We start from the raw sequence: 117,243 nt of genomic DNA, 5'->3' as shown, positions 1-117,243 counted from the left end.
CAAAACCCATTTAAAGCCATTTAAACTCTGCCGAAAATTCCCCCAAAAACCCCAAAATTCTCTTTAAACCCCAAAACTTCCCCCAAAATTCTCTTTAAACCACAAAACTCCCCCCAAAAAATCCCGGATCCGCCCCAAATTCCCAAAACTCTCAGGAAAAACCCAAAACCCTCCCGAAAAAACCCCAAAAATCCCCCAAAAAACCCCCAAGTCCCCCCCAAAATAACCACAAAAAACCAAAAAACTTCCAAAAACTTTTATCCCCCCAAATCCCCCCATAAAACCCTCAAAAAAACCACAAGGCCCCAAAAAACCCCCAAAACCCCCAAAATTCCTGAAAACTGCAAAAACCCCCAATAAATCCCCCCCAAAAATCCCCAAAATCCCCCAAAAAAATCCCAAACCTTCTCAGAAAACCTCAAGAAGCTCCAAAAATTTCCAAAGCTCCCCCAAACCCCCCAAAAAATCCCCAAAAATCCCCAAAAATCTCTCAACTCCCCCCCAAAAAACCCTCCCGAAAAATTCCCAAAAAACCCCACGACCCCCCCCAAAAAACCCCTAAAAACACAAAAAAAACCCCAAAAAACCCCAAAGCCTCCCCAGAAAAACAAAACCCCAAAAAAATCCCTTAAACCCCCCCCAAAAAATCCCAAAACTTCCCCAAAACACCAAAAAGCCCCAAACCCCCCCAAAAATCCTCGAACCCCCAAAAAACTCCAAATCCTCCCAGAAAACCCCCCCATAAAACCCCAAAATATCCCAAAATCCCAAAAATCCCCCAAAAAACCCAAAGTCCCCCAAAAACCCCCAAAAACTCTTCAAACTCCCCAAAAAATCCCCCAAAAAACCCCGAAAAAAGCCTCAAAACCCAAAAACTCCAAAAAACCCCAAAATCACCCCAAAAAACCCCAAACCATGAACCCTCCCCCAAAAGCCCCACAATAAACCCCAAAAGAACCAAAAAAAACCCCAAAAAATCCCAAAAAAGCCCAAAATCCCTCAAACCCCCCCCCCCCAAACCTCCCAAAAACCCGGAAAAAACCCCAAAAATCCACCAAAAACTCGAAAGAAAACCCCAAAACCCCAAAAACTCCCCCAAAAATACCCCAAATCCCCTAAAAAATCGCAAAAACCCCAAAAAACTCCCCCAAAACTCCCTCCAAAACTCCTCAGACACCCCCAAAAACCCAAAAAACCCCGAAAAACCCCAAAAAATTCTTAAAAACACCAAAAAAACCCAAAACTCCCCCAAAACCTTTTCACATCCCCCCAAAAAAACCCCCAAAAATTCCCCCCAAAAAAATCCTAAAAAAAGTTCCCTAAGAACACCCAAAACATCCCAAAAAAATCCCGAAAACTCCAAAACCGCTCAAAACCCCTCAACCCCCCCCCCAAAAAAAATCCCCAAAAAATCCCAAAACCCCAAAAAAACCCCAAAACTCCCCTTAAAACTCCTGAACCCCCCAAAAAAACCCCAAATCAATCCCAAAAAACACCACAAAAAACCCCAAAAAACCAAAAAAAAACCCAAAAAACCCCAAATTCCCCAAACCCCCCAAAAAGTCCCAAACTCCCCCCAGAACCCCTTCAACCCCCCCAAAAAAACCCAAAAAACCCCCAAAAAACCCCCAAAATCCCCCCAAACCCTCCCCAAAACCCCTCCAAAAAAACTCCCAAAAAATCCCCAAAAACCCCAAAAACCCGAAAAACCAAAAAAACCCCAAAACCCCCCAAAATCCCTAAAAAAACCCTCCCCCAAACCACCCCAAAAAATCCCCCCAAAATCCCAAAACCCCCCCTAAAACCCCCCCAAAAAACCCCAAAAAATCCCAAAAAATCCCCAAAAATCCCCAAAAACCCCAAAAACCCCCAAAAACCCAAAGAAACCCCAAAACCACCTAAAACCCTCCCCCAAACCACCCCAAAAAATTCCCCAAAAATTCCAAACCCCCCCTAAAACCCCCCAAAAAATCCCAAAAAATCCCCAAAAAATCCCCAAAACCCCAAAAACCCCCAAAACCCCAAAACCACCTAAAAACTCCCCCAAACCACCCCAAAAAATCCCTCCAAAATCCCAAAACCCCCCCAAAAAATCCCCAAAAAAATCCCAAAAAATCCCAAAACCCCCCCAAAACCCCCAAAACCCAAAGAAACCCCAAATCCACCTAAAACTCCCCCCCAAACCACCCCAAAAAATCCCCCCAAACTCCCAAAACCCCCCCTAAAACCCCTAAAAACCCCCCAAAAACCCCCCCAAAAAATCCCAAAAAATCCCAAAAAATCCCAAAAAATCCCCCAAACCCCAAAAACCCCCCAAAACCCAAAGAAGCCCCAAAAATACCTTAAGAAACCCCCCCAAACCACCCCAAAAAATCCCTCCAAAATCCTAAACCCCCCCCAAAAACCCCCAAAAAATCCCAAAAAAATCCCAATAAATCCCCAAAACTCCCCTAAAACCCCCCAAAAAACCCCCAAAAAATCCCCAAAAAATCCCAAAAAATCCCCAAACCCCCCCAAAACCCCCAAAACCCCAAAGAAACCCCAAAACCACCTGAAAACTTCCCCAAACCACCCCAAAAAATCCCCCCAAACTCCCAAAACCCCCTTAAAACCCCTCAAAACCCCCCCAAAAAAATCCCCAAAAATCCCCAAAACCCCCCAAAAACCCCCCAAAACCCCAAAACCCCCAAAAAGCGCGGAATTGTCCCCAAATTTCCCATGGCGGCTCTGGCGTCGTCGCTGATCCGGCAGCGGCGGGGGGGACCCCGCGAGGGCGGCGCGCCGCGCGCCCCCGGCCCCGCGCGCGCCCCCGGCGCCCCCCGGCCGCCCTCGCTGTGCCAGCGGCAGCTGCGCCGCCTCGTGGCCAAAGTGCGCAACTGCGGCGGGCGGCGCAGAGCCCGCGAGAAACCGCCCGGTGAGCGCGGGGGGTTGGGGAAATTGGGGAATTTGGGGGGAAATTGGGGGGAAAATTTGGGGGGAAATTGGGGGGAAATTTGGGGATTTTTTGGGATTTTTTTGGGGATTTTTTTGGATTTTATTGGGATTTTTTGGGGATTTTTTGCGATTTTTTGGGGGATTTTTTTGGATTTTATTGGGATTTTTTGGGGATTTTTGGGGGATTTTTTTGGGAATTTTTTGCGATTTTTTGGGATTTTTTTGTGGAATTTATTGGGAATTTTTCGGTAATTTTTGGGGATTTTTGGGGAATTTTTTGGGGGGATTTTTGGGGGATTTTTTGGGAATTTATTGGGAATTTTTCGGTAATTTTTTGGGATTTTTGGGGAATTTTTTTGGGGGATTTTTGGGGGATTTTTTGGGAATTTTTCGGTAATTTTTGAGGATTTTTTGGGGAATTTTTTTGGGGGATTTTTGGGGGATTTTTTGGGAATTTATTGGGAATTTTTCGGTAATTTTTTGGGATTTTTCGGGAATTTTTTGGGGAACTTTTGGGGATTTTTGGGGGATTTTTTTCGGGGGGAAGTTGATTGGGAATTTTTCAGGATTTTTGGGGAATTTTTTGGGATTTTTTTTAGGATTTTTCAAGGTTTTTTGGGGAAATTTTGGGGGATTTTTGGGGCATTTCTTGCCTCGCTGTGCCAGCGGCAGCTGCGCCGCCTCGTGGCCAAAGTGCGCAACTGCGGCGGGCGGCGCAGAGCCCGCGAGAAACCGCCCGGTGAGCGCGGGGGATTGGGGGGAATTGGGGGAAATTAGGGGGAAATTTGGGGGGAATTTGGGGAAAATTGGGGGAAAATTGGGGGAAAATTGGGGGGAAATTGGGGATTTTTTGGGATTTTTTTGGGGATTTTTTGGGATTTTTTGCGATTTTTTTGGGGATTTTTTGGGGATTTTTTGGGATTTTTTTGGGGATTTTTTTGGATTTTATTGGGATTTTTTGGGGATTTTTTTGGGATTTTTTTGGGAATTTTTTGCAATTTTTTGGGATTTTTTTGTGGAATTTATTGGGATTTTTTTGGGATTTTTTTGGGGAATTTATTGGGGATTTTTTTGTGGAATTTATTGAGAAGTTTTCGGGATATTTTGGGAATTTTTGATGAAATTTTAGGTAATTTTGGTGGATTTTTTGGGGGGAATTTTTTGGGGAATTTTTTGAATTTTTAGGGATTTTTTCTGGTAATTTATTGGGGAATTTTCAGGAATTTTTGGGGGAATTCTTAGGGATTTTTGGGGGATTTTTTGGGATTTTTTTTTAGATTTTTTTAAGGTTTTTTGGGGGAAATTTGGGGAAAAATTTGGGATTTTTTGGGGATTTTTTGGGGATTTTTTGGGATTTTTTGCGATTTTTTTTGGGATATTTTAGGGATTTTTTCGGAATTTTTTTGGGATTTTTTGGGGAATTTTTTTGGGGATTTTTGGGGATTTTTTCTGGGATTTTGGGGGACTTTTTTGGGATTTTTTTTGGCAATTTTTTGCGATTTTTTGGGAATTTATTGGGAATTTTTCGGTAATTTTTTGGGATTTTTGGGGAATTTTTTGGGGATTTTTTTGGGATTTTTTTGGGGGGAAATTGATTGGGAATTTTTCAGGATTTTTGGGGAATTTTTTGGGATTTTTTTTAGAATTTTTTGAGAAATTTTTGGGATTTTTGGGGTTTTTTTTTTTTAGGGAATTTTTTGAGGATTTTTGGGGTACTTTTTAGGAATTTTTGCTATTTTTTTTGGATTTTTTAGGGGGGTTTTTTTTGGGAATTTATTGGGAATTTTTTGAGAGTTTTTTGGGAATTTTGGGGGAATTTTTTGGGAAATTTTTTGGGAATTTTTGGGATTTTTTTCGGAGTTTTTGGGGATTCTTTTGAAGTTTTTTTTCGGGGTTTTTTGGGTTTCTTGGTGGGTTTTTTTAAGGCTTAGGGGAAGTTTGGGGGGATTTTGGGGGATTTTGGGGGAACAACAATTTCTCCATTTTGGGGTGAATTTCGGTGTTTTTGGGGATAATTTCTCTATTCTGGGGACAATAATTTCTCAATTTTGGGGATAATTTCTCCATTTTCGGGGTGAACCTCTCTGTGTTTTCGGGGATAATTTCTCCATTTTTGGGACAATAATTTCTGCATTTTCGGGACAATAATATCTGTATTTTCGGGGATAATTTCTCTATTTTTGGGGATAATTTCTCCATTTTGGGGACAATAATTTCTCCATTTTTGGGACAATAATTTCTGTATTTTCGGGGATAATTTCTCTATTTTTGGGACAATAATATCTGTATTTTCGGGGATAATTTCTCCATTTTGGGGACAATAATTTCTCCATTTTCGGGGATAATTTCTCTATTTTTGGGACACTAATTTCTCCATTTTCGGGACAATAACCTCTCCCACTCCGGGGACGATCGCCTCTCCGTTTTGGGGATAATTTCTCTATTTTTGGGGATAATTTCTATATTTTTGGGGATAATTTCTATATTTTCGGGACACTAATTTCTCCATTTTCGGGGATAATTTCTCCATTTTCGGGACAATGACCTCTCCCACTCCAGGAACAATCACCTCTCTGTTTTGGGGATAATTTCTGCATTTTTGGGACAATAATATCTGTATTTTCGGGGATAATTTCTGCATTTTTGGGACAATAACCTCTCTATTTTCGGGGATAATTTCTGTAATTTTGGGACAATAATCTCTCCATTTTTGGGGATAATTTCTGTAATTTTGGGACAATAATCTCTCTATTTTCGGGGATAATTTCTGTAATTTTGGGACAATAATCTCTCCATTTTTGCGGATAATTTCTGTAATTTTGGGACAATAATCTCTCCATTTTCGGGGATAATTTCTGTAATTTTGGGACAATAATCTCTCCATTTTCGGGGATAATTTCTGTAATTTTGGGACAACAATCTCTCCATTTTTGCGGATAATTTCTGTAATTTTGGGACAACAATCTCTCCATTTTCGGGGATAATTTCTGTAATTTTGGGACACCAATCTCTCTCTTTTCGGGGATAATTTCTGTAACTTTGGGACACCAATCTCTCCATTTTTGCGGATAATCTCTCTCCGTTTTGGGGCGAATTCCGGCGATTTCGGGGCGCAGAGCCGCAGCTGCGGGGGGCGATCGCGCGGCTCCGGGGCGGCCACGGCCACTTCCTGCAGATGGGAGCGGACGGACGGCTGGACGGCGCCGCCGAGCCGGGGCCCGGCAGTGAGTCCTACTGGTTCATACTGGTTCATACTGGTTTCACCGGGTTATACTGGTTTGGGCTGGTTTGGGATGGTTTGGGCTGGTTCAGGCCAGTTTATCCCTTTTTTTTACTATTTTTTACTATTTTTTTGCCGATTTTTGCCATTTTTTAACTGTTTTTTACTGGTTTTATACTGGTTTATACTGGTTTGGGATGGGCTATACTGGTTTGGACTGGTTTGGGCCGGTTTGGAATGGTTCGGGCCAGTTTATCCCTTTTTTTTACTATTTTTTACTATTTTTTTGCCTATTTTTGCCATTTTTTAACTGTTTTTTATTGGTTTTATACTGGTTTATACTGGTTTGGACTGGTTTGGGCTGGTTTGGAATGGTTCGGACCAGTTTATCCCTTTTTTTTACTATTTTTTACTATTTTTTTGCTGAATTTTACCATTTTTTTACTGGTTTTTATTGATTTTATACTGGTTTATACTGGTTTGGGCTGGTTGGGCTGCTTTGGAATGGTTTGGGCCAGTTTATCCCTTTTTTTTACTGTTTTTTGCTGATTTTTACCATTTTTTTACTGGTTTTTGCTGATTTTTACCATTTTTTTACTGGTTTATAATGGTTTGGACTGGTTTGGGATGGGTTACACTGGTTTGGGCTGGTTTGGAATGGTTTCGACCAGTTTATCCCTTTTTTTTACTATTTTTTTGCCAATTTTTACCATTTTTTTACTGGTTTTTATTGGTTTTATACTGGTTTATACTGGTTTGGGATGGGCTATACTGGTTTGGGCCGGTTTGGGCCGGTTTGGAATGGTTCGGGCCAGTTTATCCCTTTTTTTTACTATTTTTTAGCCAATTTTTACCATTTTTTACTGGTTTTTATTGATTTTATACTGGTTTATACTGGTTTGGACTGGTTTGAGATGGGTTACACTGGTTTGGGCTGGTTCGGGCCAGTTTATCCCTTTTTTTTACTATTTTTTACTATTTTTTTGCTGATTTTTACCATTTTTTATTGTTTTTTATTGGTTTTATACTGGTTTATACTGGTTTATACTGGTTTGGGCCGGTTTGGACTGGTTTGGGCTGGTTTGGGCTGGTTTGGACCAGTTTATCCCTTTTTTATACTATTTTTTACTATTTTTTTGCCGATTTTTGCCATTTTTTACTGGTTTTGATTGGTTTTTACTGGTTGATACTGGTTCATACTGGTTTATACTGGGTTATACTGGTTTGGGCCGGTTCGGGCCGGTTTGGGCTGGTTTGGGCTGGTTCGGGCCAGTTTATCCCTTTTTTTTACTATTTTTTTACTGTTTTTTGCTGATTTTTACCATTTTTTACTGGTTTTTATTGGTTTTATACTGCTTTATACTGGTTTGGGCCGGTTTGGAATGGTTTCGAGCCAGTTTATCCCTTTTTTTAACTATTTTTTACTATTTTTTTGCTGGTTTTTACCATTTTTTACTGGTTTTTATTGATTTTATACTGGTTTATACTGGTTTGGGATGGGCTATACTGGTTTGGGCCGGTTTGGGCCGGTTTGGGCTGGTTTGGAATGGTTCGGGCCAGTTTATCCTATTTTTTTTACTATTTTTTACTATTTTTTTGCTGATTTTGACCATTTTTTACTGGTTTTGATTGGTTTTTACTGGTTGATACTGGTTGATACTGGTTTGGGATGGGCTATACTGGTTTGGGCTGGTTTGGACCAGGTTATCCCATTTTTTTTACTGTTTTTTGCTGATATTTACCATTTTTTACTGTTTTTTATTGATTTTATACTGGTTTATACTGGTTTATACTGGTTTGGGCCAGTTTGGGCTGGTTTGGAATGGTTTCGACCAGTTTATCCCTTTTTTTTACTATTTTTTACTATTTTTTTGCCGATTTTTACCATTTTTTACTGGTTTTTATTGGTTTTATACTGGTTTATACTGGTTTATACTGGTTTGGGCCGGTTTGGGCTGGTTTGGAATGGTTTGGAATGGCTCCGGCCAGTTTATCCCATTTTTTTACTATTTTTTACTATTTTTTTGCTGGTTTTTACCATTTTTTATTGTTTTTTATTGGTTTTATACTGGTTTATACTGGTTTATACTGGTTTATACTGGTTTCACCGGGCTATACTGGTTTGGGCCGGTTTGGAATGGTTTCGACCAGTTTATCCCTTTTTTTTACTATTTTTTACTATTTTTTTGCCGATTTTTACCATATTTTACTGGTTTTTATTGGTTTTATACTGGTTTATACTGGTTTGGGATGGGCTATACTGGTTTATACTGGTTTCTATTGGTTTATACTGGTTTTTATGGGTTTTTTTACCATTTTTTTCTGGGTTTTTTTCTGGTCTGTACTGGTCTGTACTGGTCTATACTGGTCTATACTGGTCTATACTGGTTTATACTGGTTTATACTGTTTTTTATGGGTTTTTTTACCATTTTTTTCTGGGTGGTTTTTTTTGGGTTTTTTTTTTTTTTCTGCTCTGTACTGGTTCATACTGGTTCATACTGGTCTATACTGGTTTATACTGGTTTATACTGGTTCATACTGTTTTTTATGGTTTTTTTACCATTTTTCTGTTTTTTTCTGTTTTTTTCTGGTCTATACTGGTCCATACTGGTTCATACTGGTCTATACTGGTCTATACTGGTTTATACTGGTTTCTATGGGTTTTTTACCATTTTTTCCTGGTCTATACTGGTCTATACTGGTTTATACTGGTTTATACTGTTTTTTATGGGTTTTTTTACCATTTTTTTCTGGGTTTTTTTTGGTTTTTTTGTTTTTTTTCTGCTCTGTACTGGTTCATACTGGTCTATACTGGTTCATACTGGTCTATACTGGTTTCTACTGTTTTTTATGGGTTTTTTACCATTTTTTTTAGTTTTTTTCTGGTCTATACTTGTCCATACTTGTCCATACTGGTTCATACTGGTTCATACTGTTTTTAATGGTTTTTTTTACCATTTTTCTGGGTTTTTTTCTGGTTTTCTTCTGGTCCATACTGGTCCATACTGGTCTATACTGGTTCATACTGGTTCATACTGTTTTTAATGTTTTTTTTACCATTTTTCTGGTTTTTTTTCTGTTTTTTTTCTGGTCCATACTGGTTCATACTGGTCCATACTGGTTCATACTGGTCCATACTGGTCCATACTGGTCTATACTGGTTCATACTGGTTCATACTGTTTTTAATGGTTTTTTTACCATTTTTCTGGGTTTTTTTCTGTTTTTTCCTGGTCCATACTGGTCCATACTGGTCCATACTGGTCCATACTGGTTCATACTGGTCTATACTGGTCTATACTGGTTTATACTGGTTCATACTGTTTTTTATGGTTTTTTTACCATTTTTCTGGGTTTTTTTCTGTTTTTTTCTGGTCCATACTGGTCTATACTGGTTCATACTGGTCTATACTGGTCCATACTGGTTTTTACTGGTATTTTCTCCCCCCAGCGCTGTTCAACCTGATCCCGGTCGGGCTCCGCGTCGTCGCCCTGCAGGGCGCCCGGGCCGGGCGTTACGTGGCCATGAACGGCGCCGGCGTCGTCTACACCTCCGTGAGTGCCCCAAAATCCCCAAATCCGCCCCAAAAATCCCAAATTCTGCCCCGAAAGCCAAAAATCCGCCCCGAAATCCCAAAAATCCCAAAAAAACACCAAAATTCCCCTAAAAAAACCTGAAAAAAACCCAAAATCTGCCCCAAAATCCACCCCAAAAACTACCCCAAATCCAACATCAAAAAATCCCCAAATCCGCCCCCAAAAATCCCAAATTCCGCCCCGAAAGCCAAAAATCCGCCCCGAAATCCCAAAAATCCCCCAAAAAACACCAAAATTCCCCTAAAAAAACCTGAAAAAAACCCAAAATCTGCCCCAAAATCCACCCCAAAAATCCCCCAAATCCAACATCAAAAAATCCCCAAATCCGCCCCCAAAAATCCCAAATTCCGCCCCGAAAGCCAAAAATCCGCCCCTAAATCCCAAAAATACCCCAAAAACCCCAAATTCCACCCCAAAACCCATCCTGGGACCCCCCCCAAAATGCCCAGGTGTGCCCAGGTGTGCCCCAGGTGTGCCCAGGTGTGCCCAGGTGTATCCTAGGTCTATCCAGGTGTGCCCAGGTGTGCCCCAGGTGTGCCCAGGTGTGCCCCAGGTGTGCCCAGGTGTATCCCAGGTGTGCCCAGGTGTGCCCCAGGTGTATCCAGGTGTGCCCAGGTGTATCCAGGTGTATCCCAGGTGTATCCCAGGTGTATCCCAGGTGTGCCCAGGTGTGCCCAGGTGTGCCCAGGTGTATCCCAGGTGTGCCCAGGTGTGCCCAGGTGTATCCCAGGTGTATCCCAGGTGTGCCCAGGTGTGCCCAGGTGTGCCCAGGTGTGCCCAGGTGTAGCCCAGGTGTGCCCAGGTGTGCCCAGGTGTGCCCAGCTGTATCCCAGGTGTGCCCAGGTGTGCCCAGGTGTGCCCAGGTGTATCCCAGGTGTATCCCAGGTGTGCCCAGGTGTGCCCCAGGTGTGCCCAGGTGTGCCCAGGTGTGTCCCAGGAGTATCCCAGGTCTATCCAGGTGTGCCCAGGTGTATCTCAGGAGTGCCCAGGTGTATCCCAGGTGTATCCCAGGTGTGCCCAGGTGTGCCCAGGTGTGCCCCAGGTGTGCCCAGGTGTGCCCCAGGTGTGCCCAGGTGTGCCCCAGGTGTGCCCAGGTGTGCCCAGGTGTGTCCCAGGAGTATCCCAGGTCTATCCAGGTGTGCCCAGGTGTATCTCAGGAGTGCCCAGGTGTATCCCAGGTGTATCCCAGGTGTGCCCAGGTGTATCCCAGGTGTATCCCAGGTGTATCCCAGGTGTGCCCAGGTGTACCCAGGTGTGCCCACCTCAGCCCAGGTGTGTTCCAGGTGCACTTCACACCCGAGTGCCGCTTCAAGGAGGGCCCTGGGTGTCCTTGGGTGTATCCAGGTGTATCTCAGGAGTACCCAGGTGTATCCCAGGTGCCCCCAGGTGTGCCCAGGTGTATCCCAGGTGTATCCCAGGTGTGCCCAGGTGCGCTCACCTGACGCCCAGGTGTGCCCAGGTGCACTTCACGCCCGAGTGCCGCTTCAAGGAGGGCCCTGGGTGTCCCTGGGTGTATCCAGGAGTATCCAGGTGTATCTCAGGTGTGCCCAGGTGTGCCCAGGTGTGCCCAGGTGTATCCCAGGTGTGCCCAGGTGTATCCCAGGTGTATCCCAGGTGTGCCCAGGTGTATCTCAGGAGTATCCAGGTGTGCCCAGGTGTATCTCAGGTGCACCCAGGTGTGCCCACCTGACGCCCAGGTGCCCGCAGGTGCACTTCACGCCCGAGTGCCGCTTCAAGGAGGGCCCTGGGTGTCCTGGGTGTATCCCAGGTGTACCCAGGTGTATCTCAGGAGTACCCAGGTGTATCCCAGGTGTGCCCAGGTGTACCCAGGTGTATCTCAGGAGTACCCAGGTGTATCCCAGGTGTGCCCAGGTGTACCCAGGTGTATCTCAGGAGTACCCAGGTGTATCCCAGGTGTGCCCAGGTGTACCCAGGTGTATCTCAGGAGTACCCAGGTGTATCCCAGGTGTGCCCAGGTGTGTCCCAGGAGTATCCAGGTGTACCCAGGTGTATCTCAGGAGTACCCAGGTGTATCCCAGGTGTGCCCAGGTGTGCCCAGGTGTATCCCAGGTGTGCCCAGGTGTGCCCACCTGACGCCCAGGTGCCCGCAGGTGCACTTCACGCCCGAGTGCCGCTTCAAGGAGGGCGTGTTCCAGAACTACCACGTGCTCTACGCCTCGGCGCTCTACCGGCAGCGCCGCTCGGGCCGCGCCTGGTACCTGGGGCTGGACCGGCACGGGCGGCCCATGGCCGGGCCCCGCGTGCGCAAGGACAAGGCGGCCGCGCACTTCCTGCCCCAGCTGCTCGAGGGTGAGGAAAATAACCAAATTTGGGGGTTTGCACCCAAAAATTGGGGGTTTGGGACAAAAAAAATGGGGTCAGAAACCCAAAAAATGGGGGTTTGGGAGCAAAAATTGGGATGGGAGTGAGCCCATGGTTGGGCGCCGCGTGCGCAAGGACAAGGTGGCCGCGCACTTCCTGCCACAGCTGCTCGAGGGTGAGGAAAAACCCAAAATTTGGGGGTTTGCACCCAAAAATTTGGGGTTTGGGACAAAAAAAATGGGGTCAGAAACCCAAAAAATGGGGGTTTGGGAGCAAAAATTGGGATGGGAGTGAGCCCATGGTTGGGCGCCACGTGCGCAAGGACGAGGCGGCCGCGCACTTCCTGCCACAGCTGCTCGAGGGTGAGGGAAATAACCAAATTTGGGGGTTTGCACCCAAAAATTTGGGAATTTCAGCCGAAAAAATGGGGTCAGAAACCCAAAAAATGGGGGTTTGGGGCCAAGGTTTGGGGATTTGGGACAGAAAAATGGAAAAATCGTGGGTTTTGGACTGAAAATTGGGGATTTGGGATCAAGGATCCAAAATGTGGGGGTTTCAACCCAAAAATTTGGGAATTTCAGCCGAAAATTGGGGTCAGAAACCCAAAAAATGGGGGTTTGGGGCCAAAAATTGGGATGGGAGTGAGCCCATGGTTGGGCGCCACGTGCGCAAGGACAAGGCGGCCGCGCGCTTCCTGCCCCAGCTGCTCGAGGGTGAGAGAAACCCAAAATTTGGGGGTTTGCACCCAAAAATTCGGGGTTTGGGACAAAAAAATTGGGGTCAGAAACCCAAAAAATGGGGGTTTGGGAGCAAAAATTGGGATGGGAGTGAGCCCATGGTTGGGCGCCACGTGCGCAAGGACAAGGCGGCCGCGCACTTCCTGCCACAGCTGCTCGAGGGTGGGGAAAATCCAAAATTTGGGGGTTTGCACCCAAAAATTCGGGGTTTGGGACAAAAAAAATGGGGTCAGAAACCCAAAAAATGGGGGTTTGGGACCAAAAATTGGGATGGGAGTGAGCCCATGGCCGGGCCCCGCGTGCGCGAGGACAAGGCGGCCGCGCACTTCCTGCCACAGCTGCTCGAGGGTGAGAGAAACCCAAAATTTGGGGTTTTCAACCCAAAAATTCGGGGTTTGGGACAAAAAAAATGGGGTCAGAAACCCAAAAAATGGGGGTTTGGGACCAAAAATTGGGATGGGAGTGAGCCCATGCTTGGGCGCCACGTGCGCAAGGACAAGGCGGCCGCGCACTTCCTGCCCCAGCTGCTCGAGGGTAAGGGAAAACCCAAAATTTGGGGGTTTGCACCCAAAAATTTGGGGTTTGGGACAAAAAAATGGGGTCAGAAACCCAAAAAATGGGGGTTTGGGAGCAAAAATTGGGATGGGAGTGAGCCCATGGTTGGGCGCCGCGTGCGCAAGGACAAGGCGGCCGCGCACTTCCTGCCACAGCTGCTCGAGGGTGAGAGAAACCCAAAATTTGGGGTTTTCAACCCAAAAATTCGGGGTTTGGGACAAAAAAAATGGGGTCAGAAACCCAAAAAATGGGGGTTTGGGGCCAAGGTTTGGGGATTTGGGACAGAAAAATGGAAAAATCGTGGGTTTTGGACTGAAAATTGGGGATTTGGGATCAAGGATCCAAAATGTGGGGGTTTCAACCCAAAAATTTGGGAATTTCAGCCGAAAATTGGGGTCAGAAACCCAAAAAATGGGGGTTTGGGAGCAAAAATTGGGATGGGAGTGAGCCCATGGTTGGGTGCCACGTGCGCAAGGACAAGGCGGCCGCGCACTTCCTGCCCCAGCTGCTCGAGGGTGAGGGAAATAACCAAATTTGGGGGTTTGCACCCAAAAATTTGGGAATTTCAGCCGAAAAAATGGGGTCAGAAACCCAAAAAATGGGGGTTTGGGAGCAAAAATTGGGATGGGAGTGAGCCCATGGTTGGGTGCCACGTGCGCAAGGACAAGGCGGCCGCGCACTTCCTGCCCCAGCTGCTCGAGGGTGAGGGAAAACCCAAAATTTGGGGGTTTGCACCCAAAAATTCGGGGTTTGGGACAAAAAAAATGGGGTCAGAAACCCAAAAAATGGGGGTTTGGGGCCAAAAATTGGGATGGGAGTGAGCCCATGGTTGGGCGCCGCGTGCGCAAGGACAAGGCGGCCGCGCACTTCCTGCCACAGCTGCTCGAGGGTGGGGAAAACCCAAAATTTGGGGTTTTCAACCCAAAAATTCGGGGTTTGGGACAAAAAAAATGGGGTCAGAAACCCAAAAAATGGGGGTTTGGGAGCAAAAATTGGGGATTTGGGACAGAAAAATGGGGTACGAAATGGAAAAATCATGGATTTGGGACCAAAAATTGGGGATTTGGGATGAAGGATCTAAAATTTGGGGGTTTTGACCCAAAAATTCGGGGTTTGGGACAAAAAAAATGGGGTCAGAAACCCAAAAAATGGGGATTTGGGACCAAAAATTGGAGATCAGGAACCATAAGTTGAGGGTCAGAATGCAAAATTGGGGATCAGGAACCTGAAATTAGTGTTTGGATCCAGAAATTTGGGGATTGAAACCCAAAATTGTGGTTTTAGAACCCAAAATTGGGGGTTTGACCCAAAAATTCGGGAATTTCAGCCGAAAATTTGGGGTCAGAAACGCAAAAAATGGGGGTTTGGGACCAAAAATTGGGGATTTGGGACAAAAAAAAGGGGTACGAAATGGAAAAATCGTGGATTTGGGACTGAAAATTGGGGATTTGGGATCAAGGATCCGAAATTTGGGGGTTTGGACCCAAAAATCGGGGATCAGAAATGAAAAAATTGGGGGTTTGGGCTCAAATTTGGGAGGAAATTTGAGCTGATATTTGGGTGGATTTTGGTGAAATTTGGGATGAAATTTGGGATAAATTTGGGCTGAAATTTGGGGTGAAATTTGGGTGGATTTTGGTGAAATTTGGGATGAAATTTGGGCAGATTCTGGTGAAATTTGGGATAAATTTGGGCTGAAATTTGGGGGGATTTCAGTGAAATTTGGGATGAAATTTTTGGGGATTCTGGTGAAATTTGAGATAAATTTGGGATGAAATTTGTGCTAAATTTGGGATAAATTTGGGCTGAAATTTGGGTGGATTTCAGTGAAATTCGGGATAAATTTGGGATGAAATTTGGGATAAATGTGGGCTAAATTTGGGTTGTAATTTTGGGGGGATTTTGGTGAAATTTGGGATGAATTTGGGCTGAAATTTGGGTGGATTTTGGTGAAATTTGGGATGAATTTGGGCTGAAATTTGGGTGGATTTTGGTGAAATTTGGGATGAAATTTGGGATGAATTTGGGCTGAAATTTGGGGTGGAATTTGGGCTGATTTTGGGCTGTAATTTTGGGGGATTTTGGTGAAATTTGGGATGAAATTTGGGATAAATTTGGGCTGAAATTTGGGGTGGAATTTGGGCTGATTTTGGGGGGATTTTGGTGAAATTTGGGATAAATTTGGGCTGAATTTTGGGTGGATTTCAGTGAAATTTGGGCTGAATTTGGGCTGTAAGTTGGGGGGATTTTGGTGAAATTTGGGATGAATTTGGGCTGAAATTTGGGGTGGAATTTGGGCTGATTTGGGGCTGTAATTTGGGGGGATTTTGGTGAAATTTGGGATGAAATTTGGGGTGAAATTTGGGTGAATTTCAGTGAAATTTGGGCTGAATTTGGGCTGAAATTTGGGTGGATTTCAGTGAAATTTGGGATGAATTTGGGCTGTAATTTGGGTGGATTTTGGTGAAATTTGGGCTGAATTTGGGCTGAAATTTGGGGTGGAATTTGGGCTGATTTTGGGCTGTAATTTGGGGGAATTTCAGTGAAATTTGGGATGAAATTTGGGGTGAAATTTGGGTGAATTTCAGTGAAATTTGGGCTGAATTTGGGCTGAAATTTGGGTGGATTTCAGTGAAATTTGGGATGAATTTGGGCTGTAATTTGGGTGGATTTTGGTGAAATTTGGGCTGAATTTGGGCTGAAATTTGGGGTGGAATTTGGGCTGATTTTGGGCTGTAATTTGGGGGGATTTTGGTGAAATTTGGGATGAAATTTGGGCTGAAATTTGGGTGGATTTCAGTGAAATTTGGGCTGAATTTGGGCTGTAATTTGGGTGGATTTTGGTGAAATTTGGGCTGAATTTGGGCTGTAATTTGGGTGGATTTTGGTGAAATTTGGGATATATTTGGGCTGAAATTTGGGGTGGAATTTGGGCTGATTTGGGGCTGTAATTTGGGGGGATTTTGGTGACATTTGGGATAAATTTGGGCTGAATTTGGGCTGTAAGTTGGGGGGATTTTGGTGAAATTTGGGATGAATTTGGGCTGAAATTTGGGGTGGAATTTGGGCTGATTTGGGGCTGTAATTTGGGGGGATTTTGGTGAAATTTGGGCTGAATTTGGGGTTCCCGCAGTGGCGCTGTACCGGGAGCCGTCCCTGCACGAGGTCGAGGAGCCCCCCGGGACCCCTCCCCCACCCCCCGGTGACCTCTGACCCCGTGACCTCTGACCCCGCGACCTCGGCGCCGTGACCTCTGACCTCGGCTTGACCTCGACCTCTCAAAAAAAAATGAAAACCCCGGGGGGGGGGCACCGAAAAACCCGAAAAAACTGAAAAAAAATCCCAAAAAATCCATGGAAGAAACCCTAAAAATCCCTCCTGAAAAATCCCAAAATTCCCGCCCAAAAATCCCCCAAAAAGCTGAAAAAAATCCCGAAAAATCCATGGAAGAAACCCCAAAAATCCCTGGAAAAAAACACCAAAAATCCCTCCTGAAAAATCCCAAAATTCCCACCCAAAAATTCCCCAAAAAGCTGAAAAAAATCCCAAAAAATCCACGGAAGAAACCCCAAAAATCCCTGGAAAAAAACACCAAAAATCCCTGAAAAAAAAAACCCCAAAAATCCCTGGAAAAAAACACCAAAAATCCCTGAAAAAAAAAACCCCAAAAATCCATGGAAGAAACCCCAAAAATCCCTGGAAAAAAATCCCAAAAATCCCTCCTGAAAAATCCCAAAATTCCCACCCAAAAATTCCCCAAAAAGCTGAAAAAAATCCCGAAAAATCCACGGAAGAAACCCCAAACATCCCTGGAAAAAAACACCAAAAATCCCTGAAAAAAAAAACCCAAAAATCCATGGAAGAAACCCCAAAAATCCCTGGAAAAAAATCCCAAAAATCCCTCCTGAAAAATCCCAAAATTCCCGCCCAAAAATTCCCCAAAAAGCTGAAAAAAATCCCGAAAAATCCATGGAAGAAACCCCAAAAATCCCTGGAAAAAAACCCCAAAAATCCCTGAAAAAAAAAAAACAAAAATCCACGGAAGAAACCCCAAAAATCCCTGGAAAAAAATCCCAAAAATCCCTCCTGAAAAATCCCAAAATTCCCACCCAAAAATTCCCCAAAAAGCTGAAAAAAATCCCAAAAAATCCAGGGAAGAAACCCAAAAATCCTTCCTGAAAAATCCCCAAAAATCCCTGAAAAAAACCCAAAAAATCCTTCATGAAAAATCCCCAAAATCCCTGGGAAAAAACCCCAAAAACCCACGAAAGAAACCCAAAAAATCGTTCCTGAAAAATCCCACATTTCTCACCCAAAAAACCAAAAAAAATTCCCATTGAAAAACCCAAAAAATCCCTCCCAAAAACCCCCAAAAATCCACGGAAGAAACCCCAAAAATCCATCGTGAAAAATCCCAAATATGCCCAAAAAATACCTCCAAAATCCCTGAAAAAAAAAAAACAAAAATCCACGGAAGAAACCCAAAAATCCCTCCTGGAAAAAACCCAAAAATCCTTCAAGAAAAATCCCGAAAATCTCCGAGAAAAAATCCCGAAAAATCCCCCCAAAAAAACCCAAAAAACCTCAAAAATCCTCACTGAAAAAAACCAAAAAAATCCTGAAAAATCCCCCCCAAAAAAACCCAAAAAAACCCCCAAAATCCCTCAAAAATCCTCCCTGAAAAAAACCCAAAAAAAATCCTGAAAAATCCCCCCCCAAAAAACCCCAAAATACCTCAAAAAACCTCAAAAATCCTCCTGAAAAAAACCCAAAAATTCACGAAAAATCCCCCCCAAAAAAACCCAAAAAAAACCCCAAAAAAACCAAAAATCCCTCCTGAAAAAAACCCCCAAAAATCCCCAAAACCCCCCCAGGAAAAAAACCCCAAAAAATCCCCCCAAAACCCCTCCCCGAGACCCCCTGGGGGGACCCCAAAAACCCCCAAAAAATCCCCAAAAAAATCCCCCCAAAAAATCCCAAAATTTCCCCAAATTCCCCCAAAATTCCCCCCCGGGCCACGTGGGGACCCGAGCCCCCCCACAAGCCACGCCCCCTTTCCCCGTGGCCACGCCCCCTTCCCCTTGGCCACGCCCCCTCCCATTGACCCCTCACTGTGCAAGCCACGCCCCCAGAGCAATAAGCCCCGCCCCCTCCGGCGAGGCCCCGCCCCCTTCTCCGCATGATTGACAGCTGGAACCCCAATAAAAACCAGTTTGTACCGGTTCCGACCGCTCCCGCCTCGCTTTTGGGGCGAATTTCGGCGGTTTTGGGTCAATTTGGGGGTTTTGGATCCATTTGGGGATTTTTCGTTTTTATTTGGGGCGTTTTGGGTCAAGTTTGGGGTTTTTTTGGGTCCATTTTGGGGTTTTTTGGGGTTTTTTGGGGTTTTTTGGGGCCCAGGTTTGGAATTTTTTTGGGTTCAATTTTGGGGTTTTTTGGGTCCGTTTTGGGGTTTTTTAGGGCCCAGAATTTTGGAATTTTTTGGGTTCAATTTCGGGGTTTTTTGGATCCATTTTTGGGCGGTTTTTGGAGATTTTTGGGGCTCCGTTTCGGGGTTTTTTGGGGCCCAGAATTTTGGAATTTTTTGGGTTCAGTTTTGGGTTTTTTTGGATCCATTTTTGGGCGGTTTTTGGAGATTTTCGGGACTCAGTTTTGGGGGTTTTTGGGGTCAGGTTTGGAATTTTGAGGTTTTGGGTTCAATTTTGGTGTTTTTGGATCAATTTTTGGGTCAATTTTGGAATTTTTGGGGTCCAATTTTTGGCATCTTTAAGGTCAATTTTTGGGGTCATTTCTGGAACTTTTGGGTTCAATTTTGGGGGTTTTGGGTTCCGTTTTGGGGGTTTTTAGTTGAATTTTAGAATTTTGGATCAATTTGGCGATTTTGGGTCCAATTTTGAATTTTTCAGTTCAATTTTGCAAATTTTTTGGGTCCAATCTTGAAATTTTCGGGGTTCAATTTTTGCCGTCTTTACGTAATATTTTCGAGGTAATTTTTTAATATTTTGGCTTCAATTTTGGGATTTTTGGGTCCAATTTTGGTCCAATTTTGGACCAATTTTGGGAATTTTTGCTCCAATTTTGGAGATTTTTTGGACCAATTTCGGAATTTTTGGGTCCAATTTCGGAGTTTTTTTTGGGCGCAATTTTGGAACTTTTGGTCCCATTTGGGGCTGGGGGGAGGGGCCAGGGGTGGGGGAGGGGTTAAAAGGGTGGGGGAGGGGTTAAAAGGGGTGGGGGAGGGGCTAAAGGGGGTGGGGGAGGGGTTAAAGGGGTGGGGGAGGGGCTAAAGGGGTGGGGGAGGGGTTAAAGGGGTGGGGGAGGGGTTAAAAGGGTGGGGGAGGGGCTAAAAGGGTGGGGGAGGGGTTAAAGGGGTGGGGGAGGGGTTAAAAGGGGGAGGGTCAGGGTGGGGGAGGGGCTAAAGGGGTGGGGGAGGGGTTAAAAGGGAGGGGGAGGGGTTAAAGGGGGTGGGGGAGGGGCTAAAGGGGTGGGGGAGGGGCTAAAGGGGGTGGGGGAGGGGCTAAAGGGGGTGGGGGAGGGGCTAAAGGGGTGGGGGAGGGGCTAAAGGGGGTGGGGGAGGGGTTTAAAGGGTGGGGGAGGGGTTAAAGTGGGTGGGGGAGGGGTTAAAGGGGTGAGGGAGGGGCTAAAGGGGTGGGGGAGGGGTTAAAAGGGTGGGGGAGGGGTTAAAAGGGTGGGGGAGGGGCTAAAAGGGTGGGGGAGGGGTTAAAGGGAGGGGGAGGGGTTAAAGGGGTGGGGGAGGGGCTAAAGGGGTGGGGGAGGGGCTAAAGGGGGAGGGGCTAAAAGGGTGGGGGAGGGGCTAAAGGGGGAGGGGCTAAAAGGGTGGGGGAGGGGCTAAAGGGGGAGGGGCTAAAAGGGTGGGGGAGGGGCTAAAGGGGGGAGTAAAAAGGGTGGGGGAGGGGCCGAGGGGGGGTGGGGAAAGGGTTAAAAATGGGTGGGGGAGGGTCAGGGTGGGGGAGGGGCGGCGGCAGCTGCTCCGGATGTGGGGGAGGGGCGGAATGTCCCCTCCCCTCCCCTCCCCCCCCCCCGCCCCTCCCCCACTGCGGCCATGGCGGCGCTCGGAGCCCCCCGGGCCTTCCTCGGCTCCTTCCTCCTCCTCCTCCTCGTCCCGCCGGAGCCCGGTACCGCGACCCCCGCGAGACCCCCAAAAATCACCCCCAAATTCCCCCAAATTCACCCCAAAATTCCCCTGAAATTCCCTAAAAATTCCCGAAAAAAATCCCCCCGAAATTTCCCCAGAATTCCCCAGAAAATCCCTCCGAAATTCCCCAAAATCAACTCAAAATCACCCCGAAATTTCCCCCAAAATTCACCCCAAAATTCCCCTGAAATTCCCTAAAAAAATCCCCCCGAAATTTCCCCAGAATTCCCCAGAAAATCCCTCCGAAATTCCCCAAAATCAACTCGAAATCACCCCGAAATTTCCCCCAAAATTCACCCCAAAATTCCCCTAAAATTCCCTAAAAAAATCCCCCCGAAATTCACCCCAAAATTCACCCAAAATTTCTCCAAAAATTCCCCACAAAATCCCTCCGAAATTCCCCAAAATCAACTCAAAATCACCTCGAAATTTCCCCCAAAATTCACCCCAAAATTCCCCTAAAATTCCCGAAAAAAATCCCCCCGAAATTCCCCCCAAATCCCCCCGAAATTTCCCCAGAATTCCCCAGAAAATCCCTCCGAAATTCCCCAAAATCAACTCGAAATCACCCCCAAATTCCCCTAAATTCACCCCAAAATTCCCCTGAAATTCCCTAAAAAAATCCCCCCGAAATTCACCCCAAATCCCCCCGAAATTTCCCCGGAATTCCCCAGAAAATCCCTCCGAAATTCCCCAAAATCAACTCAAAATCACCCCCAAATTCCCCCAAATTCACCCCAAAATTCCCCTAAAATTCCCTAAAAAAATCCCCCCGAAATTCCCCCAAAATTCCCCCCGAAATTTCCCCAGAATTCCCCAGAAAATCCCTCCGAAATTCCCCAAAATCAACTCAAAATCACCCCGAAATTCCCCAAAATTCCCCCCAAAATTCCCCTGAAATTCCCGAAAAAAATCCCCCCGAAATTTCCCCAGAATTCCCCAGAAAATCCCTCCGAAATTCCCCAAAATCAACTCAAAATCACCCCGAAATTTCCCCAAAATTTCCCCAAAAATTTACCCAAAATTCCCCCCAAATTCCCTCAAAATCCCCCCGAAAATCCTCCCGAAATTCCCCAAAATTCACCCAAAATTTCTCCAAATATTCCACCCAAAATTCCCCCAAAATCCCCCTTAAAATTCCCCCAATATCCCTCCCCAAAAATTCCCTAAAAAGTCCCCCCAAATTCCCTCAAAATCCCCCTGAAAATTCCCCCCAAAATCCCCCCGAAAATTCCCCAAAATTTCCCCAAAATCCCCCAAAATTCAGCCCAAAATTCCCTCAAAATCCCCCCCAAATTCCCTAAAAATTCCCCCCAAAATTCCCACCAAAAATTCCCTAAAAAAAAAACCCCAAAAATCCCCCGGGACCCCTTCCAAAAAATCCCCCAAAATTTCCCCAAAATTCCCTCCAAAATTCCCACCAAAAATTTCCCCAAAATTCCCTAAAAAATCCCCCGAAATTTCCCCAAAATTCCCGCGAAAATTCCCCAAAATTCCCCCAAAAAATCCCCCCCGGGACCCCCCAAAAATTCCCTAAAAATTCCCACAGGACCCCCCAAAAAATCCCCAAAATTCCTCCCAAAATCCCCCCAAAAATTCCCCAAAATTCCCCCCGGGAACCCGCAAAAATTCCCTAAAAAAACCCCTAAAATTTTCCCAAAATTCCGCCCAAAATCCCCACAAAATTCCCCCAAAATTCGCCCCAAAATTCCCCAAAATTCAGCCCAAATTTCCCAAAAATCTCCCAAAAAATTCCCCAAATTTCTTCCAAATTCCCCCCAAAATTCAGCCCAAAATTCCCCCAAATTTTACCAAAATTCCCCCAAAATTCCCCCAAAATTCCCCCAAAATTCCCCCAAAATTTTACCAAAATTCCTCCAAAATTCCCCCAAAATTCTCCCTCAAAATTCCCAAAATTCCCCAAAATTCCCCTAAAATTCCGTTTATTTGGGGATTTCGCTCCCTTTATTCCATTTTTTTTGGGTTTTTTTGGGTTAATTAGCGCTAATTAACATCTTCTCATTAACAAAATTAATTAATTACCCCCACCCCGGAGCCTGGCACCTCCCGGGCCCCCAAAATTCCGTTTATTGCGGATTTAACCCCGTTTATCCCATTTTTTTTGGGTTTTTTTGGGTTTTTTGGTTAATTATCGCTAATGAAGGGCTGCTCATTAACATAATTAATTAATTAATGCCCCAGGCCGCTCCGCGGGGCCGGTACCGGGCCGGGTTCATTCCGTTTATTGCGGATTTAACCCCGTTTATTCCATTTTTTTGGGTTTTTTTTTGGTTTTTTGGTTAATTATCGCTAATGAAGGCCCGCTAATTAACATAATTAATTAATTAATGAGGCAGGCCGCGCCGCGGGGCCGGTGCCGGCCGGGTACCGGGCCGGGTTCATTCCGTTTATTGCGGATTTAACCCCGTTTATTCCATTTTTTTGGGGTTTTTTTTGGTTTTTTGGTTAATTATCGCTAATGAAGGGCTGCTAATTAACATAATTAATTAATTAATGACCCAGGGCAGGCCTCGGGGCCGGTGCCGGGCCGGGTTCATTCCGTTTCTTGCGGATTTAACCCCGTTTATTCCATTTTTTTGGGTTTTTTTTTGTTTTTTTGGTTAATTATCGCTAATGAAGGGCTGCTCATTAACATAATTAATTAATTAATGACCCAGGCCGCTCCGCGGGGCCGCTGCCGGCCGGGTACCGGGCCGGGTTCATTCCGTTTATTGCGGATTTCACCCCGTTTATCCCATTTTTTTGGGTTTTTTTGGGTTTTTTGGTTAATTATCGCTAATGAAGGGCTGCTCATTAACATAATTAATTAATTAATGCCCCAGGCCGCTCCGCGGGGCCGGTACCGGCCGGGTACCGGGCCGGGTTCATTCCGTTTATTGCGGATTTAACCCCGTTTATCCCATTTTTTTGGGTTTTTTTTGGTTTTTTGGTTAATTATCGCTAATGAAGGGCTGCTAATTAACATAATTAATTAATTAATGACCCAGGCCGCTCCGCGGGGCCGCTGCCGGCCGGGTACCGGGCCGGGGTGCGGCCGGGGGTCCCCGGGGGCGGCCCCGTGCTGGTGACGCTGGGGCTGGAGCTGGCGCAGCTGCTGGGGCTGGTACGGGACTGGATTTGGGGAGAATTCCCGGGAATTTGGGAAAATTCGGGAATTCTGGGGATTTTGGGGAAAATGGGATTTGGGGGGAATTCCAGGGATTTTTGGAAAATCTGGGGATTTTGGGAAAAATGGGATTTGGGGGGGATAACAGGGATTTCGGGAAAATTCGGGGATTTTGGGGATTTTGGGAAAATTCGGGGATTTTGGGAAAAATGGGATTTGGGGGGAATTCTGGGGATTTTGGGGATTTTGGGAAAAATGGGATTTGGGGGGAATTCCCGGGATTTTGGGAAAAATGGGATTTGGGAAAAATGGGATTTGGGGGGAATAACGGGGATTTTGGGAAAATGGGATTTGGGGCGAATTCCCGGGATTTTGGGAAAATTCGGGATTTGGGGAAAAATGGGATTTTGGGGAAAATGGGATTTGGGGGGAATTCCGGGGATTTCGGGAAAATTCAGGGATTTTGGGGGAAATCCAGGAATTTTGGGGGATTTTGGGGGAAATTCGGGAATTTTAGGGTGAATTTGGGGGGTTTTGGGAAAATTCAGGAATTTGGGGCGAATTCCAGGGATTTCAGGAAAATCCGGGAATTTTGGGGGGGATTCCGGGGATTTGAGGGAAATTCGGGAATTTTGGGGTGGGATTTGGGGGGGTTTGGGGGAAATTTGGGAATTTGGGGGGAATTCCGGGGATTTTGGGGGAAATTTGGGGGAATTTGGTGAATTTTGGGATTTTTGGGAATTTTGGGGTGATTTTTGGGTTTCTTTTGGGGTTTTGGGTGGGGGAGGCTCCGGGGGGTCCCAAAAATCCCCAAAATTCCCCAAAATTCCCAAATTTTCCAGGATGAGAAGAACGAGGAGATGACGACGAAAGTTTACCTGAACCTGGTGGGAATTCGGGAGAATTCGGGAAAATTTGGGTGGATTTGGGGCAGATTTGGGAAAATCTGGGAAAATTCGGGAGATGTTGGAAAATTTGGGAAAATTTGGGGGTTTTGGGGTGGATTTTTGGGAATTTGGGGTCGAATTTTGGAGAATTTGGGATTTTTGGGTTTGGAATTTTGGAGAATTTGGGATTTTTGGGTTTGGAATTTTGGGAATTTGGGATTTTTGGGTTGGGAATTTTGGAGAATTTGGGATTTTGGGCTGGAATTTGGGTAATTTTGGGAATTTTTTGGGTGGAATTTGGGGTAATTTGGGGATTTTGGGTTGGATTTTTGGGAATTTGGGGGTGGATTTTCAGGGATTGGGGTTGGGAATTTTGGGGAATTTGGGATTTTTGGGTTGGGAATTTGGGGTAAATTTGGGAATTTTTTGGGTTTGGAATTTTGGAGAATTTGGGATTTTCGGGTTGGGAATTTTGAAGAATTTGGGATTTTTGGGTTTGGAATTTTGGGAATTTGGGATTTTTGGGCTGGAATTTGGGGTAAATTTGGGAATTTTTTGGGTTTGGAATTTGGAGAATTTGGGATTTTTGGGTTCGGAATTTTGGAGAATTTGGGATTTTCGGGGATGGATTTTTGGGAATTCGGGTTGGGAATTTGGGGAATTTGGGGTTTCGGGCCGGAATTTGGGGAATTTGGGATTTCGGGCTGGAATTTGGGATTTCGGGCCGGAATTTGGGGAATTTGGGATTTCGGGCTGGAATTTGGGGAATTTGGGATTTGGGGCCGGAATTTGGGATTTCGGGCCGGAATTTGGGGAATTTGGGATTTGGGGCCGGAATTTGGGGAATTTGGGATTTGGGGCCGGAATTTGGGATTTCGGGCTGGAATTTGGGATTTGGGGCTGGAATTTGGGGCGATTTTGGGCGTTTTTTGGGATTTCTCCCCAGAGCTGGCGCGACCCCCGCCTGGCCTGGGACCCCCGGCAGCACCCAGGGGTGGCGGCGCTGCGGCTGCCGGCGCAGCACATCTGGCTGCCAGATGTGGGGCTGGACAACAAGTACGGCATTCGGGAATTCCGGGAATTTTTGGGAATTTTTGGGAATTTTTTGGGAATTTTTGGGGCCATTTTCAGCCATTTTAGTCCATTTTTTGGTGATTTTTGGGATTTTTTGGGTGATTTTTGGGCACATCTGGCTGCCAGATGTGGGGCTGGACAACAAGTACGGGATTCGGGAATTTTTGGGAATTTTTGGGAATTTTTTGGGATTTTTTTGGGAATTTTTGGGGCCATTTTCGGCCATTTTGGGCCATTTTTGGGTCATTTTTTGCAATTTTTGGGGATTTTTGGGCACATCTGGCTGCCAGATGTGGGGCTGGACAACAAGTACGGCATTCGGGAATTTTTGGGAATTTTTGGGAATTTTTGGGGAATTTTTGGGGAATTTTTGGGGCCATTTTCGGCCATTTGGGGCCATTTTTTGTTGATTTTTTGGGATTTTTTGGGATTTTTGGGGGATTTTTGGAGGATTTTTGGGCACATCTGGCTGCCAGATGTGGGACTCGACAACAAGTACGGGATTCCAGAATTCCGGGAATTTTTGGGAATTTTTGGGGATTTTGGGGAATTTTTTGGGAATTTTTGGGGCCATTTTCGGCCATTTTGGGCGATTTTTTGGTGATTTTTTGGGATTTTTGGGATTTTTTGGGGGATTTTTGGGCACATCTGGCTGCCAGATGTGGGGCTGGACAACAAGTACGGCATTCCGGAATTCCGGGAATTTTTGGGAATTTTTGGGAATTTTTGGGGAATTTTTGGGGATTTTTTTGGGGAATTTTTGGGGAATTTTTGGGTGATTTTTTTGGATTTTTTGGGGGATTTTTGGGCACATCTGGCTGCCAGATGTGGGGCTGGACAACAAGTACGGCATTCGGGAATTTTTGGGGATTTTCGGGAATTTTTGGGGATTTTTTTGGGAATTTTTTGGGAATTTTTGGGGCCATTTTCGGCCATTTTGGGCCATTTTTTGGTGATTTTTTGGTGATTTTTTGGGATTTTTGGGGGATTTTTGGGGGATTTTTGGGGATTTTTGGGCACATCTGGCTGCCAGATGTGGGGCTGGACAACAAGTACGGCATTCGGGAAATTTTGGGAATTTTTGGGAATTTTTTGGGAATTTTTTGGGAATTTTTGGGGCCATTTTCGGCCAGTTTGGGCCATTTTTGGGGGATTTTTGGGGATTTTTGGGGATTTTTGGGGATTTTTGGGCACATCTGGCTGCCAGATGTGGGGCTGGACAACAAGTACGGGATTCCAGAATTCGGGAATTTTCGGGAATTTTTGGGAATTTTTGGGAATTTTTGGGGAATTTTTGGGGCCATTTTCGGCCATTTGGGGCCATTTTTTGTTGATTTTTTGGGATTTTTTGGGATTTTTGGGGAATTTTTGGAGGATTTTTGGGCACATCTGGCTGCCAGATGTGGGACTCGACAACAAGTACGGCATTCGGGAATTTTTGGGAATTTTTGGGAATTTTTTGGGAATTTTTAGGGCCATTTTGGGCCATTTTTGGGGGATTTTTGGGGATTTTTGGGGATTTTTGGGTGATTTTTTGGATTTTTTGGGGGATTTTTGGGCACATCTGGCTGCCAGATGTGGGGCTGGACAACAAGTACGGGATTCGGGAATTTTTGGGGATTTTTTTGGGAATTTTTGGGGCCATTTTTGGGGCATTTTTGGGGATTTTTTGGTGATTTTTTGGGATTTTTTTTTATTTTTGGGGGATTTTTGGGCACATCTGGCTGCCAGATGTGGGGCTGGACAACAAGTACGGGATTCGGGAAATTTTGGGAATTTTTGGGAATTTTTGGGAAATTTTGGGAATTTTTGGGAATTTTTGGGAATTTTTGGGGCCATTTTCGGCCATTTTAGTCCATTTTTGGGGGATTTTTTTGGATTTTTGGGGGATTTTTGGGCACATCTGGCTGCCAGATGTGGGGCTGGACAACAAGTACGGCATTCGGGAATTTTTGGGAATTTTTGGGAATTTTTAGGGAATTTTTTGGGAATTTTTTGGGAACTTTTTGGAATTTTTTGGAATTTTTTTGGGCCATTTTCGGCCATTTTGGGCCATTTTTGGGGCATTTTTGGGGATTTTTTGGGGATTTTTGGGGATTTTTGGGTATTTTTGGGGGATTTTTGGGCACATCTGGCTGCCAGATGTGGGGCCGGACAACAAGTACCGGATTCGGGAATTTTTGGGAATTTTTGGGGATTTTGGGGAATTTTTTGGGAATTTTTGGGGCCATTTTCGGCCATTTTGGGCCATTTTTTGGGGATTTTGTGGTGATTTTTGGGGATTTTTGGGTGATTTTTGGGCACATCTGGCTGCCAGATGTGGGACTCGACAACAAGTACGGCATTCGGGAATTCCGGGAATTTTTGGGAATTTTTTGGGAATTTTTTGGGATTTTTTGGGGCCATTTTCGGCCATTTTGTGCCATTTTTTGGTCATTTTTTGCAATTTTTGGGGATTTTTGGGCACATCTGGCTGCCAGATGTGGGGCTGGACAACAAGTACGGGATTCCGGAATTTTTGGGAATTTTTGGGGCATTTTTGGGCACATCTGGCTGCCAGATGTGGGGCTGGACAACAAGTACGGGATTCCGGAATTTTTGGGAATTTTTGGGATTTTTTTGGGATTTTTTGGAATTTTTTTGGGCCATTTTCGGCCATTTTGAGCCATTTTTTGGTGATTTTTTGGGATTTTTGGGATTTTTTGGGGCATTTTTGGGCACATCTGGCTGCCAGATGTGGGGCTGGACAACAAGTACGGCATTCGGGAATTTTTGGGAATTTTTGGGAATTTTTGGGGAATTTTTTGGGAATTTTTGGGGCCATTTTCGGCCATTTTGGGCCATTTTTTGGTGATTTTTTGGGGGAATTTTTGGGAATTTTTGGGAATTTTTGGGGAATTTTTGGGGAATTTTTGGGGATTTTTTTGGGATTTTTTTGGGGAATTTTTGGGGAATTTTTGGGGAATTTTTTGGGATTTTTTGGGGAATTTTTGGGGCCATTTTTTGGTGATTTTTTGGGGAATTTTAGGGATTTTTTGGGATTTTTTGGAGAATTTTTTTGGGATTATTTGGGAATTTTGGGGGGGGATTTTTTGGGGCATTTTTGGGGATTTTTTGGGTTTTTTTGGGGGTTTTGGTTTTTTTTGGGTGAGAATTCTGATTTTTGGTATTTTTTGGGCGAGAACTCTGATTTTTGGGTGTTTTTGGGTGAGAACTCTGATTTTTGGTATTTTTTGGGCGAGAATTCTGATTTTTGGGTGTTTTTCGTTGAGAACTCTGATTTTTTGTTATTTTTTGGGTGAGAATTCTGATTTTTGGGTTTTTTTCTGTGAGAATTCTGATTTTTGGTATTTTTTGGGTGAGAACTCTGATTTTTGGGGTTTTTTGGGTGAGAATTCTGATTTTTGGGTTTTTTTGGGGAGAACTCTGATTTTTTGGTTTTTTTTTGGGTGAGAACTCTGATTTTTTGGGTGAGAATTTTGATTTTTGGGTTTTTTTGGGCGAGAACTCTGACTTTTGGGGTTTTTTTGGGTGAGAATTCTGATTTTTGGGTGTTTTTGGGCGAGAATTCTGATTTTTTTGTATTTTTTTGGGTGAGAACTCTGATTTTTGGGTGTTTTTGGGTGAGAATTCTGATTTTTGGGTGAGAATTCTGATTTTTGGGTATTTTTTGGGTGAGAATTCTGATTTTTGGGTGTTTTTGGGTGAGAATTTTGATTTTTGGGGTTTTTTGGGTGAGAATTCTGATTTTTTGGTATTTTTTGGGTGAGAATTCTGATTTTTGGGGTTTTTTGGGCGAGAACTCTGACTTTTGGGTGTTTTTGGGTGAGAATTTTGATTTTTTGGTGTTTTTGGGGTGAGAACTCTGAATTTTGGGTGTTTTTGGGTAGAGAACTCTGATTTTTGGGTTTTTTTGGGTGAGAATTCTGATTTTTTTGTATTTTTTTGGGTGAGAATTCTGATTTTTGGGTGTTTTTGGGTGAGAATTCTGATTTTTGGGTGAGAACTCTGATTTTTGGGTTTTTTCGGGTGAGAATTCTGATTTTTGGGTGTTTTTGGGTGAGAACTCTGATTTTTGGGTGAGAACTCTGATTTTTGGGTTTTTTCGGGTGAGAATTCTGATTTTTGGGTGTTTTTGGGTGAGAATTCTGATTTTTGGGTGAGAATTCTGATTTTTGTATTTTTTTGGGTGAGAATTCTGATTTTTGGGTGTTTTTGGGTAGAGAACTCTGATTTTTGGGTTTTTTTGGGTGCGAATTCTGATTTTTGGGTGTTTTTGGGTGCGAATTCTGATTTTTGGATGCGAATTCTGATTTTTTTGGTGTTTTTGGGCGAGAACTCTGATTTTTGGGTTTTTTTGGGTGCGAATTCTGATTTTTGGTATTTTTTTGGGTGAGAATTCTGATTTTTGGGTGTTTTTGGGCGAGAATTCTGATTTTTTTGTATTTTTTTGGGTGAGAATTCTGATTTTTGGGTATTTTTTTTTGGGTGAGAATTCTGATTTTTGGGTGAGAATTCTGATTTTTGGTATTTTTTGGGTAGAGAACTCTGATTTTTTGGGTGAGAATTTTGATTTTTGGGTGTTTTTGGGCGAGAACTCTGATTTTTTGGTATTTTGGGTGAGAACTCTGATTTTTGGTATTTTTTTGGGTGAGAATTCTGATTTTTGGGGTTTTTTTGGGTGAGAACTCTGATTTTTTGGGTGAGAATTCTGATTTTTTTGGTGTTTTTGGGCGAGAACTCTGATTTTTGGGTTTTTTTGGGTGAGAATTCTGATTTTTGGGTGAGAATTCTGATTTTTGGGTGTTTTTGGGCGCCCGCAGCAACGACGGCGAGTTCGGGGTGTCCCTCGGGGTTCGGGCCAGCGTCGCCCCCGACGGCGCCGTCACCTGGAGAGCCCCGGCCCTGCTGCGCAGCCGCTGCCCCATCCGGGTGAAATTCCGGGAATTTTGGGAAAATTGGGAAAATTGGGGAAAATTCGGGAAAAATTGGGTGAAATTTGGGTGAAATTTGGCTGAAATTTGGGGGATTTTGGGTGAAATTTGGGTGATTTTGGGGTGAATTTGGGGGATCTGGGGACAGACCCCTGGCCCTGCTGCGCAGCCGCTGCCCCATCCGGGTGAAATTGGGGAAAATTCCGACGATTTTGGGAAAATTGGGAAAATTCGGGAAAAATTGGGTGAATTTGGGTGAAATTTGGGGGATTTTGGGTGAAATTTGGGTGAATTTTGGGGGATTTGGGGGGAAATTTGGGGGATTTTGGGGGAAATTTGGGGGATTTTGGGGGAAATTTGGGGGATTTTGGGAAAATTTCTGGGAAAATTGGGGGATTTGGGGTGAATTTGGGGGGATTTGGGAATTTTGGGGGGATTTTGTGGGAATTTGGGTGAAATTTGGGGAAGCGTGGGGCAATTTGGGGGATTTTGGAGAAATTGGGGGGATTTTGGGGGATTTGGGGGGAAGTTTGGGGGAATTTGGGTGAAATTTGGGGGAATTTGGGGATTTTGGGGAGATTTGGGGGAATTTTGGGGAAATTTGGGGGATTTGGGAAAATTTCAGGGAAATTTGGGGAGATTTTGGGGGATTTGGGGGGGAGTTTGGGAATTTGGGGGGATTTGGGGCAAATTTGGGGGATTTTGGGAGGGTTTAGGGGGGAATTTGGGGAATTTGGGGGAATTTTGGGGAAATTGGGGGATTTTGGGGTGAATTTGGGGTAAATTTTGGGATAAATTTTGGGGGATTTTGGGATTTATTTGGGGTGGATTTAGGGGTTGATTCTGGGGTGAATTTTGGCCTTTTTGGGGCAGATTTTGGGGGTTTTTTTGGGCCGTTCTGGGCTCAGAAGAGCCGGGACGTTTCCCTCTGGATTTTGGGGTAAATTCTGGAGATTTTGGGATAAATTTTGGGGGATTTTGGGGCAGATTTTGGGGTGAATTCAGGGGGACTTTGGGGTGAATTTTGGGGGGTTTTTCAGCCATTTTGCGGTGAATTTTTGGGATTTTTTCGGGGTTTTTGGGCCATTTCTGCCCGAGGGGGGGTGGGGCTGTTTCCGCCCGGATTTTTGGGGTGAATTTTGGGGTGAATTCGGGGCTTTTTGGGCCCGCAGGTGTCGCACTTCCCCTTCGATTGGCAGAACTGCTCGTTGCGTTTCCGCTCCGGCTCCTACGGCGCCGCCGAGCTGCGGCTGCGGCCGGGGGCGGCGCGGGCGGCGCTGCCCCCCGACTTCCAGGGTCGGTTTTGGGGGGAAATCGCGGGATTTTGGGAAAATTCGGGATTTTGGGATTTTTGGGGAAAATTTGGAGCGGATTTGTGCGGGTTTTTGGGGTTTTTTTGGGGTTTTTTAGGGTTTTTTAGGGGGTTTTTGGGGGGTTTTTGGGGGCCGGGGGCGGCACTGCCCCCCGACTTCCAGGGTCGGTTTTGGGGCAAAATCGCGGGATTTTGGGAAAATTCGGGATTTGGGGAAATTTGGGACAATTTTGTGGGGGATTTTTTGGGATTCTTGGAGGATTTTTTAGGGGTTTTTGGAGGATTTTTGGGAGATTTTTTGGGGGATTTTTAAAATTTTTTTTGGCATTTTTTTCGGGATTTTTGGGGGTTTTTTTGGGCATTTTTGGTGTGTTTATTTTGGGTTTTTTTGAGTTTCTCAGGTGGATTTGGGGGTGGATTTTGGGGCGAATTTCAGCCGTTCCCGGGCGGATTCTGACCGGGTTTTTTGCCGTTTTTTGGCCGTTTTTTGGATTTTTTCGGGGGTTTTTTTGTGTTTTTGGATTATTTCGGGATTTTTCCCATTTTTCCCCCCAGAGAACGGGCAGTGGAGCCTCGTGCACCGCTCGGGCGGCGCCTGGGGCTCCCGGGTGGATATTTTGGGGTTTTTGCCATTTTTTGGGGGTTTTTTGGATTCTTTTGGGTAATTTTTGGATTTTTGGGGGTTTTTTGGTGATTTTTTTGGGGTTTTTTGGTGGGGTTTTTTGTGTTTTTTGAGGTTCTCAAGTGAATTTTGGGGTGGATTTTGGGGTGGATTTTGGGGTTTCCTGGGTGGGTTTTGACCGGGGTTTTGGCGGGGTGTTTTGGGTGATTTTTTGGGGGATTTTTGGGGGTTTTTTTAAAAGTTTTTTTGGGGCATTTTGGGTGTGTTTTTTTATTTTGGGGTTTTTTGAGTTTCTCAGGTGGGTTTTGGGGTGGATTTTGGGGTTTCTCAGGTGGATTTTGGGGTGGATTTTGGGGTGGATTTTGGGGTGGATTTTGGGGCGGATTTCGGCCGTTCCCGGGCGGATTTTGACCGGGTTTTTTGCCGTTTTTTGGATTTTTTCGGGGTTTTTTTTGTGGTTTTGGATTATTTCGGGATTTTTCCCCCCAGAGAACGGGCAGTGGAGCCTCGTGCACCGCTCGGGCGGCGCCTGGGGCGCGGCGGGCGTGGCGTTCCACCTGGTGCTGCGGCGGAAGCCGCTCTTCTACCTGGCCACGGTGCTGGCGCCGTGCGTGCTCACCACGCTGCTGGCCGTGGGCGTCTTCCACCTGCCCCCCGACGCCGGTGAGCCCCAAAATCCTCGGAATTCAGCCCAAAAATCCGGCGGATCGGGCCCCGAAAATTGGGGAAAAATTGGGGAAAATTCGGGAAAAAATTGGGGGAAAATTGGGGAAAATTCGGGGAAAAAATGGGAATATTGTGCCCGAAAATTCAGAATATTTTCCCCAAAAATTGAGAATATTGTGCCCAAAAATTGAGAATATTGGCCTCAAAGATTGGGAAAAATTCCCTCAAAAATTGGGAAAAGTGTACCCAAAAATATAGAAATTTTCACTCAAAAATTGAGAAAATTGTGCCCAAAAATGGAGAATATTGTCCCCAAAAATTGGGAAAGTTTCACTCAAAAATTGGGGGAATTGTTCCTCAAAAACTGGGAAAATTGTTCCTCAAAAATTGAGAATATTGTCCCAAAAATTGGGGGAATTGTTCCCTCAAAAATTGGGGGAATTGAACCCAAAAATCGGAAAGAAATGTTTCTCAAAAATTGGGAAAATTTCACTCAAAAATTGGGGGAATTGAACCCAAAAATTGGGAAAATTGTTCCTCAAAATTGGGAAAATTTCCCTCCAAAATTGGGAAATTGTCCCTGGCCGTGGGCGTCTTCCACCTGCCCCCCGACGCCGGTGAGCCCCAAAATCCTCCGAATTCAGCCCAAAAATCCGGCGGATCGGGCCCCGAAAACTGGGGAAAAATTGGGGAAAATTCGGGAAAAAATTGGGAAAAAATTGGGGAAAATTAGGGGAAAAAATGGGAATATTGTGCCCAAAAAGTCAGAATATTGTCCCCAAAAATTGAGAATATTGTGCCCAAAAATTGAGAATATTGTCCCCAAAAATTCAGAATATTGTCCCCAAAAATTGAGAATATTGGCCCCAAAAATTGAGAATATTGGCCTCAGAAATTGAGAATATTGTGCCCCAAAAATTGAGAATATTGCACTCAAAGATTGGGAAAGTTGTTCCTCAAAAATTGGGAAAATTTTCACTCAAAAACTGGGAAAATTGTTCCTCAAAACTTGGGGAAATTGTCCCCGAAAATCGGAAAAAATTTTTCCTCAAAAATTGGGAAAATTTCACTCAAAAATTGGGGGAATTGAACCCAAAAATTGTGGGAATTGTTCCCTCAAAAATTTGGAAATTTTCACCCAAAAATTGGAGGAATTGAACCCAAAAATTGAGAAAATTGTTCCTCAAAAATTGGGAAAATTGTTCCTCAAAAATTGGGGGAATTGAACCCAAAAATTGGGAAAATTGTTCCTCAAAATTGGGAAAATTTCCCTCCAAAATTGGGAAATTGTCCCTGGCCGTGGGCGTCTTCCACCTGCCCCCCGACGCCGGTGAGCCCCAAAATCCTCGGAATTCAGCCCAAAAATCCGGCGGATCGGGCCCCGAAAATTGGGGAAAAATTGGGGAAAATTCGGGAAAAAATTGGGGAAAAATTGGGGAAAATTCGGGGGAAAATTGGGAATATTGTGCCCGAAAATTCAGAATATTGTGCCCAAAAATTGAGAATATTGTGCCCAAAAATTGAGAATATTGGCCTCAAAGATTGGGAAAAATTCCCTCAAGAATTGGGAAAAGTGTACCCAAAAATATAGAAATTTTCACTCAAAAATTGAGAATATTGTGCCCAAAAATGGAGAATATTGTCCCCAAAAATTGGGAAAATTTCCATCAAAAATTGGGGGAATTGTTCCTCAAAAACTGGGAAAATTGTTCCTCAAAAATTGAGAATATTGTCCCAAAAAATTGGGAAAATTGTTCCTCAAAAATGGAAAAAAATTCACTCAAAAATTGGGGGAATTGAACCCAAAAATTGGGGGAATTGTTCCCTCAAAAATTTGGAAAATTTCACCCAAAAATTGGAGGAATTGAACCCAAAAATTGAGAAAATTGTTCCTCAAAAATTGGGAAAATTGTTCCTCAAAAATTGGGGGAATTGTTCCTCAAAAATTGGGAAAATTTCACTCAAAAATTGGGGGAATTGAACCCAAAAATTGAGAAAATTGTTCCTCAAAAATTGGGAAAATTGTTCCTCAAAAATTGGGGGAATTGAACCCAAAAAATGGGGGAATTGTCCCCGAAAATTGGAAAAATTTCACTCAAAAATTGAAGGAATTGAACCCAAAAAATGGGAAAATTGAACTCAAAAATTGGGGGAATTGAACCCAAAAATTGGGAAAATTTCACTCAAAAATTGAAGGAATTGAACCCAAAAAATGGGAAAATTGATCCTCAAAAATTGGGGGAATTGAACCCAAAAATTGGGGGAATTGTCCCAAAAATTGGGAAAATTGATCCTCAAAAATTGGGGAAAATTTCCCCCCCAAATTGACAGGAGAGACCCAAAATCCCCAGGATTGAACCCAAAAATTGGGCTGGGTCCCACCTGTCCCTGTCCCACCTGTCCAGGTGAGCTCACCTGTGTCTCACCTGTGTCACGTGTGTGTCATACGTGTGTCTCACCTGTCCGTGTCTCACCTGTCCAGGTGAGCTCACCTGTGTCCCACCTGTGTCACGTGTGTGTCATGTGTGTCTCACCTGTCCGTGTCTCACCTGTCCAGGTGAGCTCACCTGTGTCCCACCTGTCCCATCATTGGTCTCACCTGTCCATGTCTCACCTGTGTCCCACCTGTCCAGGTGAGCTCACCTGTGTCCCACCTGTGTCACGTGTGTGTCATACGTGTGTCTCACCTGTCCGTGTCCCACCTGTGCCATTATTGATCTCACCTGTCCATGTCTCACCTGTCTCACCTGTCCAGGTGACCTCACCTGTCCATTACCTGTGTCCCACCTGTCTCACCTGTCTGTGTCCCACCTGTCCAGGTGACCTCACCTGTCCATTACCTGTGTCCCACCTGTCCAGGTGAGCTCACCTGTGTGTGTCTCACCTGTCCAGGTGAGAAGATGTCGCTGTCGCTGTTTGCTCTGCTCACCTTGACCGTGTTCCTGCTGCTCCTGGCCGTGTCTCACCTGCCCAGGTGACCTCACCTGTCCCATTATTGATCTCACCTGTCCCATTATTGATCTCACCTGTCCCATTATTGATCTCACCTGTCTCACCTGTCCATGTCCCACCTGCCCAGGTGACCTCACCTGTCCATTACCTGTGTCCCACCTGTCCAGGTGAGCTCACCTGTCCATGTCTCACCTGTCCAGGTGACCTCACCTGTGTCTCACCTGTCCAGGTGAGCTCACCTGTGCGTGTCTCACCTGCCCAGGTGAGAAGATGTCGCTGTCGCTGTTCGCCCTGCTCACCTTGACCGTGTTCCTGCTGCTCCTGTCCGTGTTTAACCTGTCCAGGTGACCTCACCTGTCCCATTATTGATCTCACCTGTCCAGGTGACCTCACCTGTCCCATTACTGATCTCACCTGTCCAGGTGAGCTCACCTGTCCCATTATTGATCTCACCTGTCTCACCTGTCCGTGTCCCACCTGTCCAGGTGACCTCACCTGTCCATTACCTGTGTCTCACCTGTCTCACCTGTCCGTGTCTCACCTGCCCAGGTGAGAAGATGTCGCTGTCGCTGTTCGCCCTGCTCACCTTGACCGTGTTCCTGCTGCTCCTGTCCATGTCCCACCTGCCCAGGTGACCTCACCTGTCCCATTATTGATCTCACCTGTCCAGGTGAGCTCACCTGTGCGTGTCTCACCTGTCCAGGTGAGAAGATGTCGCTGTCACTGTTCGCCCTGCTCACCTTGACCGTGTTCCTGCTGCTCCTGTCCGTGTTTAACCTGCCCAGGTGACCTCACCTGTCCATTACCTGTGTCCCACCTGTCCAGGTGAGCTCACCTGTCCCATTATTGATCTCACCTGTCCAGGTGAGCTCACCTGTCCATTACCTGTGTCCCACCTGTCTCACCTGTGTCCCACCTGCCCAGGTGACCTCACCTGTCCCATTATTGATCTCACCTGTCTCACCTGTCCATGTCTCACCTGTCCAGGTGAGAAGATGTCGCTGTCGCTGTTCGCCCTGCTCACCTTGACCGTGTTCCTGCTGCTCCTGTCCGTGTCTCACCTGTCCAGGTGACCTCACCTGTCCATTACCTGTGTCTCACCTGTCTCACCTGTGTGTGTCTCACCTGTCCAGGTGAGAAGATGTCGCTGTCGCTGTTCGCCCTGCTCACCTTGACCGTGTTCCTGCTGCTCCTGGCCGACAAGGTTCCGGCCACGTCGCTGCAGGTGCCGCTCATCGGCCGATACCTGACGGTCACCTTGGTGCTGCTGGCGCTGGTGGTGGCGCTCAGCGTCGGCGTGCTCAACCTGCACCACCGCTCACCTGGGACGCATCACCTGCCCGGCTGGGCGAGACAGGTGAGGGGGGACCCGGAAACGCAAAAAATCCCGAAAAAATCCCCAAAAAAATGGCCGAAATAGGGCAAAAAATGGGTAAAAATGGGTCAAAACGCACCTGGCACAGGTGGCACAGCTCAACCTGCACCAGCGCTCACCTGGGACGCATCACCTGCCCGGGTGGGTGAGACAGGGGAGGGGCGCACCTGGGGGAATCCAGAAACGCAAAAAATCCCAAAAAAATCCCAAAAAAATGATCGAAATAGGGCAAAAAATGGCCGAGATAGAGCCAAAAATGGGTCAAAACACACCTGGAACAGCCCAATCTGCACCAGCGCTCACCTGGGACGCATCACCTGCCCAGGTGGGCACGACAGGTGAGGGGGGACCCAAAATGGCAAAAAATCCCAAAAAAATCCCAAAAAAATGATCGAAATAGAGCCAAAAATGGCCGAAATAGAGCCAAAAATGGGTCAAAACACACCTGGCACAGCTCAACCTGCACCAGCGCTCACCTGGGACGCATCACCTGCCCGGCTGGGCGAGACAGGTGAGGGGGGACCCAAAATGGCAAAAAATCCCGAAAAAATCCCAAAAAAAATGATCGAAATAGGGCAAAAAATGGCTGAAATAGGGCCAAAAATGGGTCAAAACACACCTGGCACAGCTCAACCTGCACCACCGCTCACCTGGCACCCATCACCTGCCCAGGTGGGCGCGACAGGTGAGGGGGGCCCAAAATGGCAGAAAATCCCGAAAAAATCCCCAAAAAAATGATCGAAATAGGGCAAAAAATGGCCGAAATCGACCCAAAAATGGCTGAAATCGACCCAAAAATGGCCAAAATGGACCCAAAAATGGCCGAAATCGACCCAAAAATGGCTGAAATCGACCCAAAAATGGCTGAAATCGACCCCAAAATGGCTGAAATCGACCCCAAAATGGCCGAAATGGACCCAAAAATGGTCAAAATAGACCCAGAAAATTTTGGGAATTTCCAGACAGGAATTTTTAGAATTTTGGGAATTTCCAGGCGGAGATTTCGGGTGGGAATATTTGGGAATTTCATGAATTTCTGGGCGTGAGTTTCTGGAATTTTGGGAATTTTGGGGAATTTCCGGGAGGGAATTTTTTGGAATTTCGGCAATTTCTCTGTGGGAATTTTGGTTGGGAATTTTGGGTTATCCCGGTGGGAATTTTGGGTGGGAATTTCGGGGAATTTCCAGGTGGGAATTTCGGGAATTTTGGGAATTTCAGGTGGGAATTTTTTGAAATTTCAGGAATTTTGCGTGGGAATTTTCGGGAATTTTGAGTGGGAATTTTTGGGAATTTTGGGTGGGAATTTCTGGGAGTTTTGGGAATGCCGTGTGTAAATTTTTGGGAATTTCGGGAATTTCGGGTGGGAATATTTGGGAATTTTGGGTGGGAATTTTCGGAATTTCAGGTGTAAATTTTTGGGAATTCTGGGAATTTTTTGGAATTTTAGGTGGGAATTTTGGGAATTTCGGGTGGGAATTTTCGGGAATTTTGGGTGGGAATTTTCGGGAATTTCTTGTGGGAATTTTGGAAATTTGGGTGGGAATTTTCGGGAATTTCGGGTGGGAATTCCGGGAATTTCGGGTGGGAATTTTCGGGAATTTTGGGTGGGAATATTTGGGAATTTTGGGTGGGAATTTTGGGAATTTCAGGTGTAAATTTTTGGGAATTCTGGGGATTTTTTGGAATTTCGGGTGGGAATTTTCGGGAATTTCATGTGGGAATTTTCGGGAATTTCGGGTGGGAATTTTCGGGAATTTCAGGTGGGAATTTCCGGGAATTTTGGGTGGGAATTCCGGGAATTTTGTGTGGGGATTTTTGGGAATTTTGGATGGGAATTTTCGGGAATTTCGGGTGGGATTTTTTGGGAATTTCGGGTGGGAATTTTGGAAATTTGGGTGGGAATATTTGGGAATTTTGTGTGGGAATTTTGGGAATTTCAGGTGTAAATTTTTGGGAATTCTGGGAATTTTTTTTGAATTTTGGGTGGGAATTTTGGGAAATTCGTGTGGGAATTTTCGGGAATTTCCTGTGGGAATTTTCAGGAATTTCGTGTGGGAATTTTTGGGAATTTCGTGTGGGAATTTTCGGGAATTTCATGTGGGAATTTTCGGGAATTTCGGGTGGGAATTTTGGGAATTTCAGGTGGGAATTTTTGGGAATTTCATGTGGGAATTTTCAGGAATTTCGTGTGGGAATTTTCGAGAATTTCATGTGGGAATTTTCGGGAATTTCGGGCGGGAATTCCGGGAATTTCGGGTGGGAATTTTCGGGAATTTCGGGTGGGAATATTTGGGAATTTCGGATGGGAATTTTGGGAAATTCGGGTGGGAATTCCGGGAATTTCGGGTGGGAATTTTCGGGAATTTCTTGTGGGAATTTTCGGGAATTTTGGGTGGGAATTTTGGGAATTTTGGGTGGGAATTTTTGGGAATTTCATGTGGGAATTTTCAGGAATTTCGTGTGGGAATTTTCGGGAATTTCATGTGGGAATTCCGGGAATTTTGGGTGGGAATTACGGGAATTTTGGGTGGGAATTCTGGGAATTTCGTGTGGGAATTTTCGGGAATTTTGGGTGGGAATTCCGGGAATTTTGGGTGGGAATTTTCGGGAATTTCATGTGGGAATTTTCAGGAATTTCGTGTGGGAATTTTCGAGAATTTCCGTGTGGGAATTTTTTTGGAATTTTGGGTGGGAATTTTGGGAATTGCGGGTGGGAATTTTTGGGAATTTCATGTGGGAATTTTCGGGAATTTCGGGTGGGAATTTCGTGTGGGAATTTTGGGGAATTTCCTGGTGGGAATTTTCGGGAATTCCGTCGATTCCGCCGTTCCCTCCCCCCCCAGCTGTTCCTCCAGCGCCTCCCCCCCCTGCTGGGCCTCCGCCCCTCCCCCCCCTTAAGCCCCGCCCCCCCTCCGGCCCCGCCCCCTCGCGCCGATGACGTCTACTTCCTGCGACGCCCCGCCCCCTCCGAGCTGGCCACGCCCCCTCCGGAACAAGCCACGCCCCGCGCCGGAGCGACCAATCAGCATTCGGGGCTGGCCACGCCCCGCGCCGGAGAGACCAATCAGCATTCAGGGCTGGCCACGCCCCGCGCCGGAGCGGCCAATCAGCATTCGGGGCTGGCCACGCCCCCTTTCCCGGTGGCCACGCCCCCTTTTCCGGTGGCCACGCCCCCTTTTCCGGTGGCCACGCCCCCTTTTCCGGTGGCCACGCCCCCCCCGGAGCTGCGGCGGGCGGCGGCGGCGGCGGCCGAGATCGCGCGGGCGCTGCGGGAGCGGCGGCGGCGGCAGCAGGTGAGGCACAAAACGCCCCGAAAACGCCCCGAAAACATCCCAAAAACACCCCGGAAACACCCCAAAAATACCCCGAAAACACCCCAAAAATATCCCAAAATACACCCAAAATATGTCCAAAATACACCGAAAATATGGCCAAAGTACAGCCAAAATACGGCCAAAATACGGCCAAAATACATCCAAAATATGGCCAAAATACGGTCAAAATACGGCCAAAATACACCCAAAATACACCCAAAATACACCCAAAATACACCCAAAATACGGCCAAAATACACCCAAAATACACCCAAAATACACCCAAAATACACCCAAAATACGGCCAAAATACGGCCAAAATACACCCAAAATATGGCCAAAATACAGCCAAAATATGGCCAAAATACACCCAAAATACAGACAAAATACACTGAAAATACAGCCAAAATACGGCCAAAATACACCCAAAATACGGCCAAAATGTGGCCAAAATACACCCAAAATACATCCAAAATACACCCAAAATACATCCAAAATACACCCAAAATATGGCCAAAATACGGCCAAAACACACCCAAAATACATCCAAAATACACCCAAAATACAGACAAAATACACTGAAAATACAGCCAAAATACGGCCAAAATACACTGAAAATACGGCCAAAATACACCCAAAATACGGCCAAAATACAGCCAAAATACGGCCAAAATGTGGCCAAAAATACACCCAAAAAACACCCAAAATCCCCTGAAATACACCCAAAATTCCCTGAAATCCACCTGGAAAACACCCAAAATACACCCAAAATACACCCAAAATCTATCCTGAAATACGCCCAAAAACCACCCAAAATACAGCCGAAATACACCCAAAAACACCCGAAAAACACCCAAAATACACCGGAAATACACCCAAAATACAGCCCAAAATACACCCAAAATCCCCCATCATTTTTTATTTTCCCCCATTTTCCACCCAATTTTCCCTCATTTTTATCCATTTCCCCCATTTTCTCCCCATTTTCCACCCAATTTTCCCCATTTTTCCCATTTCCCCCCCCATTTCCCCATTTTTTTCCATTTATCCCCATTTTCTCCCCATTTTCCCCCATTTTTTTTGCATTTTCCCCCCATTTGTTTCCCTTTCCCTCCCCATTTTTCCCCATTTTTCCCATTTCCCCCCATTTTTTCCCCATTTCCTCCCCGTTTCCCCCCTCCCTGCCCGTTTTCACCAATTTCCCCGTTTTTCTCCCCATTTTTCCCCATTTTCTCCCCATTTTTCCCCATTTCCTGTTTTTTCTCCCCGTTTTCCTCCCCGTTTCCCCCCTCCCTGCCGGTTTTTCCCAAATTCCCGTTTTTCCCCCCATTTTTCCCCCATTTCCCGTTTTCCTCCCCGTTTTTCCCCCGTTTTTCCCCCATTTCCCGTTTTTCCCCCCGTTTTTCCCCAATTCCCTTTTTTTCCCGCCCGTTTCCTCCCATTTCCCATTTTTCCCCCCGTTTTTCCCCAATTCCCATTTTTTCTCCCCGTTTCCCCCCGTTTTTCCCCATTTCCCATTTTTCCCCCCGTTTTTCCCCGTTTCCCATTTTTCCTCCCCCGTTTTTCCCAATTTCCCATTTTTCCTCCCCCGTTTTTCCCCAATTCCCGTTTTTTCTCCCATTTTTCCCCCGTTTTTCCCCAATTCCCGTTTTTTCCCGCCCGTTTTCCCCCCGTTTTTCCCCCCGTTTTCCCCCAATTCCCATTTTTCTCCCCGTTTTTCCCCAATTCCCGTTTTTTCTCCCATTTTTCCCCCGTTTTCCCCCAATTCCCGTTTTTCCCCCGTTTTTTCTCCCGTTTTCCCCCAATTCCCATTTTCTCTCCCCGTTTTTCCCCAATTCCCGTTTTTCCCCAATTCCCATTTTTCCCCCCCATTTTTCCCAATTTCCCGTTTTTCCCCCCGTTTTTTCCCCCATTTTCCCCCGTTTTTCCCAAATTCCCGTGTTTTTGCCCCGTTCCAGGCGCAGGACGAGTGGCGCTCCCTGGCCATGGCGCTGGACCGGCTCTGCCTGTGGGCGCTGCTGGCGCTGACGGGCGGCTGCGCCCTGGCCACGGGGCTGGACGCGGCGCTGCACCGGCCCCCCGACACCCCCTTCCCCTGAGAACACCCAAAACTGCCCAAAATCACCCCAAAAATAGCCCCAAAGTATCCCCAAAATATCCTGAAATTATCCCCAAAGTATCCCCAAAATATCCCCAAAATATCCCGAAATATACGGAATTTATCTCAGAAATATTCGGAATTTATCTCAGAAATATTCTGAATTTAGCCCAAAATGATACCCAAAAATATCCCAAAAATATCCCCAAAATATCCCCAAAATATCCTGAAAATATCCCGAAAATATCACCAAAATATCCCAAAATATTCAGAATTTATCTCAGAAATATTCGGAATTTAGCCCAAAATTATCCTCAAAGTATCCCCAAAATATCCCGAAAATATCCCCAAATTATCCCCAAAGTATCACCAAAAATATCCCCAAAATATCCCCAAATATTGGGAATTTATCCCCAAAACGTCCCCCTGGCCACGGGGCTGGACGCGGCGCTGCACCGGCCCCCCGACACCCCCTTCCCCTGACAGCACCCAAAACTGCCTGAATTCACCCCAAAAATAGCCCCAAATTATCCCCAAAATATCCCCAAAATATCCCCAAAATATCCTGAAAATATCACCAAAATATCCCGAAATATTCTGAATTTATCTCAGAAATATTCTGAATTTAGCCCAAAATGATACCCAAAAATATCCCCAAAATATCCTGAAAATATCACCAAAATATACCGAAATATTCGGAATTTAGCTCAGAAATATTCTGAATTTAGCTCAGAAATATTCTGAATTTAGCTCAAAATTATCCCCAAAAATATCCCCAAAATATCCCAACAATATCACCAAAATATCACCAAAATATCCCAAAATATTCAGAATTTATCTCAGAAATATTCGGAATTTATCTCAGAAATATTCTGAATTTAGCCCAAAATTATCCCCAAAAATATCCCCAAAATATCCCCGAAATATCCCAACAATATCACCAAAATATCACCAAAATATCCCAAAATATTCAGAATTTATCTCAGAAATATTCGGAATTTAGCTCAGAAATATTCTGAATTTAGCCCAAAATGATCCCCAAAAATATCCCCAAAATATCCCCAAAATATCCCCAAATATTGGGAATTTATCCCCAAAACGTCCCCCTGGCCACGGGGCTGGACGCGGCGCTGCACCGGCCCCCCGACACCCCCTTCCCCTGAGAACACCCAAAACTGCCCAAAATCACCCCAAAAATAGCCCAAAATCACCCCGAAAATATCCCCAAAATATCCCCAAAATATCCCCAAAATATCCCGAAAATATCCCGAAAATATCCCCAAAATATCCCCAAAATATCCCCAAAATATCCCCAAAGTATCCCGAAAATATCCCCAAAATATCCTGAAAATATCACCAAAATATCCCAAAATATTCAGAATTTAGCTCAGAAATATTCTGAATTTAGCTCAAAATTATCCCCAAAAATATCCCCAAAATATCCCCGAAATATCCCCAAAGTATCCCCAAAATATCACCAAAATATCCCAAAATATTCAGAATTTATCTCAGAAATATTCTGAATTTAGCTCAAAATTATCCCCAAAAATATCCCCAAAATATCCCGAAAATATCCCCAAATATATTCCCAAAATATCCCAAAATATTCGGAATTTATCTCAGAAATATTCGGAATTTAGCCCAAAATTATCCCCAAAAATATCCCCAAAATAGCCCCAAAATATCCCAAAATTATCCCCAAAGTATCCCCAAAAAACCCCCCAAAAAATCTCCAAAAAAAAATCTCCAAAATTACCCCCAAAATTTCTAAAAAAAACCCCCCCAAAATCCCCAAAAAATTCCCCCAAAAATTCCCCCAAAAATTTCCCAAAAATCCCCAAAAAAATCCCCCCCAAAAAATCCTCAAAAAATCCACCAAAAAATCTCCAAAATCTCCCAAAATATTCCAAAAAAATTCCCCAAAAAAATCCCCAAAAATTTCCCAAAAATCTTCCCAAATACCCCCAAAAATCCCCAAAAAATTCCCAAAAAAATTCTATAAAATCCCCCCCCCCAAAAAAAAACTCCCAAAATATCCCAAAAAAATTCCCAAAAACATCCCCAAAAATCTTCCAAAATACCCCAAAAATCCCCAAAAAAACCCTAAAATTTCCCCAAAATTTCCCAGAAAAATCCCAAAAAATCTTTAAAAAATTCCCCAAAAATCCCCTAAAATACCCCAAAAACCCCCCAAAATACCCCAAAAATTCCCGAAAATTTCCCCCCAAAATTCCCCCCAAAAAAATCCCAAAATTTCCCCCCAAAAAAACCCAAAAAATCCCCAAAATTCCCAAATAAATCCTAAAACCCCCAAATGAGTCCCATGAGTCTAGGGGGGGATAAATCCCATGATGCTTTGCGCCATAAGGGGGGATATATCCCATGATGCTTTGCGCCATAAGGGGGGATATATCCCATGATCCTCCGCGGCGCGTTCATTCCCGCCGTCGTTGTTTAAAAATTCGACAAACGCCGGGAATTTCCCGCGCGGAAAAAATCCCCAAAAATTTGGGGGATTTTGGGGGGTGGGGGGGGAGGGGATGGAATCCGGGAGGAATCGCGGCGAGCGGGGCGAGAAAAATTCGAATAAAAAAAGAAAAAAAGAATTAAAAAAATACAAACGCGGGAGATTCGGCGCCGTCCCGGCCTCGCCTTCCCGTCATGCACCGCGGCCGCGCCGTTGCCGTGGAGACGGCGCCGGGTTAAAATGGCGGAAAAGGGGCGGGGCTTAAGGGCGGCGTGCCGCCAGGCGAGGCGCTGATTGGCGGAGGCGGGTGACGTCACTGCCCAGCGCCCACCGGGAGCGAGGCCGGCCCGGGGTGAGCGCGGGGCCCCAAAATTCCTCCAAAATCCCCCAAAAAAACCCAAAAAATCGCAAAAAAATCCCCAAAAAATCCCCAAAAATCCCCCCCGGGGAGGGGCACGAGGTGGGGGAGGGAGGGGGGAGGGGCGGAAATGGGGAAATTTGGGGGAGTTTTGGGGTTTTTTGGGGTTTTTTGGGGATTTTATTGGGAATTTTGGGGGGTTTGGGGTGAATCCGTTAAATTTTTGGGAGGTTTTTTGGGATTTTGGGGAAATTTTGGGGGGAGTTTTGGGGATTTGGAAGAATTTTGGAGGAATTTGGGGGGAAATTTTGGGGGGTGGGGGGAATTTGGAAAGAATTTTCTGGGATTTTTTTGGGAATTTGGGAATTTTGGGGGAATTTGGGAGCATTTGGGGGAAAATTGGGGGATTTTTGGGGGAATTTAGGGGGATTTTGGGGGAAAATTGGGGAAAAATTTTGGGGAAATTTTGTGGGGAATTTTGTGGGAAATTTTGGAATTTTTGGGGAGGAATTTTGATGGAGTTTGGGGGAAATTTTGGAATTTTTGGGGGGCATTTTGGGTGAATTCTGGGTTGAGTTTTAGGGGGAGATTTGGGGAAAATTTTGGAACCTTTTTGCTAACTTTGATGAAATTTGGGCTCAAATTGGTTGAAATTTTTGGAAATTTTGTGAGAAAATTTTGCGTTAATTTTAGGTGAATTTTGGGGGAAATTCGGGGGAATTTTTGGGATTTTTTTGGGGTGAATTTTGGGTGAAGTTTTGGGAATTTTGGGGAAAATTTTGGGAGATTTTTGGGGTCAATTTATGCTTAATTTGGGGTTAATTTTGGGGGGAATTTTGAGGGAATTTTCTCAGATTTGGGTGAATTTTGCGGAGGAATTTTCGGTGAACTTTTGTGGGGGAATTTGGGGAAAATTTTGGGTGAATTTTTGCGGATTTTGGTGAAATTTGGGGGTGAATTTTGGGAGGAGTTTTGGATGAATTTGGGAAAATTTAGGTGAAGTTTTGGAAATTTCGGGGATAAATTTTTCAATTAAAGACAAAAAATTTTGGGCGAATTTTTGGAAATATTGGGGGTAAATATTTCAATTTTGGGTGAAAAATTTTAGGCGAATTTTTAGACAAATTTCTGGAAATTTCAGGGGTTAAATTTTCAATTTTGGGCGAAAATTTTGGGTGAGAATTTTTGGGAATTCCGGGGTAAATTTTGGGTGAAAATTTTGGCAAATTTTTTGGAAATTTCTGTGGTAAATTTTCAGTGTAGGGTGAAAATTTTGGGTGAATTTTTTGGAAAATTGGGTGGTAAATTTCCAATTTTGCGTAAAAATTTTGGGTGAATTTTCGGGCAAACTTTTGGAAATTTCAGGGGTAAAATTTTCCAATTTTTAACAAAAACTTTGGGCGAACTTTTGGGCGCATTTTTTTGAAATTTCCGGGGTTAAATATTTGAGCTTTTTATGAAATTTTGGGTGAAGATTTTGGGCGAGCTGTTGAAATTTCGGTGTTAAATTTCCCAATTTCGCGGCAATCCCAATGCAAACTCTATATTAACTATATGCAAACTATATGCTAATCCATACAAATATATATATATATGCAAATTTATGCAAACTACATGCTAATCCATACAAATATATATGTAAATTTATGCAAACTATATGCCAATTCATACAAATATATATGCAAACTGTATGCGAACCATATGCAAATTCGTACAGATATAAATATGCAAACCGTATGCAGACAATACGCAAATCCATGCAAGTATATGCAAACCTATATAAAACATATGCAGACCATACGCAGATTTATGCAAACTATATGCAGATCTATACAGATATATGTAAATTGTATGCAAAATCATGCAAATTTTATGCAAAATACATGCAAACCATATGTAGGTTTATGCAGACTATATGCAGATCTATACACATATATGCGAACCATATGAAAACTTACGTAAAATATATGCAAATTTATGCAAACTACATGCAGATCTATACACATATATGGGAGCCATATGTACATGTATGCAAAATATATGCAAATTTATGGAAACTACATACAGATTTACACACATATATGTGAACTGTATGAAAAATTATGTAAAATATATGCAAATTTATGCAACACACACGCAGATCTATACACATATATGTGAGCCACATGTACATTTATGCAAAACATATGCAAATTTATGCAAACTACATACAGATTTACACACATATACGTGAACCATATGAAAATTTACGTAAAATATATGCAAATTTATGCAACATACATGTAGATCTATACACATATCAGCGAAACATGCGCAAATTTATGCAAAATATATGCAAATGCATGCAAAATATACGCAAATTTATGCAAAATAGATGGAAATTTATGTGAAATATATGCAGAATGGCACGAATTAATGCGGATTTCGTTCTCTCCCCCCAGGCCATGAAGGAAGCCCCGCCCCGCCCCACCCCATTGGGCGGAGCCCCCGCGAGCCGGGTGGGCGGAGCCTCGGCCGGCCCCGCCCCTTCGCCCGGCCCCGCCCCGGGGGGCGTGGCCTCGTCCGGGGGGCGTGGCCGGCCGCGGCCGCCCCCCCCGCGCTGCTGGCGCCGCCGCGGGCGCCGCCTCCGCGCCCTGCGCTGGCTCCGCCTCCTCCTGGCCCGGGGGGCGGGGCTCTGGGGCGCCCGGCCACGCCCCCGCCGGGCCACGCCCACCGCGGGGCGGGGCCGGCCCCTCGGCCAATCCAAGGAGAGGGAGGCCACGCCGCTTCCGGCCCAGGCCACGCCCCTTCCGGCGGGGGACACGCCCCTCCTGGAGGGGGACACGCCCCTTCTGGAGGGGGCCACGCCCCTCGCGGCGCTGGCCACGCCCCTTTCGGGGGTGGGCGCGCCCCTCCCCCCGCTCGGGGTGGGGGAGGGGCGCGATGGAGGTGAGAGGGGGAGGGGCTTAAATGGGGGAGGGGCTCAAATTAGGGGGTTTAATTAAAATGGGGAGGGGCTTAAATGGGGGAGGGGCTTAAATTAGGGGGTTTAATTAAAATGGGGAGGGGCTTAAATTAGGGGGTTTAATTAAAATGGGGAGGGGCTTAAATTAGGGGGTTTAATTAAAATGGGGAGGGGCTTAAATTAGGGGGTTTAATTAAAATGGGGAGGGGCTTAAATTAGGGGGTTTAATTAAAATGGGGAGGGGCTTAAATGGGGGAGGGGCTTAAATTAGGGGGTTTAATTAAAATGGGGAGGGGCTTAAATGGGGGAGGGGCTTAAATTGGGGGGTTTAATTAAAATGGGGAGAGGCTTAAATTGGGGTGGGTCTTAAATGGGGGAGGGGCTTAAATTAGGGGGTTTATTTAAAATGGGGGAGGGGCTTAATTTGGGGAGGGGCTTAAATGGGGAGGGGCTTAAATTAGGGGGTTTAATTAAAATGGGGAGGGGCTTAAATTTGGGGAGGGGCTTAAATGGGGGAGGGGCTTAAATTGTGGGAGGGACTTAAATTTGTGGGTGGGGTTTAATTTTGGGGAGGGGCTTAAATTGGGGGAGGGGTTTAAATTTGGGGGAGGGGTAAAAATTTGGGGGTGGGGCCTAAATTTGGGGTTTTGCATAAAATGGGGAGGGGCTTAAATTTGGGGAGGGGCTTAAATTGGGGTGGGGCTTAACATTGGGGAGGGGCTTAAAATGGGGAGGGGCTTAAATTTGTGGGTGGGGTTTAAATTTGGGGGTGGGGCTTAGAATTGGGGGAGGGGCTTAGAATTGGGGGAGGGGTTTAAAATGGGGAGGGGCTTAAATTTGGGGAGGGGCTTAAATGGGGGAGGGGCTTAAATTAGGGGGTTTAATTAAAATGGGGGAGGGGCTTAATTTGGGGAGGGGCTTGAATTAGGGGGTTTAATTGAAATGGGGAGGGGCTTAAATTAGGGAGGGGCTTAAATTTGGGGGTTTAATTAAAATGGGGCGGGGCTTAAATGGGGGAGGGGCTTAAATTGTGGGAGGGACTTAAATTTGTGGGTGGGGTTTAATTTTGGGGAGGGGCTTAAATTTGGTCGGTGGGGCTTAAATTTGGGGGTTTAATTAAAATGGGGGAGGGGCTTAAATTGGGGGAGGGGCTTAAATTTGGTCGGTGGGGCTTAAATTTGGGGGTTTAATTAAAATGGGGGAGGGGCTTAAATTGGGGGAGGGGCTTAAATTTGGTCGGTGGGGCCAAAATTTGGGGGTGGGGTTAAATTTGTGGGTGGGGCATAAATTTGGGGGTGGGGCTTAAAATGGGGAGGGGCTTAAAATTGGGGTGGGGCTTAAATTTCGGGGTTTAATTAAAATGGGGAGGGGCTTAAATTTGGGGAGGGGCTTAAATGGGGGAGGGGCTTAAATTAGGGGGTTTAATTAAAATGGGGGAGGGGCTTAATTTGGGGAGGGGCTTAAATGGGGAGGGGCTTAAATTAGGGGGTTTATTTAAAATGGGGAGGGGCTTAAATTGGGGGAGGGGCTTAAATGGGGGAGGGGCTTAAATGGGGGAGGGGCTTAAATTAGGGGGTTTAATTAAAATGGGGAGGGGCTTAAATTGGGGAGGGGCTTAAATGGGGGAGGGGCTTAAATTGGAGGGTTTAATTAAAATGGGGAGGGGCTTAAATTTGGGGAGGGGCTTAAATGGGGGAGGGGCTTAAATTGTGGGAGGGACTTAAATTTGTGGGTGGGGTTTAATTTTGGGGAGGGGCTTAAATTGGGGGAGGGGTTTAAATTTGGGGGAGGGGTTAAAATTTGGGGGTGGGGCCTAAATTTGGGGTTTTGCATAAAATGGGGAGGGGCTTAAATTTGGGGGAGGGGCTTAAATTGGGGTGGGGCTTAACATTGGGGAGGGTCTTAAAATGGGGAGGGGCTTAAATTTGGGGGTGGGGTTTAAATTTGGGGGTGGGGCTTAGAATTGGGGGAGGGGCTTAGAATTGGGGGAGGGGTTTAAAATGGGGAGGGGCTTAAATTTGTGGGTGGGGCTTAATTTGGGGAGGGGCTTTAATTAGGAGGAGGCGTCGAAAAGAGGGGGAGGGGCTTAAATGTAAAAGGGGGAGGGTCCCAAGATGGGGGGCGGGGTTAATTACCCAAAATTTGGTGGGCGTGGCCTGTTGGTGGCCCCGCCCCCTCCCCAAATTTTCCCTTCCCAGGCCCCGCCCTGAACGGGCCGGGGGGGGGAGGGGCGGGGCCGGGCTGCCCCTCCCCCTCCGGGCCGGGACCAATCCTGATCAGCCACGTCAGCGGAGGGGGCGGGGCCGAGGCGGGGCCACGCCCCCCGGCGGGGTCGGCCACGCCCCCTCCGGCCCGGGCCACGCCCCCCGGGGGGCAGCCCAGCCCCCCCCTGCGGGAGGAGCACGTGACCTGCGTGCAGAGTGAGTGACGTCATCGGGGGCGGGGCTCGGGCGGTGACGTCATCGGGGGCGGGGCTTGGGGCGGTGACGTCATCGGGGAGGGAAATTTGGGGGGAATTTTGGGGATTTTGGGTCAAAATTTGGGGATTTTGGGGGGATTTTGGGGGCAAAATTTGAAGATTTTCGGGAAATTTTGGGGATTTCAGGTCAAAATTTGGGGATTTTGGGGAAATTTTGGGGATTTTGGGTCAAAATTTGGGGCTTTTGGGTCAAAATTTGGAGATTTTGGGGGGATTTTGGGGATTTTGGGTCAAAATTTGGGGATTTGGGGTCAAAATTTGGGGATTTTGGGGGGATTTTGGGTCAAAATTTGGGGATTTGGGGTCAAAATTTGGGGATTTGGGGTCAAAATTTGGGGATTTTGGGGGGATTTTGGGGATTTTGGGTCAAAATATGGGGATTTTGGGGGGATTTTGGGTCAAAATTTGGAGATTTTGGGGGGATTTTGGGGATTTCAGGTCAAAATTTGGGGATTTTGGGGAAATTTTGGGGTTTTGGGTTAAAATTTGGGGATTTTGGGGATTTTGGGTCAAAATTTGGAGATTTTGGGGGGATTTTGGGGTTTTGGGTTAAAATTTGGGGATTTTGGGGATTTTGGGTCAAAATTTGGAGATTTTGGGGGGATTTTGGGGTTTTGGATTAAAATTTGGGGATTTTGGGGGGATTTTGGGGATTTTGGGTCAAAATTTGGAGATTTTGGGTCAAAATTTGGGGATTTTGGGGGGATTTTGGGGATTTTGGGTCAAAATTTGGGGCTTTGGGGTCAAAATTTGGGGATTTTGGGGGGATTTTGGGTCAAAATTTGGGGATTTTGGGGGATTTTGGGGATTTGGGGTCAAAATTTGGGGATTTTGGGGGGATTTTGGGGATTTTGGGTCAAAACTTGGAGATTTTGGGGAAATTTTGGGTCAAAATTTGGAGATTTTGGGGAAATTTTGGAGATTTTGGAGAGATTTTGGGGAAATTTTGGGGGTTTGGGAGGAATTTTGGGTAGAATTTTCGGGTTTCGCGGATTTTGGTTGGAATTTTGGGATTTTGGGTAAATTTTTGGGATTTCGGGGATTTTGGGTGGGTTTTTGGGGAATTTGGGGTGGAATTTTGGAAAATTGGGGATATGGGTGGAATTTCTGGGGAATTTTGGATCAAAATTTGGAGATTTCGTGTAAATTTTTGGGATTTCGGGGATTTTGGGTGTGTTTTTGGGGGTTTGGGGTGGAATTTTGAGGTTTCGGGGATTTTGGGTGGAATTTTGGGAATTTGGGATTTTGGTTGGAATTTGGGTGGAATTTTGGGTGGAAATTTGGGGATTTTTGGGGAAATTTGGGGATTTTTGGGTGGAATTTTGGGTAGAATTAAGTTTGGAGGAATTTTGCAACAAACTTTGGAGATTTTGGGTAAGTTCTTGGGATTTTGTGGATTTTGGGTGGAATTTTGGAAATTTTGGGTGTAAATTTGGGAATTTCGGGTGGATTTTGGCCGGAATTTCTTTGATTTTTGGGGGAAGTTTTGCGGATTTTGGCCAAAATTCCGTGGATTTTGACTGGATTTTTTCTGGAATTTTTGGGGATTTTTTCCGGCCCTTTGGGAATTTTGGGAATTTCGGGATTTCCGGGGGTAAATTTGGGAATTTCGGGTGGATTTTGGCCGGAATTTCTTTGATTTTTGGGGGATTTTTTGCGGATTTTGGCCAGATTTCCGTGGATTTTGACCGGATTTTTTCGGGGATTTTTGCCCGGATCTCTGGAATTTCGGGAATTTCGGGAATTCCGGGGGTAAATTTGGGAATTTCGGCCGCAGGCATCCTGGACGAGTTCCTGCAGGCCTACGGGAGCCTCATCCCCGTCAGCGCCGACGAGGTCGTGGAGAAGCTCGAGGACATTTTCCAGCAGGAGTTCAGCACCCCCCAGAGGTCCCAAATTCCGGAATTTCGGGAATTTCGGGAATTTTGGGGAATTTTGGGGGGTCCCAGAGCAGATCAGGGGGATTTTGGGGGGAATTTTAGGGAATTTTTGGTGATTTTTTGGGAGTTTTTGGGGATTTTTGGAGAATTTTTGGGGATTTTTGGGATTTTTTGGGGATTTTTGGAGAATTTTGGGATTTTTTCGGGAATTTTTGGGGTCCTGGGGGAGATTTTGGGGAATTTTCCTGGAATTTTGGGGATTTTTTAGGGGAATTTTTGGGGATTTGGAGAAGCTCGAGGACATTTTCCAGCAGGAGTTCAGCACCCCCCAGAGGTCCCAAATTCCGGAATTTCGGGAATTTCGGGAATTTTGGGGAATTTTGGGGAAATTTGGGGGGTCCCAGAGCAGATCAGGGGGATTTTTGGGGGAATTTTAGGGAATTTTTGGTGATTTTTTGGGAGTTTTTGGGGATTTTTGGAGAATTTTTGGGGATTTTTGGGATTTTTTGGGGATTTTTGGAGAATTTTGGGATTTTTTTGGGAATTTTTGGGGACCTAGGGGAGATTTCAGGGAATTTTCCTGGAAATTTGGGGATTTTGGGGGATTTTTTAGGGGAATTTTTGGGGATTTGGAGAAGCTCGAGGACATTTTCCAGCAGGAGTTCAGCACCCCCCAGAGGTCCCAAATTCCGGAATTTCGGGGAATTTTGGGGAATTTCGGGGAATTTTGGGATTTTTTCGGGAATTTTTGGGGTCCTGGGGGAGATTTCGGGGAATTTTCTGGAATTTTGGAGATTTTTTAGGGGAATTTTTGGGGTTTTTTTTTTCATTTTTCCCACTTCTTTTTTTGCTTTTTTTTTTTTTGCATTTTTTGGGGACTTTTCCAGGATTTCTTTTGGGAATTTTTTCGGGAATTTTTTCGGGGTTATTTTTGGGAATTCCGGGGTGTAATTTTGGGATATTTTTTTGGGATTTCAGGCTGGTTTTTTGGGTTTTTTTAGTTTTCTTTTTTTTCCTTTTTTTTTGCATTTTTTCTGGGATTTTTTCCGGGATTTTTTTGGGCAACTTTTCGATAATTTTTTTTTGTTATTTTTTGGGAATTCCGGGATGCATTTTTTGGGAATTCCGGGTAACTTTACGATCACTTTAGAGTTTATTTGAGGTTTTTTTGTGGTTTTTTTGTGATTTTTCCGCGTTTTCCCCCCATTTTTCCATCCATTTTCCCGGGAATATTTTTTGGGAATTCCGGGTGGTAATTTTGGGCTATTTTTTTGGGATTTCAGGCTGGTTTTTTGGGTTTTTTTTAGGTTGGGTTTTTTTTTCCTTTTTTTGGGCATTTTCTGGGATTTTTTTAGGGGGATTTTTTTGGGAACTTTTCAGGAATTTTTTTGGGTTATTTTTTGAGAATTCCAGGTTGCATTTTTTGGGAATTCTGGGCAACTTTACAATCACTTTAGAGTTTATTTGGGTTTTTTTGTGTTTTTTTTGTGATTTTTTTGCGTTTTTCCCCCATTTTTCCCCCATTTTTCCGTCGATTCTCCCGGGAATTTTTTTCGGGAATTCCGGGTGGTAACTTTGGGAATTTTTTTGGGAATTCCAGGCGGGTTTTTTGGGATTTTTAGTTTTGTTTTTTTTTTCCCTTTTTTTGGGCTTTTTTTTTTATTTTTTTGGGGGGGTTTTTTTGGGGGGATTTTTTTGGGAACCTTTCGGGAATTTTTTTTTTTTTTTTGTTATTTTTGGGAATTCCGGGTTGCACTTTTTGGGAATTCTGGGTAACTTTACGATCACTCTAGAGTTTATTTGAGTTTTTTTTGGTGTTTTTTTGGTGCTTTTTCCACGTTTTCCCCCATTTTTCCCCCATTTTCCCCCCATTTTTCCGTCGATTCTCCCGGGAATTTTTTTCGGGAATTCCGGGTGGTAACTTTGGGAATTTTTTTGGGAATTCCAGGCGGGGCTCGGTGCAGCAGCTGCTCCAATCCTACCAGCGCCTGCCGGGCTCGGCGCTGCTCCGGGGGTTCCGCGTCAGCTACAAACGCCACGTGCTCACCATGGACGACCTGCAGACCCTCTACGGCCCCAACTGGCTCAACGACCAGGTTTGGGGCGAAATCCGGCGATTTTGGGCAATTTCGGAAAATTGGGAATTTTTTTGGATTTTTTTACTGGGTTTTTTTGCTGATTTTTTGCTTTTTTTTGCGGATTTTTTGGGTTTTTGGGGATGGTTCGCAGACCCTCTACGGCCCCAACTGGCTCAACGACCAGGTTTGGGGCAAAAACCGGCGATTTTGGGCAATTTTGGAAAATTTGGAATTTTTTCGGATTTTTTTACGGGGTTTTTTTGCTGATTTTTTGCTTTTTTTTGGGGATTTTTTGGGTTTTTTGGGAATGGTTCGCAGACCCTCTACGGCCCCAACTGGCTCAACGACCAGGTTTGGGGCGAAATCCGGCGATTTTGGGCAATTTCCAAAAATTGGGAAATTTTTTTTATTTTTTTACTGGGTTTTTTGCTGATTTTTTGCATTTTTTTGCGGATTTTTTGGGTTTTTGGGGATGGTTTGCAGCCCCTCTAGGGCCCCAACTGGCTCAACGACCAGGTTTGGGGTGAAAACCGGCGATTTTGGGCAATTTCCGAAAATTGGGAATTTTTTTGCATTTTTTGGGAATTTTATGGGGATTTTTTGCTGATTTTTTGTGATTTTTTAGGGGATTTTTCAGTTTTTCTTTCATTTTTCAGGGAAATTTTGGCGACTTTTGGAGAGATTTTGCAGGTTCAAGGAGGGTTTGGGGCAAAAACTGGGGATTTTGGGAAATTTTGGGGAATTTTTTGGGAAAACGTGGGAATTTTAAGGATTGTGGTGATTTTCAATGGATTTTTTGGGGTTTTTTTTCACGGATTTTTTGGGATTTTTTTCTGCGGTTTTCCAGGTGGATTTGGGGCCGTTTTGGGACATTCAAAGAGGTTTTCGGGAGATTTTGGGAATTTTTGAGATTTTTTGGAGGAACTTTTGGAATTTTTTGGGGATTTTTTGGGGATTATTTTGGGTTTTTTTTTTCTGGCGTTTTTCATGGATTTTTGGGGTGTTTTTTTCTGGATTTTTTGGGGTTTTTTAGGGGGATTTTGCCCGGTTGTGGAGCACTTTGGGTGATTTCAGTGGGTTTTGGATATTTTGGGGTATTTTGGGGAATTTTTGGATATTTTTGGGATTTTTTTCAGGGGGGTTTTCTGGCGTTTTTTCTGGATTTTGGGGCGTTTTTTTCTGGATTTTTCGGGTTTTTTTGGGGGGGGATTTTGTCTGGTTTTGGGGCACTTTGGGTGATTTCAGTGGGTTTTGGATATTTTGGGATATTTTGGTGTATTTTTGGGAATTTTTGGATATTTTTGGGACTTTTTCGGGGAGTTTTCTGGCATTTTTTCTGGATTTTTGGGGCGTTTTTTCCCGGATTTTTTTTGTTTTTTGGGGGGATTTTGTCCGGTTTTGGGTCCCTTTGTGCGTTTTCGGATATTTTGGGTCATTTTGGGCCGTTTTCGGGTGTTTTTGGCCGTGCAGGTGATGAACATGTACGGGGACCTGGTGATGGACGCCGTGCCCGACAAGGTCAGGGGGCGGGGCCGGAGGGGGCGGGGCCTGTAAGGGGCGGGGCCTGATTGGCCAGAGCCTGAGGGGGCGGAGCCTGTAAGGGGGCGGGGCCTGATTGGCCAGAGCCTGAGGGGGTGAGACCTGATTGGCCAGAGCCTGAGGGGGCGAGACCTGATTGGCCAGAGCCTGAGGGGGCGGAGCCTGTAAGGGGGCAGAACCTTATTGGCCAGAGCCCGAGGGGGCGGGGCATGTAAGGGGCGGGTCCTGATTGGCCAGAGCCTGAGGGGGGGAGCCTGATTGGCCAGAGCCTGAGGGGGCGGGGCCTGTAAGGGGGCGGGTTTTGATTGGCCAGAGCCTGAGGGGGTGGGGCATGTAAGGGGCGGGGCCTGATTGGCCAGAGCCTGAGGGGGCGGAGCCTGTAAGGGGGCAGAGCCTGTAAGGGGGCGGGTCCTGATTGGCCAGAGCCTGAGGGGGCGGAGCCTGAGAGAGCGGTACCTGAGTGGGCGGGGCCTGATTGGCCAGAGCCTGAGTGGGGCAGAGCCTGATTGGCCAGAGCCTGAGGGGGCGGAGCATGTAACGGGGCGGAGCCGGATTGGCCAGAGCCTGAGGGGGCGGAGCCTGATGGGGCAGGGCTGGGAAGGGGCGGGGCCTGATTGGCCAGAGCTTGAGTAGGCGGAGCCTGAGGGGGCGGAGCCCAAAAGGGGAGGGTCCTGAGTGGGCGGGGCAGGAAATGGGCGGGGCCTGAGTGGGCGGGTTTTGATTGGCCAGAGCCTGAGGGGGCGGGGCCTGAATGAAAGGCTGGGAAGGGGGCGGGGCCAGGCTGTGAATGGCTCCCAGGTGTGGTGGGCGTGGCCCACGTTTGGTGGGCGTGGCCAAGGCAAGGTGGGCGTGGCCAATGTGAAGTGGGCGTGTCTCAGGTGAGGTGGGCGTGGTCCCAGGTGTGGTGGGTGTGTCCCAGGTGAGGTGGGCGTGGTCCCAGGTGATTTGGGCGTGGTCCCAGGTGAGGTGGGCGTGTCCCAGGTGAGGTGGGCGTGTCCCAGGTGAGGTGGGCGTGTCCCAGGTGTGGATGGCGTGGTCCCAACCGTGGTGGGCGTGTCCCAGGTGAGGTGGGCGTGTCCCAGGTGAGGTGGGCGTGTCCCAGGTGTGGTGGGCGTGGTCTCAGCCGGGGTGGGCGTTGCTCAGGTGAGGTGGGCGTGGCCCAGCCGCAGTGGGCGTGGCTCAGGTGAGGTGGGCGTGGCCCAGCCGCGGTGGGCGTGGCTCAGGTGAGCTCCTCCCCCTCTCCAGGTGCATTTCTTCAACTCCTTCTTCTACGACAAACTGCGCACGCGCGGCTACGAGGGCGTCCAGCGCTGGACCAAGAACGTGAGGGGCGGGGCCTAAAGGGGCGTGGCCTAAAAGGGGGCGTGGCCTGATTGGGCGTGGTCACGAGTGGGCGTGGCCACTGGGAATTTTTGGGAATTTTTTTTTATTTTTAAATTGATTTTTTTTGGTGGTATTCGGGTGGTTTCGAGGAGGTTTTGGGTCATCCAAGCCGGGAATTTGGGATTTTTTTCGGGGGGAATATTTGGGATTTTGCGGTGATTTTTGTATTTGGGTATTTCGGGCCGTTTTCGGTAATTTGGGGCAGATTTTGGTGGTTTTTGTTTCTTTTTGGGTATTTCGGGCTGGCTTTTGGGCCGTTTCCGGTATTTTCAGGCTGCTTTTGCTATTTTTTTGTTTATTTTTGGTTATTTCAGGCTGGTTTTTTGGGCGTTTTCGGTATTTTTTCTTTATTTGGGGGTATTTTTGGCTGATTTTGCCTTTTTTTGTGGTGTTTTTTGTTTATTTTGGAGTATTTCAGGCTGTTTTCGGTATTTTTGGCCTGATTTTGGTGTTTTTTGTTTATTTTTGGGTATTTCAGGCTATTTTTGGTATTTTTGGTTTCTTTGGGTGTTTTTTGTTTAATTTTGGGTATTTTGAGACAGGTTTTGGGCTGTTTTCAGTATTTTTGGGCCATTTTTGCTATTTTTGGTTCGTTTTTTGTATTTTTTCTTTACTTTTGGGTATTTTGGGCTGATTTTGTCCGTTTCTGTGGCGTTTTTTGTTTACTTTTCTGTATTCCTTGCTGGTTTTTGGCACCTTTTTGCTATTTTCGGGGCCTTTTCCTCCATTTTCGGTCCCATTTTCTCCATTTCTGGGGCCGTTTCCTCCATTTTCGGTCTCGTTTCCCCCATTTCCGGGGCCGTTTCCCCCATTTTTGGTGCCCTTTTCTCCATTTTCGGTGCCATTTTCTCCATTTTTGGTGCCATTTTCTCCATTATCGGTCCCATTTTCTCCATTTCCGGGGCCATTTCCCCCATTTTCGGTCCCGTTTCCTCCATTTTCGGTCCCGTTTCCCCCATTTCCGGTCCCGTTTTCTTCTCCATTTTCGGTCCCATTTCCCCCATTTCCGGTCCCGTTTCCCCCATTTCCGGTGCCATTTCCCCCATTTCCGGTGCCATTTCCCCCATTTCCGGTCCCGTTTCCCCCATTTCCGGTGCCATTTCCCCCATTTCCGGTCCCGTTTCCCCCATTTCCGGTGCCATTTCCCCCATTTCTGGTGCCATTTCCCCCATTTCCGGTCCCGTTTCCCCCATTTCCGGTCCCATTTCCCCCATTTCAGGGGCCATTTCCCCCATTTCCGGTGCCGTTTCCCCCATTTTTGGTCCCGTTTCCTCCATTTTCAGTCCCGTTTTCCCCATTTTGGGGCCGTTTCCTCCATTTTCGGTGCCATTTTCTCCATTTTCGGTCCCATTTCCCCCATTTTGGGGCCGTTTTCTCCATTTTTGGTCCCGTTTCCTCCATTTTTGGTGCCCTTTTCTCCATTTCCGGTGCCATTTCCCCCATTTTTGGTCCCGTTTCCCCCATTTCCCGTCCCGTTTCCCCCATTTCCCGTCCCGTTCCCCCCATTTCCGGTCCCGTTCCCCCCATTTCCGGGGCCGTTTCCCCCATTTCCGGGTCCTTTTTGGCGTTTTCGGCAGGTGGACATCTTCGGCAAGGAGCTGCTGCTGATCCCCATCCACCTGGAGGTTCACTGGTCGCTGGTGGCCGTGGACGTGGGGCGCCGAACCATCACCTACTTCGACTCCCAGCGCACCCTCAACCGCCGCTGCCCCAAGGTGGGCGGGGCCCCAAAAAGGGGGCGTGGCCTCCCAAAAAGGGGGCGTGGCCGTGGGGTTAAAATTCGGGAGAGTTTGGTTGGATTTGGTCCCTGCCCTTTCTTGATTTTGGGTTAAAATTTAATTTATTCCGGGGTCAAAAGGGTTAAATGGGAGGGGTTTGGGTCAAAAGGGGGCGTGGTTATTCTAATAAGGGGCGTGGCCGCGGGGTTAAAATTCGGGAGGGTTTGGTTGGATTTTGTCCCCGTCCTTTCTTGATTTTGGGTTAAAATTCAATTTATTCCGGGGTCCAAGGGGTTAAATGGGAGGAGTTTCGGGGGTCAAAAAGGGGGCGTGGTTATTCTAATAAGGGGCGTGACCATGTGATTTAAATTTGGAGGGGCGGGGTTCACGTTTAGCCACACCCAGTCATTATTTTGGACTAAAATTTGATTAATTATGGATTGGAAAGGGTTAAATGGGAGGGGTAGGGGTCAAAAAGGGGGCGTGGCCTCCCAAAAGGGGGCGTGGTTACTCTAATAAGGGGCGTGGCCATGGGATTTAAATTTGGGCGGGTTTGGCTTTGTTTGGTCTCCACCCCTTGGTTTTCTTGGGGTTAAATTTGGTTAATTTTGGCACGGGAAGGGTTAAATGGGAGGGGTTTGGGTCAAAAGGGGGCGTGGCCATTCTAACAAGGGGCGTGGTTATTCTAACAAGGGGCGTGGCCATTCTAACAATGGGCGTGGCTTTGTGGGCGGAGCCTCGCTGTGAAAATGGGCATGGCTTCCCGTTTAGTGGGCGTGGCTTCACAACGAGGGGGCGTGGCTTGCGCGGAGTGGGCGTGGTCAGTGTGTGTGGCCACGCCCCTGACCACGCCCCCTTTGGCCCCGCCCCCAGCACATCTGCCGCTACCTCCAGGCCGAGGCGGACAAGAAGGAGCGGCCGGATTTCCGCGAGGGCTGGCGGGGCGCCTTCAAAATGGTCAGAGGGGACCCAAAATGCCCCGAAATCCACCCAAAAACGGGCCCGGAAACGGTCCGAAAATCCCACGAAAATCCTACGAAAATACAAAAAAAAAAATCCTAAAAAAATCCCCAAAAAAAAGGGCAAGAGAGAGAAAAAATCCCCCAAAATTCACATTTTTGGTGTGTAAAAAATCCCCTGAAAATCCCCCAAAAATGCCCCGAAATCCACCCAAAAAGGGCCCGGAAATGGTCCGAAAATCCCACGAAAATCCCACGAAAATACAAAAAAAAAATTCCAAAAAAAATCCCCAAAAAAAAGGGCAAGAGAGAGAAAAAATCCCCCAAAATTCACATTTTTGGTATGCAAAGAATCCCCTGAAAATCCCCCAAAAATGCCCCGAAATCCACCCAAAAGCAGGCCCGGAAATGGTCCGAAAATCCCACAAAAATCCCACGAAAATACAAAAAAAAATTCCTAAAAAAATCCCTAAAAAAAAGGGCAAGAGAGAGAAAAAATCCCCCAAAATTCACATTTTTGGTGTGTAAAAAATCCCCTGAAAATCCCCCAAAAATTCCCCGAAATCCACCCAAAAGCAGGCCCGGAAATGGTCCGAAAATCCCACAAAAATCCCACGAAAATACAAAAAAAAATTCCTAAAAAAATCCCGAAAAAAAAGGGCAAGAGAGCAAAAAAATCCCCCCAAAAATTCATATTTTTGGTGCGCAAAAAAATCCCTTGAAAATCGCTCAAAAATGCCCCAAAAAAACCCTAAAACATCCGCCCAAGAATTCCCAAAAAATACCCCCAAAAATTCCCTTTGAAAACTCCAAAAAAATCCTCCAAAATCCCCAAAATTCCCCCCAAAAAATCCCCAAAAAATCCCCTTAAAAATCCCCCAAAAATTCCTTAAAAACCCTAAAAAATCCCCAAAAAATTCCGAAAAATCCCCTTAAAAATCCCCCCAAAAAAATCCCCCCCAAAACCCCAAAAATTCTCTAAAAACCAAAAAAAACCCCAAAATTATCTCCAAAAAAATCCCCTTAAAAATCCCAAAAAATCCCGAAAATAACCCCAAAAAATCCCCCAAAAATCCCCTTAAAAATCCCCAAAAATTCCCTAAAACCCCTAAAAAATCCCCCCAAAAAAAACCCAAAAATTCCCTAAAAACCCTGAAAAAATCCCAAAAAATTCCTGAAAACCCAAAAAAAATCCCAAAATAACCCCAAAAAATCCCCCAAAAATCCCCTAAAAAAACTCCAGAAAATCCCCAATTAGCTCCAAAAAAATCCCCAAAAATTCCCTAAAAAACCAAAAAAATTCCCCCCAAAAAACCCCAAAATTCCAAGAATTCCCCAAAATCCCCAAATTTGGTTTTTTTCCCCCAGAACGTGGCCCGGCAGAACAACGACAGCGACTGCGGCGCCTTCGTGCTGCAGGTGAGCGAAAATTCGGGAATTTTGGGGGAAATTTGGGGATTTTTGGGCAAATTGGGGAATTTTGGGAAAATTTTGGGGATTTTGGGCAAATTGGGGAATTTTGGGGGAAATTTGGGGATTTTTGGGGGAAATTTTGGGGCAATTTTGGGGGGGTTTAAGGGGAATTTTGGGGAAATTTGGAGGATTTTGGGGTAATTTGGGAATTTTGGGGATTTTAGGGGAATTTTGGGATAATTTTGGGGGGATTTTGGTAAAAATTTGGGGATTTTTGGGGAATTTTTGGGGGGAATTCCGGGATTATTTTGGGTGATTTTTTAGGGGGATTTCTGGGATTTTTTGGGGGTATTTGGAAGGGATTTTTGGGGGATTTGGGGGTGGATTTTTTGGGGGAATTTTTCCCAATTTTGGGAATTTTTGGGGGGATTTTGGGGTGGATTTTTACAAGGAATTTTGGGATTTTTTGGGGGAATTTCTGGGAGTTTTGGGGGGATTTTGGGGTGATTTTTTGGGGGAATTTTTCCCAATTTTGGGAATTTGGGGGGGGGGGTTTGGGGTGGATTTTTGTGGGGATTTTTGGGAGGAATTTTGGGATTTTTGGGAGAATTTTTAGGGGATTTGGGGTGGATTTTTGGGAGGATTTTTGGTGGATTTTGGAGGGATTTTTGGGGGAATTTCTGCGATTTTTTGTGGGGATTTGGGGGCAGATTTTGGGGTTGGATTTTTCCCGATTTTGGGCATTTTTGGGGGGATTTGGGGTGGATTTGGGATGGATTTTTGGGGGGAATTTTGAGTGGATTTTGGGGGGATTTGGGAGGAATTTTGGGAATTTTTTGGTGGATCTGGGGTGGATTTTTCAGGGGAATTTTGGGGAGATTTTGGGCTGGATTTTTCGGGGGAATTCCAGGATTTTTGGGAGGAATTTTGGGATTTTTGGGGGGATTTTTGGGTGGATTTTTGGGGAAAATTCTGGGATTTTTGTGAGGAATTTTGGGATTTTTTGGGGGGGGATTTTTGGGGGGATTTTTGGCATTTTTGGGGGGATTTTGGGGTGGATTTTTTGGGGGATTTTTTCCCGATTTTGGGGGGGATTTGGCGTGGGTTTTTGGGGGGATTTTTGTTGGAAATTTGGGGAATTTTGGGGAGGATTTTTGGGTGGATTTTGGAGGGATTTTTGGGTGGATTTCTGGGATTTTTTTGGGGATTTTTTTGGGGATTTTTTGGGGGATTTTTTTGGGGGATTTTGGGCTGGATTTCTGGGGGGAATTCCGAGATTTTTGGGCGGATTTTTGGTGGATTTTGGGTGGATTTTTGCGAGGAATTTTGGGATTTTGGAGGGATTTTTGGGTGGATTTCTGGGCTTTTTTTTGGGATTTTTTTTGGGATTTTTTTGGGGATTTTGGGGTGGATTTTTTGGGGGAATTTTCCCCGATTTTGGGACTTTTTTGGGTGTTTTTTTTCCCCCCCAGTACTGCAAATTCCTGGCGCTGGGCCGCCCGTTCAGCTTCACGCAGCAGGACATGCCCCACCTGCGCCGCCTGATGTACAAGGAGCTCTGCCACTGCCAGCTCGCCCTTTGACCCCCAAAATTCCCGGAATTCCTCCCCAATTCCCGAATTCCCAAAACCCCCCGAAAACCCCCGAAAAAACGCAAAAAACCCCACGAAAATCGGCCTCAAAATGGGCGAAAAATGAGAATTTTTCTACGGTGTGGGCGGGGCTTAAGGGAGGTGGGCGGGGCTTAATGGCCCCCAAAATTTTGGGAATTTTTGGGATTCCCAAAAACCATAAAAATTCCCAAAAAAATTATCAGAAAAACAAAAAAAACCCCACGGAAATCGGCCTCAAAATGGGGGAAAAATGGGAATTTTGGAAGGGGGTGGGTGGGGCTTAAGGGAGGTGGGCGGGGCTTAATGGCATCAAAATTTGGGGAATTTTTGGGGTTCTGAAAAATTTGAAAATTTGAAAATTAAAAAAAAAAAAAAACTCGAAAAAATCCCGAAAAGCTCCAAAAAAAACCCCCAAGAAAAACTAAAAAAAAAAACAATGAAAAATTCCACAAAAAAATCCACAAAAATTCCTCAAAAATTCCCCAAAAACTCAAGAAAAATTCCAAAATTCCCCAAAAAAAATCCCAAAAGTTCCTCAAAAATCTCCAAAAATTCCTAAAAAATCAAAAAATTCCCCCCAAAAATCAAAAAATTCTCCAAAAATTCCCAAAAATTTCCCCAAAATTTCCTGAATTCCCCAAATTTCCCCAAATTCCCCCGAATTTTTTGTTTCGGGGCCGTCACAGAAAAATTTTGGGAATAAAAAGTGAAAAAATCCAAAATTTGGGCTCTGGGGGGAGGGGCAGGGGAATTTTGGGGCAATTTTGGGGGATTTTGGGACTTTTTGGGGAGGAATTTTGGGGAATTTTTGGGTGGGATTTTGGGAATTTTTGGGGTATTTTTGGGGAATTTTGGGGCATTTTTGAGGGATTTTGAGACATTTTGTGGTGGAATTTTGGGCCATTTTTGGGGGAATTTTTGTGGACATTTTTTGGGGGGATTTTGGGACTTTTTTTGGGATTTTTTTGGGGAAATTTTGGGACATTTTTGGAGGGATTTTTTGAGAGTTCTGGGACATTTTTTGGGGACTTTTTAGTGGGAATTTTGGGACTTTTTTGGGGGATTTGGGACATTTTTTGGGGGGATTTTGGTCACTTTTTGGGGGTATATGAGGCCACTTTTTGGGACTTTTTCGGGGAGATTTTGGGACCTTTTTGGGGAATTTTGGGACATTTTTTAGGGGTGTTTTTGGAGATTTTTTGGGGAATTTTGGGACATTTTTTAGGGGTATTTTGGGAGATTTTTGGGGGATTTTTTGGACATTTTTTAGGGGTGTTCTAGGAGATTTTTTTGGGAATTTTGGGACATTTTTTAGGGGTGTTTTAGGAGATTTTTTGGGGATTTTTGGGACATTTTTTAGGGGGTTTTGGGAGCTTTTTTGGGGGATTTTGGGCCATTTTCGGGGGGATTTTTAGAGGTTTCTGGGACTTTTTTTTGGGGGTGGTTCTGGGACATTTTTCGGGGGGATTTTTGTCACTTTTTGGGCTTTTTTTGGGCCATTTTGGACCAACCCACTCCCGCGTGTGGGGGGGGAGGAGTTGGAATGTCCCACCCACCCCGCCGCGGGGGGGGGGGAGGGTGATCCCCACTTCCCCCCCTCCCCTCCCCCAATTCCCGTGCGCGGCCCCTTTAAGACCCCTCCCCCCCTTTTTATTTCTGGGGGGGGGTCTCCCCCTTTAAATCCATTTTGGCCTCTCCCATTTAACCCAAAAATTCCGCGTCCCCCCCCCTCCTTTCCCCAATGGTTCCGCCCAACCCCCGGCGGCCACGCCCCCTCCCTCATTACCCCGCGGCGCGCGCGGCGCTCGGCCAATCAGCGCGCGGCGCGGGCGCGGCGGGAGGAGCGGACCAATGGCGGCGCGGGGGGGGCGTGGCGCGGTTGCGGCCGCCTCATAAAGCGGCGCCGGGCGGGGGAAGGAGCGCAGCGCGGCCATGTCGGCGAGTCACGACAGCAGGTGCGGCACGGGGCGATACCGGCTGCGGGGGGGGGGGGCAGCGGGAGGGAGCGGCCGCCGCCATGAGGGGGAGCCGCAAGCGGCGGAAGCGGCGGAACCGTCCGCGTTCCCTGAGGCGAAGCGGCCGCCGCCATTCCCTGAGGGGAACCCCGCGCGTTGCCGCGTCCTTCCCCACCCCCCCCTCCGAACCCGGGGGGGTTTTTTTGCCGGTTTTTGGCCGTTTTTTGGTGGTTTTGAGGCGGTTTCGGAGGGTTTTGGCCCCCCCCCCCCCGCCCACGTGGTGGGCGCAGCGCGCGCCTCCATTGTTCCCCCCCCTCCTCCTGCGCGGCGGGCGTGATGACGTCAGGAGGGACGCGCGGCGCTGATTGGTCGGTTCGGGGGGGAAGTGGGCGGGGCTTTGCGGCGCGGCCGCGTGGTCGGAGCCGGGGGGGGAAGGGGGGGGTCGGGGCCGCTTCCGGTCACGTGAGCGGGATGGGGGGATGGCGATGGCGTCACGCGGTGGGGTGATGACGTCACTTGGCGGTTTTTTAACCTTTCTCCTTCCCCCAGATCTCGCGAGAGCGGCCCCGAGGGGATGGAGCCGGACGGGATCATCGAGGTCAGGAACTGGGAGGGACTGGGACAAACTGGGATGGACTGGGAGGGGTTAAAGTTAAACTGGGAGGGACTGGGACAAACTGGGATGGACTGGGAGGGGTTAAAGTTAAACTGGGAGGGACTGGGAAGGGTTAAAGTTAAACTGGGAGGGACTGGGAGGAGTAAAAGTTAAACTGGGACAAACTGGGAGGGGTTAAAGTTAAACTGGGAGGGACTGCGAAGGGTTAAAGTTAAACTGGGAGGGACTGGGAAGGGTTAAAGTTAAACTGGGAGGGACTGCAAAGGGTTAAAGTTAAACTGGGAGGGACTGGGACAAACTGGGATGGACTGGGAAGGGTTAAAGTTAAACTGGGACAGACTGGGAAGGGTTAAAGTTAAACTGGAACAGACTGGGAGGGGTTAAAGTTAAACTGGGAGGGACTGGGACAAACTGGGATGGACTGGGAAGGGTTAAAGTTAAACTGGGACAAACTGGGAGGGGTTAAAATTAAACTGGGACGGACTGGAAAGGGTTAAAGTTAAACTGGGAGGAGTAAAAGTTAAACTGGGACAAACTGGGAAGGGTTAAGGTTAAACTGGGAGGGACTGGGAAGGGTTAAAGTTAAACTGGGACAGACTGGGAGGGGTTAAAGTTAAACTGGAATGGACTGGGAGGGGTTAGAGTTAAACTGGGAGGGACTGGAACAAACTGGGATGGACTGGGAGGGGTTAAAGTTAAACTGGGAAGGGTTAAAGTTAAACTGGGGCAGACTGGGAGGGGTTAAAGTTAAACTGGGAGGGACTGGGAAGGGTTAAAGTGAAACTGGGACGGACTGGGAGGGCTCAGAACCAAACTGGGATAAACTGGGAGTAGTCTGAACCAAACTGGGATGAACTGGGAGAGGTTAAAATCAAACTGGGAGGGACTGGGACAAACTGGGAGGGGTTAAAGCTAAACTGGGAGGGCTCAGAGCCAAACTGGGATAAACTGGGAGAGATTAAAATCAAACTGGGACAGACTGGGAGGGCTCAGAACCAAACTGGGACAAACTGGGAAGGGTCAGAACCAAACTGGGACAAACTGGGAGAGGTTAGAACCAAACTGGGATAAACTGGGAGTGGTCTGAACCAAACTGGATCAAACTGGGATGGACTGGGAAGGGTCAGAACCAAACTAGTATCAAACTGGGACAAACTGGGAGTGGTCAGAACCAAACTGGGACAAACTGGGAAGGTTTAAAATCAAGCTGGGAGGAGCTGGAATCAAACTGGGAGTAACTGGGAAGGGTTAACATCAAACTGAGAGGGCTCAAAACCAAACTGGGACAAACTGGGAAGGTTTAAAATCAAACTGGGACAAACTGGGAAGGGTTAACATCAAACTGGGAAGGGTCAGAACCAAACTGGGACAAACTGGGAGGGCTCAGAACCAAACTGGGAGAGGTTAGAACCAAACTGGGATGAACTGGGAGAGGCTAGAACCAAACTGGGATAAACTGGGAGTGGTCTGGATCAAACTGGAATGGACTGGGAAGGGTCAGAACCAAACTGGGACAAACTGGGAAGGGTTAAATTCGAACTGGGAGGAGCTGGAATCAAACTGGGAGAAACTGGGTAGGGTTAACATCAAACTGGAACAAACTGGGAGAGGTTAGAACCAAACTGGGACAAACTGGGAGGGCTCAAAGCCAAACTGGGACGGCTCCAAACCGCTCCGCCCTTCCTCCTTTCCCGGGACCGGTTTATACCGGTTTCATCCCGGCGCGTGGCGGCTCTTACTGGTTCTTACTGGTTCTTACTGGTTCTTACTGGTTTGTACTGGGGCGGCAGAGCAACTGGCACGAGGTGGTGGACAGCTTTGACGAGATGAACCTGTCGGAGGCGCTGCTGCGCGGGATCTACGCCTACGGCTTCGAGAAGCCCTCGGCCATCCAGCAGAGAGCCATCCTGCCCTGCATCAAAGGTAAAACCAGTATAAACCAGTACAAACCAGTATAGACGAATATAGACCAGTATGGACCAGTATAGACCAGTATGGACCAGTGCGGCTGGGTGGGATCTGCGCCTACGGCTTCGAGAAGCCCTCGGCCATCCAGCAGAGAGCCATCCTGCCCTGCATCAAAGGTAAAACCAGTATAAACCAGTATGGACCAGTACAAACCAGTATAGACCAGTACAAACCAGTATGGACCAGTATGGACCAGTGTGGCTGGGTGGGATCTGCGCCTACGGCTTCGAGAAGCCCTCGGCCATCCAGCAGAGAGCCATCCTGCCCTGCATCAAAGGTAAAACCAGTATAAACCAGTATAAACCAGTACAAACCAGTATAAACCAGTATAGACCAGTACAAACCAGTATAGAGCAATATAAACCAGTATAGCCGAATATAAACCAGTATAGACCAGTGTAAAACAATATAGATTAATGTAGACGAGTGTAAACCAATATAGACCAGTATGAACCAGTATAGACTGATATAAACCAGTATAGACCAGTATAAACCAGTATAAAACAATATAAACCAGTCGAGATCAGTATAAAACTAGTATATACCAATATAAACCAGTATAGACTAGTATAAACCAATATAGACCAGTATAAACCAGTATAAAACCACTATAGACCAGTATAAACCAGTATAAAACCAGTATACACCAATATAAACCAGTATAAAACAATATAAACCAGTATAGACCAGTATAAACCAGTATAAAACCAGTATAGACCAGTATAAACTAGTATAAAACCAGTATACACCAATATAAACCAGTATAAAACCAGTATAGACCAGTATAAACCAATATAAACCAGTATAGACCAGTATAAAACAATATAAACCAGTATAGACCAGTATAAAACCACTGTAGACCAGTATAGACCAGTATAAAACCAGTATACACCAATATAAACTAGTATAAAACCAGTATAGACCAGTATAAAACAATATAAACCAGTATAAAACCAGTATAGACCAGTATAAAACAATATAAACCAGTATAGACCAGTATAAACCAGTATAAAACCACTGTAGACCAGTATAGACCAGTATAAAATAATATAAAACCAGTATAGACCAGTATAAAACAATATAAACCAGTATAGACCAGTATAAACCAGTAGAAAACCAGTAAAGTCACCTGTTATGCATCTCATTTGCATACTTTAGGTTATGACATCATCACGCACCTGTAGGGGTCATTTGCATATCTGTGGGGACATTTGCATATCTGTCCTCACATTTGCATACTTGTCAAGGCATTTGCATATCCGGGGTCACATTTGCATACCTGTGCAGTCATTTGCATACCCATGGAGACATTTACATACCTGTAGAGACATTTACATAGCTGACACACCTGTGACGCACCTCATTTGCATATTTTATGCTTTGACACACCTGGGGACATGCCTGTGGTGACATTTACACACCTGTAAGGTCATTTGCATAAGAGGCGCATCTCATTTGCATATTTTAGGCTATGGCACATTTGGGACACACCTGTGCTGATATTTACATACCTGTAGGGACATTTGCATACTTGTGAGGACATTTGCATACCTGTGGGGTCATTTACATACCTGTGGGGTCATTTACATACCTGTAAGGACATTTACATACCTGTGGGCACATTAGCATATCTGACGCATCTCATTTGCATATTTTAGGCTATGTCACATTTGGGACACACCTGTGCTGATATTTACATACCTGTAGGGACATTTGCATACTTCTGAGGACATTTGCATACCTGTGGGGTCATTTACATACCTGTAAGGACATTTACATACCCGTGGGTACATTAGCATACCCGATGCATCTCATTTGCATATTTTAGGCTATGGCACATTTGGGACACACCTGTGCTGATATTTACATACCTGTAGGGACATTTGCATACTTGTGAGGACATTTGCATACCTGTGGGGGCATTTACACACCTGTAGGGACATTTACATACCCATGAGTACATTAGCATACCCGACGCATCTCATTTGCATATTTTAGGCTATGACGTCATCGCGCAGGCGCAGTCGGGCACCGGCAAGACCCGGGACACACCCGTGGGGTCATTTGCATACCTGTGACACACCTGTGACACACCTGTAAGATCATTTACATACCTGTCGGTACATTAGCATACCCGACGCATCTCATTTGCATATTTTAGGCTATGACGTCATCGTGCAGGCGCAGTCGGGCAAGACCCGGGACACACCCGTGGGGTCATTTGCATACCTGTGACACACCTGTCACACACCTGTGGGGACATTTACATACCCGTGGGTACATTAGCATACCCGACGCATCTCATTTGCATATTTTAGGCTATGACGTCATCGCGCAGTTGGGCACGGGCAAGACCCGGGACACACCCTTGGGGTCATTTGCATACCTGTAACACACCTGTAAGGACATTTACATACCCGTGGGCACATTAGCATACCTGACGCATCTCATTTGCATATTTTAGGCTATGATGTCATTGCGTAGTCGGGTATCGGCAAGACCCAGGACACACCCGTGGGGTCATTTGTATACCTGTGACACACCTGTAAGGACATTTACATACCCGTGGGCACATTAGCATACCTGACGCATCTCATTTGCATATTTTAGGCTATGACGTCATCGCGCAGGCGCAGTCGGGCACCGGCAAGACCGCCACCTTCGCCATCTCCATCCTGCAGCAGGTGGAGCTGGAGCTCAAGGCCACCCAGGCCCTGGTGCTGGCGCCCACCCGCGAGCTGGCCCAGCAGGTAACCAGTTTAAACCAGTATAAACCAGTATAAACCAGTATGGACCGGTATAAACCGGTACGGAGCGGTATAAATGGGTTTAGAAGTGTTTTAATCAGTATAGACCAGTATAAACCAGTTGGGAAGGGTGGGGATGGGTGTTGGTGGTTGGTGGGGGAGGGTGTAGGTGTGGTTAGAAACCAGTTTGGACCAGTATAAACCAGTTCAAACCAGTATAGACCAGTATGGAGTGGTATGAATCAGTTTAGAAGTGTCTTAACCAGTATAGACCAGTTTGGACCAGTATAAACTGGTGCATACCAATATAAACCAGTATAAAGTGGTTTATGAGCATTTTAACCAGTATAGACCAGTATAAACCAGTATAGATTGGTATAAATCGGTTTATAAGCATTTTAATCAGTATAGACCAGTATAAACCAGTATAAAACCTTCCAAACTGGTTTATATTGATCCAAACCAGTCCAAACCAGTATAAAACCTTCCAAACTGGTTTATATTAATCCAAACCAGTCCAAACCAGTTCAAACCAGTATAAAACCTTCCAAATTGGTTTATATTGACCCAAACCAGTATAAAACCTTCCTAACTGCTTTATCCTGATGCAAGCCAGTCCAAACCAGTTCAAACCAGTATAAAACCTTCCAAACTGGTTTATATTGATCCAAACCAGTACAAACCAGTATAAAACCTTCCAAACTGGTTTATCCTGATCCAAACCAGTCCAAACCAGTTCAAACCAGTATAAAACCTTCCAAACCGGTTTATCCTGATCCAAACCAGTCCAAACCAGTATAAAACCTTCCAGACTGGTTTATATTGATCCAAACCAGTCCAAACCAGTATAAAACCTTCCAAACTGGTTTATATTGACCCAAACCAGTATAAAACCTTCCAAACTGGTTTATATTAATCCAAACCAGTATAAACCAGTATAAAACCTTCCAAACCGGTTTATATTGATCTAAACCAGTATAAACCAGTATAAAACCTTCCAAACTGGTTTATATTGATCCAAACCAGTCCAAACCAGTATAAAACCTTCCAAACTGGTTTATATTGATCCAAACCAGTATAAACCAGTATAAAACCTTCCAAACTGGTTTATATTGATCCAAACCAGTATAAAACCTTCCTAACTGGTTTATATTGATCCAAACCAGTATAAACCAGTATAAAACCTTCCAAACCGGTTTATATTGATCCAAACCAGTATAAAACCTTCCAAACCGGTTTATATTGATCCAAACCAGTCCAAACCAGTATAAACCAGTATAAACCAGTCCCCCCCCGCCTGGGCAGGGTCGGGCGCCGCTGCCCCGCTCCCGAATCCGGGGGGGGCAGAGCAGCTCCCAGTTCATCCCAGTCCGGCCCCGGTGCCCAAACTGGTTCAGCCTGGGGCACACCGTGACGTCATCGGTGACGTCATCGATGACGTCATCGATGACGTCATCGCGCAAAGGGAAATTGGGGCAATTTCAGGGTTTTTTGGGGGGATTTTTGGGGATTTTTTTTGAGTTTTGGGGGAATTTTTGGGATTTTTTTTTTTAGGGTATTTTTTTGGATTTTTGGGGGGATTTTAAAGGGGATTTTTGGGGGAATTTTACAGGGAATTTTTGGGGATTTCTGGGGGAATTTTAAAGGGAATTTTTAGGGATTTTTGGGGGATTTTTAAAGGGAATTTTTTAGGGATTTTTGGGGGAATTTTAAAAGGAATTTTTTAGGGATTTTTGGGGGAATTTTTGGGGATTTTTTAAGGGAATTTTTGGGGTGATTTTGGGGGATTTCTGGGGGATCTTTAAAGGGAATTTTTAGGGATTTTTTTGGGGGATTTTTTGGGGATTTCTGGGGGATTTTTAAAAGGAATTTTTAGGGATTTTTGGAGGGAATTTTTATGGATTTTTGGGGGATTTTTAAAGGGAATTTTTTAGGGATTTTTGGGGATTTCTGGGGGATTTTTAAAGGGAATTTTTGCTGTGATTTTGGGGAATTTCTGGGGGATCTTTAAAGGGAATTTTTTAGGGATTTTTGGGGGAAATTTTGGGGATTTCTGGGGGATTTTTAAGAGGAATTTTTAGGGATTTTTGGAGGGAATTTTTAGGGATTTTTGGGGGAATTTTAAAGGGAATTTTTTAGGGATTTTGGGGGATTTCTGGGGGATTTTTAAAAGGAATTTTTTAGGGATTTTTTGGGGGAATTTTTTGGGGATTTCTGGGGGATTTTTAAAGGGAATTTTTGGGGGAAATTTTGGGGGATTTAAGCGGGAATTTCGGGGTTTTTGTCATTGATGACGTCACTGATGATGTCACTGATGACGTCACAGACCCAGAAGGTGCCGATGGCCCTCGAGGACATCAAAAATGAGGATTTTTAACGGGATTTTGCCGTTTTTGATGCGATTTTAACGGGGTTTTTTACGTTTTTAATGGGATTTTTGCGGGGATTTATTTGGCTATGACATCACTGATGATGTCACTGATGACGTCACAGATCCAGAAGGTGCCGATGGCCCTCGGGGACTACATGGGGGCCTCAAAATTGGGGATTTTAATGAAATTTTGTTATTCTGGGGTTTTTAATGGGATTTAAGCGGGAATTTTGGGGTTTTTAACCTGATGACATCACCGATGATGTCACCGATGACGTCACAGATCCAGAAGGTGCTGATGGCCCTCGGGGACCTCAAAAATGAGGATTTTTAACGGGATTTTGCCATTTTTAATGCGATTTTAACGGGGTTTTTTGCGTTCTTAATGGGATTTTTGCGGGGATTTCTTTGGCTATGACGTCACTGATGATGTCACCGATGACGTCACAGATCCAGAAGGTGGTGATGGCCCTCGGGGACTACATGGGGGCCTCAAAATTGGGGATTTTAATTGAATTTTGTTATTCTGGGGTTTTTAGTGGGATTTAAGCGGGAATTTTGGGGTTTTTTTCATTGATGACATCACTGATGATGTCACCGATGACATCACAGACCCAGAAGGTGCCAATGGCCCTCAGGGACCTCAAAAATGAGGATTTTTGATGGGATTTTGCCATTTTTAATGCGATTTTAACGGGGTTTTTTGCGTTTTTAATGGGATTTTTGCGGGGATTTCTTTGGCTATGACGTCACTGATGATGTCATTGATGACGTCACAGATCCAGAAGGTGGTGATGGCCCTCGGGGACTACATGGGCGCCTCGTGCCACGCCTGCATCGGCGGCACCAACGTCCGCGCCGAGGTGCAGAAGCTGCAGCTGGAGGCGCCGCACGTGGTGGTGGGGACGCCGGGCCGCGTCTTCGACATGCTCAACCGGCGATATCTGTGTGAGCGACCCCGAAAACCACAAAATTCACCCCAAAAATGGATTCGGCCACCCCGAAAACCCCAAAAACCACACCGAGATTGGCCAAAAATGATAAAAAATGGGGAAAAAGCGGCCAAAAATGGGGAAAAAAATGACAAAAATACGATTTAAAATGGGTTCGGGGATAAGCAATTGGGGATATCTGTGTGAGTGACCCCGAAAACCGCAAAATTCACCCCAAAAATGGACTCGGCCACCCCGAAAACCCCAAAAACCACACCCAGATTGGCCAAAAATGATAAAAAATGGGGAAAAAACGGCCAAAAAACGAGAAAAATCGGATTTAAAACGGGATAGGGTTGAGCAACTGGGGATATCTGTGTGAGCGACCCCGAAATTGCCGAAATTCACCCCAAAAATGGATTTGGCCAACCTGAAAACCCCAAAATCCACACCCAGATCGGCCAAAAATGATAAAAAATGGGAAAAAACAGCCAAAAATGGGGAAAAAATGACAAAAATAGGATTTAAAATGGGTTCGGGGATAAGCAACTGGCGATATCTGTGTGAGTGACCCCAAAAACCGCAAAATTCACCCCAAAAATGGACTCGGCCACCCCGAAAACCCCAAAAACCACACCGAGATTGGCCAAAAATGGCAAAAAATGGGGGAAAAATGGCGAAAAAACGAGAAAAATCGGATTTAAAACGGGATAGGGTTGAGCAACTGGGGATATTTGTGTGAGCGACCCCGAAATCGCCGAAATTCACCCCAAAAATGGACTCGGCCACCCCGAAAACCCCAAAATCCACACCCAGATTGGCCAAAAATGATAAAAAATGGGGAAAAACGGCCAAAAAACGAGAAAAATCGGATTTAAAATGGGTTTGGGGATAAGCAACTGGCGATATCTGTGTGAGCGACCCCGAAAACCACAAAATTCACCCCAAAAATGGATTCGGCCACCCCGAAAACCCCAAAAACCACACCAAGATTGGCCAAAAATGATAAAAAATGGGGAAAAAACGGCGAAAAAACGAGAAAAATCTGATTTAAAACGGGGTAAAAATGGGGAAAATTTGAATTAAAACTGGCCAAAAATGGGAAAAAAATCTAAATTAAAATGGCCAAAAATAGGAAAATTTCAATTAAAATGGGAAAATATGGGGGGAAAAAACCCTAATTTAAAATGGGCAAAAAGGGGAAAAATTGGATTTAAAATGGGGTAAAAATGGCCAAAAATGGGAAAAAACTCTTAAATTTAAATGGAAAAAAATCTGATTTAAAATGGGGGAAAAATGGGAAAAATGTGAATTAAATTTGGACAAAATTTGGGGTTTTTTGTTGAAAAATCTCTATTTTTGGGGGATTTTTTGCATTTTTTGGGATCGGGAATTTCGGGAATTTGGAGATTTTGGGACCCCCCGTGATGAGCTGACCCCAAAAAAAATCCCAAATTTGGGGTTTTTTCTTTAAAAATTTCAATTTTTATGGTTTTTTTTGGGGTTTTTTGGAATTTTCCCGTTTTTTGGGATCGGGAATTTTGGGAATTTTTGGGAATTTGGGGATTTTGGGAATTTTGGGAGCCCCTGTGATGATCTGACCCCAAAAAAAATCCCAAATTTGGGTTTTTTTGGTTAAAAATTTGAATTTTTACGGATTTTTTTGGGTTTTTTTGGAATTTTCCCGTTTTTTGGGATCGGGAATTTTGGGAATTTTGGGAAATTTCGGGAATTTGGGATTTTGGGTCCCCCGTGATGATCTGACCCCAAAAAAATCCCAAATTTGGGTTTTTTTGTTAAAAATTTGAATTTTTATGTATTTTTTTGGCATTTTTTGGGGTTTTTTGGAATTTTCCCGTTTTTTGGGATCGGGAATTTTGGGAATTTGGGAATTTTGGGAATTTGGGGATTTTGGGTCCCCCTGTGATGATCTGACCCCAAAAAAAAATCCCAATTTTGGGTTTTTTTGGTTAAAAATTTGAATTTTTATGTATTTTTTGGGGGGTTTTTGGGGTTTTTTGGAATTTTCCCGGTTTTTGGGATCGGGAATTTTGGGAATTTGGGAATTTTGGGATTTTGGGTCCCCCGTGATGATCTGACCCCCAAAAAAATCCCAAATTTGGGGTTTTTTTGGTTAAAAATTTCAATTTTTATGTATTTTTTTGGGGGTTTTCGGGTTTTTTTGGGATCTTCCCATTTTTTGGGATCAGGAATTTTGGGAATTTGGGTATTTTGGGAATTTGGGTCCCCTGTGATGATCTGACCCCCAAAAAAATCCCAAATTTGGGGTTTTTTGGTTAAAAATTTCTATTTTTATGTATTTTTTTGGGGTTTTTTTTGGGTTTTTTGGAATTTTCCCGTTTTTTGGGATCGGGAATTTTGGGAATTTGGGAATTTTGGGAATTTTGGGAGCCCCTGTGATGAGCTGCGTGTCACCTGACCCCGGGGGGGGGTCCCGGCCCCGCGTCCTGCCCGGCCCCGACCCCCAAAATTCCCCCGGGGGCTGATCAGCGCCAGGACTGAGGGGAACCCCAAAAATCACCCAAAACGGCCCAAAATCACCCCAAAAATTCCCCAAATCCAAAAACCCACCTTGGAACCCCAAAAATATCCAAAAATCGCCCCAAAAATTCAACTTGGAACCCCAAAAATCACAAAAAACCACCCCAAAAATAACCCTAAAAATTCCCCCCCAAACAAATCCCCAAAATCCAAAAATTACCCCAAAAATCCAACTTGGAGCCCCAAAAATATAAAAACCCAAAAATCGCCCCAAAAAATGCCCAAATCAGCCCAAAAATCAGAAAAAAATCATCCCAAAATTCCCCCGGGGGCTGATCAGCGCCAGGACTGAGGGGAACCCCAAAAATCACCCAAAATGGCCCAAAATCACCCAAAAATTCCCCAAAGCCATAAATCCAACTTGGAACCCCAAAAATATCCAAAAATCGCCCCAAAAATTCAACTCGGAACCCCAAAAATCGCCCCAAAAATCACAAAAAAACACCCAAAAAATAACCCTAAAAATTCCCCCCCCAAAAAATCCCCAAAATCCAAAAATTACCCCAAAAATCCAACTTGGAGCCCCAAAAATATAAAAACCCAAAAATCGCCCCAAAAAATGCCCAAATCAGCCCAAAAATCCAAAAAAATCACCCCAAAATTCCCCCGGGGGCTGATCAGCGCCAGGACTGAGGGGAACCCCAAAAATCACCCAAAACGGCCCAAAATCACCCAAAAATTCCCCAAAGCCAAAAACCCACCTTGGAACCCCCAAAAAATCCAAAAATCGCCCCAAAAATTCAACTCGGAACCCCAAAAATCGCCCCAAAAATCACAAAAAACCACCCCAAAAATAACCCCTAAAAATCGCCCCCAAAAATCACAAAAATAACCAAAGAAATCCCAAAATTCCCCAAAATCAACCCAAAAAACCACAAAAAATACCCCCAAAAATAACCTGAAAATTACCCTAAAAATCCCCCCCAAAAATCGCCCCAAAAATCACAAAAATAACCACAGAAATCCCAAAATTCCCCAAAATCAACCCAAAAAACCTCAAAAAACACCCCCAAAAACGCAAAAAATCACCCAAAAAACCCCAGAATTGCCTCAAAACCACCAAAATCACCCCAAAATCATCCCAAAAAACCAAAATGCTGCAAAATTTACCCAAAATTCCCCAAATTCTCCCAAATTTTCCTAAAATCCCCCAAATTTCCCCATAATTTCTCCAAATTTTGCCCCAAATTCCCAAAACTTTCGGAAAATCCCCCAAATTTTCCCAAAAAATCTCTCAAAATTCCCCATTTTCCTCCCCAAAACCCCCCAGACTTTTTCCCGCACCCCCAAATTTTGGGAAAAAATCCCAAATTTTCCCAAAATTCCCCAAAATCCCTCCAAAACCCTCAAAAAAACCCCTAAAAATCCCCATTTTCCTCCCAAAATCCCTGAAATTTCCCCCAAAATTCCCCATTTTCCTCCCCAAATTTTTTCCCTCCCCATAAATTTTGGGAAAAAATCCCAAATTTTCCCAAAATTCCTCAAAATTCCCCCAAAATCCCTCCAAAACCCTCAAAAAAACCCCTAAAAATCCCCATTTTCCTCCCTAAAAAACCCTGAAATTTCCCCCAAAATTCCCCATTTTCCTCCCCGAATTTTTTCCCTTTCCATAAATTTTGGGAAAAAAAATCCCAATTTTTCTCAAAATTCCTCAAATTTCCCAAAATTTCCCCAAAATCCCTCCAGAACCCTCAAAAAAACCCCTAAAAATCCCCATTTTCCTCCCAAAACCCCTGAAATTTCCCCCAAAATTCCCCATTTTCCTCCCCAAATTTTTTCCCTCCCCATAAATTTTGGGAAAAAATCCCAAATTTTCCCAAAATTCCTCAAAATTCCCCCAAAATCCCTCCAAAACCCTCAAAAAAACCCCCTAAAAATCCCCATTTTCCTCCCTAAAAATCCCTGAAATTTCCCCCAAAATTCCCCATTTTCCTCCCCGAATTTTTTCCCGCGCCCCTCCAATTTTGAGGGGAAAAAAAACATCCCGAATTTTCCCAAAATCGCCTTTTTTAGCCCCAAAATTCATCAAGATGTTCGTGCTGGACGAGGCGGACGAGATGCTGAGCCGCGGCTTCAAGGACCAGATCTACGACATCTTCCAGAAGCTGAGCGGCAACACGCAGGTGGGGGGACCCCAAATCACCCCAAAATCCTCCCCAAAAATTCCCAAAAAAGCCAAATTTTGGGAAAAAGCGAAAAAACCCCGAAAAAAACGGCCCAAAAAACGAAGATTTGGCCCCAAAAACGAGCGAGCGGCGCCCCCTGGTGGCCGCGCTGGGTAAGGGAGGTTTGAGGGGTTTTGACCAAAATTTTGGGGAGGATTTTGGGGATTTTTCTTAAAATTTTGGGAATTTAGGGAGGATTTTGGGAGTTTTGGGAAATTTTGTTGAAATTTGGGGAGAATTCAGGGATTTTTGGGGGTTTTTTTTACTAAAATTTTGGGGTTTTGAGAGGGATTGGGGAGATTTTGCAAGGTTCCATAAAATTTGGGGGAATTTTGGGATTTTTAGGGCGGTTTTTCCAAATCACCCCAAAAATCCTCCCCAAAAATTCTCAAAAAAGCCAATTTTGGGGAAAAAGCGAAAAAACCCCGAAAAAAACGGCCCAAAAAGTGAAGATTTGGCCCCAAAAACGAGCGAGCAGCGCCCCCTGGTGGCCGCGCTGGGTAAGGGAGGTTTGAGGGGTTTGACCAAAATTTTGGGGAGGATTTTGGGGATTTTTCTTAAAATTTTGGGGATTTTGGGAGATTTGGGAAATTTCGTGGAAATTTGGGGAGAATTCAGGGATTTTTTGGGTTTTTTTACTAAAATTTTGGGGTTTTGAGAGGGATTGGGGAGATTTTGCAAGGTTCCATAAAATTTGGGGGAATTTTGGGATTTTTAGGGCGGTTTTTCCAAATCGCCCCAAAAATCCTCCCCAAAAATTCCCGAAAAAACCAAATTTTGGGAAAAAGCAAAAAAAAAACGGCCCAAAAAGCGAAGATTTGGCCCCAAAAGCGAGCGAGAGGCGCCCCCTGGTGGCCGCGCTGGGTAAGGGAGGTTTGGGGGTTTTGACCAAAATTTTGGGAATTTTGGGGAGGATTTTGGGGATTTTACTTGAAATTTTGGGGATTTTGGGAGATTTGGGAAATTTCGTGGAAATTTGGGGAGAATTCAGGGATTTTCTGGGTTTTTTTACTAAAATTTTGGGAATTTGGGGAGGATTTGGGGGGATTTTTCTTAAAATTTTGGGGAGGATTTTTGGGTATTTTTCCTGAAATTTTGGGGAGGATTTTGGGGGATTTTTCCTAAAATTTTGGGGAATTTTAGGAGGGTTTGGGAGATTTGGAAAATCTTGGGAAATTTGGGGGAATTTTTGGGGTTTTTTTAGGGGAATTTGGGAAAAATTAAGAATTTTTAAATTTACTTTTTTTTTGAGGATTTTTGGGAGAATTTTGGGGATTTTTCCCCAAAATTTTGGGAGGATTTGGGGGATTTTGGGAGGATTTTGGGAAAATTTTTGGGGGAGAATTTTTGGGGATTTTGGGAGGATATTTGGGATCATTTGGGGGGAATTTTTGGGGATTTTAGAAGAATTTGGGATTTTCGGGAATTTTGGGATCATTTTGGGGAAGTTTTGGGGGGGAATTTTGGGGGATTTGGGGACGATTTGGGATTTTGGGGGGTTTTAGGGTCCGGATTTGATTTTTTGGGGAATTTTGGGGGAATTTTGGGGTTCCCAGGGGTGCTTTGGGAGGGATTTTGGGCTCCCAACCCCAATTTTGGGCTCCTTTTCCCATTTTTGGGTATTTTCCCCATTTTTTGGGTCCTTTTCCCATTTTTTTGGGTCCCAACCCCAATTTCCGATCTCCTGATCCCATTTTTTGGGTGCTGATCCCAATTTTTGGGTATTTTTCCCATTTTTCAGGCTCCCAACCCCATTTTTGGGGTCCTCATCCCATTTTTGGGATTCTAACCCCATTTTTTGACTTTCTAACCCCATTTTTTTGGGTCCAAACCCCATTTTTCATCATCGAAATTTAATTTTTTTGTGTCCTGACCCCATTTTTTGACCTTCCAACCCCATTTTTTCTGCTCCCACCCCCATTTTTTGGGCTATTTTCCCCATTTTTTGGGCTATTTTCCCCATTTTTTCCCCATTTTTTCGCCTCCCGACCCCAAAATTGCGGTTTTTAACCCCAAATTTCACGCTCAGGTGGTGCTGCTGTCGGCCACCATGCCGCTGGACGTGCTGGAGGTGACCAAGAATCCACCCCCATTTTTTGGGCTATTTTCCCCATTTTTTTGCGTATTTTCCCCATTTTTTCGTGTTTTTTCCCCATTTTTTCGCCTCCCGACCCCAAAATTGCGGTTTTTAACCCCAAATTTCGGGTTCAGGTGGTGCTGCTGTCGGCCACGATGCCTCTGGACGTGCTGGAGGTGACCAAGAATCCAACCCCATTTTTTCTGCTCCCAACCCCATTTTTTGGGCTATTTTCCCCATTTTTTTGCGTATTTTCCCCATTTTTTTGCGTATTTTCCCCATTTTTTCGGCTCCCGACCCCAAAATTGCGGTTTTTTACCCCAAATTTCGCGCTCAGGTGGTGCTGCTGTCGGCCACCCTGCCTCTGGACGTGCTGGAGGTGACCAAGAATCCACCCCCACTTTTTGGACTATTTTCCCCATTTTTTGGGCTATTTTCCCCATTTTTTTGCGTATTTTCCCCATTTTTTCGGCTCCCGACCCCAAAATTGCGGTTTTTAACCCCAAATTTCGCGCTCAGGTGGTGCTGCTGTCGGCCACCCTGCCTCTGGACGTGCTGGAGGTGACCAAGAATCCACCCCCATTTTTTGGGCTATTTTCCCCATTTTTTGGGCTATTTTCCCCATTTTTTCGTGTTTTTTCCCCATTTTTTCAGCTCCCGACCCCAAAATTGCGGTTTTTAACCCCAAATTTCGCGCTCAGGTGGTGCTGCTGTCGGCCACCATGCCGCTGGACGTGCTGGAGGTGACCAAGAATCCACCCCCATTTTTTGGGCTATTTTCCCCATTTTTTGGGCTATTTTCCCCATTTTTTTGCGTATTTTCCCCATTTTTTCGGGTTTTTTCCCCATTTTTTTGACTCCCGACCCCAAAATTGCGGTTTTTAACCCCAAATTTCGCGCTCAGGTGGTGCTGCTGTCGGCCACCATGCCTCTGGACGTGCTGGAGCTGACCAAGAATCCACCCCCATTTTTTCTGCTCCCAACCCCATTTTTTGGGCTATTTTCCCCATTTTTTGCATATTTTCCCCATTTTTTCGTGTTTTGACCCCGTTTTTTCGCCTCCCGACCCCAAAATTGCGGTTTTTAACCCCAAATTTCGCGCTCAGGTGGTGCTGCTGTCGGCCACCCTGCCTCTGGACGTGCTGGAGGTGACCAAGAATCCACCCCCAATTCTTGGGCTATTTTCCCCATTTTTTGGGCTATTTTCCCCATTTTTTCGTGTTTTTTCCCCATTTTTTCACCTTCCGACCCCAAAATTGCGGTTTTTAACCCCAAATTTCGGCGTTCAGGTGGTGCTGCTGTCGGCCACCATGCCTCCGGACGTGCTGGAGGTGACCAAGAATCCACCCCCAATTCTTGGGCTATTTTCCCCATTTTTTGGGCTATTTTCTCCATTTTTTGGGCTATTTTCCCCATTTTTTCATGTTTTTTCCCCATTTTTTCGCCTCCCGACCCCAAATTCGAGGTTTTTAACCCCAAATTTCACGCTCAGGTGGTGCTGCTGTCGGCCACCATGCCTCTGGACGTGCTGGAGGTGACCAAGAATCCACCCCCATTTCTTGGGCTATTTTCCCCATTTTTTGCGTATTTTCCCCATTTTTTCATGTATTTTCCCCATTTTTTCAGCTCCCGACCCCAAAATTGCGTTTTTTAACCCCAAATTTCGCGCTCAGGTGGTGCTGCTGTCGGCCACCATGCCTCTGGACGTGCTGGAGGTGACCAACAATCCACCCCCATTTTTTGGGCTATTTTCCCCATTTTTTTGCGTATTTTCCCCATTTTTTTGCGTATTTTCCCCATTTTTTTGGGTTTTGACCCCATTTTTTCAGCTCCCGACCCCAAAATTGCGTTTTTTAACCCCAAATTTCGCGCTCAGGTGGTGCTGCTGTCGGCCACCATGCCTCTGGACGTGCTGGAGGTGACCAAGAAGTTCATGCGGGAGCCCGTGCGCATCCTGGTGAAGAAGGAGGAGCTGACGCTCGAGGGGATCCGCCAGTTCTACATCAACGTCGAGAGGGAGGTGGGAACGCCCAAATTTGGGGCTTTTTGGGCGAAAAAAATCAATTTTGGCATTTTGGGGTTTTTAGGAGAGGTTTGGGGGATTTTTGGGGTTTTTTTGGGGGGGTTTTGAGGGATGTTTTGATTTTTTTTCGGATTTTTTTGGGGATTTTTTTCGGATTTTTTGGGGATTTTTTTTATTATTTTTTGGGGATTTTTTTATGATTTTTTTGGGGATTTTTTTTATTATTTGGGGATTTTTTTTATTATTTTTTGGGGGATTTTTTTAAATGATTTTTTGGGGATTTTTTTCTGATTTTTTGGGGGTTTTTTCTGACCTTTTGTGGTTTTTTTTTTTCTGATTTTTGGGGATTTTTTTCTGATTTTTTGGGGATTTATTCTGATTTTTTGGGGATTTTTTTTCTGATTTTTTGGGGCCATTTTTCAGGCCATTTTTTCCTATTTCCCCTCAGTTTTGGGTGAATTTCTGGCGATTTCGGGTCATTTCAGCTCAGTTTTGGGTGGATTTCTGGCAGTTCTCGGTCATTTTTCCCATTTCCCCTCGTTTTTGGGTGGATTTCTGGTGATTTTTCCCATTTCCCCTCGTTTTTGGGTGAATTTCTGGCGATTTTCCCATTTCCCCTCATTCTTGGGTGAATTTCTGGTGATTTTGGGTCATCTTTTCCCCTTTCCCCTCATTTTTGGGTGGATTTCGGGCGATTTTCCCCTTTCCCCTCGTTTTTGGGTGGATTTCTGGCGATTTTGGGTCATTTTTTCCCCTTTCCCCTCGTTTTGGGTGGATTTCTGGTGATTTTCCCATTTCCCCTCATTTTTGGGTGGATTTCTGGCGATTTCTCCCATTTCCCCTCGGTTTTGGGTGAATTTCTGGCAATTTCGGGCCATTTCCCCTCATTTTTGGGTGGATTTCTGGCGATTTCTGGCGATTTTCCCCTTTCCCCTCGTTTTTGGGTGAATTTCTGGTGATTTCGGGCCATTTCGGGTCATTTTTTCCCATTTCCCCTCAGTTTTGGGTGAATTTCTGGCTATTTTGTGTCATTTTTTCCCATTTCCCCTCGTTTTGGGTGGATTTCTGGCGATTTCGGGCCATTTTTTCCCCTTTCCCCTCATTTTTGGGTGGATTTCTGGCGATTTCTGGCGATTTTCCCCTTTCCCCTCGTTTTGGGTGGATTTCTGGCGATTTCGGTCGATCCCCGCATGGTGCAGGATTTGGGGGGGTCCCGTGCCCCCCCCGTGCCCCCATGCCAGAGCGACCCCCCCGGACCATGGGCAGCCCCTCCCCCGTGGGGCCGGCCCCTGAGCGGGGGGCACAGCCCCGTTTGGGGCGTTTTGGGCCATTTTGGGCAATTTCGGCATTTCCGGCATTTCGGGGCATTTTAGGTGATTTTAAAGGTCAGTTTTGGGTAATTTTTGGTCATTTTTGGGTCAGTTGGGGTCATTTTAGGGTCATTTTAGGGTCATTTTGGGGTACGTTTGGGTCATTTTGGGGTAAGTTTGGGTCATTTTAGGTCATTTTCATCATTTTGGGGCATTTTGGGTCACTTTAGGTGATTTTAAGGGTCAGTTTTGGGGTAAGTTTGGGTCATTTTAGGTAATTTTCATCATTTTGGGGCATTTTCGGTCATTTTAGGTAATTTTCATCATTTTGGGGCATTTTGGGTCAGTTTTTGGGCATTTTGGGCATTTTAGGGTAATTTCTGGTCATTTTTGGGTCAGTCTGAGTCATTTTTGGGTAATTTTGGGGTAAGTTTGGGTCATTTTAGGTCATTTTCATCATTTTGGGGCATTTTGGGTCAGTTTTGGGTCATTTTAGGTGATTTTAAAGGTCACTTTTGGGTCATTTTTGGGTCAGTTTGGGTCATTTTGGGGTAATTTTTGGTCATTTTGGGGTAAGTTTGGGTCATTTTAGGTCATTTTCATCGTTTTGGGTCATTTTAGGTCATTTTTGGGCCAGTTTGGATCACTTAGGGACAGTTTTGAGTCAGTTTGGGTCATTTTAGGTAATTTTCATCATTTTGGGGCATTGTGGGTCATTTTTGGGTCAGTTTGGGTCATTTTGGGGTACGTTTGGGTCATTTTGGGGTAAGTTTGGGTCATTTTAAGTCATTTTCATAATTTTGTGGCATTTTGGGTCAGTTTTGGTCATTTTAGGGTCATTTTGGGTCATTTTAGGGTAATTTTTGGGTCATTTTGGGTCATTTTGGGGTAATTTTTGGTCATTTTGGGGTAAGCTTGGGTCATTTTAGGTAATTTTCATCATTTTGTGGCATTTTGGGTCATTTTTGGGTCATTTTGGGTGATTTGAAGGGTCAGGTTTTGGGCATTTTGGATCAGTTTGGGTCATTTTGGGTCAATTTTTGAACGGTTTTTTTTCACTTACTGGCCAGTGGTCACTCAGGGGTCACTCGGGGTCACTTGGGGTCACTCAGGGGTCACTCGGGGTCACTCAGGGGTCATTTCTCCAGCTAGGATTGGGTCAGTTTGGGTCATTTTGGGTCAATTTTTGAACGGTTTTTTTTTCACTTACTGGTCAGTGGTCACTCAGGGGTCACTCTGGGTCACTCGGGGGTCACTCAGGGGTCATCTCTCCGGCCAGGAGTGGAAGCTGGACACGCTGTGTGACCTCTACGAGACGCTGACCATCACCCAGGCCGTCATCTTCATCAACACCCGCCGCAAGGTGGACTGGCTGACCGAGAAGATGCACGCGAGAGATTTCACCGTGTCCGCCATGGTCAGGGGTCATTTGGGGTCAGGGGTCATCCAGGGGTCACTCGGGGTCACCCGGGGTCATCGGGTCACTCAGGGGTCATCGGTCACTCAGGGGTCACTGGCTGACCGAGAAGATGCACGCCAGGGATTTCACCGTGTCCGCCATGGTCAGGGGTCATTTGGGGTCAGGGGTCATCCAGGGGTCACCCGGGGTCACCAGGGGTCATTGGTCACTCAGGGGTCATCGGTCACTCAGGGGTCACTGGCTGACCGAGAAGATGCACGCGAGAGATTTCACCGTGTCCGCCATGGTCAGGGGTCATCCGGGGGTCAGAGGTCATCCAGGGGTCACCCGGGGTCACCAGGGGTCATCGGTCACTCAGGGGTCATCGGTCACTCAGGGGTCACTGGCTGACCGAGAAGATGCACGCCAGGGATTTCACCGTGTCCGCCATGGTCAGGGGTCATCCGGGGGTCAGAGGTCACCCAGGGGTCATTGGTCACCCAGGGGTCATTTGGGGTCACTCAGGGGTCATTTGGGGTCACTCGGGGTCATTGGTCACCCAGGGGTCATTTGGGGTCACTCAGGGGTCATTTGGGGTCACTCAGAGGTCATTGGTCACCCAGAGGTCATTTGGGGCCATTCAGGGGTCACTCAGGGGTGGGCGTGGCCTTTAGGGTTTGTGGGCGTGGCCTAAATTTGCATGGGCAGTGCCTGAAATTTGGTGGGCGTGGCCTAAATTTGCATGCGTGGCGCCAAAACTGGGTGGGCGTGGCCTAAATTTGCATGCGTGGCGCCAAAACTGGGTGGGCGTGGCCTAAATTTGCATGTGGCGCCAAAGCTGGGTGGGCGTGGCCCGGGGGTTGATGGGCGTGTCATGTGGGTGGGCGTGGCTTAGAGGGTGGGCGTGGCCTAAATTTGCATGCGTGGCGCCAAAGGTGGGTGGGCATGGCCTGTGGGGTTCGTGGGGTTGGTCTAGACATGGGTGGGCGTGGCCTAAATTTGCATGTGTGGCGCCAAAGCTGGGTGGGCGTGGCCTGTGGGTGGGCGTGGCTTAGAGGGATGCGCATGTCCTAAATTTGCATGCGTGGCGCCAAAACTGGGTGGGCGTGGCCTGTGGGTGGGTGGGCGTGGCTTAGAGGGGTGCGCATGTCCTAAATTTGCATGTGTGGCGCCAAAACTGGGTGGGCGTGGCCCGGGGGTTGGTGGGCGTGGCCTGTGTTGTTGGTGGGCGTGTCTTAGAGGGGTGGGCGTGTCCTAAATTTGCATGCGTGGCGCCAAAGCTGGGTGGGCGTGTCCTGAGTGGGCCCCGCCCCCTTTTCCCAGCACGGGGACATGGACCAGAAGGAGCGTGACGTCATCATGCGGGAATTCCGCTCCGGCTCCAGCCGCGTCCTCATCACCACCGACCTGCTGGTCAGTGCCTCAGTTTCCCCCGGAATTCCGGGCGGGAATGCGGGAATTCCGGGAAAAACCCCGAAATTCCGGGAAAAAAGAGAAAAATCGGGGAAAAAACGCAAAATTTTGGGATTTTTTCACATGAATTTTGGCTTTTTTCTCCTCCCTCACTTTCCGGAAATTTTCTGCCTCAGTTTCCCCAGGAATTCCGGGCAAGAATTCCGGGAAAAACCCCAAAATTCTGGGGAAAATGAAAAATTGGGGAAAAAACGCAAAATTTTGGGGTTTTTCCCACAAATTTGGGGTTCCTGACCCCTCCCTTACACCCCAAAAAGTTCCTGCCTCAGTTTCCCCCGGAATTCCGGGGGAAAAAGTGGGAATTCCGGGAAAAACCCCGAAATTCTGGGAAAAAAGCAAAAAATAGGGGAAAAAAACGCAAAATTTTGGGATTTTTTTATTAAAATTTGGGTCTCTGACCCCTCCCTTACACCCCAAAAAGTTCCTGCCTCAGTTTCCCCCGTAATTCCGGGCGGGAATTCTGGGAAAAACCCCGAAATTCCAGGGAAAAATGCGAAAAATTGGGGAAAAAACGCAAAATTTTGGGGTTTTTTCACATGAATTTTGGCTTTTTTCTCCTCCCTCACCTTCTGGAAATTTTCTGCCTCAGTTTCCCCTGGAATTCCGGGCAAGAATTCCGGGGAAAACCCCGAAATTCCGGGAAAAAAAATGAAAAATTGAGGGGAAAAAAAGCAAAAATTTAGGTTTTTTTAATTAAAATTTGGGTCTCTGACCCCTCCCCCACACCCCAAAAAGTTCCTGCCTCAGTTTCCCCCGGAATCCCTCCAAAAAACCACCAAAAATCGCTGGAAAACCCCCAAAAAATCCCAAAAAAAAGCCCCAAAATTTGGATTTTTTCCCCCAAATGTTGTGTCCCGCCCCTCCCCCACCCCTCGGGCCCCTCCCCCACCCATTCCCTGCCTCAGTTTCCCCCAAAATCCCTCTTAAAAACCACAAAAAAATCACCAAAAATCGATAAAAAACCCCTAAAAAATCCCAAAAAAAGCCCCAAAATTTGAGTTTTTTGCCCCAAATTTGGTCTGCCTCCCCTCCCCCACCCCTCGGGCCCCTCCCCCACCCATTCCCTGCCTCAGTTTCCCCCAAAACCCCTCCCAAAAACCCCTAAAAAACCACCAAAAAATCGCCAAAAAACGCTTAAAAAACCCCAAAAAATCCCAAAAAATCCCGAAAAAAGCCCCAAAATTTGGGTTTTTCACCCCAAATTTGGGCTCCGTCCCCCCAGGCCCGCGGCATCGACGTCCAGCAGGTTTCGCTGGTGATCAACTACGACCTCCCCACCAACCGCGAGAACTACATCCACAGGTGAGATTTGGGGCGTTTTGGGCGGTTTTGGGGAGTTTTGGGGATTTTGGGGAAAATTTGGGGATTTTGGGGGGAATTTTGGGGATTTTACGGGATATTGGGAGGATTTTTGGGGATTTTTTGAGGATTACATGGGATTTTTTTGGGGGATTTTGGGGAATTTTTTGGGAATTTTGGGGGAAATTTTGGGGATTTTTTGGGGGATTTTTTGGGTAGTTTTGGAGGATTTTTATGGGGGAATTTTTGGGGGATTTGGGGATTTTGTGGCAAAATTGGGGGATTTTTTGGGGGATTTTTTGGGATTTTGGGGGGATTTGGGGATTTTTTGGGGATTTTAGGGGATTTTTTGGGTATTTTGGGGGACTTTTAGGGCATTATATGGAGGTTTTGGGGCATTTGGATTTTTTTACCAAAAATTTGGATTTTTTTTTTTCCAAAACTTTTGTTTTTTCCCCAAAAATTCAGATTTTTTTCACCAAAAATTTACATTTTTTTTCCCAAAAATTTACTTTTTTTTTCACCAAAAATTCAGATTTTTTTCCAAAAATTCGAATTTATTTTTCCCCAAAAATTCAGATATTTTTTCCCAAAAAAATTATATCTTTTTCACCAAAAATTTACAATTTTTTTCACCAAAACTTCAGATTTTTTTTTCACCAAAAATTTGAATTTTTTTTCACCGAAAATTTGAAATTTTTTTCACCAAAACTTCGCATTTTTTTTCCCCAAAAATTCAGATTTTTTTTTCCCAAAAATTCACATTTTTTCCCCAAAAATTCACAGTTTTTTCCCCAAAAATTCACATTTTTTATCCCCAAAAATTCACTTTTTTTTTCCTAAAATTCACATTTTTTCCCCCAAAAAATTCACATTTTTTATCCCCAAAAATTCGCATTTTTTCCCCAAAAATTCAGATTTTTTTCTCCCAAAATTTACATTTTTTCCCCCAAAAAATTCAAATTTTTTCCCCAAAAATTCACATTTCCCCCCCAAAACCTCTCTTTACCCCCCCTCCCCAAATCCCCCTTTTCCCCTTCCAACCTCACATCCCATTTTTTCCCAAAATCCCCTTTTTTTGCCCCAATTTGCGCTCAGGATCGGCCGGGGCGGGCGCTTCGGCCGCAAGGGCGTCGCCATCAACCTGGTGACGGAGGAGGATCGGCGGACGCTGCGCGACATCGAGACCTTCTACAACACGGCCATCGAGGAGATGCCGCTCAACGTGGCCGACCTCATCTGACCCAAAAACACCGGAAATTACCCCAAAAAACACCCAAAAAAATCCCAAAAAAATCCCCAAAAAAATCCCCAAAAAAATGGCCTCAAAATCACCCAAAATCACCCCAAAATCATCGAGACCTTCTCCAACGCGGCCATCGAGGAGATGCCGCTCAACGTGGCCGACCTCATCTGACCCAAAATCACCGGAAATTACCCCAAAAAATCCCGAAAAAAATCCCGAAAAAATCGCCAAAAAAATTCCCAAAAAAATGGCTTCAAAATCACCCCAAAAATCCCCAAAATCACCCCAAAATCATCGAGACTTTCTCCAACACGGCCATCGAGGAGATGCCGCTCAACGTGGCCGACCTCATCTGACCCAAAATCACCGGAAAATACCCCAAAAAATCCCGAAAAAAATCCCGAAAAAATCGCCAAAAAAATCCCCAAAAAAATGGCCTCAAAATCATCCAAAATCACCCCAAAATCATCGAGACCTTCTCCAACACGGCCATCGAGGAGATGCCGCTCAACGTGGCCGACCTCATCTGACCCAAAAACACCCAAAAAAAGGCAAAAATACCCCAAAAAAATCACCAAAAAAATCCCCCAAAAAATGGCCTCAAAATCACCCAAAAATCCCCAAAAAATCCCCCAAAATCACCGACCCCACTGAGCCAAAAATCACCAAAAAAGGCAAAAATCCCCCAAAATCACCGACCCTTTCTGAGCCAAAAATCACCAAAAAAGGCAAAAATCCCCCAAAATCACCGACCCCTCTGAGCCAAAAATCACCAAAAAAGGCAAAAATCCCCCAAAATCACCGACACTTCTGAGCCAAAAATCACCAAAAAAGGCAAAAATCCCCCAAAATCACCCGCCCGCCCCACCCCCGCTTTCCCCTGGGTTATTGGGGGGGTTCATCAGTTTTTGGGATTTTTTTGGGGTTTTTTCAGGTTTTATTTGGATTTTTTCCCCATTTTTTTGGGATTTTTTTCAGGGTTTATTTGGATTTTTTTTCCCCATGTTATTTGGATTTTTTTCAGGTTTTATTTGGATTTTTTTCCCCGTTTTATTTTGATTTTTTTTTTTGATTTTTCCCCCATTTTATTGGGGTTTTTCCCCATTTTATTTTGATTTTTTTTTCGATTTTTCCCCCCATTTTATTGGGGTTTTTCCCCCATTTTATTTTGATTTTTTTTTCGATTTTTCCCCCATTTTATTGGGGTTTTTCCCCATTTTATTTTGATTTTTTTCGATTTTTCCCCCATTTTATTGGGGTTTTTCCCCATTTTATTTTGATTTTTTTTTAATTATTTTTCCCCCATTTTATTGGGGTTTTTTCCCCATTTTATTTTGATTTTTTTTAATTATTTTTCCCCCATTTTATTGGGGTTTTTCCCCCATTTTATTTTGATTTTTTTCGATTTTTCCCCCATTTTATTGGGGTTTTTCCCCATTTTATTTTGATTTTTTTTTCAGACTTTTTTCACTTTTTTTGTTCTTTTATTTTTTCCTCCATTTTATTTTGATTTTTTTTCGATTTTTTTTTTTCCAAGTTTTATTGGGATTTTTTTTCCCATATTATTTTGATTTTTTTTAATGAATTTTTCCCCCATTTTATTCATTTTTTCCCCATTTTATTGGGGTTTTTCCCCATTTTATTTTTATTTTTTTCGATTTTTTCCCCCCCGTTTTATTGGGGTTTTTCCCCGTTTTATTTTGATTTTTTTTTCATATTTTTTCACATTTTATTGGGGTTTTTTCCCCGTTTTATTTTTAATTTGTTCAATTTTTTTTCCCTGTTTTAGTGGGGGTTTTTCCCCGTTTTATTTTGATTTTTTCCGAGTTTTTTCCCCATTTTATTTTGATTTCTTTAGATTTTATTTTTCCCCATTTTATTGGGTTTTTTTTCCCCATTTTATTGGGGTTTTTTCCCCATTTTATTTTGAATTTTTTCCATTTTCCTCACATTTTATTGGGATTTTTTTCCCATTTTATTTCGATTTTTTTCCATTTTATTTCGATTTTTTCCCCATTTTTTTCCATTTTATTTTGATTTTTTTCCATTTTCCCCCATTTCATTCACATTTTTTTCCCTTTTAATCTCGATTTTTTTTCCTCCATTTTATTCACATTTTTCCCCATTTTATTTCCTTTTTTTCCCCATTTTTTTCCCCATTTTTTTCCCGTTTTTCCCAATTTTTTCCCTTTTTCAACATTTTTGCCAGGTCTTTCCCATTTTCCTTTTTTTCTATTATTTCCCAATATTTTTCCTCTTTTTTCCCATTTCCCCCCCTTTTTTAAGGTCATTTTTATACATTTTTAAAAATGGTGCTTTTTAACATTTTTTCCGTTTTTTCCGAATTTTTTCACTTTTTTAAGCTGAATTTTTATGAATTTTGGGGCTGCTTTGAACCTCACCCCTCCCCCACATTTTTCCCAATTTTTATGAATTTTCCCCCAAATTTTGGGGGATTTTTTTCCTGAATTTTCCCCCAAATTTTGGGGGGTTTTATCCCTATTTTTTTTCCCATTTTTTATGAATTCTCCCCAAATTTTTGGGGAATTTTCCCCCTTTTTCTCCCCAATTTTTCTACATTTTCCCCCAAATTTTGGGGTTTTTTTTTTCCCCTTCTTTCCCCCAATTTTTCTGAATTTTCCCCCAAATTTTTGGGGTTTTTTTCCCCCCAAATTTTGGGGGGTTTTCCCCATTTTTTCTACATTTTTCCCAAATTTTTTGGGAAAATTTCCCCCTTTTCCTCCCCAAATTTTTCTCCATTTTTTCCACCTCATTTTTCTCTTCAATTCCCCCAAATTTTGGGGTTTTTTCCTCATTTTTAGGTCAATTTTAGGATTTTTTTCCCAAAAATCGTCACTTTGTGAAGGGCTCCCGACCGCCCCTCCCCCACCCTTTTTTTCCCCCTTTTTTGGGTTTTTTAGGGAATTTTTTAGGAAATTTTGGGAATTTTTTTTTGGATAAACGTTCCCTCCCCCTGTCCCTCCCCCACCCCCCTTTTGTAACGTTTATTTATTCAAATAAAAAACGATTTTGGGACAAAATTCCAAAATTTTTCTTTTTTTGGGATTTGGGGTGGGAGGGGGGAAAGGGGGGGGAGGGGAGGGAAAATTTTGGGGCCATTTTGGGGCTTTTGGAGCCGGAATTTGGTCCAAAATTGGCTTAAAACCCCCAAAAATCCCAAATAATCCAAATTTGGGTCTTGGAATCCTCAAAATGCCAAAATTTGGGGTTTTAACCCCTAAAAATGCCCAAAAATTGGGTTTTAACCCCTAAAATTTGGGTTCTTGAACATCCGAAATCCTCAAAATTTGGGTTCTTGGACCCCCAAAATGCCAAAATTTGGGGTTTTAACCCCTAAAAATGCCCAAAAATTGGGTTTTAACCCCTAAAATTTGGGTTCTTGAACATCCGAAATCCTCAAAATTTGGGTTCTTGGACCCCCAAAATGCCAAAATTTGGGGTTTTGACCCTCAAAATCCCCAAAATTTGGGTATTTGAGCCCCCCCAAAATTTGGGTGCTCATCTCTCCACACATGAGATCCCCAAAATCCCCCAAAATTACCCCAAAATTCCCCTAAAATCCATCTGAGAGACCCAAAATTCCCTTAAAAATCCGAAAACTCCAAAATCCCCCTTAAAAATCCATCCGCGATTCCAAAATCTCCCCAAAATTTCCCCGATATCCCCCCAAAAATCCACATGAGACCCCAAAATCCCCCAAAATCCCCCCAAAATGCACTTTGGACCCCAAAATCTCCCCTAAACTTCCCCAAAACCCATCAGAGATCCCCAGAATTCCCCCGAGATCCCGCGGAAAGGCTGCAAGGAAGGGGAAATTCCCGGGAAATTGGGAATTCCAGGGAATTCCCGGGAATCCCCATCAGGTGCCTCCCGTGGCAATGGCGGCGCCCAGCCCGGGACGGACCCCGGCGGTTTTTCCGCTTTTTTTTCCGCTTTTTTTCCGCTTTTTCCGCCCGCTTCGCCCTTTATTTCCAAATTCCGAGGATCTGAGGCAAAATCCAACCCGGAGAGCCCCAAAAAACCCCAAAACTGCCCCAAATTCCCTTTTTCCAACATGGCGGCGCGCTCCGCCGTACGGTGCCATCAGCTGCGCGCCGCTTACGTCATCAAGAAGGCGCCGGCGCAGCCATGGCGGCGCCCGGTTCCGTACAGCGGTGTCGCGCGGGGAAAATGGCGGCGGCCGTTTCCGCCCGTGACGTCACCGGGAGGCGCCGCGCGACGATGCTGGAGGCGCTGGGCGGCGGGGGGCTGCTGCTCGTCAGGGGTGCGCGGGATTTTTGGGGCGAATTTGGGGATTTTTGGGGCTTTTTGGGGAAATTTTGGGGGCGCTGAAGGTTTGGGGGGTCCGGGGGGATGCTGGGGGTGCGGGGTGGGGGGGTCCGGAGGGGATTTTGGGGGGTTTTTGGGGAATTTGGGGGCGATTTTTGAGGAATTTTTGGGACATTTTGGGGGGGGGGGGGATTTTGGGGGAAATTTGGGGATTTCGGATTTGGAGGGGATTTTTGAGGAATTTTGGGTGGGATTTTTGGAGAATTGGGGGGATTTTTTGGGGTGTTTGGGCGGGATTTTGGGTGGAATTTTTGGGGAATTTGAGGGGGATTTTTGTTGAATTTTGGGTGGAATTTTTGGGGACTCTGGGGTGAATTTTGGGTGGGATTTTTTGAGGAATTTGGCTGGAATTTTTGGGGAATTTGGGGGACTTTTTGGGGTATTTGGGGGGGATTTTGGGTGGAATTTTTGGGGAATTTGGGGGGGAATTTTGGTGGAATTTTTTGGGAATCTGGGGGGATTTTTTGGGGTATTTGGAGGGGATTTTTGGTGAATTTTCGGTGAAATTTTTGGGGAACTTTGGGTGGGATTTTTTGGAGAATTGGGGGGGATTTTTTGGGGTATTTGGGGGGGATTTTGGGTGGAATTTTTGGGGACTCCGGGGGAAATTTTGGTCAATTTTGGGTGGAATTTTTCGGAATTTGGGGGGGATTTTTTTGGGTTGTTTGGGGGAATTTTTTGGGGGGATATTTGGGGGGGGTTCTGGAATTTGGGGGTCACCCCGGGGGTCTCCCCAAACCCCCCAGACAGCGCCGGCTCCGAGGGCCGCAGCCTCCTGCGGGCGCTCGCCAGCGAGGCCGTGGCCAGGTGAGGCATTTTGGGGGGAATTTGGGCGATTTGGGGAAATTTTGGTACGGTTTGGGAGTTTTGGGGAGTTTGGAGGGGTTTTTTGGGTGGGTTTTGGGAGGTTTGGGGTGGGTTTTGGGAGTTTTTTGGGGTTTTGGGGGGTTTTTGGGTGGTTTTGGGAGGTTTTTTTGGGTGGTTTTGGGGGTTTCTGGGTGGTTTTGGTGGCTTTTGGGTGGGTTTTGGGAGTTTTTTGGGGTTTTGGGAGTTTTTTTGGGGTGGTTTTGGGGGTTTCTGGGTGGTTTTGGTGGCTTTTGGGTGGGTTTTGGGAGTTTTTTGGGGTTTTGGGAGGGTTTTTTGGGTGGTTTTGGGGGTTTCTGGGTGGTTTTGGCGGCTTTTGGGTGGGTTTTGGGAGTTCTTGGTATGGTTTGGAGTTTTTAGGGGGTTTTTGGTGGTTTTGGGGAGTTTTTAGGGGGTTTTGGGGTGGTTTGGGGGGTTTTTAGGTGGTTTTTGGGAGTTTGTGGTAAGGTTTGGGAGATTTTGGGAGTTTTTAGGGGTTTTTAGGGTGGTTTTGGGGGTGTTGGGGGAGTTTTTGGGGGTCTGTGGGAGTTTTTGGGGGGGGGTTGGAGTGGTTTTGGGGGTTTTGGGGGAGTTTTTAGGGGGTTTTGGGGTGGTTTGGGGGGGTTTTGGGCAGTTTTTAGGGGTTTTTGGGGGTTTTTGGGGTGTTTTTTGGGGTCCCGAAGGGCTCCGAGCCCCCCAAATTTCCCCCCCAGGGCCGAGCCGGTGCTCGTGGTGCTCCTGGAGGTGCCCCGGGAGCAGTTCCAGGAGGGGCTGAGCCCCCACGTCAGGGAGCGGTGAGCCCAAAAAACCCCCAAAAAGACCCAAAAACCAGCCCAAAACACCCAAAAAACACCCCAAAACACCCAAAAAACACCCCAAAACACCCAAAAAACACCCCAAAACACCCCCAAAAAACCAGCCCAAAACACCCCAAAAACACCCAAAAAACCACCCCAAAAACCACACCAAAATCACCCCAAAAACACCCCAAAAAACACCCCCAAAAAACACCCCAAAAACACCCCAAAAAACACCCCAAAAAAACCCCTCAAACACCCCCAAAGCAACCCAAAAAACAACAAAAAACCACCCTAAAAATCACCCCAAAAACACCCAAAAAACCCCCCAAAATCCCCCCAAATCCCTAAAACCCCTCCAAAATCCCCCAAGTTTTCCCCAAATTCCCCCCAAATCCCTTCTCAACACCCCAAATTCCCCCCCAAATTCCCCCAAAATCCCCTCAAACCCCTCAAAATCCCTAACCCCCCCCAAATTCCCCCAAAATCTGTAAACCTCCCCCAAAAACTTTCTGAATCCTCCTCAAATTCCCTAAACCCCCTCCAAAATCCCCCAAGTTCCCCCCAAAATCCCTAAACCACCCCAAAATCCCCTCAAATTCCCCCAAAATCCCCTCTCAACACCCCAAATCCCCCCCAAATCCCTCCAAAATCCCCCAAGTTCCTCCCAAATTCCCCCAAAATCCCCCCAAACCCCCCAAAATCCCCAACCTCCCCTCTCCAACCCCCCAAATTCCCCCAAATCCCTAAAACCCCCCAAAATCCCCCAAGTTCCTTTCAAAATCCCCCAAAATCCCCAGTCTCCCCCTCCAACCCCCCCCAAATTCCCCCCAAATCCTTAAAATCCCCCCAAAATCCCCCCAAATCCCCCCAAATTCCTCCAAGATCCCTAAACCCCCCCAAATCCCCCCAAGCCCCCCAAAACCCCCCCAAAATCCCCCCCAAGCCCTCCAAAATCCCTAAAATCCCACCAAAACCCCCCCAAATCCCCCCAAGCCCCCCAAAATCTCTAAATCCCCCCCAATCCCCCCCAAAATCCCCCAAACCCCCCCAAAATCCCCCCAAATCCCCCCAAACCCCCCCCAAATCCCCCCAAAATCCCCCCAAACCTCCCCTAAATCCCCCCAAATCCCCCCAAAATCCCCCCAAACTCCCCCAAAATCCCCCCAAAATCCCCCCAAATCCCCCCCAAACCCCCCAAAATCCCACCCAAACCCCCCCAAAATCCCCACTTCCCCCCCAAATCCCCAGGCTGTGCTTCCGGGACCTTTCCGGGGACCCCCTGGGCTGGCTGGGCCGGGACCCCCCGGGCCCGGGGGGGATTTTGGGGGGGATTTTGGGGGGTCTCCCCGCCCCGCCCCCGCTGCTGCTGCTGGACTCGCTGAGCTGGGCCCTGCTCCGGGCGCCCCTCCCCCACCTCTGCCGCCGCCTGGGGGCGCTGCTGGGCGGGACCCCCAAAGGTGAGCGGGGTAGGGGGGTTTTGGGGGGTTTGGGGGGTTTTGGGAGGATTTGGGAGGATTTGGGGGGGGTTGGGTGGGATTTTGGGGGGATTTTGGGAGGATTTGGGGGGGTTTGGGGGGCTTTGGGAGGGTTTGGGGGGGTTTGGGTGGGATTTTGGGGGGATTTTGGGGAGGATTTGGGGGGGTGTGGGGGGTTTTGGGAGGATTTGGGGGGGTTTGGGAGGGTTTAGGGGGTTTTGGGAGGATTTGGGGGGCTTTGGGAGGGTTTGGGGGGGGTTGGGGAGGATTTGGGGGGGTTTGGGTGGGATTTTGGGGGGGTTTGGGAGGATTTGGGAGGATTTGGGGGGCTTTGGGAGGATTTTGGGGGGTTTGGGGAGATTTTGGGAGGATTTGGGGGGGTTTGGGAGGATTTTGGGGGGGATTTTGTGGAGTTTGGGGGAGTTTTGGGGCGGTTGGGGGGGTTTGGCGGGGTTTGGGGGTGATTTAGGGGGATTTTGGGAGGATTTGAGGCAGTTTTGGGAAGATTTTGGGAGGATTTGGGGGGGTTTGGGTGGGATTTTGGGGGGGTTTGGGGGGATTTTGGGGTGGTTTGGGGAGATTTAGGGAGGATTTGGGGGGGGTTGGGTGGGATTTCAGGGGGTTTGGGGGGGTTTGGGTGGGATTTTGGGAAGATTTTGGGGGCTTTGGGGAGATTTTGGGAGGATTTGGGGGGGTTTGGGAAGATTTTGGGAGGATTTGGGGGGGTTTGGGGAGATTTAGGGAGGATTTGGGGGGGTTTGGGTGGGATTTTGGGAAGATTTTGGGGGGTTTGGGGGGCTTTGGTGGGGTTTGGGGGTGATTTAGGGGGATTTTGGGAGGATTTGGGGCAGTTTTGGGGGGGTTTGGGGGGATTTTGGGAGGATTTGGGTGGGATTTTGGGGGGGTTTGGGGGGGTTGGGGAGGATTTGGGGGGGTTTGGGGGGATTTTGGGGGCAGGTTTTGGGGGGATTTGGGAATTTTGGGGAGCTTTCGGGGGGGATTTTGGGGTGTTCAGGGGGATTTGGGGAAGTTTGGGGGGATTTGGGGGGATTTTTGGGGGCTTGGGGTGGATTTAGGGGGGTTTTGGGGGGAATTTTGGGGAGCTTTGGGGGGGATTTTGGGGAGGATTTTGGGGCTGGATTTGGGGAGGATTTTTGGGGAGATTTTCAGGGGATTTGGGGAATTCCCGGATGTTTCTCGGAAGATTTTTGGGAGATTTTGGGTTTTTTTGGTTTTGTTTTTTTTTTGGGGGGGGATTTGGAGGAATTTCGAGGCGATTTTGGGGTTCCCCAATTTTCCCCCCCCCCCAGAGCCCCCTCCCCGAATTGTGGCGCTGCTGCACCAGGACCTGCACCCCCCCCAAATTTTGGGGGCTCTCGGGGGGCTCGCCCGGGCCCAGCTGATCCTGGGGGGGCCCCCCGAGACCCCCGGGGCCCCCCGGAGGCTGCGGCTGCTGCGGGACCCCCAAAAACGGGGGGGACCCCAACAGGTGGGGGGATTTTGGGGGGTCCCGGGGGGATTTTGGGGGGTTTAAAGGGAATTTGGGGGGGTCCTGGGGGGATTTTGGGGGTCCTGGGGGGGATTTTGGGGGGTCCTGAGAGCATTTTGGGGGGTTTAAATGGGATTTGGGGGGTCCCGAGGGGATTTTGGAAGGTTTAAAGTGAATTTTGGGGGGGTTTAAAGGAAATACTGGGGGATGCTGGGGGGGGTCTGGGGGATTTAAAGGGAATTTTGGGGGGTCCCAGGGGGTTTTGGGGAGTTTAAAGGGGATTTTGGGGAGTTTTGGGGGGTTTAAAGGGGATTTTGGGGGTCCTGGGGGGATTTTGGGGGTCCCGGGGGGTTTTGGGGTCTTTAAAGAGGATTTTGGGGGGTATAAAGGGAATTTTGGGGGGTCCCAGGAGATTTTGGGGGGTTTAAAGGGGATTTTGGGGGTCCCAGGGGGGAATTCTGGGGGGTCCTGGGGGGGATTTTGGGGGGTTTAAAGTGGATATTTTGACAGATTTTGGGGGTCCTAGGGCATTTTTGGGGGGGATTTTGGGTGAATTTTGAGTGGATTTTGGGGGTGATTTTTGGGGTGAATTTGGGGAGATTCTGGGACGAATTTGGGGGGATTCTTGGGCAGATTTTTTGGGTGAATTTGGCGGATTTTAGGCTGAAACTGTGGCGAATTTGAGAGGATTTTTGGGGGGATTTTTGGGGTGAACTTGGGGTGAATTTGTGGGGATTTTGGGGTGAATTTGGGGAGATTCTGGGGTGAACTTGGGGTGATTTTTGGGGTGAATTTCAGGGGCTTTTGGGGCAGATTTTTGGGGTGAATTTGTGCTGATTTTGGGCAGATTTTTGGGGTGAATTTGGGGTGAATTTGAGGTGCTTTTTGGGCAGATTTTTGGGGTGATTTTTGGGCTGAATTTGGGGTGAATTTGGGTGATTCGGGGTAGATTTTTGGGGTGATTTTGGGGTGATTTTGGGCAGATTTTTGGGGCGAATTTGGGTGATTTTGGGCAGATTTTTGGGGCGAATTTGAGGTGCTTTTTGGGCAGATTTTTGGGGTGAATTGGGGTGATTTTGGGCAGATTTTTGGGGCGAATTTGAGGTGCTTTTTGGGCAGATTTTTGGGGTGAATTTGTGGTGATTTTGGGCAGATTTTTGGGGTGAATTGGGGTGATTTTTGGCAGATTTTTGGGGTGATTTTGGGCAGATTTTGGGCAGATTTTTGGGGTGAATTGGGGTGATTTTGGGCAGATTTTTGGGGCGAATTGGGGTGATTTTGGGCAGATTTTTGGGGTGAATTGGGGTGATTTTGGTCTCTCCCCTCCCCGCAGGAGACCCTGACCCTCCTCCCCGACGGCTCCTTGGGGGGGCCCCCCCAGGCCGAGCCCCCCCCGAGCCCCGGGGACCCCTCCCCAAATTGGGGCGAGCCCGAAATGTCCCAAAAATCCCCAAATTTCGGGGGGACCCCCCTGACGTTCCGCCTGGGGCTGTCGGGGGCCGAGCGGGCGGCCAGGGCGGCCCTGACCCCCCCGTACCTGCTCAGGTGAGTCCGGGGCACCCCAAAATCCCCCAAAATCACCCCAAAAATCCACCCAAAATCCCTGAACTTCCTCCCCAAAAATTCCCCTAAAAATCCTCCCCAAACCCTCCCAAAATCCACCGAAAATCCCCAAAAAATTGCTAAAACTGCCCCCTAAAAATTTGCTGAAATCCACCGAAAATCCCAGGAATTCCTCCCCAAAAATTCCCCTAAAAATCCTCCCCAAACCCCCCAAAATCCAACGAAAATCCCTGAAATTCCTCCTCAACAATCCCCCTAAAAAACCTCCCCAAACCCCCCCCAAAATCCACCGAAAATCCCCAAAAAATTGCTAAAACCGCCCCCTAAAAATTTGCTAAAATCCCCCCAAAATCCACCAAAAATCCCAGGAATTCCTCCCCAAAAATCCCCCTAAAAATCCTCCCCAAATCCCCCCAAAATCCACTGAAAATCCCTGAAATTCCTCCCAAAATTCCTCCTGAAACCGCCCCAAAATCCCCCAAAAATTTGCTAACATTCCCCCCAAAATCCACCAAAAATCCCTGAAATTCCTCCCCAAAAATCCCCCTAAAAATCCTCCCCAAATCACCCCAAAATCCACCCAAAATCCCTGAAATTCCTCCCAAAATTCCTCCTGAAATCGCCCCAAAATCCCCCTATTTTCCCAAAAGTTCCTCAAATTTCCCCCAAATTTTCCTAAATTCCCTCTGAATTCCCTAAATTTTTTAAAAATTTTCCCAAATTTCCTCAAATCCCCCAAAAATTTCCCATAATTTTCCTAAAATTCCCTTAAAATCCCCCAAAAATCTCCCCAAAACCCCCAAATTTTCCAAAATTTTTCTAAATTCCCTCCAAATCCCCCAGTTTTTCCCAGAATGCCCCAAATTTTCCCAAAATTTCCCCAAATTTTTAGGAGCGACCCCGAGCCGCCCCCCGAGGACCCCGAGGACCCCGACGAGGACCTGGAGCTGTGACCCCCCCCGGGAACCCCAAATTTGGGGGAAAAATCCCCAAATTTGGGACCCCAATAAAGGAGCTGCCCCCTATCACCTTCCTGTGGTCATTTTGGGGCAAAATCCCAAAATTTGGGGAAAAAAAAAATCGAGTTTTAATGTGAAAAATCCCAATTTTAGAGGGAAAAAATTCCTAATTTTAGGGGGAAAAATTCCAAATTTTTGGGGGAAAAAATCCCAGATTTTGGTGGGAAAAAAAACCCGATTTAGGGGGGAAAATCCCAAAGTTTTAGGGAGAAAAATTTCCAAGTTTAGGGGGAAAAATCCCAAATTTTTGGGGAAAAACATCCCAAATTTTGGTGAAAATTTTTCCAATTTTAGGGGAGAAACTCCCTATTTTTTGGGGGGAAAATCCCAAATTTTGGGGAAAAAAAAATCCCCAAATTTCCAAGAGTTTGGGGAAGTGGGTGGGGCTTCCTGAGGAGACCACGCCCCTCATTTAAATATAAGCAAAATGCACATTTAGTCAGAGACCACGCCCCTTAATTTGCATTGGAGGCATGTCAGTAGTGCACTATGTACATCCCCTTATTTTACATAAATTTGCATAAAAGAAGAAGCAATGTTTCCCCTTACTTTACATAAATTTGCATAAAACACCCTCAATAATTTGTTTACGGGTAATCCTAACTAGTGAAAACCACGCCCCTAATTTACATAAACGAGCTGTCAATCACCCCACGTGTATTCATTCCAATAGCGGAAACCACGCCCCTAATTTACATAAACGAGCTGTCAATCATCCCACGTGTATTCATTCCAATAGCGGAAACCACGCCCCTAATTTACATAAACGAGCTGTCAATCACCCCACTTGTATTCATTCCAATAGCTGAAACCACGCCCCTAATTTACATAAACGAGCCGTCAATCACCCCACGTGTATTCATTCCAATAGCGGAGACCACGCCCCTAATTTACATAAACGAGCTGTCAATCATCCCGTTATCACCATCCCGCCTGCAGAAGCCACGCCCCTCATTTACATAAAGCGCTGTCAATCACCGCCCGGTTTTTGCTATAGCAACGCGACTTTCCCCTTAATTTACATAACCCCGCCCACCGCCTCAGCCCTTCCATTCACTCCCGTGGCAGCGGCCACGCCCCTCTGTGCAAACCACGCCCACCCCATTGGGGTGAACGGGTGTGAGACCACGCCCCCCGTGCGTGGCCCCGCCCCCCGTGCGTGCCCCGGAAGCGGCGCCGCCGGAAGTGGCGGCGGGCGATGGCGGCGATGGCGGCGCCGGCGGCGGCCCCGGCCGAGCCCCGGTGAGGCGGCGGAGCCCCGGAGCGCGGCCGGGCGCGGCCCCGGCGGCGGCCCCCGAGGCGGGGCGGGCCGCGGGCGGCGGAGCTGGCGGAGCCGGGCGGCGCGGCCGCGGGCGGGAGCGGCGGCGGCGGCGCGATGATGCGCAGCCAGTGCCTGCTCGGGCTCCGCTCCTTCGTGGCCTTCGCCGCCAAGCTCTGGAGCTTCGCGCTCTACCTGCTGCGGCGGCAGGCGCGCACCGTGCGTACCGGGACCGCCCGGGAGAACGGGACCACGGGCACGGGCCGGGAGAACGGGAGAACGGGGACGGGACAACGGGATAACGGGGCCGGGGGAACGGGAGAACGGGGACGGGAGAACGGGATAACGGGGACGGGAGAACGGGAGAACGGGGACGGGAGAACGGGATAACGGGGATGGAGCCGGGAGAACGGGGACGGGAGAACGGGATAACGGGGACGGGAGAACGGGAGAACGGGGATGGAGCCGGGAGAACGGGGATGGAGCCGGGAGAACGGGGACGGGACCGGGAGAACGGGGACGGGACCACGGGCACGGGGCCGGGAACCGGGAGAACGGGGACGGGACAACGGGGACGGGGCCGGGAGAATGGGGACGGGACCGGGATGGAGCCGGGAGAACGGGAACGGGACCTGGATAACGGGAACGGGACCGGGATAACGGGAACGGGACCGGGAAAACGGGGATGGGACCGGGATGGAGCCGGGACAACGGGGACGGGACCGGGAGAACGGGGACGGGACCGGGACAACGGGAACGGGACCGGGACGGGACCGGGAGAACGGGGCCGGGACAACGGGGAGAGCGGGGAGAAAGAACCGGGATGGAGCCGGGACAACGGGAACGGGACCGGGAGAACGGGAACGGGACCGGGAAAACGGGAACGGGACCGGGAGAACGGGAACGGGACCGGGATGGAGCCGGGAGAACGGGAACGGGACCGGGATAATGGGGAGAACGGGGAGAAAGAACGGGGATGGAGCCGGGAGAACGGGCACGGGGCCGGGAACCGGGAGAACGGGGACGGGACAACGGGGATGGAACCGGGAGAACGGGATAACGGGACCGGGACAACGGGCACGGGGCCGGGAACCGGGATAACGGGGCCGGGACAACGGGGACGGGGCCGGGAGAATGGGAACGGGACCGGGACGGGACCGGGAGAACGGGGATGGGACCGGGACGGGACCGGGAGAGCGGGGAGAAAGAACCGGGATGGAGCCGGGACAACGGGAACGGGACCGGGATAACGGGAACGGGACCGGGACGGCCCGGGACAACGGGGACGGGACCACGGGAACGGGACCAGGATAACGGGAATGGGACCGGGATGGAGCCGGGACAACGGGGACGGGAACGGGATAGAACCGGGAGAATGGGGATAGAACTGGGATAGAACCGGGATAGAACTGGGATAGAACCGGGATAACAGGAGCGGGACCAGGATAACGGGAACGGGACTGGGATAGAACCGGGATAACGGGGACGGGAACGGGATAGAACCGGGAGAACGGGAACGGGACCGGGAGAACGGAAATGGGACCGGGATAGAACTGGGATAACGGGATAAAACCGGGATAACGGGAACAGGACACCGGGAACGGCGGTAAAACCGGGATAACGGGAACGGGGATGGGACCGGGATAACGGGAACAGAGCCAGGATAAAACCGGGAATAACCGGGATAGAACCGGGATAACAGGGATGGGATAACGGGACCAGGATAACGGGAACGGGACCAGGATAGAACCAGGGATAACCGGGATCAAACCAGGATAACGGGAATGGGACCGGGATAACGGGAACGGGACACCGGGAACGGCGGTAAAACCGGGATAACGGGGATGGGGATGGGACCGGGATAACGGGAACGGAGCCAGGATAAAACCGGGAATAACCGGGATAGAACCGGGATAACAGGGATGGGATAACGGGAACGGGACCGGGATAACGGGGATGGGACCGGGATAGAACCAGGGATAACCGGGATAAAACCGGGATAACGGGATAAAACCGGGATAACGGGAACGGGGATGGGACCGGGATAACGGGAACGGGGATGGGACCGGGATAACGGGAACGGAGCCAGGATAAAACCGGGAATAACCGGGATAGAACCGGGATAACGGGGATGGGATAACGGGACCGGGAGAACGGGGATGGGACCGGGATAGAACCGGGAATAACCGGGATAAAACCGGGATAACGGGAACGGGATCAAACCGGGATAACGGGAACAGAACTGGGATAACGGGAAGTGAGTGGGAATGGAGCAGAATGTTTTGGAATAATTTGAGACATTTTGGGATAATTTGGGAAAAAATTTGGGATCAATTTGGGACATTTTGGGATAATTTGGGGATAAATTCAGAAAATGTGGGAATATTTTGGGATAACTTAGGACATTTCGGGATAAATTCAGGATATTTTGGGATAATTTGGGACATTTTGGGATTAATTCAGGATATTTTGGGATAATTTGGGGATAATTTCAGAACATTTTGGGATAATTTGGGACATTTTGGGATAAATTTGGGATATTTTGGGATAAATTCAGGATTTTTTGGGATAATTTAGGACACTTTGGGATAATTTGGTTTATTTTGGTATAAATTTTGGACATTTTGGGATAATTTGGGACATTTTCGGATAAATTTTGGATAATTTGGTAAATTTTGGGATAAATTTGGTAAATTTGGGGATAAATTTTGGATAATTTGGGATATTTTGGTATAAATTTGGGACATTTTGGGATCATTTGGATTATTTTGGTATAAATTTGGGACAATTTGGGATAAATTTGGGACATTTTGGGCCGAGTGGCGGCGTTTGAAGGTCGGGGGGGGTCACGTGGGGCTTTTTTGGGGCCAATTTTTGGGTTTTTGGGAATTCCGGGATCACCTGAGGGGAATTTTGGCCCCTCTGGGGGAGAATTTGGGGGATTTTGGGGCCAATTTTGGGAATTTTTGGGATCTTTCCCGGCGTTTCAAGGTTGAATCCGGCCCGGGGGGGTCACGGGGGGTGGGGGAGGGGCCGCGGATATTTTGGGATGGGGGGAGGGGCCGGGACCGGCCCAAAATGGAAAGTTGGGAATTTTTGGGAATTTTGGGGGAATTTTGGGGAATTTGGGGGGAAATTTAAAAGCCCTGAGGGAGTCTGGGGGGATTTAGGGGAATTTTGAGGAATTTTTGGGGGAATTTTTGGGAATTTAGGGAGGATTTGGGGCCCTGAGTGAATTTTGGGGGAATTTATGGGAATTTTAAGGGATTTGGGGGGGGATTTTTGGGACATTTCAGGGAATTTTTGGGGAATTTTTGGGAATTTAGGGGGAATTTGGGATCCTGAGGGAGTTTTGGGGGGATTCAGGGGAATTTTAAAGGATTTTTGGGGGAATTTGGGGGATTTTTGGGACATTTCAGGGAACATTTTGGGAATTTTGAGGAATTTTAGGGATTTTGGGGGGAATTTGGGATCCTGAGGGAGTTTTGGGGAGATCTAGGGAAATTTTGAGGGATTTTGGGGGGGATTTTTGGGACATTCCGGGAATTTTTGGGGAATTTGGGAAAATTTGGGATCCTGAAGGAATTTCGAGGGGGTTTAGGGGGAATTTTTTGGATTGTAGGAGATTTTTGAGGGAATTTTGGGTGTATTTTGAGGGATTTTGGGGAAATTCCAGAAGATTTTGGGCGTTCTGATCCCATTTTTGGGGTTTTTCCCCCCAAAACGGCCCTGGGGGGCTCGGGAAGCTCCGAATTTTTTGGGTTTTTTTTCGGGGGGGGATTTTTTGGGTTGTGCTGATGGATTTTGGGGATTCCCGAATTTCGGGGTCCCCCCAAATTTGGGGTTTTCCAGGTGATCCAGTACCAGACCGTGCGCTACGACGTCCTGCCCCTGTCGCCCATCTCCAGGAACCGCCTGAGTGAGCCCAAAATTGGGGAGAAAACCCGAAAAATCGGGATCGGGAACCCCAAAATTGGGGAGAAACCCGAAAAATCGGGATCGGGAAACCCAAAATTGGGGAGAAAACCCGAAAAATCGGGATCGGGAACCCCAAAATTGGGGGAAAACCCGAAAAATCGGGATCGGGAACCCCAAAATTGGGGAGAAAACCCGAAAAATCGGGATCGGGAAACCCAAAATTGGGGGAAAACCCGAAAATTTGGGATTGGGAACCCCAAAATTGGGGGAAAACCCGAAAAATCGGGATCAGGAAACACAAAATTGGGGAGAAAACCCGAAAAATTGGGATCAGGAAACCCAAAATTGGGGAGAAAACCCGAAAAATTGGGATCAGGAAACCCAAATTTGGGGAGAAAGCTGAAATTCAGGATTGGGAAACCCAAAATTGGGGAAAAACCCAAAAATTTGGGATCGGGAACCCCAAAATTGGGGAGAAAGCCAAAAATTGGGGTGGGAAATCCCAAAATTGGAGAGAAAACCTCAAAATTTGGGATCGGGAACCCCAAAATTGGGGAGAAACCCCAAAAAATCGGGATCGGGAACCCCAAAATTGGGGAGAAATGCAAAAAAACAGGATTGGGAACCCCAAAATTGGGGAGAAAACCTCAAGGTTTGGGATTTGGAACTCCAAAATTGGGGAAAAACCCGAAAATTGGGGTGGGAAATCCCAAAATTGGGGTGGAAAATCCTAATATTAGGGAGAGGATCCCAGAATTTGGAGAGAAAAACCCAAACCTCCAAATTTTGATCCCAAATTCTGCCCCAAATTCCCAAATCCTGCCCCCAAATTCCCAAATTTCCCCTCTAAATTCCCAAATTTCCCCTCTAAATTCCCAAACTCTGCTCCCAAATCCCTGTATTTTCCCCCCTAAATCCTCAAATTTTGCTCCCAAATCCTGGAATTTTGCCCTGAAATTGCCAAATTTTCCCCCAAAATTCCCCAATTCTGCCCCAAATTCCCCAAATTTTGGCCCTAAATTGGGAATTTTGCCCCAGACCAGGTGAAGAGGAAGATCCTGGTGCTGGACCTGGACGAGACCCTGATCCACTCCCACCACGACGGAGTCCTGAGGCCCACGGTGCGGCCCGGCACCCCCCCCGACTTCATCCTCAAGGTCCCGGGGATTTTGGGATGAATTTGGGGGATTTTGGGAAAATTTGGGGAAATTTGGGGGAATTTGGGGCAGTTTTAGAGCAGTTTTTGGGGTTTTTTTAGTGATTTTTTGGGTTTTTTGGGGTATTTTTGGGGTATCCTGAGGCCCACGGTGCGGCCCGGCACCCCCCCTGACTTCATCCTCAAGGTCCCGGGGATTTTGGGATGAATTTGGGGGATTTTGGGAAAATTTGGGGAAATTTGGGGGAATTTGGGGCAGTTTTAGGGCAGTTTTTGGGGGTTTTTTAGTGATTTTTTGGGGTATTTTTGGGGTATCCTGAGGCCCACGGTGCGGCCCAGCACCCGCCCCGACTTCATCCTCAAGGTCCCGGGGATTTTGGGATGAATTTGGGGGATTTTGGGAAAATTTGGGGAAATTTGGGGGAATTTGGGGCAGTTTTAGAGCAGTTTTGGGGGTTTTTTAGTGATTTTTTGGGGTATTTTTGGGGTATCCTGAGGCCCACGGTGCGGCCCGGCACCCCCCCCGACTTCATCCTCAAGGTCCCGGGGTTTTTGGGATGAATTTGGGGGATTTTGGGAAAATTTGGGGAAATTTGGGGGAATTTGGGGCAGTTTTAGAGCAGTTTTTGGGGTTTTTTTAGTGATTTTTTGGGTTTTTTGGGGTATTTTTGGGGTATCCTGAGGCCCACGGTGCGGCCCGGCACCCCCCCTGACTTCATCCTCAAGGTCCCGGGGATTTTGGGATGAATTTGGGGGATTTTGGGAAAATTTGGGGAAATTTGGGGGAATTTGGGGCAGTTTTAGGGCAGTTTTTGGGGGTTTTTTAGTGATTTTTTGGGGTATTTTTGGGGTATCCTGAGGCCCACGGTGCGGCCCGGCACCCCCCCCGACTTCATCCTCAAGGTCCCGGGGATTTTGGGATGAATTTGGGGGATTTTGGGAAAATTTGGGGAAATTTGGGGGAATTTGGGGCAGTTTTAGGGCAGTTTTTGGGGTATTTTTGGGGTTTTTTGGGGTATTTTTGGGGTATCCTGAGGCCCACGGTGCGGCCCGGCACCCCCCCCGACTTCATCCTCAAGGTCCCGGGGATTTTGGGATGAATTTGGGGGATTTTGGGAAAATTTGGGGAAATTTGGGGGAATTTGGGGCAGTTTTAGGGGAGTTTTTGGAGGTTTTTTAGTGATTTTTTGGGGTATTTTTGGGGTATCCTGAGGCCCACGGTGCGGCCCAGCACCCCCCCCCGACTTCATCCTCAAGGTCCCGGGGGTTTTGGGATGAATTTGGGGGATTTTGGGAAAATTTGGGGAAATTTTGTGGAATTTGGGGCAGTTTTAGAGCAGTTTTTGGGGTTTTTTAGTGATTTTTTTGGGGTTTTTTGGGGTATCCTGAGGCCCACGGTGCGGCCCAGCACCCCCCCCGACTTCATCCTCAAGGTCCCGGGGATTTTGGGATGAATTTGGGGGATTTTGGGAAAATTTGGGGAAATTTTGTGGAATTTGGGGCAGTTTTAGAGCAGTTTTTGGGGTTTTTTGGGGTATTTTTGGGGTTTTTTGGGGTATTTTTGGGGTATCCTGAGGCCCACGGTGTGGCCCGGCACCCCCCCCGACTTCATCCTCAAGGTCTGGGGAAATCCGGGAATTTTGGGGGATTTTGAGGGGTTCAGGATGAATTTTGGGGATCCCAGGTCAAATTTTAGTGTCCCAGGAGGAATTTTGGTGTTCTTGAGGCTGATTTTGGGGTTTTGGGGCTGATTTTGGGGTTCCCAGGATGAATTTTGGGGTTTTGGGGCTGATTTGGGATCCCAGGAGGAATTTTGTGGTCCCCAGATCCAATTTTGGGGCTTTGGGGCCAATTTTGGGGTTCCCAGGAGGATTTTTGGGGTTCTGGGTCCGATTTTGGGGTCCCAGTGCCAATTTTGGGGTTCCCGGGTCCAATTTTAGTATCCCAGGTCTAATTTGGGGGTTTTGGGGCCAATTTTGGGGTCCCCATTCTGATTTTGGGGTTCTGGGGCAGATTTTGGGGTCCCAGTTTGGATTTTGGGGTCCCAGTTCCGATTTATGGGTCCCACTTCTGATTTTGGGATTTTGGGTCCAATTTGGGGGTTTTGGGTCCGATTTTGGGGTCCCAGTTTGGATTTTGGGGTCCCAGTTCTGATTTTGGGATTTTGGGTCCAATTTGGGGGTTTTTGGTCCAATTTTGGGGTCCCAGTTTGGATTTTGGGGTCCCAGTTTGGATTTTGGGGTCCCAGTTTGGATTTTGGGGTCCCAGTTCTGAATTTGGGTCCAATTTGGGGGTTTTGGGTCCGATTTTGGGGTCCCAGTTTGGATTTTTGGGGTCCCAGTGCTGATTTTGGGATTTTGGGTCCAATTTGGGGGTTTTTGGTCCGATTTTGGGGTCCCAGTTTGGATTTTGGGGTCCCAGTGCTGATTTTGGGATTTTGGGTCCAATTTGGGGGTTTTGGGTCCGATTTTGGGGTCCCATTTCGGATTTTGGGTCCCAGGTGGTGATCGACAAACACCCCGTGAGGTTCTTCGTGCACAAACGGCCCCACGTGGATTTCTTCCTGGAGGTGGTGAGTGACCCCAAAAAGCCCCAAATTCACCCCAAAATCCAGCCCAAAACCCGGCGAAACCCATCCCAAATCCCCAAAATCCCCCAAATTCCCCAAAATCCCCCAAAATTCCCAAAGTTCGGGTGAGCTGGGGCCGTTCACGTCCAGCACGGAGATCTACGGCCCCAAACCCCATTTGAGACCCCCAAAATCCCCTCAAATCACCCCAAAATCCCCTCAAATCACACCAAAGTTCCCAAATTTTCCCAAAATTCCTGGAATTTCCCCCAAATTTCTGGAATTTGCCCCAGGTGAGCCAGTGGTACGAGCTGGTGGTGTTCACGGCCAGCATGGAGATCTGTGTCCCCAAACCCACCTGAGACCCCCAAAACTGCCCCAAAACCGCCCAAAATCCCCTCAAATCACCCCGAAATTCCGGGAATTTTCTGCTTTTTCCCAAAATTCCAGGAATTTGCCCCAAATTTCCCCCAGGTGAGCCAGTGGTACGAGCTGGTGGTGTTCACGGCCAGCATGGAGATCTACGGCTGCGCCGTGGCCGACAAGCTGGACAACAACCGCAGCATCCTCAACCGGCGCTACTACCGACAGGTGAGACACACCTGGACAGGTGAGACACACCTGGGACATGCCTGGGACACACCTGGACACACCTGGACACACCTGGGACACACCTGGGCAGGTGAGACACACCTGGGACACACCTGGGACACACCTGGACAGGTGAGACACACCTGGACACACCTGGGACACACCTGGACACACCTGGGACACACCTGGGACACACCTGGGCAGGTGAGACACACCTGGGACACACCTGGGACACACCTGGGACACACCTGGGCAGGTGAGACACACCTGGGCAGGTGAGACACACCTGGACACACCTGGGACACACCTGGGACACACCTGGGCAGGTGAGACACACCTGGGCAGGTGAGACACATAACACAGGTAACACCTGGACAGGTGAGACACACCTGGACAGGCGAGACACGTAACACAGATAACACAGGTAACACCTGGACATGTGAGACAGGTGACACGTGTAACACGCGTGACACAAGTGACACAGGTAACACAGGTAACACAGATGACACACGTAACACAGGTGTGGTGGGCGTGTCTGTGGGCATGTCCCAGGTGCGGTGGGCGTGTCCCAGGTGTGGTGGGCGTGGTCCAGGTGTGGTTCAGGTGCGGTGGGCGTATCCGTGGGCGTGTCCCAGGTGTGGTGGGAGTGGTCCAGGTGTGGTTCAGGTGCGGTGGGCGTGTCTGTGGGCATGTCCCAGGTGCGGTGGGCGTGGCCCAGGTGTGGTTCAGGTGTGGTGGGCGTGGTCCAGGTGTGGTGGGCGTGTCCCAGCTGTGGCCCAGGTGCGGTGGGCATGTCCCAGGTGTGGTGGGCGTGGGCCAGGTGTGGTTCAGGTGCAGTGGGCATGTTCCAGGTGTGGTGGGCGTGTCCCTGGGCGTGTCCAGGTGCGGTGGGCGTGGCCCAGGTGCGGTGGGCGTGGCCCAGGTGTGGTTCAGGTGCGGTGGGCGTGTCCAGGTGCGGTGGGCGTGGCCCTGGGTGTGTCCAGGTGTGGTCCAGGTGCGGTGGGCGTGGCCCAGGTGCGGTGGGCGTGGTCCAGGTGTGGTTCAGGTGCGGTGGGCGTGGCCCAGGTGCGGTGGGCGTGGCCCTGACGCGGCCCCGCCCCCAGCACTGCACGCTGGAGCTGGGCAGTTACATCAAGGACCTGTCGGTGGTGCACAGCGACCTGTCCAGCATCGTCATCCTGGACAACTCCCCCGGCGCCTACCGCAGCCACCCAGGTACCCAAAATATCCCAAAATATCCCCGAAATATCCCCGGGATCATCCCAAAAATCCCCGTCCCAAAATTCCCAAAAACCGCCCCAAAAATCCCCCCCAAATCCCCCCCTGGGTCTGTCCAGCATCATCACCCTGGACAACTCCCCCGGCACCTGCCACAGCCACCCAGGTACCCAAAAATTCCCAAAATGTCCCAAAATATCCCCAAAATATCCTCGGGATCATCCCAAAAATCCCCGTCCCGAAATTCCCAAAAACCGACCCAAAAATCCCCCCAAATCCCCCCCTGGGCCTGTCCAGCATCGTCATCCTGGACAACTCCCCCGGCGCCTACCGCAGCCACCCAGGTACCCAAAATATCCCAAAATATCCCCAAAATATCCCCGGGATCATCCCAAAAATCCCCGTCCCGAAATTCCCTAAAATCACCCCAAAAATCCCCCCAAATCCCCCCCTGGGCCTGTCCAGCATCGTCATCCTGGACAACTCCCCCGGCGCCTGCCACAGCCACCCAGGTACCCAAAAATCCCAAAATATCCCAAAATATCCCCAAAATATCCCCGGGATCATCCCAAAAATCCCCGTCCCGAAATTCCCAAAAATCGCCCCAAAAATCCCCCCAAAAATCCCCCCCAAATCCCCTCAAAAACCCCTCTGGAGTTCATAGCAGCCCCCCAGGTATCCCAAATATTCCCAAAAATATTCCTGAAAATATTATTGAAAATATCCCAAAATATTCCCAAAAATATTCCTCAAAATATCCCCAAAAATATTCCCGAAAAATCCCAAAAATATTCCCGAAAATATCCCCAAAAGTACTCCTGAAAAATCAAAAAAATATTCTTGAAAATATCCAAAAATATTCCCAAAAATATTCCTGAAAATATCCCAAAATATTGCCAAAAATCCCGTGGCTCAGATTTCCCCAAAAATCTCCCCAAATCCCCTGGGGACCCCCCAAAAATCCCCCAAAATCCCCCAAATCCCACCCAAAAATCTTCCCAGGACCCCCCAAACCCCCTGGGGACCCCCAAAATCCCCCAAAAATCCCCTGGGGACCCCAAAAATCTCCAAAATCCCCCCAGACAACGCCATCCCCATCAAGTCGTGGTTCAGTGACCCCAGGGACCCCCAAATCCCCTCCCAAAATCCTCCCAGGACCCCCCAAATCCCATCCAGGACCCCCAAAAATCCCCTGGGGACCCCAAAAATCCCCAAAAATCCCCGAAATCCCCCCAGACAACACCATCCCCATCAAGTCATGGTTCAGTGACCCCAGGGATGCCCTAAAATCCCCCAAATCCCACCCAAAAATCCTCCCAGGACCCCCCAAATCCCATCCAGGACCCCCCAACCCCCTGGGGATCCCAAAAATCCCCCAAAAATCTCCTGGGGACCCCAAAAATCCCCAAAAATCCCCGAAATCCCCCCAGACAACGCCATCCCCATCAAGTCGTGGTTCAGTGACCCCAGGGATGCCCTAAAATCCCCCAAATCCCACCCAAAAATCCTCCCAGGACCCCCCAAATCCCATCCAGGACCCCCAAAAATCCCCTGCAGACCCCAAAATCCCCCCAAAAATCCCCAAAAATCCCCGAAATCCCCCCAGACAACGCCATCCCCATCAAGTCGTGGTTCAGTGACCCCGGGGACCCCCTAAAATCCCTGAAAATCCCCCAAATCCCCTCCCAAAATCCTCCCAGGACCCCCCAAATCCCATCCAGGACCCCCAAAAATCCCCTGCGGACCCCAAAATCCCCCCAAAAATCCCCAAAAATCCCCGAAATCCCCCCAGACAACGCCATCCCCATCAAGTCGCGGTTCAGTGACCCCAGGGACCCCCAAATCCCCTCCCAAAATCCTCCCAGGACCCCCCAAATCCCATCCAGGACCCCCCAAACCCCCTGCAGACCCCAAAATCCCCCCAAAAATCCCCGAAATCGCCCCAGACAACGCCATCCCCATCAAGTCGTGGTTCAGTGACCCCGGGGACACGGCGCTGCTCAACCTCCTGCCCATGCTGGACGCGCTCAGGTGGGCGGGGGGGGATTTTGGGGGAGATTTGGGGGTCCTGGAGGGGTCTGGGGGGTCCTGGAGGGGATTTAGGGGGTCTTGGAGGGGATTTGGGGGAGATTTGGGGGTCTTGGAGGGGATTTGGGGGAGATTTGGGGGTACTGGAGGGGTTTTGGGGAGTCCTGGAAGGGTTTTGGGGAGGATTCGGGGGGTCCTAGAGGGGTTTTGGGGGTCTTTGAGAGGATCTGGGGGGATTTGGGGGTCCAGGAGGGGTTTTTGGGGGGTCTTGGAAAGGTTTTGGAGAGGATATGAGGGGTCCTGGAGGGGTTTGAGGGGGTCCTGGAAAGGTTTTGGGGGGATTTGGGGGTCCTGGAGGGGTTTTGGGGAGTCCTGGAAGGGTTGTGGGGGGATTTGGGGGAACCTGGAAGGGATTTGGGGGGTCTTGGAGGGCATTTGGGGGGATTTGGGGGTCCTGGAGTGGATTCAGGGGGTCCTGGAAGGGTTTTGGGGGGATTTGGGGGTCCTGGAGGGGTTTTGCGGGGGATTTGGGGGTCCTGGAGGGATTTTAGGGGTCTTTGAGAGGATTTGGGGGGATTTTGGGAGGTCCTGGAGGAGATTTAGGGGGTCCTGGAAGGGATTTGGGGGTCTTTGAGAGGGTTTGGGGATCTTGGAGGACTTTTGGGGGGTCTTGGAGGGGATTTGGGGGGTCCTGGAGGGGTTTTGGGGGGTCTTGGAGGGGATTTTGGGGGGATTTGGGGGTCCTGGAGGGGTTTTGGGGGGATTTGGGGGTCCTGGAAGGGTTTTGGGGGGTCTTTGAGGGGATTTGGGGGGATTTGGGGTCCTGGAAGGGTTTTGGGGGGGTCTTTGAGGGGATTTGGGGGGATTTGGGGTCCTGGAGGGGTTTTGGGGGGATTTGGGGGTCCTGGAAGGGTTTTGGGGGGTCTTTGAGGGGATTTGGGGGGTCTTGGAGGGGATTTGGGGGCAACTTGGGTGGTCCCAGGGGAGTTTGGGGGTCCTGGAGGGGTTTCGATGGGGATTTGGGGGGATTTTCGGGTATGCTGGGAGGATTTGGGGGTTTTCCCCACATTTTGGGGTTCCCAGCCCCCTCTCTGCTCCCCCGTTGGTATTTTTGGGGGGCGGGGGTCTCACCCTGCGTCCCCCCTCCCCAAATTCAGATTCACGGCCGACGTTCGCTCCGTGCTGAGCCGCAACCTCCACCAGCACCGCCTGTGGTGACCCTGGAGACCCCCGGGACCCCCGGGGACCCCCGGGACCCTCTGGGGACCCCCGGGACGCCCTGGAGACCCCCAGGACACCCCGGAGACCCCCGGGACCCCCGGGGACCCCCCGGAGACCCCCGGGAGACCCCCGGGACACCCCGGAGACCCCCGGGACACCCTGGAGACCCTTGGGGACCCCCGGGACACCCCGGAGACCCCCGGGACCCTCTGGGGACCCCCGGGGAGCCCCGGGACACCCCGGAGACCCCCGGGACCCTCTGGGGACCCCCGGGGACCCCGGGACACCCCGAAGACCCCCCGGGACCCTCTGGGGACCCCCGGGGAGCCCCAGGACCCCCGAGGACCCCCGGGACACCCCGGAGACCCCCGGGACCCTCTGGGGACCCCCGGGACCCCCGGAGACCCCCGGGACCCTCTGGGGACCCCCGAAGACCCCCGGGACCCCCGGGGACCCCCCCGGAGAGCCCCGGGACACCCAGAGACCCCCGGGACCCTCTGGGGACCCCCGGGGATCCCCAGGACACCCTGGAGACCCCCGGGACCCTCTGGGGACCCCCGGAGACCCCCCGGAGACCCCCAGGACAACCCGGAGACCCCCGGGACCCTCTGGGGACCCCCGGAGACCCCCAGGACCCTCTGGGGAACCCCCCTGGGACCCCCAGGACCCCCGGGACCCCCCCAGGACCCCTGGGACCCTCTGGGGAACCCCCCAGGACCCCCGGGATGGGACCCCCGGGACCCCAAGAGGGTCCTGGGACCCCCCAAAGGCCCCTGGAGACCCCCGGGACCCCTGGGGAACCCTCTGGGACCCCCCCAGGATCCTCGGGATGGGACCCCCAGGACCCCCGGGGACCCCCTGGAGACCCTCGGGACCCCCTTGGGGACCCCCCCAGGATGGGACCCCCGGGCCCCCCTCCCCCTCGGGGCCGGACTCTTCTCCCCCTCCTCATTTTTTTGGGGGGAGGGGGGGTGGAAATTAAATTTTGGGGAGGGGGTGGGGTTTCAGCGCCCCTCCCCCACCCCCTCCCCCCCGCGTGCCTGAATTGGGGAGGGGGGCTTCAATTTTGGGGGGGGGGGGGGAATTTGGGGGGCCGCCCCCCCCCAGGACAGACGGACATTTGGGAGCCCCCCCCCCCGTTTTTAAAAGCTCTCGGTCCCACTGGCGGCGTCTCTGTGGTTTCCTGGGAGAAAAACCCGAATCTGGGGTGAAAACCTCGGATTTTGGGGGGGAAAAAATGGATTTTGGAAAAAAAAAACAAAAAAAAACCCAAAAAACTCCGATTTTGGGGTGTGGCTGAAGCTCTGGTTTAGCAAACGGGTGGGAGGTCGCGGGTTCGAGTCCCGCCAGTGCCTTTTAGCGGGGCGCCCCCTTTTTTGGGGGGACACCCCACATTTAATGGGGGACACTCAGTTTGGGGGGAAAAATGAATTTTGGGGTAAAAAAAACGAATTTTGGGAGAAAAAATGCGATTTTTTGGGTTTGGTTAAAGCTCCTGTCTAGGAAATGGGAGATCCCAGTTTCGAATCCCAGCGGTGCCTTTAGTCCCGGCGCCCCCTTTTTTGGGGGCACACCCCCATTTTAATCTGGGACACTCCGTTTGCGGGAGAAAACCACGAATTTTGGGGAAAAAACCCAAATTTTGGGTGAAAAACGGCGATTTTTTAGGGTTTATTTGGTCTCTGTTGTTCCTGTGCCCCCTGTGGGAGGGGTTAAACTGGGACAAACTGGGAGGAGATAAACTGGGAGGGACTGGGACAAACTGGGATAGACTGGGAAGGGTTAAAGTTAAACTGGGGTGGACTGGGAAGGGTTAAAGTTAAACTGGGATGGACTGGGAGGGGTTAAATTTAAACTGGGACAAACGGGGAGGGGTTAAAGTTAAACTGG

General features: G+C 47.2%; 6 protein-coding genes and 1 long non-coding RNA gene across 23 annotated transcripts; all 7 read left to right on the top strand.

The window, feature by feature from the left end:
- The first annotated feature begins 2,689 nt into the window (after positions 1–2,689).
- LOC146764709 (fibroblast growth factor 11-like) lies at positions 2,690–18,027 on the top strand. The gene is made up of 5 exons (XM_085564089.1): positions 2,690–2,914; positions 6,051–6,158; positions 9,605–9,708; positions 11,862–12,060; positions 16,498–18,027. Exons 1-5 carry the CDS (start codon positions 2,719–2,721, stop codon positions 16,575–16,577), a joined length of 687 nt encoding a protein of 228 aa, XP_085420215.1. The 5' UTR covers positions 2,690–2,718; the 3' UTR covers positions 16,578–18,027.
- A 2,388-nt stretch (positions 18,028–20,415) lies between these two features.
- CHRNB1 (cholinergic receptor nicotinic beta 1 subunit) lies at positions 20,416–45,196 on the top strand. Its single transcript, XM_085564330.1, has 10 exons — positions 20,416–20,500; positions 23,529–23,644; positions 24,490–24,534; positions 25,481–25,590; positions 30,432–30,540; positions 31,715–31,838; positions 32,966–33,139; positions 37,228–37,451; positions 40,313–40,762; positions 42,742–45,196. The coding sequence occupies exons 1-10, from the start codon at positions 20,428–20,430 to the stop codon at positions 42,880–42,882; spliced, it is 1,566 nt and encodes a 521-aa protein (XP_085420456.1). The 5' UTR covers positions 20,416–20,427; the 3' UTR covers positions 42,883–45,196.
- On the top strand, positions 33,968–36,100 carry LOC146764708 (uncharacterized). Its single transcript, XR_014950694.1, has 3 exons — positions 33,968–34,472; positions 35,474–35,547; positions 36,035–36,100. It is a non-coding gene; the product is annotated as an uncharacterized LOC146764708 (long non-coding RNA).
- Positions 45,197–48,135: 2,939 nt separating the features above from the next.
- SENP3 (SUMO specific peptidase 3) lies at positions 48,136–64,434 on the top strand. Its single transcript, XM_085564331.1, has 10 exons — positions 48,136–48,634; positions 50,849–51,070; positions 52,907–53,018; positions 54,958–55,105; positions 56,558–56,605; positions 57,872–57,949; positions 59,587–59,724; positions 60,601–60,684; positions 62,055–62,105; positions 63,572–64,434. The coding sequence occupies exons 1-10, from the start codon at positions 48,151–48,153 to the stop codon at positions 63,680–63,682; spliced, it is 1,476 nt and encodes a 491-aa protein (XP_085420457.1). The 5' UTR covers positions 48,136–48,150; the 3' UTR covers positions 63,683–64,434.
- Positions 64,435–65,633: 1,199 nt separating this feature from the next.
- On the top strand, positions 65,634–92,896 carry EIF4A1 (eukaryotic translation initiation factor 4A1). Of its 7 annotated transcripts, none has more exons than XM_085564323.1 (12): positions 65,634–65,667; positions 66,217–66,265; positions 68,074–68,206; positions 70,862–71,001; positions 74,149–74,317; positions 78,877–78,986; positions 81,807–81,848; positions 83,024–83,125; positions 85,718–85,855; positions 87,161–87,250; positions 88,533–88,612; positions 89,708–92,896. In XM_085564323.1, exons 1-12 carry the CDS (start codon positions 65,645–65,647, stop codon positions 89,850–89,852), a joined length of 1,221 nt encoding a protein of 406 aa, XP_085420449.1. In that variant the 5' UTR covers positions 65,634–65,644; the 3' UTR covers positions 89,853–92,896. The 7 variants fall into 7 exon arrangements, with proteins under 7 accessions (XP_085420449.1, XP_085420451.1, XP_085420455.1 ...); XM_085564325.1 differs by lacking the exon at positions 81,807–81,848 and adding an exon at positions 81,058–81,099; XM_085564329.1 differs by lacking the exon at positions 81,807–81,848 and adding an exon at positions 70,250–70,285 and having other exon boundaries at positions 82,982–83,125.
- Positions 92,897–94,072: 1,176 nt separating this feature from the next.
- Positions 94,073–101,926, top strand: ELP5 (elongator acetyltransferase complex subunit 5). 3 transcript variants are annotated; one of them, XM_085564319.1, is made up of 7 exons: positions 94,073–94,140; positions 94,952–95,012; positions 95,762–95,842; positions 97,097–97,305; positions 98,634–98,812; positions 100,146–100,357; positions 101,268–101,926. In XM_085564319.1, the coding sequence occupies exons 1-7, from the start codon at positions 94,098–94,100 to the stop codon at positions 101,326–101,328; spliced, it is 846 nt and encodes a 281-aa protein (XP_085420445.1). In that variant the 5' UTR covers positions 94,073–94,097; the 3' UTR covers positions 101,329–101,926. The 3 variants fall into 3 exon arrangements, with proteins under 3 accessions (XP_085420445.1, XP_085420446.1, XP_085420447.1); XM_085564320.1 differs by lacking the exon at positions 98,634–98,812; XM_085564321.1 differs by lacking the exon at positions 100,146–100,357.
- Positions 101,927–102,657: 731 nt separating this feature from the next.
- CTDNEP1 (CTD nuclear envelope phosphatase 1) lies at positions 102,658–116,636 on the top strand. 9 transcript variants are annotated; one of them, XM_085564312.1, is made up of 9 exons: positions 102,658–102,871; positions 106,505–106,571; positions 107,614–107,691; positions 110,227–110,298; positions 110,770–110,886; positions 111,990–112,101; positions 112,271–112,448; positions 114,051–114,135; positions 115,290–116,636. In XM_085564312.1, exons 1-9 carry the CDS (start codon positions 102,770–102,772, stop codon positions 115,316–115,318), a joined length of 840 nt encoding a protein of 279 aa, XP_085420438.1. In that variant the 5' UTR covers positions 102,658–102,769; the 3' UTR covers positions 115,319–116,636. The 9 variants fall into 9 exon arrangements, 7 of the variants coding, with proteins under 7 accessions (XP_085420438.1, XP_085420441.1, XP_085420437.1 ...); XM_085564311.1 differs by having other exon boundaries at positions 102,660–102,871; positions 107,614–107,727; XR_014950692.1 differs by having other exon boundaries at positions 102,664–102,871; positions 107,609–107,727.
- The last annotated feature ends 607 nt before the right edge of the window (positions 116,637–117,243 follow it).

The sequence above is a fragment of the Lonchura striata genome, chromosome 32 (genome assembly GCF_050655825.1).
Source record: "Lonchura striata isolate lonStrDom1 chromosome 32, ASM5065582v1, whole genome shotgun sequence".
Lineage (NCBI taxonomy): Eukaryota > Metazoa > Chordata > Aves > Passeriformes > Estrildidae > Lonchura > Lonchura striata.
The sequence above is the reverse complement of the archived record's forward strand: the minus strand, read 5'-3'. Positions and strand labels throughout refer to the sequence as shown.

What these genes read in the sequence shown, in the direction of transcription:
- CTDNEP1 (XM_085564311.1), top strand. Translation starts at nt 102,770, where the DNA reads ATGATGCGCAGCCAGTGCCTGCTCGGGCTCCGCTCCTTCGTGGCCTTC. An exon ending in TGGATTTCTTCCTGGAGGTG is followed by an intron (nt 110,299 to 110,769) that starts GTGAGTGACCCC and finishes AATTTCCCCCAG; the next exon opens with GTGAGCCAGTGGTACGAGCT. An exon ending in CCCATGCTGGACGCGCTCAG is followed by an intron (nt 114,136 to 115,289) that starts GTGGGCGGGGGG and finishes CCCCAAATTCAG; the next exon opens with ATTCACGGCCGACGTTCGCT.
- ELP5 (XM_085564319.1), top strand. Translation starts at nt 94,098, where the DNA reads ATGCTGGAGGCGCTGGGCGGCGGGGGGCTGCTGCTCGTCAGGG. An exon ending in AACGGGGGGGACCCCAACAG is followed by an intron (nt 98,813 to 100,145) that starts GTGGGGGGATTT and finishes CCCTCCCCGCAG; the next exon opens with GAGACCCTGACCCTCCTCCC. An exon ending in ACCCCCCCGTACCTGCTCAG is followed by an intron (nt 100,358 to 101,267) that starts GTGAGTCCGGGG and finishes CCAAATTTTTAG; the next exon opens with GAGCGACCCCGAGCCGCCCC.
- CHRNB1 (XM_085564330.1), top strand. Translation starts at nt 20,428, where the DNA reads ATGGCGGCGCTCGGAGCCCCCCGGGCCTTCCTCGGCTCCTTCCTCCTC. An exon ending in CCTCGTCCCGCCGGAGCCCG is followed by an intron (nt 20,501 to 23,528) that starts GTACCGCGACCC and finishes TTAATGACCCAG; the next exon opens with GCCGCTCCGCGGGGCCGCTG. An exon ending in CCACCTGCCCCCCGACGCCG is followed by an intron (nt 33,140 to 37,227) that starts GTGAGCCCCAAA and finishes TCACCTGTCCAG; the next exon opens with GTGAGAAGATGTCGCTGTCG.
- EIF4A1 (XM_085564329.1), top strand. Translation starts at nt 65,645, where the DNA reads ATGTCGGCGAGTCACGACAGCAG. An exon ending in GCTCAACCGGCGATATCTGT is followed by an intron (nt 74,318 to 78,876) that starts GTGAGCGACCCC and finishes CGCCTTTTTTAG; the next exon opens with CCCCAAAATTCATCAAGATG. An exon ending in TCATCACCACCGACCTGCTG is followed by an intron (nt 87,251 to 88,532) that starts GTCAGTGCCTCA and finishes CCGTCCCCCCAG; the next exon opens with GCCCGCGGCATCGACGTCCA.
- LOC146764709 (XM_085564089.1), top strand. Translation starts at nt 2,719, where the DNA reads ATGGCGGCTCTGGCGTCGTCGCTGATCCGGCAGCGGCGGGGGGGACCC. An exon ending in AGCCCGCGAGAAACCGCCCG is followed by an intron (nt 2,915 to 6,050) that starts GTGAGCGCGGGG and finishes TTCGGGGCGCAG; the next exon opens with AGCCGCAGCTGCGGGGGGCG. An exon ending in CCGGCGTCGTCTACACCTCC is followed by an intron (nt 9,709 to 11,861) that starts GTGAGTGCCCCA and finishes AGGTGCCCGCAG; the next exon opens with GTGCACTTCACGCCCGAGTG.
- SENP3 (XM_085564331.1), top strand. Translation starts at nt 48,151, where the DNA reads ATGAAGGAAGCCCCGCCCCGCCCCACCCCATTGGGCGGAGCCCCCGCG. An exon ending in CCAACTGGCTCAACGACCAG is followed by an intron (nt 55,106 to 56,557) that starts GTTTGGGGCGAA and finishes TTGGCCGTGCAG; the next exon opens with GTGATGAACATGTACGGGGA. An exon ending in TCCAGCGCTGGACCAAGAAC is followed by an intron (nt 57,950 to 59,586) that starts GTGAGGGGCGGG and finishes CGTTTTCGGCAG; the next exon opens with GTGGACATCTTCGGCAAGGA.